General features: G+C 48.3%; 2 protein-coding genes across 3 annotated transcripts in view; both read left to right on the plus strand.

Annotated features, from left to right (window-relative positions):
• Window positions 1–67,385: 67,385 nt before the first annotated feature.
• MFHAS1 (multifunctional ROCO family signaling regulator 1) lies at window positions 67,386–121,156 on the plus strand. 2 transcript variants are annotated; one of them, XR_006353603.1, is made up of 4 exons: window positions 67,386–70,552; window positions 116,579–116,705; window positions 117,886–118,040; window positions 118,523–121,156. XR_006353603.1 is itself a non-coding variant. In XM_043971673.1 (3 exons), the coding sequence occupies exons 1-3, from the start codon at window positions 67,444–67,446 to the stop codon at window positions 117,917–117,919; spliced, it is 3,270 nt and encodes a 1,089-aa protein (XP_043827608.1). In that variant the 5' UTR covers window positions 67,386–67,443; the 3' UTR covers window positions 117,920–118,315. The 2 variants fall into 2 exon arrangements, 1 of the variants encoding a protein (XP_043827608.1); XM_043971673.1 differs by lacking the exon at window positions 118,523–121,156 and having other exon boundaries at window positions 117,886–118,315.
• Window positions 121,157–137,111: 15,955 nt separating this feature from the next.
• Window positions 137,112–143,108, plus strand: part of FRG1 (FSHD region gene 1) — an 18,597-nt gene continuing 12,600 nt past the window's right edge. Inside the window, exons 1-2 of the mRNA XM_043973153.1 lie at window positions 137,112–137,748; window positions 142,446–142,516. Of these exons, the coding sequence (XP_043829088.1) occupies window positions 137,687–137,748; window positions 142,446–142,516 (133 nt within the window). The 5' untranslated portion in view covers window positions 137,112–137,686. The remainder of the gene's footprint in view (window positions 137,749–142,445; window positions 142,517–143,108) is intronic.

Consider the following 143,108-nt stretch of genomic DNA (forward strand, 5'->3'; position numbering starts at 1 on the left):
GAACTGACCGCATGGCTTGCCCTCAGATGCCTTCTCCTCATGGTGGAGCTTTCCTACAGTAACTCTCCAGCAGGTGACATCACTCCAATCATTACAGTCCCCCCTGTGCTTCAAGTGAAGAAATATGGTTTCCTTACATGAAGCAATAACATTAGATACTTATGACTAACAAAGTAAAGGGAATGAAAAAGGAGAAAAGAAATTGAGCAATGCATTAACAAAGGCTAAAGGGGGCACTCCCCTAATAGCAGGTAGACATCACAAGCAGAAAAACTAGAGGGGGGAGTACACTCCCCTTTAGTAAGTGGACATTATAAACAGTGTATACAATGTGGAAAAGGAAAACAGGGAAATGTCCATTTAAGTCTTTGGAAGTTTTTTCTCGGATGATTCTTGGGATGTCCTCTGGGTGTAGTTGTGGAATGGAAGTCTTTTCAGGGGTTGATGTGTGGATGCTGGTAATCAGCTAGGAAAATTTCCTACAAAATTGAGCTTAACACACCTTTAAAATAGCTTTGTCAATAATCAAATCAAACAATGAGAGTTTTTAAAAAACATGTCTAAGGGAATTAAGAATCTTAGTTGTTACACATGAAACATATAATAAAACAAAAATTGAAACATTCTCTAAAACTTATTACTACAGTCCTCTAAAACTTAATATTACTACAGTGCCCCCTGTTGAGGGTAACTTGAGAAGACAATTGTGATATTAATTTAAAAAAATAATTTTTATCTTTGTTTCATCATTTTTGCATCATCTACCTAATTATCCTCATGTCATTATGAGAAATTTAAAAATCTAATATAGGGGCAGCTAGCTAGATGGCGCAGTGGATAGAGCACCGGCCCTGGAGTCAGGAGTACCTGAGTTCAAATTTGGCCTCAGACACTTAACACTTACTAGCTGTGTGACCCTGGGCAAGTCACTTAACCCCAATTGCCTCACTAAAAAAAAAAAATCTAATATAATTGTAACAGATGTCAAGGCCAAATTCAACACTGTATTTATCATGACACCTGAGATAATTATGGGGGTTAAAAGAACAGAGAAATGATAGGATATAAGCATTCCCACATTTGAGCAATATATACTGCCCATGCAGTATGCCAAACTTAAAATAGGTGGATGGGATGGGATATATGTCCATGCCACCGAACATATTGTAGGAAACTGAGTCAGACTTAATCAGACGCATGGGATTGAGATGTCAATGGCATCAGGCATATAGGAGGGGGCATAGAAGCCAGGTGTAGAATGAGATGGGTGGGATGAAAACTTACAGCCATCTGTACAATATTGTGAGGAAAAATTAAACCAAGAGAAACCAACCTCAATGTTTGTCAAAAGCCATTCCCTCGGCTGTACCTTGACTTCATGCATGTCTCCCCTCATGTGACAGTTTAATGTCTGCTCTTACATGTATTCCTCTTGTGATCGAATGGCATCCTGGCCAACTGGCATCTGATAACTTGGAATGAAGGCAATTAATGTCTTAAATGATAAATTCCCATAATCCAAGTCTCATATGGATTTAAAAATTGAGGATAATAAAGATCGCAAAAAATGTGAATGTACCTTGACTCAGAATATAATATACAATTATGCAACAATTTCAAATAATACCCCATTTTTTACTAAGTATACAATTATTTTTGTGAAAAATCAGAACATATACAAATACAAGTTAAAACACAACATAATGTTAAAAGAATAAAAATCTTTACAAAAATAAGCCCATACTATTGAATTCAAAATGTAGTTGCATTAGCATAAAAGAAACCCTTATGTAACATTTAAACTGACTTTTTTTATTAAAAATTTTTTTATATCTAAAATACCCAAATAGCATATTATTATATTATACAATCTATCCCTATTTATGGTAATAATAAATTAGATTACATAAATATGAGAAAAGAAAAAAAAACTTTTGCAAATGTTCCCCTCTTTTTAAGAAAATATGCTTATCAAAAATAATACTTCTAGAATCAATTTACACTTGCCATGGCAACCAATTTGCCAGGGAAATGCTTTACAGAGTTTGATCAAATAATCAGTTGAGAGAAAAAAATAACAAAAACAAACAACTCAGAATATGAGAGCACAATACTCCCAGAATTAACATTATATTATGAAATCAAAACCATCTTGCATTGTTTTAAAATAGAAATAAACAAATACAACAAAATACACATGGAAGAATGAAGGACAATGAAATTTGAACTAGGGAAATTTAAATGAATATGAACTTAATATTAATAAGGGTATTGCAAAATATAAATTTGACCACATGACTATAAAAAGCTTTAACAAATATTCCCCCTTTTTTAAAGCTAAGTATAAAACACAATCTTAAAAGCATGAAAATCTCTATGAAAATAAACCCATACTGTTAATTTCAAAATGTAAATGTAATAGCATAGAAATCTTTATGTAACCTCTGAACTGACATTATTTCTCTGAGTGAATTTAGAATATTTTTGATTCTGATATCTAAAATCCCCAATACTCATATTAATACCATGCTGCTTACTTCTACATTTCTGCAAATTATGTACCCTTCCATGACAAAAGAAGCAGAATCTTGAACTATGAAGATGAGGCTTGTCTTGTATATCTGTATTCAGCTTAAGTGTCTCTTGTTTATTTTCTCTGTTGGTCCTTTCATAATACAAATGTTTTATAAGGTTACTAATTAAAGACAAAAGCAGATTAACAAAATTATGAACAAAATGAACATATCTGGAATTTAAAGGGTTTTCCAAGGTTGGTTGTTTGGGCAACTGAGTAGAAGCTGCAAATGCAGGTAGAGAAGGGTGTGCATGGGCAAAATCAGGACCTGAGAAAGATCTCTTGACTTTCCTGGTGGGAGGATTACTCCACCCAATTGAGTGTGTACATTATTCCTTCCTTGAGCCAATAAATTAAATCTTTGGGGGACTCAAAGTGCAAGATTATTTGTAAATTTTTCAATGTTAAGTAGTCAAAAGATCCATTCTATAACCATTTGTTATCCAGTAAGCTAGCATATTTTTTTTTTGCAGGGCAACGAGGGTTAAGTGACTTTCCCAGGGTCATACAGCTGGTGTCAAGTGTCTGAGGCCAGATTTGAACTCGGGTCTTCCTTAATCCAGGGCTGGTGCTTTATCCACTGTACCACCTAGCTGCCCCTAGCTAGAATATTTTTTATGGCACATAAAACACAGTTTGATAAGCCTTGCTTTTGTCATGCCTGGCTGAATTGGTTGCTTGTAAGCATCCCATGCTACAATTATTTTCTCAAGGGGAGGAGTCCTGAATGATATAAAATGATAAAAAATGAAATTTTCCAACCCCTTTCTGTAATTCTCAAATTTCTTAGTGTTCTTAATTTCTATAGTATCATCAGTCCCCTTTTTATAATTCCAAATTTTCCTCATATGAGGGCCAAAATTTGATATACCGAGCATTATTTGGGTGACTCGCCTTAATATTGGGGACCTGGAAATATGAGGGACCTTTTAGGTTTACCATCCCCTCTGAACTGCTCTTTTTAGATATTTCTCCCAGACCAATAAGAAAGGAGCCTCAAAGCTCACAAAAGGATCAGATTTTATTACTTGGGAATTAATTAAACAACAAAGGTGAAACTAATAAAAATCAAAGATAAGGAATTAGGAAAATAGAAATGCAGATAAATGCTCTTAACTCTAAACTTAACCTATGCAACCCCAGACGTTTCCAATTAAGCTAGTTCAAAAGGTTTTCTGTAATTAACTCACCAACCCCAGACAGTCTACAGTTGCTCACACCATGCCGAGACAGAACGAACACGTGCCACCACAAGGGGAGTCGACAGACAGAGAGACCCAAGAGCGAGCTCATGTTCCGGAACAAGAATAGCATTCCGGAAGCAGTCCTCCTCCTCCCTCAGGGAGCGTTCAATATTTCCTTCCCCAAAAGGGAGGTCCTTCAAAAACTGCCTATGGAGAGTTCTCCTTCTCAGTTTAGTAGCATAGGTAACCTAGGGGTGGGCCAGGTGTGGCCCCTCCCAAATGAGTTAGCTAAAAACGGGAATATTAATCTTTACCACAAATAATTTTACCACACTCACTATAACACAAAGAAAAGTAAGAATAAAAATTAAAATAGGAATAGAAATATTTGAACCCATAAGAACTGAACTTAAACAGGTCAATCTTGACCTGGGTGAAAAGCCAGGAGAAGAGGCTTAGAAGGGTAAAATTTAGAAGGCTTTTTTGGTCCCACAGACCCCGGTCCATTTTATAAAGTAAAAGGGAGATAGGCTTGAAAATAGGAGGCTAGGGGCAGCTAGGTGGCGCAGTGGATAGAGCACCGACCCTGGAGTCAGGAGTACCTGAGTTCAAATCCAGCCTCAGACACAACACTTACTAGCTGTGTGACCCTGGGCAAGTCACTTAACCCCAATTGCCTCACTAAAAAAAAAAAAGAAAAAAAAAGAAAGAAAATAAGAGGCTAAGAGTACTTAAGAGTTAAAGTATATACTTAACAGCCAATTTAAAACTTAAAGAGACAAACACATGGGAAATCGGGGAAAATTCTTACCAAACTGGAAGACCAGAAGATCGAGGTTCAGCTTTTGCCTCACCAAAAAACAAACAAACAAACAACAACAACAAAAAAAAAGCATTAGTATCTAATGATCAGAGAGAAAGGTAAAAATCTAACTATTTCTAAGAGACCCCATCATCCAACCTGCCATGGAGAGGTCAGGAACCAAAAAGGACCAATGCTTCCTTCTTCCTCCCAGAAGCCTCCTGTGAAACTGGAAACATCCCATCCACACACACACTCACACACACACAGAGCTCCAAGCTAATTGGCTGGTAGCTTTAATAGACAGTACCCACAACAAAGGTCACTTCCTCATGCCAAGGAACTGACCGCATGGCTTGCCCTCAGACGCCTTCTCCTCATGGTGGAGCTTTCCTACAGTAACTCTCCAGCACATGGCATCACTCCAATCCTTACAATTCCATACACCCTACCACCCACAAAGCTCAGGCCAGACAGAATGTATGAATAAAGAGCTTAGAGCATGATTGGCAAATTGTGCACTGAAACTCATTTGAGGTGTCCTGATGTTCTCCCCTTAGCACTGTTCTATCTGTGTAGCAGGCCAAGAGGAGAACTACATATATCACCTTTCGAGATGCTTTTTGGCCATCCCCCTATCCAAGCAAAACCTTTTTCTCCAGTATATACATCATTGGTGGGTGGAGATGCTTCTGTTGCTTCCTATATACAGGAATTACAAGCAGACTACATGAACTCCATGAGGCAGGAGCAGCAGTACAGGCTGGCCCCTTGGACTTCTCCTTACATGAGCTGAAACCAGGAGACAGTGTATATATTAAAAATTTTCATCGGACTAGTGGGACCCAGATAGCTTGGGAAGGTCCTTTCCGAGTATTGCTAACAACTCCGACTGCTATCCAAATCGGAGAGAAGAACTCTTGGATCTATTGCTCCCATGTAAAACCAGTACCAGCACATGTAGACCATTGAATTTCATGGTCTCTTATTCTTCCATGTATAATTTCTTCTATTCATCTATCTCTCCAATTTTGAACCAATGCAAGATGGTTTTGATTTCATAATATAATGTTAACTCTGGGAGTATTGTGCTCCCATATTCTAAATTGTTTTTTGTTTTTTCCAACTGATTATTTGATCAAATTTATGAAGTATTTCCTTGGTAAATTGATTACTATGACAAGTGTAAATTAATTCTAGAATACTATTTTTTACCAAAAAAAATTATTATTTGGAATGATTGTACATTGTAACATATTCTGAGTCAAAGCAAATTCACATTTTTTGTGATCATTATTATCCTCAATTTAAAAATCCATATGACACTTGGATTATGGGAATTTACCATTTAAAACATTAATTGCCTCACCCATGAGAGGAATACATACAAGAGCAGGCACTGAACTGTCAGAAGAGAGACACACACGAAGTTCAGGTAGTGCACTGCCTTGGAAAAGGCCGAGAGAATGGTTATTGGCAAGAGTTGAGGTAGGATTCATTTGGTTTAATTTTCCCCCACCCCACATGGCACTGCATGACTGAGCTAAGCCATCTCATTAGACACCTGACTTCAATTCCCCTTTCTACATGCCTGATGTCATGGACATCTCAATCCCATGCATCTGATAAGCCTGACTCGGTTATTTCTCTGTTCTTTTATGGTAATCCCCATAATTATCTCAGATGTCATGATAAATACAATGTTGGATTTGGCCTTCGACACCTGCTACCTAATTATATTAGATTCTTGTAATTTCTCATAATGGCATGAGGATAATTAGGCAGATGATGCAAAAAGTGATGAAACGAAGATTTTTTTTAAAAAATTCTTTTCTTAATATCACAATTGTCTTCTCAATTTATTCCCCACAGGGGGGGAATGTAGTAATATTAAGTTTTAGAGAATGTTTCAATTTTTATTTTTATTATATGTTTCATGGCATAATGACTGGAAATAATTGTAAAATCTCTAAAAGATTCTGAATTTCCTTAGACATGTTTTTGAGAACTCTCATTATTTGATTTGATTATTGGCAAAGCTATTAAAGTCGTGTTAGCTCAATTTTGTAGGAAACTTTCCCAGCTGATTACCGGCCTCTGAAACACCTGAAGGACTTTACAAACACATCTGAAACTCTACACCTGAAAGACTTTCATTCAACAATTATACCCAGAGGACATCCAAGAATCATCTGAGAAAAGACTTCCAAAGACTTAAATGGACATTTTTTCTGTCCTTCCTTTTCCCCATTGTATCCTTCACTGTTTATAATGTCCACTTACTAAAGGGGAGTGCCCCCTTTAGTTTTTCTGTTTGTGATGTAATCCTGCTAAAAGGGAGTGCTCCCTTTAGCCTTTGTTAATGTGTTGCTCAATTTCTTTTTCTCTCTTTTCATTCCCTTTACTTTGTTAGTCATAAGTATCTGTAATGTTATTGCTTCATTAAGGAAACAATTTGGGGGGCAGGGCAATGAGGGTTAAGTGACTTGCCCAGGGTCACACAGCTAGTAAGTGTCAAGTGTCTGAGCTGAATTTGAACTCTGGTCCTCCTGAATCCAGGGCCCATGCTTTATCCACTGTGACACCTAGCTGCCCCCAAATTGTTTCCTTAATGAAGCAAGGGGGTAGGGGGAACCCCCGATAAAATAATGGATTTGGCAGATGCCCAGGGGTCCCACATGATTGATTTAGTATTGTTTGAATTGGGTGAGAATGAGAAACCAAGTACCTACTTACAGATGATTGGATGGGGAGCACACCTGGCTGGCCCTGAGTGACCAGAGGCTGTATACTACTGACATCAGCAAGAGACCACTCTCACAATCAGCTTGAAGGACCTTCCCTTGGGGGAGGGAGAGAGGAACTAGGAAGAGGACTCTTGCTCACAGAAAGACTCCCTTTTGGTGAGGAAGAGGCTCATGGCGGCAGAGGGGAGAACAGGAGGCCCCTTGTCATTCGGGACATCGTCTTGGTGGCAGAATTTCACGTGGGCTGCTAGGAAAGGAAAGGTTTCTGTCTCTCTGGCTATACTGAATAGATCCAAGCTTTAATAAATCTTTAAAAGCCTAGACTCTTGCTGAATCTATCAGTGATCTTAGCCCAGCTTCCCCCCCCAAGACTGGGTGGGGCAGATTAGGACCCACATTTAGATTTCAAACAACACAATTGTATTGCTAGAGAGAGTTAAGTCTATCACAGGTGATTATCACACAATGTTGTTGATACTATGCACAATGTTCTCCGTGTTCTGCTCATTTCCCTCAGCATCAGTGCACTTAAGTCTTTCCAGGTTTTTTTCTGAAATCTGCCTGCTCATCCTTTCTTACAACATAATAGTGTTCCATTACATTCCTATATCACAACTTGTTCAGCCATTCCCCAATGGATGGGCATCCCATTGAAGGTAATGTTTATAAAGTGCTTTGTAAACTTTGACAATATACAGACTTAAATTGTATGTATGTATATATGTATACATATATACAGACTTTATCTATTTTACCAAATTAGATAATATTTGTAAAATACTTAGTAAAAATAGTAGGTGCTTAAGAAATTGCTTGTTCCTTTCTCCTTCTCTCTTCCCCCCTCTATGATGATGATTGTATAAATATTACCACAGGCCAAGTCCTGTGGGTAGACACTGAGGACACAGACAGAAACAAAACAGTCCCTGCCGCCCCCCCCCCCCCGACATTGCATGCTAATGCAGAGAGGGGAAGAAAAAAGGGAAACAAGCCTTCATATAATGCCCACTACGTGCCAGCACCATGCCAAGCACGTTACAAATGTTCTCTCATTTGATCCTCACAACTGTGGGAGCTAGGTGAGGAAACTGAGGCCAGACAGTGGTCTGATAGTGTCCGAGGGAAGATTTGAACTCAGATCTCTTTCCTGCAGGACCAGTGCTCTCTCCACTCAGGCAGCCATTTAGCAGATGCTTAGGTGCTCATTGGAAGAAATTTCCTGGCCTCCAGTCACCTGAAGATTGGTGGCATCACAGGTGGGGATTCCTGATGGTGGAGAGTCTTTCTGGGAAACAAGAGACCAAAAGAGCTGGGGGCTGGAATGCAGAGGTGAGCTGAGGAAGAAAGGATGGAGCAAGTCATGACTGTCAGGGATGAAGGAGGGGCCTCCATCTTCCCTGGTGTCTAGAATGCAGGAGTTCCAGCAGAACCCGATGCTTCTGGAGACCGAAAGCTTGCAGGTCTCCAAACTGGCCCACGTTCTTCCTTCTCACTCAAGGCAGCTGCCTTATCCCTCCATAAGGTTCCTGGGGAGACAGGACCTGTTTATGAAATGGGTTATCAAAAGGGTTCCAGCGCTCGGTTCCCCTTTGTTATTTTCTATGTCAGTCTAATGTCAATGAAATATTTGTGTCTCTAGTTGATGTGGAGGTCCTGCCAGCATTCATTAGAACAGGGGCTGGAGCCAGATTGGTCTATTTATGGCTACCAAAAGCACCCTCACTGACCCTAGAGGAAAGGAAAGCAATCCATAGGTAAGGCGATTCATACTAAAGGACCCAGATCTGGCCTGTGCATGTTTAATATCTATTTTCATGTGTGTGGCAACATGGTTAGGGAGCCAGAATGCAGAAAGAGCTGGGTTCAAGTCTGCCCCTGCCCATTTTATAGGGATTCTTAATCCTTTTTGGTCCTTGCTCCTTTGGGGCCTCTTCTCAGCATCTTGTTTTTAAATGCATAAAACACAAAGAGTTACAGGGCAATTGCACTGAGATGCACAGGCCCCACATGGCCTAAGACTAAGAACCCCTCCTCAGTCGTGCAGACAACGAACACTGGCTGGCTGAGTGAATGACGGCCATAAATCACCTCTGCTCTTCTTGAGAGAAATCCTGCTCTGACGCAGCGCAGACAGATTGAAGGCCACTGGGGCAAATGATGGATCTGCATCATTCTCTTCTAGAAGTTCAAGCCCTTTCATCTGAGGCTTCAGGCCAGATTCCTGGAGTTCTTCCCGGGCTCGTTTCTGCTCCGGCAGAATGACGCTGGGCCGCCGGCTCCTCACATCAGCACGCAGCATCTTCAAGCATCCTGGCTGGGCGGGCCATCCCTTCCTCAATCACTTTCTCCATGGGCCACCAGAGGGCGCTTGGTCCCCAGCCCCGGCCGACCCGCCCCTCACTCTGCTGAGAATCCTGTTCAGGTTTCTGCTTTACCTGGGAATCAGTCAGTGACTCTCAGGGAAAATTGCCCATCTTATTTAACGGGAAATGTGACTGAGCAGGGCATCCTCATTCGGACTACCTTGTCTCTTTTCTGGGACCCAAGCAGGACCTTCCGCTCTCAACAGATTCTCTCGCCTGTTGAGACAAAGCAGCTTAAAAACCCAAACGAACGAAAACCAAAGGCGACTAAAGTGAATCAAGTTCTCAGCCAGGAAGGGAAGGACGCCCTGCTCATGCGACCCAACAGCCATTCAACCCAGCCTAAGTGGGTTCAGACGGAGGGGGGCCCAGGCCGAGGGAAGCACCGGTGCGCACGGCTTTTGGAGAAACAGCTGCTTGGGCAGTCCAAGGTGGAAATGCTTCCGTCATCGCCTATTCCTCCCTCTGCAGCCGTGCAGGTGTCAAATCATCACCTCAGACACTTCCTCACTGGGTGACCCTGGGCAAGTCACTCTAACCCCGATGCCCTGCCCCCCCCCCATAAAAGACTAGGAAAATGGGAGCAGTTAGGTGGAGCAGTGGATAAAGCACTGGCCCTGGTTCAGGAGCACTTGAGTTCAAATCCAAACCTCAGATACTTGACACTTGCTAGCTGTGTGACCCTGGACAAGTCATTTAACCCTCATTCCACCCCCTCCCCCCCCCAAAAAAAAGACCAAGAAAAGGCTGTGAAATCCCCCTAATGCGAGAGCCTATGATTCTAGGGGGTAAGGGTCCTATCTACAAAGGAGGCGCCATGGGCTCCCCTTTGCTCCTCTCAATAGTCTTAGATAGGATCCACTCTGGGTGCCTCCCTGCCCCAGAAGATAAGGGCCACCAGCCAATTCAGGAGCTCCTCACATCCCTCCCTTCCTTCTTTCCTTCCTTCCTCCCTCTCTTCCTTCCTTCCTTCCTTCCTCCCTCCCTCTCTTCCTTCCTTCCTTCCTTTTTCTTCCTCCCTCCTCCCTCTCCCCTTTTCTTCCTTCCTTCTTGGGGCTCTGGCCTTCATCATGGCCCCCCCCAATCCTGTGTACTTTGGATTCCGGGGTGAGGCATCCATGCTGGTTCTTGCCATACATGGACTGGGGAAGGAGACACTGGGTGAGCAGCTTCTTCCCGGCTTTCTTAGCACATGGTGTCTCTTATCCAGTGGACTGTGGCAGGAGTTGCAATCAATGGACTCAGACTCCAGGAGATAAGAAGCAAAGCCGAGTCTTAACAACTTCAGACCCCAAAGAATGGAAACCATCCTTGCAATTCATAAACAAGGGTTAATTCCAGTGCTGCCAAGGAAGCACGTGTGTATTTTTAGGCTTCCAGTACCAGGGCCAGATTCAGGAACAAGCTGGGGTGAGGAGTAGGGTACTTGTGCAGATGTGTGAGTGTGTACATGTCTACGTATGCTTATATGTGTAGACATACACATACACACACACGCGTGTAATGTTCATGGTGTTATATATGTGTATATACAGATACATACAAGCATAGATTGTGTGTGTATCAGACAAGGCCAGGAGGGCTGACAGTCTCTGCCCACTGTCCACCTGCTAGGCTGCTCTTCCCCTTGGCTATGACTTTCTCTCTCCTCCACACCCTCAGGGCCCGCCCCTCTGAGAATGGCTTCCCTCTCAAGCCAAGCCCAGGGGGAACAAATGGAAGAGGCCCAGCCTCCTTCCCAGCCCAGCTCTTGGGGTTCAAGTCTAAGGCAAGGTCTAGAGGAATCCTGGCCACGCCCTTCCTTCTTCCCTGGGAAGGTGTAAAGTGAATTGATGACTTCCTTCATAGCTTTGAGCCCCCACGTTGCAACAATATGGTTTAGAATCTAGCCCCCTCCCTTCCTGGCCATCCCCACCTGTTGATCTCTATGGACTTTTAAGATAATGATGGTTTTAGGGATCTTGCCCTTGGGTATCAGTTCCACCAAAGTATTTAAAAACAGAAAGGGCAGCGGGCTCTTAAGCTGCCAGGCTTTCCCAGTATCCAGGGAAAGGCATCAGGCTCCACGAGGCTTCTCCTCTCCCACAATCCTTTAAGAGGAGAGGAGTGGGTCTGTGACACATATCAGGCCCCTCCACCAGTCTCAAGATCAGAGCAGAGTTGGGAGGGGGGATAAGGGACATTGCAAAAAGGAGAAGGAAGCTGCAGATGCATGCCCTGGAAGCAGGCATTCGATTCCAGAATCCTGATCACTTTGGTGGCTATGGAGCAACACAGTGCCTAGAGCGCTAGGCCTGGAGTCAGGAAGACCTGAGTTCAAATCCAGCCCCAGACACTGCTGTGTGACCCTGGGCAAGTCACATCACCCCTGCTTGCCTGGGTTTCCTCCGTTATAAAGTGGGGGTAACACATAGCATCTCCCTCCCAGGGTTTGCAGTGAGGATCAAATGAGATATTTGTAAAGTACTTGGCACGGTGCCTGGAATATAGTAGGCACTTAATAAAGATGCTCATTTTCTTATTTCCTTGGTGATGCCTGGATTCAATGTGGCCAAGACAATATTATATACAACAATAGTGTCTAACATTTATATAGTGCTTTCAAATTGATGAATCACTTTACAAATACTATTTTACTCAATCCCCACAACAACCCTGGTAGGTAGATGCTCTCCCTGCTGTGTCCTGTGGCAGCCAAACAGACAGGTTCCTGCTTGGGAAGGTTTTCCTGGGACCTGGTATGAGAGGGTAGGGAAGGCTGGCTTTGGAGAAGGGGGCAGGGTCACACAGCTAGTAAGTGTTAAGTGTCTGATGCCGGATTTGAATTCAGGTCCTCCTGAATCCAGGGCCAATGCTTTATCCACTGAGCCACTTAGTTGCCCCCCAATGCGGTTTTTAGAGAAGATAATGACACCCCTGCAAACCCCACAACCAAGTGGAACAAAGCAAGAGAGGCCCCCAGCCCCAGGAGATGAAGGGAGAGGGAGATGATCTGCAGCCATCAGGTACAAGGTGGCAGTCACTCTGCAGATGGGCCATGGCTGGGCATGGACCCCACGTGGTCCTTCCAGGGAAGGCCAAAGCAGGTGTTTTCTCCTCTTTATTGCTTTCCAGAGAGACAGACTGGCTGACTGCTGGCCTTGGGAGCCGCCCCTGGGCAAGAGTCAGCTTGGGAATGTAGCCCACTTGGGGGGCGCCACACCCTGACCCCTCCCATTGGGTCGCTGTTTGCTCTCCATTAGCTTTCCTTGCCCGGAAGGTTTGGGCTCCCAGACTGGGGCTGGGATGTCTTTGGTGCAGGAAACTCTCAGATGAGAAATGCCTTCTCTTCATAGCTGCCTGGGATACAGAGAGGTCTGGATCTTGCCACAGGTCACACAGCTGGGAAGTAAGCACCCTAGGCGGTATTTGAATCCAGGCCCTGCTGGTTCTGAAGTGACTCCATCTGCAAGGGTCTGCTGCAATAATGCTGGGGGGGTGCTTCCTGGAGGGGCGGTGTCACTCACCAAAGTGGAGAAGAAGGTCAGGATCCTAATGGGACATGAGTCACAAGCCAGACCGGCCATATATAGATATTAGCCATGAATGAGCAACAGGGAGGGGCAGAATCATGAGTCAAATTGGGGGTGGGGTGGTGACGAAATAGTTTTGTAAGTGATTCTTCTACATGGGAAAGTCGAAGACTAAGATCAGAAACCCTGAAGGGTGGGGGTGGACTCGGGAATCTGTGCTTGGTGTCAGACTCAGAAAATCATCCCTCCCCCAACATGCTGACTTAGAAAACCACAAATTCATATTATCTATGTTGTATTGTATTTCTATTTATTTTGTTAACCATCTCCTGATGATACAGCCTCCCTAGGAGGAGGCTGCCCATGTCATCCCTTGGGGGTCCTCCTTATCTGTCGGGGACAGGGAACTTGTTGCATTCTTCCCTCCCCTGGCTACCTTTACAAATGGGGATAGTGCCCATTTCACCACACCAATTATTGGGAGTGGGCTCCATTGACTCTGATCACACGCACCATGCTTCTCTCCATTTTACCTTGGGTCAGCTGCAATTTTGATTCTTCTGAGACTACGAAGGTACATGATTCACAGAATCACAGAATTTGGGGGTTGGAAGGGGCCTCTGTGACCACCAAGGAAGAGCCAGTGTCATGTGCCTAGCACGCGACCCATCCCCCGTCTCTGCTCGGAGATGCCCAAGGAGTCAGCCCGTCTCTCTGCAGGCAGCTCACTATTGGAACTCTCCTCCTTCAGAGGCTGAGCAGAGCAAAGCTGACCCTTCCTCCATGTGGTGACCATACAGATTGTTGTTTGTCCTTCATTCTCAAGAGGACCATGACGTTGGGTGATGTCATGACTTGCCCTGAATTGGATTTAAGTGAGAGAGGGCTGTGCAAGGTCACCAGCCTCACTCTCTCCTCCAGAGCCATCTGGGTTCAGTGGTAAGATTATAGATCAAAATGACTGGAGATGGCCCCGGATGTTTGAGGCAACTGGGGTAAAGTGACTTACCCAGGGTCACACAGCTAGTAAGTGTCTGAGGTGAGATTTGACCTCAGGTCCTCCTGACTCCAGGGTCAGTGCTCTGTCCACTGCACCACTTAGTGCCTTGGCCGTACCGATGCAGAAAGCCCTCACGGTCCTCCAGAGTCCATGTTTCTCCTCACTAAATGTCCATAGGACCTCAAGCTCCCCCATATGTGTCATGAACTTAAGACCCCTCACCCTCCAGATAACCCTTCCAGACAGCTCCAGATGATTAGCATCGGCCCCGGGTGATTAGCACAATGCCCAGAGGAAAGTACAGAGCAAAGGGCCTTCCATCTTTTTTTCCCAAAAGCTTTGTTCCCAACGTTACCTTGGCTTTGCGGGCGGGTGTGCCGTCCTCTGCCCGCTCAGCCCTTCCATACGGCATCTTTGGGTACTTTACAAATAGCCCTCTCGTTTGAGCGGGCCCAACACCCCTGAGAGGTCGGGGTTCTGATTATCCCCATTTAGAGATGAGGAAACAGAGCAGACAGCAGTTCAGTGACATTGCCCAGAAGTCACACAGCCAGGATTGCCTCATCTGTATCCCTTTATCTGGCTCATTGCTAAAAGTGTTAAGCAACCCACAGATCCCTGGGGCACCCCACTGGAGACCCCCGTCAGGTGGGCAGTGAGTCACAAAATGACTGCAGCCCGTCCCAAATCCATCATCATTGTCCACATCTTCCATCCTCTCCACCAGAGGAGTATAGACCAGGATGCTTTATCGAAAGCTCGCTTCAATCTAGTTAAAACTCTGACTATAGGACTCCTCTGATCAGCTAGCTCCGGCGTTAGTCAGCTAGGGCCCAGGGGCCTGATTCGCCCAGCCCTGCCACCCATTTTTGTCCAGTACAAACGTGTAAAAACCATTCTTAGCTCACAGGTCATAGAAAAATAGGTGGCAGTGACTGATTGGGCCACGGGCCAAAAGAGGAAATGAGGTTAGTTTGTCAAGATTTTAGTGGTGTTGGTCACTCATTAGAACTCATGAAGAGGACACTGGAGTAGAAAGGAATGGGCTCAGGTGGTGGAGAACAGTGAAACCTGTGCCAGTTTGCCAAGTGCGAACAAGCCTGCTCTCATGCTCCCATGCAGTGCCCAGCTGTGAGACATCTAGGACAGATGTGCTGACAGACTGACTCAAGGGGCACTCATCTAGCCGCATGTCCCACCATCTGGCCACTGTCCTTTGCACTTCCTGTGGTCAGTAGACACCAGCTTTTCCAGGGAGGGTTTATGATGTTCATTTAGCATGTGACGCCTTCACTGGAGCTCGTCTCTGCACCGAGAACAAAGAGAGCAATTCGAACTCTGCCCAGTGTGAATAGGCACCAGAAGCTTGTTTAGGACTGGGTATTTAAACCCAAGGTATTTAGTTCAGGAACTCTCAAGTGTGGAAGGAAGGGAAGAGGGAGGGAGGGAGGGAGGAATGAAGGAATGAAGGAAACGTATGTACTCAATGCCTACTATGCACCAGGTACTGTGCTAAGCACTGTACAGATAACTCATGTGACCCTCACAACAACCCTGGGAGTGAGGTGCTATTAGTATCTCTATTGTACACTTGAAGAAACTGAGAAGAGGTTAAGAGACTTGTCCAAGGTCACAAAGCTAATAAGAATCCGAGGCTGGATTTGAACTCAGGTCTTCCTGACTCAGGCCCTGAGCTCTGTGCACCGTGGAGCCACCTGGATGCCCCTTGCTCAGTAGAACAGAAACATCAGTGGGCTCCTAGTGCTCTCCCACATACATGTGTGAGCACCAGTACCACCCAACGACAGCAGGTGGGGAGGCTATGAAGCAACTAAGCAGAGACATAAAGGAAGAGACTGGAGATGGAAAGAGAGGGAGAGGAAGGTGGGGGAGGGGAGAAGAAAGAAAAGAAAGAGAAAGGTGGTGAGAGACAGAATTCTGCAGAGTAGTTGTTGCTGAATTGCAGTTAATTTGACTTAGAATTGCTTTTATGACCGTGATTTAACATTCATTATCCTCTCTCCGTCCCTTTCTATCTCTTGTTTCTCTCTGTGTCTCTGTCTCTGTGTCTCTGAACAGACTTAGACAGCCTGCCCACTTACATACCTCATCACCATCCTAAAGTCCTCTCTGTTAGTAGCAATGGGCTCACATTTAGACAGAGCTTAAATGTTTGCACAGTTCTTACAGCAGTATCTCACTTGAGCCCACGGCCCCTGGAGATCCCTTCATGGTGGTGGGAGATGCCTGACCCTTCTGCTGGTGGCTCTTTGCCTTTGAGCTGCTTGCTTGGGGATGCTTGTGTATTTTGTCTCTGGTGTGGAAGCTCTGGCTTCAGGATATGCCGATGGGACACTTGCTGCTGGGTTCTCTTTCAGGAGGATGATCAGTGGGTTCCTTCTCCTCCACTTTATTCTCTGGCTCTAATCTGACACTTAGGATTTCTTTTTTTTTTTTTTTTTTTTTTGTGAGGGCAATTGGGGTTAAGTGACTTGCCCAGGGTCACACAGCTAGTAAGTGTCAAGTTTCTGAGTCTGGATTTGAACTCAGGTCCTCCTGAATGCTCTGTCCACTTCACCACCTAGCTGCCCCAACTTATGATTTCTTGAGATAAAGTCTGTAGGCTCTTTTTTCCCATGGTTTTCAGGGAGTCTGATGATTCTTAAATTCTCTCTCCTTGACCTGTCTGCGAGGTCCATGTTTTGATCTCTTTTGAACAATAATAATGTCTTAATATTAGAACATTTACATGATGCTTTAAATTTTGCAACACACTTCACAAATAAGGCATTTGAGCTTCACAGCAGTCCTGTGAGGTGGGTGCAATTATTATCCCCATTTTACAGATGAGGAAACTGAGTCAGATAGCATTCAAGTGACTTGCCCAGAGTCATACTGCTAATCAGTGTTGAAGGATGGATTTGAACTCAGGTCTTTGTGACCCAGGACCAACACTCTATCCATTAGGCCATCTACGCATTTGTTCCTTTTTTTTCCCAGTCTTTTGACACTTTTGCTATCTTCTTAGAGTCACTGAAGTCTCTTCCCTTTTAAATTTTTTTTATTTACAGATTGAAGCATAATTTTTTTGTTAGTTCCTTTATCTAAAGTTTTTATCTGTTTTCTTTCACAACCTGGCTAATGTGGAAATGCTCATGTATAGCTTATATTGAATTGCTTGAGTTCTTGGTGGAAGGAGTGAGGGGAGGAAGGAAGAATTTGGAACACAAAGCTTTTTTTTATTACATCAAAGTTTGTGTTTACATGTAATTTGGGAACAATAAAATTCCTAAATATTTATTTTAATTTTATTTTTAAAATTTTTTTCTTTTTTTTTTTTTGAGGCAGTTGGGGTTAAGTAATTTGCCCAGGTCACAAAGCTAGTAAGCGTCAAGTGTCTGAGGCCACATTTGAACTCAGGTCCTCCTGACTCTAGGGTCAATGCTTTATCCACCACACCACATAGCTTCCCCTTCTTCATTTCTTTTAGTCTGTATTTGTAGATGTTGGAGAGTTATTCTTTCCTGGTCAAATGAGACAATATTTGTAAAGCACTCAGCACACAGTAGCTGCCTGATAAACACTTGTTTTCTTGTTTCCTCTTCTCTTCTAGGTTGGATTTGGGGTATCTTCAGATCTATTATAACTCTTTAGATTGGTAGTGATCTTCTTGTGTTTAATCATTTCTCCAGCCTTAGTTTCCTGACTTGGGGCTAGGGGCCAGGATCTATCTTTGGCTGTATTTTGGGTGAGGTGGTCAGCTACACTTAGTCTCAACTAGTCAGTTGGGATCTTGTGCTGACAGCCTGCTAGGGAAGCTCACCTGGATCTTTAAGGTTCAGAGAGCTACATATGTGGGGCCCTCTCTGGGAATCTCAGTGCAGAGTGGTGGGACCTCCAAGCCCCTGGGCCTGTGGTGCCAGTCTGATCACTGCCTCAAGTACAGTAGATGGCACTGGGCATTGTCAGACCCAGTTTGCTTCTTGACTGCCTGGCATTTTCCTCAAGGGAGGCATCTCCTCATTCTGCCTCTGATACAGAGCCTTTCTGGCTAGTCCAGCGCAAGAGAAGCCCTCAGCTAATTTGTCTGGGCTCAGTCAGCGCCTCTCCTGGTGAGCTCATTCTCCTGTTGCTATAGGCTCCTGGCAGTTCTGGGATGGAAGAAATCAATTACTGGAGCTGCTCATTTGATTTCTTGATCATTACTAGACCTAATGTTATTTTAGGCTTTTGATGGAAGAAGTGTCCGTCCAGGCAGCCATCTTGGCCCAGAACTCTATGGCTGGCTTGCCACAGCTTGCCACAGTGCCTGGCACATAGTGCTTAATAAATGTGTATTAGTTGACTGTATCCAAGTGCAGATGCTTCCTCTGTTGTTGTGCCCTGGTACCATGGTTTGTAGACCTTTGCTACAAGTTATCTTGGTAGGGAGGAGGGGACCCTAGTGGCTCTTCCCAGGGTCATAACCAAGATCCTGGTTTGCCTAAAATCAGGGAAGAGAAGACACAAACACACAAATACCATGTCCTCATGAGGGCATGGTGGGCCAGGGCAGTCGACTACAGCTTGCTGACACTCACCCTGACCCAGCAGCTCCCAGCTTTGCCCACTCATGGAAGGGAATAGCCAAGGGGCAGAGGGAGGGAGCGTCATTCCTTATGCGTGGAGACTCCATTCTGGCTCAGGCAGCTCATCAGTCATCAGTCGTGGCTCCAGGGTCAACCAGAAGACTCCCAACACACAAGCTCAAACTCTTAGTTTTACTCCTGGCCAAAAGTAGGATCAAAGGGGACTAAGTCCCCATATTTGGTTGGATCAGAAGTAGCCAATGAAAGATCAAGCAGGGGATTTCTACATCTGCTTCCTCTTCTCCCTCCCCCATTACGAGTTCTCTGTTCCAAATGTAAATTGGAAAGGAATGCTAATGAATGGATGAGAACACCCAGCTCAACGGGATCCCACACTAGTGCCTACTGCAGCCCCTTCCTGATTCAGAGATGGTCTTCACTGGAAGCTGTATCCAAAGCAACTCATGATCTGAAAGCCAGTGTTCTGATACTGAGACTTTCCAAACTTAGCTGGGTTGTAGATACACAGCCTGACTCAGACCCATTTTCAACGTCTGCCTAGTTGGCTAAGACCTAGGAAAGATCCCATTCCAGTGACATGACTTTGAGGACTCTACTTCCTAATGAAGGCATCAGAACAGGACTCTGGAGGAGGGATTGCAAATTGTCTGGTATAAAATCCATGAGTGAACATGGGCATGTTTCCCTATTTCTAGACCTTGCCCAAGGTCACAAGATCATGAGAGAAAGAATATATTGGAGACTGAGCAGAACAAGAAAGAAATAAAGGATATGGGAAGTGTTTTGATGTGTCACACCAGCTGGCAACCTTCTTCCACCATCTTTTAAAATAAGTATTGCAACATCTTAGTGTTAAGCAAGAGAGTTACAGGAGGGGAAAGATTTGTCCTTGGAGATGCTATGGAAGCCTTTTCTTTTTTAAACGAAATCAAACCACTTTCATGTCCATATGAATTTTATTCAGTTCCAAATTCATCACACTACATGAACAAATAATCTAGAAAGTCTTTGGGAAGTGTGGGAGAAGTTAAAGAAGAAACAGAAGAAGAATGGGGGAAGGTGATTTGGAGGAGTTGGAAATTATGAAGGACAGAGGTCAAATTTGCAAGGATTTGAGAAGAAGCTGAAGTAGGAGGAGGAGAACTGAACAAAGAGGAGGTTTGCAGAAGAACCAAGTAGAGGAGCCTGAGGAGGCTCCTGAGGTGAAACAACAGGAGAAAGAAAAAGCAATAAATGGGTGGAGAAAAATTCAAAAATCTAGAGTAGAAAGAAGGACTTCTCTTAGTAAGAGAAGGTTGGACATTTTGGTAAGACACAGTAAGAGATTCACTAAGAAATGGGAAGGAATGTGAGTGTGCCTCCCACAGTGCCAATGAGATAAGAACTCTCCAAGTAATTCGCCACAGTGGGTTCTCTGGGAAGCTACTGGCAAAGATGCCAAAGGACTGAGCATCTCACAAGAAGTATGGGGAGCAGTCAAGAATGGCCCAAGAGGGGGCAGCCAGGGGGCAGCCAGGTGGTGGCAGTAGATAAAGCACCAGCCCTGGATTTCAGGAGGGACCTGAGTTCAAATCTGGCCTCAAACACTTGACACTTACTAGCTGTGTGACCCTGGGCAAGTCACTTAAACCTTCATTGCCTCCCGCAAAAAAAAAAAAAGAAAAGAAAAAAATAAAGAATGACCCAAGAATGTGCATGGAGTGAGCAATGCTTATATTTATTTCTGCTAAGGTCAATGTTCTCAAAGTTGGGCTAGTTTTCCTCTAGAATGAGATAAAGAGGACCAAAGGCTAGCTCTACACTTTCCAGATTAGCAAGGAGAATTTAGTGTTTCATAAAACAAACAACAAAACAGAAAGAGGCTTCATGTGAAGAAAAAATTTTAAAGAGGATCCGAAGGACAGGGGGAAATCCTGATCTGTGTCCAGAGGTTGAGGGCACACAATTGTGACACAAAGGAGATAGGGAATGGGTGACTATTCCCAAGGAAAAGAGACTTGGATCCCCTGAAAAGGATGCAGCCTTTTTCCTCTAAAGCATGATGCGAATTTGGAATTATGCCCAAAGGGCGATAAGCTGTGCATACCCTTTGACCCAGCAATTTCCACTTTTAGGTCTTTGCCCAAAGAAATCATGGAAAAGGGAAAGGGGAAAGGGACCCACATGTACAAAAATATTATAAGCTGCTCTTTACGTGGTAGCAAGGAATTTGGAAGTTGAGGGGGTGCCCATCAATTGGGGAATGGCTGGACAAGTTTGTGTATATGAATACAATGGAATACTGTGTGCTGTAAGAAATGATGAGCAGGAGGAGTTCAGAGAAACCTGAGGGTCTTACGTGAGCTGATGATGAGTGAGATGAGCAGAACCAGAAGAACTTTGTACACAGTATCAATCAACATTGAGTGTTGACCTACTGTGATGGACTTTATTCTTCTCACCAATGCAATGGCACAGAGAGAGTTCCAGGGAACTCGTGATAGAAGAGGATCTCCAAATCCAAGAGAAAAAAAAAAGAACTGTGGAGTATAGATGCTGATTGAACCATACTATTTCTTTTTGTTTTGGGTGCTGTTGTTTTTTTTTTTTCTATTTTGAGGTTTGCATTACTGCTCTGATTTTTTTCTCTTATAACAGGATTAATGAAGAAATAGGATTAATGTATTATGTGTATGTATATATGTGTGTGTATAGCTATATGTATATGTATAGAGATATATAGATATAACCTATATCAGATTACCTGCTGTCTAGGGGAGGGGGGAGGGAGGGAGAAAAATCTGAAATTGTAAAGCTTGTATAAACAAAAGTTGAGAACTATCTTTACATGTAACGGAAAAAATAAAATACCTTATATGTTAAAAAAAAAAAAAGAATGATGCGAGTCAGATAAGAGACCAGCCAGTAAAAGTCGAGGAAAGAAGAGATTACCAACTCTCTGCTGAGAAAGACTGATCTTACCAAGAGAGAGACAGAAAGAGAAAGAGACAGAGAGACAAGAAGAGAAAAACAGAGACTGAGAGAGACAGACAGACAGAGAGGCGAGAGAGAGAGAGAGAGAGAGAGAGAGAGAGAGAGAGAGGGCGGGGGGGGAAGGTTGGGGGAGTTGTCTTCCCAGCAGGGAGCCAGACCTGACAGAGACTCTCCCACACTTGCAAACCAGCTGACTACTAGTCTACTTCTAGAGATTCACAGACACAAGATAATACTCACAGAAGTGCCTCGAGAAAGCGCTGCCAGAGATTACCTCTGCACAAATGACATACCCTCGCCTCCCCCTCTAGTTCCGGTGTCATAATCAAACCACCTCTCCATTGTTCCCAAATAGGTTGGTGTCAATCTCCTCTCCTAGAGGTGGCACTCCCCTGTCCCTGTAGACATTCCAGACCCAAGTTCCCCTCCCGTGTCTGGGGTGTTCAGGGAGGACTAAACACCTCTGTGGCGGGGGTGCTGAGCCCTTTTCCAGGGCTGTTCTTCCATCTTCAGTGTCCACCTTCACCCAATTCTCACCTGTGGCCCCAAGAAGCTGTAGTATGTGGCAGTGGGGACACCTGGTAAACCAACTTGGCAGATGGCTAAAACAGTTGAGGGTAATTGGCAGACCTTAAACCTGCGGTGAGTCAGGGGGTGTCGACTTTCCTGGAGGAAGGGTGTGGATGAGAAGAATTTGTTCCAAAGGCCATGAAGGCGAACTGAAGCAGGCACTGTGGAGCGCTTAGGGGCTTGGGCCAGACATCAAAGATACCAGTGTTCATCTACTGCGTCCGGGCCATGCCCAGTCTTCCTGTCTTTTGTCCTGCCACTGGACGGGGATGATTCTGGAAGAGAGAAGGGAGGCTGCCTCACTTCAATCCAATTCACACATAAATCAAGCCAGTGAATGTCATTGGTCCCCTTCTAAAATAAAGGATATGGGCAGCTAGGTGGCGCAGTGGAGAAAGCACTGTCCTTGGATTCAGGAGGACTGAGTTCAAATCCAACATCAGACACTTGACACTAGCTGTGTGGACCCTGGGCAAGTCACTTAACCCTCACTGCCTTACCAAAAAACAAAACAAATAAATAAATAAATGAAGGATGAGCAACAGAATGGAAGCCCCTTGAGGGCAGAGACTGTCTTTGTTTACTGACAGCTAATTTGTGCTATGGACTGGACTTGGAGGCAGGAAGACCTGAGTTCAAATCTAGCCTCTTACTAGCTGTGTAATCTGGACAAGTCACAACCTCTGTCTGATAATAATAGTGCCTACCTCCCAGAGTTGTTATCAGGATAAAAAAGAGATGTTTTCCAAGTGCTTTGCAAACTTTATAATTTTATATTAATGCTTTGCTATAGTTCTTAATATTTGCATGCCCAGTACTATGCACAGTACCTGGCATAGTAGACACCTAAAAATCCTCTTCTTGTGTTCATTCACTATACAACCTTGGCAAGAAACTGAAGGTGTGAAGGGCCACAGATGGTATTTTCCCAAGCTGCTGCTGATCAAAGCAGGAGCTTCAGAGGAGAAAAGTATATTTGGGAAGTAAACAGATGGAAAGCAGATGGCATCTGAGAACAGAACTTGGATACGGGCTCTACAACTCAGAATGTTTGGAATGCACGGCTCCTGGTCCAGAAGGAATGCACCAGAAAGGGGCTGGCAAAATGCACTTGTCTTACAAGTGTATTCTGAAGGGCTTTAAGGGAAAGACACATGTGTGAAAAAGTGTTTATTATGCACCACCTGTGTGCCCCCGGGCCCTGTGGTACTACTCACCAAAAGTCAGAAGTTCTAATGGTCTGTTTTGCTAAACAGCAAATAGCCTCTGTGGGTGGATCAAAGGCAGTTTGTCTGCGAAAGATGTGAGTATTGTATGCTTTTCAGCTCCATAGGTAAAAATGTTGGAAAATCAAGGAAACAAGCATTTATTAGGGACTTACTGTGTACCAGGCACTCACAAAGGGCTTATAGTCTTGTCTTGTCTTTTCTTTTCTTTTCTTTTCTTTTTTTTTTTTGCGGGGCAATAAGGGTTAAGTGACTTGCCCAGGGTCACACAGCTAGTAAATGTCAAGTATCTGAGGTCAGATTTGAACTCAGGTCCTCCTGAATCCAGGGCCAATGCTTTATCCACTCCACCACCAAACTGCCCCTCAAAGGGCTTATATTCTAATGGGGTGTATGGGGTGTTGAGGGAGGACTAGCACCTCTGGGGTAAGGGGTACCAAATCTTTTCCAGGGCAGCTCATCCATCTTTGGTGTCTGCCTGTCACCCAACTTTCACCTGTGGCTCCAAGAAGCTGTAGCACGTGTAGCACTTAGAGCTTGGGCAGACATGGAAGATGCTGAGGTCACCCGTTGCATCCCAGGCCATCGCTAGTCCTCCTGACTTTTGTCCTGCTGCTGGACTTCAGTGACTCTGGGAGAGAGAGGGAGGCTGAGGACTTTGTGCAGTTGTGCCTCACTTCAATCCAGTTTATGTGCAAGTCAAGACATCTTGTGATCTCATTGGTCCTCTACCAAAATGAAGGGCGCACAACAACAACATTCTAATGGGGGAGGTAACAAATCCTCGATATTGGAGGAAACACCAGACTGGGGGCTCGAGCTGACGGCATTAAAAGAACCCACCGATCCTCTGGCATCTCCCGAGAACCCTGAGCAGGGAGGTGAAGGTGCCCTCTGGGGATGAGTAGAGATGGGGTGAGGATTCTCAGAGTCAATGAGGGTTACAAAGGTGTGGACCAAAAACCCAAAGCCAGATATAAGAATGGGGAGTCCTACTTATGAAGAATGCAAATCCATCGACAGAAAGAACTGGTGGTATCTGAATACAGATGGAAAGGATGATCTTCTTCTTGTTAGTTCCTTTTTTCCAAAACTTTTTGTCTGCTACATTTTACACGACTGCACATGTATAACTTATATGAATTGCTTGAGTTCTTAAGGGGGGATATGAGGAAGGAAGAAAATTTAGGAACACAAAGTTTTTAAAATCGATGTTACAACTTTGTTTTTACATGTAAGGGTGGGGAAAATTCTAAATAAAGTAATAAAAGAATGGGAGTCCTATCTCCATAATTATATTCCAATGGATTTTCCTTAAATATCGTGGAAATTAAGGTTTCCCCTTTACAAGACAGTATAATAAAAGATAAAAGATTGGGCTTTGGGGGAGGGGGACCTCGTTTAAAGTAATCAGTAGCTTACTGCTCAAAATCTGTGTGAGAGGACCCTTGTGACATTCTCACCTCAGAAACGAGTACAATTGAGCCACAGGTTGTCTTGTCAGAGAACACATCAGACAAGGTGTCTCTCTGTGACCCCTGCTCAGGCTAGGATCCCCTCAACTGCTCTAGGCCAGGGGGCATGGCTGGGCAGACCCAGGACAGCTCCACCAGCCTCAGCTAGTCTATGGATGCAGAACACAGACAGAAAGGGACTAACCAGGCTAGGGGCAGGAGAGCTTGGCATCGGGTTCAGGTAGTCCCCAGCACAGACCTAAATAGAATCGCAGACCATCAGAGCCAGAGGGGCACAGGGGCCTCAGAGACCACCAAAGGCCAGAGAGGCCCTCACAGCTGAGATGCAGCACAGATGGGGGTGCTTATCTTTAAAACCAACCTTCTTTCCACAACAAATATTTCCATTAAAAATTCTTACTAAGGGGCAGCTAGAATGGTGCAGTGATTAAAGCACCGGCACTGGATTCAGGAGTACCTAAGTTCAAATTCCAGCTCAGACACTTAACACTTACTCGTCTGTGTGAACCTGGGCAAGTCACTTAACCGCAGCATTGCCTGCAAAAATAAAAAAAAAGTTCTTACTAGTAGTTTGGGGTTTTTCAAAATCTTTAAGAGTCTTCCACGTAAAAAAGAGAAAAATCTTTATTTAGTCTGAATGGTTCTTTGGTGGGGTTTAAAGAACCCCATTTCCTCCTCTGTAAAACAGGGGAGGGTAGTGTGACCTTGGTGACCCTGAAGGTCCCTGATAGCTCTATTGAGACGATCCTATGGGCTTCCGATTTTCCGAAGCAGCAGGATCTGCCACCTAGGAGGTGACGGGCACCAAAACCTGCTGGTTATTTTTAATTTTTATTATTTGCAGGGCAATGGGGGGTTAAATGACTTACCCATGGTCACACAGCTTAGTAAGTGTCAAGTGTCTGAGACCAGATTTGATACTCAGGTCTTCCTGAATCCAAGGCCAATGCTTATCCACTGTGCCACTAGCTGCCCCTTTCTGCTGGCTATTTTTAACACTCAAAATGCCCCCAGGCTGAGCTGGCACCAGTCAGCTGTTGGGTTGAGAAAAGGCAAATGAGAAAAAGCTTTCCTGGTGCCTGCAAGTGTTAATGCTCTCTGCCTCCTCAAGTTCCTGTGTGTGCATGTGCATATATCCTTGTGCTTCCCCCAGTAAAACCTTAGCTTGTCTCCTTCTTGTCAGTGTCGCCACAGTAGTACCTGGAATACACCATGTGCTTCAGGAATGTTTGCTGAATTGAACCCCATTGAACGCTGGGCCACAGTATGCCCTTTGGGGCCAGAGAGACCTTTAGCTGCCCCCTTCCCAGTCCAGGACCAAGGGGGAGCCTTGAGCAGAGAACCTGGTCATTTACGGAGGCATAGAACCTCTGATTTGGAGGGAACCTCAGAGGTCACTGAATCCAAGAAGTGGGACTGGCCAGAGCAGTGGCCACAGCCTCAGATGAGCTCTGCCACTCACTCTCTCTTTGTCTCTATCTCTGTCTCTGTCTTTGTCTTTCTGTCTCTGTCTCTGTTTCTTTCTCTGTGTGTCTCTGTCTCTGTTTCTCTCTCTGTGTTTCTGTCTCTCTCAGTGTCTCTGTCTCTGTCTCTCTCCCTCTCTCTCTCCCCCTTCTCACCGCCCCCCCCCCACCATGGGTCAGTCTTTTGTCCTCTGGCTCAGTTTCCTCCTCTGTCAGACCAGAGGGTTGCACTCATTGACCTCTAAGGTCCTGTGCTAGTCCAGCTCAGGATCCCAAGGGGCGTTCACATGGTCACAACCCTTATCTTATGCCAGGGTCAATTAATGGCAAACAGCCCCCTCTGAGGATATCAGGAGACATCATGGGTTTCCCCATCCTTGTTCTAGATGAGACATGGAGCTGCTGGTGCAGATGATGTTCCAGGAAGCCTCTCCAGCTCTGTTCCAAATAGCTCCTGGGGCAGCTAGGTGGGGCAGTGGATAAAAGCGACTGGCCTTGGATTCAGGAGGACCCTGAGTTCAAATCCAGCCTCAGACACTTGACACTTAATTAGCTGTGCGACCCTGGGCAAGTCACGTAACCCTCATTGCCCTGCATAACAAGCAAACAAAAAAACAGATAGCAGCCGATTCCTGAGAGGTCCAAAGGGCTAAGACCAGGTAGGTGGGCATCAATCCAGTAGTACCAAGGGAGCTGGAGCCTGTTCCAAAGGCGCTGATGTCTACCATGAGCAATCTCTACCTTCAAACCCACCCTCCTCAAGTGGGCCATGATAAGGACAGACATGGGGCTGGTAGAACTCCTCCGCTGTCAAGGGCTGGACTCAGCAGAGCCATCAGTCATTTGAGCTCCCCCTACTCCTTCGGGGACAAACCTGTTCTGAGCAGCCTCAACCAGCTCCTTTCCACTCAAATGTGGTGTGATTCTGTGATAGACCAACATGCCAAACAGCAGTGAAAGGAAGAGGACACTGAGGCTGGGATGAGTAGGTGGTGAAGTTCCCCAAGGTTAGTTTCTGTAGCTCAGAAGGTAGCAGAGAAGAGCTGGAGGTTCCTTTGAGAGCCCGGCCTGTGACCCTTAGCTCGAAGCTCCTCTGCCAGGGCGCCCAGGCCTGCAGTATAGGGTTCCCCCACTGCACCCACATTCTCTTGTTCACTCTCAGCCTTCACCCGGGGTTAGTCAGGAGGGTGGTCTGCAGGGGGGCTTTGGAAGGCTTGGCGTAGGGGGAAACTGGGGGAGCCACAGAGGGTTTTGATGGTTGTGAGGATCCAATGAATAATGTTTGTAAAGTACTTAAATGCAGTGCCTTCGACATAGTAGGGTGCATAATAAATGCTCATTGCCTCCTTGCTTCCCTCCCTTCCTTCTTCAACTAGGTGGGGGACTAGATGGGGTGTATGGGGTGTTCAGGGAGGACTAGAACCTCTGAGGTGAGGGTACTGCGTCCGTTTCAGGATTGCTCATCCATCTTTTGGCATCCACCTGCATTCAACTCTCACCTGGGGTTCCAAGAAGCCATGGCATGTTTGGTGGGGTACCCCGGTAAACCATCTCAGCAGATGGGCTAAACCAGTTTGAGGGCAACTTGACAGGCCTCAGACCCATTGGTGAGTCAGGGGTATGTCTACCCCCTGCATGTGAAGACTTCCCTTGCAGAATGGGTGGATGAAAACTTGTTCCAACAGCATGAAGACTGCCGAAGCAGGTGCTGGAGTAAAGAGCTTGGTCAGACATGAAAGACACCAAAGTCATCTTCTGCTTCCTGGGTCATGGAAAGTCGTCTTGACTTTTGTCCTGCCACTGGATTTCGGTGACTCTGGATAAGAGTGAGGCTGATGATTTTAGGCAACTCTGCCTCACTTAAATTCATTCACACACAAGTCAACATCTTGATATCCTTGGTCCTTTTCAGAAACAAAGGATGAAGAACAACAGGGGCCTGAACCCTCTCTCCCCTAACCCCATCAGGGGTATTCATTCTTTTCATCTCTGTGCTGATTCTACCACTACACAACTCCATATTGGAAAGCTGGGTTTTCCCTGGCTACATTGATGCTCTGTACCTGCTGCTACACGGAAACTCTGAGGGTCCTAAGGGTAGCCCTTGTGGGCTGCTATTTCTGCCAACACTGTAACTGACATTCCCCCCACCAGTGTATGTCCCACTGTAAATCAACCACTAATAATGCTCAATGTTAGCCCAAAATATACATAAATGCAAAGTAATCACATAACATTTACATCACATTCTCAGTGATCAAATGAACCACAGCAGTGTACACAGGCATGTGGGGAGAGTGGGGTGCATATGTACATTCCCAAAGCACACCCAAGGGAAGCATGTGCCAGGGCAGCTCACAGCTCTGGAAGTGGTGACTCCAGGTGTCTTCCTGTCTCAGGAACATTCTGTCTATAAAACTCCTTGATCACATAAAGTCTATGGGAGTGAACAGTCATGGCTAAACTGAGCTGCCCCACACTGTTCCAGGCTCCCACCTCACAAGTATGATAGCATCTCAGCAGGACGGGCTGGCCTGCTTCTCTGATGCTCTGCTGGTGATTTCTATTTTTTTTTTTTTTGTGAGACAATTGGGTTTAAGTGACTTGCCCTACGGTCACACAGCTAGTAAGTGTTAAGTGTCTGAGGCTGGATTTGAATTCAGGTCCCTCCTGACTTCAGGGCCGTGCTCTATCCACTGCACCACCTAGCTGCCCCAACCCTCTATTCTTGTGGTGTTGTTGTTTCTTTTCTTTTTTCTTTTCTTTCTTTTTTTTTTTTTTTTTGCAGGGCAATGGGGGTTAAGTGATTTGCCCATGGTCACATCAGCTAGTAACGTCAAGTGTCAGAGGCCAGATTTGAACTCAGGTACTCCTGAATCCAGGGCCAGTGCTTTATCCACTGCACCACCTAGCTGCTCCAATCCCTCTATTCTTACATACTGGTCATTTCTCTTCCTACCTGAACCATGCCAAAAATCACCTTGTATGACATAACGCGCATCGCGCACACACACAAGCACACATGTATACATGGACTTATAGGGAAGGTGCTGATAAGTGTTTAACAACCTGGGCTCTCAGGAAAAAAATGTACACAGGACACTTAAATTTTATCTGCATATTAACATTTTTGTAGCACTTTTGTAAGTCTAGACTATCAGCAAAACTATAAATCATACCCTGATTTTTTAGTCTTTTCCAATTTCCAACTATAAATGCTCACACTGAAAAATTTAACAGCTCTTCCAAGTTAATTCAAGTTGGCTCCTAGATAGATAGATAGACAGACAGAGACATGATGATTGATTGATAGATCATAGCTATTATCTATTTATTAAAATAAGGTATATTTTTCAATTTTATTTATCTATTATCTGTTTATTTAGTTATCTTTCTCCTGCAGTCTCCTGTATGTAAATATACCATATCTGCTTGATGTCAAGAAAAGCTTCCTGGGGGCAGCGAGGTGGCTCAGCAGATAGAGTACTGGCTCTGGAGTCAGGAGGACCTGAGTTCAAATCCAGCCTCAGACATTTGACACTAGACATTTGGACTGTGACCCTGAAGGGGTGCTGTGGAAAGTAAAGTCCTCCAGGGCAGGGACTCTCTCACTGTTGCATGTGTGCCCAGCAAAGTACAAAGGCTTGCTGATTGTCTTATGGCACAAGCAATTGGGGGAATGTGGTACAGGAATGTAAAAGACTATTGTGGCACCATTCTTCTGGTTTGTTTTGCTTGAGTGCACTCATTTGTTACAATGGATGATTCTGTTGGGAAGCAGGTGAATCATAATAGCATGAGATCATAACAATGAAACCTTAATTGGAAAGGGGCTGCGGTATTTTTTTAGAAAAGGAAGGAAGGAAGAAGAAATAAAACTTTTTATGGAGAGGCATTTTTGGAGAGAAGAAATGTGGCATAGTGGACAGATTGCTGCACTTAAATTCAGGAAGGCTGTTCCCAATCCCACTTCTGAAACTAGGTAGCTGGTGACCCTGTACAAATCACCTAACCTTCCTGAGCCTTAGTTTCCTTATCTGTGAAATGGGCATATTAGATTAGATGACCTCTGTGGTCCCTTCTAGCTCCAAATTGATGCTCCTCTGATATTTAATGTATTTTATTGCACTATAAGAAACAATAAGGTTGAGGCATCCAAACAGGAAGACTTGTATGGACTGATGCAGGGTGAGTGAAGAAGAGAAGCATACAGATGGTGACTATGGCTCTGTAAGTGATGACAACACTTTGGACAGTGCTGCCTCTGCAAACTTGGAGCCTGCTACCCACTTTTGCTAAAATGAAGATGTGCATTTTTGGATACAGATACTATGGAGATTTGCTTGCTTGACCATACATGTGTGCTCTGAGAGTTTTCATTGTTCATTTGGAGTGGGCAGTAGGAGGGAGAGAATAATCAGTGTTTGTTTAATTGGAAAAATAACAACATAACACCTATAAAACCAAAGAGGAGCAATTAAGTCAAACTCAGACTCAGCACATCTGACAGCCTGTGGAACCTCTGTAGCCATCAATCCTACTGGCTCTCTATTGGGAGTTGGGAAATCTCTACATGAGGTGGTTCACCACTGGCCTCTGAGGCCTCTTTGAGCTCGGACCTCTGACTCTCTGACCTATGATCTCCTTGTCCTTCATCCTCGGTTGGCTATTTTAGCTTATGTCCTAAGCCTAATTCCAGCAAGGTCTCTTTCCTTGAGCCACTTCGTGCTTTGAAATGCTTAAGAAACTCTCCTTATGGAAATGAGGGCTGATACATCCAGCCAGTATTTTCATTTCTTGAGTATTTCTTTTTGTCTACTGTAACTACAACTACAGCCCCTTTTTGAGAAATTAATAGAAGAAATGTTTGTATGAAGTCTGTTTTAACTGTATTTTTGTGTTCTTCTCAGGCTAAAGAATTAGTACCCCTTTTTTTGAGGATTTAAAAAAAATTAGTACTTTTATTTAAGGCATAGGTATTTGTAGCCTTCCATATCTGATTATCAAAAGTGAAAAAACCTCCAAGAATGCAGGGAATTTACCTCAGGTTGAATCTGCAGATCATTGCAAGTGCCCGCTTTAGTGTGGTTTTTTGTCAGTGGTATTTTAGAACCATATTTTGTTTTGCTCAGTGGACCATCTGATAGAAACCCAAGCCTGAAACATTGCTCCCTGTAATGCAACCTTTGTTCTTGGATGGTTGCTCAGAGGACATCGTAGTGCAGATGACCGACTCCGGAAGCAGTTAAGCAATGCTGACCCAGAGCTCACAGGCTCAGTGAGGTCTTTTTCAACTTGGTTTTGGGAAGCTGTAAGAGGAAAAAGGCCAAAGCAGCATCCATTCTTGGTGCCATACAAGGCAAGTGTGGTGAGCAGGCTTGAGTAGTGCCTCTCCTTTCTGGATGCCTGTTCCCCCGCCTCCTTCCATCATGCCACTGGCAGCAGGCCACTGCTGCAGGACGCTGAAACTGGAGCTGATGGGTTTCTAGATCCTGGACCCCCACTGAGGGGCTCCTGGCTGCTAACCAAGGGTGGTTTACCTGGAGTTTAGGTCCTGCTCCTCTCTGAGGTATCTGGCCCAGAAGGTTCAATTCGTGGCTTTGTATGTGCGTGTGTGTGTGGTACCTCTCATCTTCTACTGCTCCCTAGCTTTCAGCAGCCCCATATCCAATCAGTTGCCAGGCACTGTCCAATCTACCCTTGCAGCGTCTCTGGAATAGGTCCCTTCTCTGCTCTGACACTCCCGGTGCAAAAGCTCCCACGCCTGGATTATTTCGATAGCTGCAGGGTGGTCTCACCTAGGTAGCTGCCTGCCTCATGTCTCTCCCCGCCCGAGCCATCCTCTATTCAGCTTTGAACTTGGTTTTCGTTATACTTAGGTCTGACCATGGCATCTCCCCTCCTCTCCCTTCAATAAACTCCAGCTGCTCCTGTTACCCACCAGGATCAAATACAAAGGCCCCAGGGTTGCCTTTTTTTTTAATTAATAAAGTATTTATTTTTTCCATTACATGTAAAGATAGTTTCTCAACTTTTGTTTATACAAGCTTTCCAATTTCAGATTTTCTCCCTCCCTCTCTTCCCTCCCCCCTCCCCTAGACAGCAGGTAATCTGATATGGGTTATATATATATATATAATAACATTAAACATATTTCTTCATTAGTCATGTTATAAGAGAAAATCAGAGCAATGACAAAAAACCTCAAAAATAGAAAAACATCAGCACCAAAAACAAAGAAATAGTATGGTTCATTCAGCATCTACTCCACAGTTCTTTTTTTCCCCTTGGATTTGGAGATCCTCTTCTATCATGAGTTCCCTGGAACTCTTCTTTTTTTTTTTGTGGGGCAATGGGGGTTAAGTGACTTGCCCAGGGGTCACACAGCTAGTAAGTGCCAAGTGTCTTGAGGCCGGATTTGAACTCAGGTACTCCTAAATCCAGGGCTGATGCTTTATCCACTGCACCAACCAGCTGCCCCCCCCCGCCCCCCCCCCCAACTCTTCTATACCATTGCATTGTGAGCAGAATATAGTCCATCACAGTAGAGCAACCTCAATGTTGATGATACCTGTGTACAATGTTCTTCTGGTTCTGTTCATCTCACTCCTCATCAGACAACGCAAGACCCTCCAGGTTTTCTCTAACTCCTCCTGCTCATCATTTCTTACAGCACAATAGTATTCCATTGTATTTATATACCACAACTTGTCCAGCCATTCCCCAATAGATGGGCATCCCCTCAACTTCCAATTCCTTGCCACCACATAAAGAGAAGCTATAAATATTTTTGTACATATGGGTCTCTTTCCCCCTTTCCATGATTTCTTTGGGCAAAAGACCTGGGCTGCCTTTTAAAGTCCTTCTTAGGGGCAGCTAGTGCGCAGTGGATAAGCCACTGCCCTGGATTCAGGAGGACCTGAGTTCAAATTTGACCTCAGACACTTGACATTTACTAGCTGTGTGACTCTGGGCAAGTTACTTAACCCCATTGCTCTGCAAAAAAACAAAAACAACAAACAAAACATAACCAAAATAAATAAATAAATAAAGTCCTTCCTAACCTAGCCCCCTTGTCCCTTCCCAGGTTTCTTACACCGTATTCCCCCCCATGCACTCTTCACTTGTTGACACCTGCCTCCCATGCTGCTCCAAGCACAAGGGAGCTCCACCTACTGATGCTGGGCTTTTCTCTGGCCATCCCCCATCCCTGGAAGGCTCTCCTCATTCCCACTCCCTGTGTCCCTGCACTCTTTCCCATTTCAGCTAAAGTCCCACCTTCTGCAGGAAGCCTTGCCAGTCTCCCTTAATCTTAGAGCCTTCCCTCCCACTTCATCCTGCTCATGTCTAATTGTACTTTGCTGTTGTTGTTGGAATTTGCCTCCTTCAGTGGTGGGTCCCCTGAGAGTAGGGATTGGGTCTTGTTGTTACAATTTTTTGTTGTTGCCTTTCCCTAGTATCCCCAGCACTTAGCACAATGCCTGGCACATAGCCGTCGCTCAGTAAGCTCAGAGCAGCGCTTAGTAGGCACATAGCCACGCTTAGTAGGCTCAGAGCAGGCTTGTTTGGCTTGGCCTATTTGGATTTCCCATAACCAAGGAAAGCGCTACTGTCACCAGGGCTCTAGGGCAAACACAAGGTTCCCATAAACAGGAGAACAGATGAGGCATATTCCACCACTTAGATACCTTAGACTGAAATGTTGACCAGCTCTTGGGCCAAACAAACCCGAGCCCAGCTAGGCTAATCCACCCGAGGGGACCATTTGGAGGCAGCCTCCCCCCCCCCCCCCCCCCCCCCCGCCAGCCTCCAGTGCAGTGATGAGGGGGATCCGGAGGCTGCCTCACCTGAGGGCCCCTCCCGGAGCACTCCCCTTGTCCTCCTTTACTCCCGTGACAAGAACTCTGAAGGACATTATTAGTTGCAGAACACCCCTAGCATGGTCGTCCTCCAGTGCTTGCAGACCTCTGAAAAAGGGGAACCCTCCTGAGCCGTCCATGCACTTTGGGATAGTTCTCACTGTCGGCAACCTTTCCCGACCGTTCAGCCTTAATGTATCTGATCAGTTGACAACGAAAGAGGGTCTACACAAGCCCAAGGACAGCTGAGGAGAAGACCAGGGATTGCTGATGACCACACAGGGCGGACCTGTGACTTAGGCTAGGCTCCTTGGTGAGTCAGCCCCAGGTGCGTCTGAGGTTCTGCCCCCTCCAAGGGCAGCTGTCACACACTACTGAGTGGCCTAGCTGTCTGTGCCGGTGCCCCTTCTCAAAGGCTCAATGTGATGGGACTTCGGATCGCCCCCAGCACCTAGAACATGTTGCCGATGTTTGTTGAATGAGTGAGTTGAACCGGTTTTCTGTCAGCATTTTGACTTTTGAAGGCACATTAAGTCACCCAAACAGGACCAGCAGCTCTGACAAGGTGAATTCTTCGCCCGTGGCCCGCTCACTCCCTGACAAGAAAAAACAGAGCAACTAGCGTGCCGGATCTTGTTTTGTTTTTTAAAACCGAGTCTGGAACAAAGCTGCCCAGTATTCGAGCCGTGGGCGGGACGTAAGGGAACCAGGAAAAGTTGAAGTGACTCCTTCCCAGAGCAGATCAGGAGGAGCCCCAAGAAGGGGTTTGGTCGTGTCTGACCCCGCTGCCTCTTTGAGGATGGCAGAACTGGGCATTTATGGGAAACAAGCCCCACGGAGCCGGCAGGCCTGGGAATGGGATGGCTTCGGGGGCTGTCTGAGCGGGAAGGCAACACCGTGAGCTACCTCCCGAGCAGGACTGAGAACGGTTCTGGGAGCCGAGGCAGGCTGAGTGCCCACGAGCCAGAGCCAGGGCCAAGCTGGCAGAAAGAGGAAAAACAGGCACGAGGCCAAGTCATCTGGGCACAAGAGCCTAGGAGTGATTAACGAGGGGTGGCCGACTCACGGGAACTCAGGTCCCTGGCCAACCACGCCCACGTGGCAGAGAGGGGTTGCCATCCCAAGACTAAGCCCAGAGTCCATCTGTGAACCCTGCCCCAGGACCTCCTCAGATCTCCTTCCAGTGTCTCTTTCCAGGGCAGGCTTAGTATTAACTTAATCTAATTGTGTGCAATTGACGGGAAGGGTCAAAAAATGTTTTGAGGGTCAGACTTTGAATCCTGCGTAATTTACGACTTGTGTGACCTTGACTAAGTGATTTCCCCCGAGCATTAGTCACCTTAGATTTTTATGTTATTATTATATTTTTTTTTGGCGGGGCTAATGAGGGTTAAGTGACTTGCTCAGGGTCACACAGCTAGTAAGTGTCAAGTGTCTGAGGCTAGATCTGAACTCAGTCACTCCTGAATCCAGGACCAGTGTTTATCCACTGTGCCACCTAGTTGCCCCAGTCACCTTAGATTTAAAAGAGATGGATTGGAGAGTCTCTCAGGTCTTCTCTCTGAACCTTCATCATGGGCCAGCCAGCGAACACTATTCATTAACCAGATGTGCTGAAGGCTGGATGTCTAGTTCATGCCTCTGGCTATGTAACCAGTTGTTACTCAAACATTCAGGGGGCCAGGATGGTCTAATCTTTCAGGAGCAAATGAAAATGGATCTCAGTGATGGGAAAACCTGTGTGCCCTCCACAACATGCCAACTCCCCAGAAAAGCTGCCCCAAGGTCAAGGCGCTCTGCATTCACCAAACACTCAAAAACATAACTAAAGTGCTCCGTGCAGAGGACAAGTTAGTTCTAAACAAAAGACATTTAATCAAACATCATAGCAAATACAGCAAAAAAAACCCCAAAGCATGCATATTCCCCCATGGGGTCAACATACCTTCAATAAAGAAAGGTAAGCATGCTCGAGCACGCATGCATGCGCACACACACAAAGAGAAATATGCAACCAGAGAACATGCATGGAAGACAAACATGCAATGAACATCTGTGATCAGAGAATACATATGAAGATGCACACCAGAAACCCATGTGGGCAGGGAACACATATGGAGGCCAGAGCACATAGGTAAGAAACATATGTGACCATAATGCACCCACATCCCAAACACCCAGGCTTGTGACACTACAGGGCTGTGGCATCTTTCAGTGGTGGCATCATGGGACTCTGCCAGGGGACCCTTCCAATTCTAAATCTAGGAGCCTGCATGTCTCTTCTCCATTGAGGGCCACACCTCCAATCGACATTGCATTGTCTCTTGCTTCTCTCTTGGCCTCTTGATCACCAAATTGCTCTCTGATATAATGCTCTGACCTACCACTCTTTTAAAAAATTATTTTTTTATTATTTATTTTAGTTTTCACATTTTTTTAGATAAGATTTCCAATTTCCAATTTTGCTCCCTCCCTCATTCCCTCCCCTCCCCTAGACAGCAGGTAATCTGATATAGGATATATATAATATATAATATTATATATAGATTATAATATATATAAACATAAAACATTAAACATATTTCTGCACTAGTCATGCTATAAGAGAAGAATCAGAGCAAAAAGGAAAAAACCTCAAAAAAGAAAAACAACAGCACCAAAACCAAAAGAAATAGTATGGTCCAATCAGCATCCATATTCCACAGTTCCTTTTTTTTTTTTTTCTGGATTTGGAAAGCCTTTTCCATCATGAGTCCTTTGGAACTTTCTTGTACCCAATTGGATTGGTGAGAAGAATCTAGTCTATCACATTGATCAACACACAACGCTGATGATACTGTCTATAATGTTCTTCTGGTTCTGCTCATCTCACTCATCATCAGTTCATGCAAGTCCTTCCAGGTTTCTCTGAACTCCTCCTGCTCATTGTTTCTTACACTGAGCTACCACTCTTCAGGGATTCTCTGAGTTCTCAGCTCTCATCTACTAAGGGGCAGTATCTCAAATGCTTTGATAAGGGCAGGCCATCTTTTCCAGCATTTCTCTGAAGATGTGAGCTGCCTGGCCAGGCAGACAACAAATGCCAAAGAATGCCCTCCACTTTAAGATTAAATCTATTCTTTAACTCTCTTTTGGACCGTGGGGATTGAGGTTCATGGGCCCATACAACTATCTGATTTAAATTTAGAAAATTCCTCACAACTCCCATTTAACCCCTGAGAAGAAGTCCATGTCCCCAAAACCTGCCCTTCAAAACTCTACAGGAGCTAGGTGGAGGTGAGAGAGAGAAAACCTCATTCCCTCCCACAATCCTCTTTGATGTGCAGATGGGGCATACTGTCTCATGAGTCAACATGCTATCAAATAGACATACTTTCTTTGCCAAGAAATCATGGCAAAGCCAACACCTTTGGTGAAACTCCTGTGCCATCTTCATTCCTTTGTTATGCATACCAACCGGCAACAAAAACATTGAGCCCTTTTTGCTTATCTCTATGATTCCCAGTGTGGGTTTTTACTTTGTTCAGCGAAACATTTTCAACAAGTGTTGGGAACTTGCAGGGTAATTTAATATACCAGTCAAAATATTCTTTACACTAATATATTGCTTAAAGTGCCACAAAGAATTTTTGTTGTTGTTGTTGTTTTGTGAGGCAATTGGGGTTAAGTGACTTGCCCAGGGTCACACAGCTAGTAAGTGTTAAGTGTCTTAGGTCGGATTTGAACTCAGGTCCTCCTGAATCCAGGGCCAGTGCTCTATCCACTGAGCCACCTAGTTGCCCCTACCACAAAGAATTTTAACTGCAATCCCTTGGACCATCATCATGAACCCCTAGGTGGTTCTCAAGCAACTAAATGGGAACCACTGATTTCTCTCTACCCAGGACAGAAATCTTCTCCCCTTTTCTCAGTCTCCTCATTTTTTTTTCTTTCTCTCTATGTCTCTGTCTCTGTCTCTCTGTGTCACTATCTCTGTCTGTCTCTTTCTCTCTCAACAAATTAGATTGTAAGCTTCTTGAGGGCAGGGACTGTCTTTTGCCTCTGTTTTATCCCCAGTGCTTAGCATGGTGCCTGACATGTAGTAGGTGTTTAATTAATGTTTATCGTTTGATTAACAAATAAGTTTCTGTCTAGTAAAACTTATGAAGGGGCAGCTAGATGGCGCCGTGGATAGAGCACTGGCCCTGGAGTCAGGAGTACCTGAGTTCAAATCCGGCCTCAGACACTTAACACTTACTGGCTGTGTGATCCTGGGCAAGTCACTTAACCCCAATTGCCTCACACAAAAAAACAAAAAACAAAAACTTATGAAGGACTAAAAGGGGCAAAGCTCTCAAAGGGACCAGGTAGAACATGCCACCATGGTGTGGTGAGCGGCAGTGGACGTGAGTGTCTGGAGCTGTGTTCTCTTTCTGCCACTGACTTACTGTGTGACCTCTAACAAGTCACTTAACCTATCTGTGCTGCAGTCTCCTCACCTGGAAAATTTGGGGTTTTCGATAAAAAGCCTCTAAAGCTGCTTCTCTTATTAGTCATGTGTACATAGTGTTTGATGAAGAATTTGGGACTCGTCTTAAGTACGGTTTAGGTAGTAATTATATGCTGGTTGTGCTTTGCACATGCCCTCTAGTCAACCACCTGAAACAGGTGCATCCTGGAGGCAGATGAGGAAGGAGTTCAAATGGACTCACGCTTGGATGTCTAAGCATGGACCCCCTCACCCGAGTGAGCATCCCTACCAAACATTGGCATGGTAAATCTGGTATTTGCTTGAAAATGATTTGACAGGATTGCCCCCTGAAAAGAGCTCCCCCCATCCCAGGAGGCTCAGCCTCCTCTAGGATGTCCCTTCCCAGGACTTCTCCAGAGTCTTCCATTAGCTGGGGCTCCCCTGAAAGTAGCATGACTGACCAATTGCAGACATGCCTGGCCATGAGTTCAGGTTTCATTCCCTCCCACTTCCCAATACAGCTTATGTAAGCAAAAGCAAAGATATGCCTTCAGATAATGCAACCTCGGAACTAGAGAAAGGAAGGTTTTTACTTTTGTAAGAGGACCCAGGGAGTTTAACCCAGACATTGACAAATCAAGTAAGAGATAGACCACTCCAATGGAGCTGCGAATCCATTCCTGTGGATGACCCATCCCCAGGAGGTGCACACACCATACCCCATCCTTACCTTCCTGACATCCGACTGCAAGGACATCCTAGCAAGGCTTGGGTCAGACCTTGTGAGGGGAGTTTACACTGCTAAAAACTGGGAGTTATATTTCCTCCCAGATCATGAAGGCAGGATGCTACGGAGAGATCAGAACCAGAGGGAAGAGTTTTTCTGAACCAGCAGAAGATTTAAATCTCCCTGGAGAGGGAGAGAGTTAGAGCACAAGAGACCAACTAAGAGGTGGGGACCTCAGCAGCTCAGCAGCAGCCATGCCTAGGGCTTAATGAGAGGAGAAACTGAAGGAGAAACCAAACTGGAGCAGAATGGGGAGGTCTGTGAGCACCACTGGCCCTCCGGGCATCTCAGAGCAGAGGACTGAAGTCATGGAAGTGAATCTCCCTATTGAAGAACTAAAGGAAAGGACTTCCCGTCTCCTCTCCTGTTCCTGTAATGGACCCTGTAGCACACTCTACTCATTTCTTAATCTCCAGCATTTCCAGGAACCTGAAGTTTTGCCTCAAACATAAGAAGTCCACGGGTTTAGCTAGAGAGAAACATAAATGTAAAACTAAGGCAAAGAGACTTTCCTGAATGTTAAGAATTTTCCTGACTGGGGGCTCTGAGCAAGTGTGATTATACTCTTAACTTTTCGTTTCATCTAACCTCTGTAAAGCAGTAGAGGGCAGAGGCAGGTGGAGGGACTTCTACCATTATAATTCCCAGAGGCTAAAAATGAGCCAATTGGGGGCAGCTAGGTGGAGCAATGGATAAAGCACCAGCCCTGGATTCAGGAGGGCCTGAGTTCAAATCCGACCGCAGACACTTGACACTTACTAGCTGTGTGACCCTGGGCAAGTCACTTAACCCTCGTTGCCCACCAAAAAAAATTGAGCCAATTGTGGTCATGGAGTGTTGCTGAGACAAAGGAGATAGGGAAATGAGGGCTTTGAGGGTTAAGTGACTTGCCCAGGGTCACACAGCTAGTAAGTGTCAAGTGTCTGAGGCTGGATTTGAACTCAGGTCCTCCTGAATCCAGAGGAGGTGCCTTATCCACTGCACCACCTAGCCCCCACAACTGACATACTTTTTTTAAATGGCATACTTTTAACTTTGATCAGCACTACTGACATTTTCTCCATCACTTTCTTAAGTCTAAACAATCCACGAAGCAATAACCCAACCCTCGATTTGTAGCATTTGCTTATTTACGCAGTATAAATGCTCCTGTTGAAAATTTAACAATCACCTCTCTGGTGCTGCATTGAACTAGCTCTAGCATACCCCTGTTTCTCACCCTGGACCCATGCTGATGAATCAGGTTCAACACTGAAGAGCCTGGTATCTAGAGAGTTAGGACCTTTTTCTAACTCTCTGGTTCTTTATACCCTCTGAAGCTGCAGGGAAATAAATTAAATCTTAGTTTTGGCTCATGTTTATGGTGGTCTCCAAAAGGGGAAGTAGAAAGGTCCTGAATGTGCAATGCAAATCAGACATAGGACAGCTAGTTATTTTTCCCACACAAAAGAAAAGCTTAAGCCACAACAGATTCACAGCATACAAACAACTTAAATGTGAAGTGGTCACTTCAACCACTGTTATACTCTCTGGGAGGTTAAGACTTCAAGCATCAAAATCTGCAGCACACTGTGTGGGGGTGCTCACCTTGGCACTGAGCTCAGCATGGCTGCCCTCCAGGTCTGGACCTTAGGGAAGCTGCAGCAGACTCACCCTCCTGTGGGTTGTCTTCTCCTCCAGGAAATATTGTCAGGAATGGAAGGGGCCCCCCACAGTGCAGTTCCCACTGAGGGACCTAGGCGCTCTGTACCTCTCACAAGGTTACCTCCAAGTCTGGACACGGCCATCTTGAGATCTCTGTTCAGTCACCCAGGCTCAGTGAAGTAACACAAACAGAAGAGGCAACAAGGGCTTCCCCTAGTAGAGAGTGTGCCCTTCTGTCATGTGTTCATAGTAGCCAGAAAACCGGAGAGAGGGTGTGATGAATGCCCTTCCCCACTCAGATGGGAAATCGCAGGGAGAGAGAGGTCCCTGCCACATATTATTCCACAGGACCCAGGGAAATGGGTCACTGGAAAGGACCCATATCCAGCCATGTTCCATAGGGCATACTTAAGGCAAAGTTGATTATCAATAGGCATTCCCTTGAGTATAGTGGCTAGAGTGCTGAACTTGGAGTCAGAATGGCCTGGATTCAAATCCTGCCTCTGACACTTAGTAGCTGTGTGACCCTCGGCAAGTCACTCAACCTCTGTGTGCCTCAGTTTACCATCTGTAATAGAAGCTCTAAATCTCCAATACTTGGAGCCTGTCCCTTGGTGGATAGTGTTCTTAGAATGAACCTCCTGCTTTTCAGCTAGGCTGGTCCTCAGATACGCCACTGTCCCTTGCACTCAAAGTCTGCCCAGATTGGTAGCACCCTCTCCTCTCCATCGTGGTGAGGCACTGAAGGAAAGGAGGGCGTGAGATCCGGCTCAGTAGAGAGAGGAAGCACCTCCATGGCATCATCAGAGATTCATAAAGCACTGATGTGAGGAAGCATCACAAGCCAAAGGAAGACAGATAAATATTCTGACAGGGACCAGAAACCTGAAATCCTACCTCTGAGTCCTGACGTTGTCTCCTTCACTGATCTTCTTGGTGCCTCAGTTTTTCCATCTATAAAATAGATCAAGCCTGTCTGCCTCATAAGGATGTTAAGAGATGCTTTGAAGATGAAAAGGCCTCCATACATCAAAACAAAGGCACAAGAGTTCCCACAGAAGTGTAGGAAACATGGCGACAGTCGTTCATTGTCCCCAGAGCAGAGTCAAAATGAGCTGATCCCAGCATAATGGGATCCTAGGCTCAGAACTGGCAGGAACCTTGGAGATCATCGAGTCCAACCTCTCATCTTAGGATTGGTGATGGATATCTGTTCTCAATTTGGAGCCATTCAATAAAGCTTCATTAGATACCTACTATGTGCCGGGCACCATGGTAGGAGTTGAGGATAAAAATGCAAAACCAGAAAACCAAAGGAACAATCCCAGCTCGCTGGGAGCTAACATTCTACAGGAGGTAAAAACATGTACATAAAGAAATGCAAAGTAAATGGGGTGGGGTGAAAAAATGGAAACCAGGAACATCTTCTTGCAGGAGGCAGCACTTGAGCTGAGCCTTAAAGGGAAGTAGAGCTTCTAAGAGTCTCAAGGGAAGAGGAAGAGCATCCCAGGTATGAGACATCCCGTACACGGGGTTGAGATCGAATTCTACGTGAAGAGAATGGTGAGCAAGCCAGATCAACTGGACCACAGAGTATAGAAGGAGTGACATGAAGTCACTCTGGAAAGAAAGTTTGGAGTCCAATTGTGAAGAACTTTAAGTACCAAACAGATTATTTTGTATTTTATTCTAGTGGTAATAGGGAGCCATTGGTGCCTATAGAATAGGGGAGTGACATGATAAGAGGCATGCATAAGAAATATCTATTAGCACATGTGTGGAGGATGTATTGTGGAATGGGGAGATAGGCTGGGGGGAGATGAATCAAGATAGTCCATGGAAGAGGTGATGGGAGCCTGAAGCAGCCTGGTGGCGGTGAGTGGAGAGAGGGGAATGAATGTGAGGGATAGCATGGAGATGTGACCTGGAAAAGGAGGTGAGCCAGCTGAGCAGCAGGAGTGAAGGACAAGAAGGGCACAGCCCAACTTCTGGGATCCGAGGGATAGTGAAGGAGGTACAGGAAGCCACCCAGTGCTTTGGGGCAGATACTCTATTGGAGGCAAGAATGACTCAAGGGGGAGGTGGGGAAGGAGTGGGTGTTTTATAGGTTAGGAAGGAGCACTTCACACCGGTGAGATCACCCATTAATCCTGCTCTCCAAGCCTGACAACCAAAAGCCACGCTGCCTTCTAGATTGGGAAACGGCCCTCCCACGGCTCGCCAGAAATGATGCATGCTCCAGGTCATTCTACGGCCACTGGACTGTGTCATCTATGTGGAAGGTCTAGACATCAACATGGTTTCCCCCCAGGTGCTGGGCAGGAAAGAGAGAAGGGCTCTGACAGGCCATTGCTCCAGGGAACCCACACAGTACCTCCAATCTTGGAGGCAGCCAGCTTTTGAGAGAGGTCTCCTTTCTTGACTCAGGAGTGTGTATGTGTGTGCTTGCATGGGTCTTGTGGTCTCCTCCCTCTCTATCCCCTCTCTCCCTCAGCTATCTCCTTCCTTCCAGTGGCTTCTGATACCACTTGAATGAAGGTGACGCCCAGATAAAAATGTTCTTCTCTAGCCCTGAACTCCAGAGCAGCATCTCTGCTTGCCTTCATGACCTCTCCACCCACCATGGGCATCCTATCAGCACATCACATTCAGCATGGTGGAAACCCAGCATATTGCCTCATATTCACTCAATGGCTCTGTTCTGGGTCAAAATCCACCCCTCCCCCTCACTTCATTATGTCTGTCTCTGGGAACACCATTCTTCTGATGGTCTGGGTTTGTGACCTTGGGCAAATAGTTGCCTCTCCCCACTGCCTCCCCTCTCATCTCTCAGCTGTTAGTAAGTCCGGTAGATTGAATTCCATTTGGCTCAACCTCAACCAGCATTGAGTACTTACTATATGTAAGGCATCCTCCTGAGTGGCTGTTGTTCGATCCATTAGTCCCGTCTGATTCTTCATGACATCATGGACCATAGGATGCCAGGCCCTTCTATCCTCCACTCTCTCTCGATGTCTATCCAGGCTCATGTTTGTTGTTTCCATGACACCATCTCTCCATCTCATCCTCTGCTGCTTCTCCTATTGTCTTTAGTCTTTCCCAACATCAGGGTCTTTTCTAATGCATCCCATTTTCTCATGTGACCAAAGGATTGCAGCTCCAGCTTCAACATTTCATCTCCCAGTGAAGAGAGTGAATTGATTTCTTTAAGCATTGCCTGATTTCACCTCTCTGCTGTCCAAGGAATTCTCAAGGTCTTCTCCAGGACCACGTTTTGAAAGTGTCGATTCTGGGGCACTCAGCCTTCCTTACAGTCAAGCTCTCACAGCCATACATTGCTACTGGAAAAACCATATCTTTGACCATATGGACTTTTGTTGGCAAAGCAATGGCTGTTTTTTAGTAAGCTTTCCAGATTTGTCATGGCTTTCCTTCCAAGGAGCAAGCGTCTTTTAATTTCATGGCTACGGTCGACATGTGCAGCAATCTTTAAGCCCAAGAATATAAAATCTGATGCTACTTCCGTTTCTTCTCCCTTTATTTGCCAGAAAGTGGTGGGATGAGTTGCCAAGATCTTGGGGGTTTTTTATGTTAAGCCCCAAGCCAACTTTTACACCCTCTTCTTTCACCCTCATGATGCCCTTAAGATGCCAAGAGGCATCTTAATTCCTCCTCACCTTCTTCCATCAGTGGTATCATCTGCATATCTGAGAGTGTTGACGTTTCTCCCAACAACCTTAAGTACAGCTTGAGCAGAGGACAACTACAAGTAGCTTCAGGTCTAATGAAGCAGCTGGGCCAAAGCCCAAAGGAAGCTCAACCTTGGATGCATCTAGTGACCAAAGGAAAGGCCAGTGTTGTAAAGGTCAATATTACACAGGAACCTGAAATGTAAGATCGACGAGCCAAGGTAAGTTGGATGTGGTTAAACAGAAGGTGGAAAGATTAACCATCAACAATTTGGGTGTCAGTGAACTTAAATGGATGGGAATGCATGAATATAATTCAGGTAATCATTACATATACTATTGTGAGCAAGACTCCCTTAGAAGAAATGGAGTAACACCCATAGTCAATAAAAGGGTGATAAAAGCAGCCCTGGGAGATCATCTCAAAAAGGACAGAATGATATCTGTTTAAATCCAAGGCAAGCCATTCCGTAGCACAGTAATACAAGTCTATGCTCCAAACACTGATGCCAAAGAGGCCAGAGTTGATGAGTTCTTGAAGACCTACAGCATCTCCTAGAAATAACACCAAATAAACATGTCACATTCATCAGAAGGAATTGGAAGGCTAAAGTAGGAAATTGAAAGACTATTGGAATAACACATAGGTTTTTCCTTGCAGTACAAAGTGAAGCAGAGCAGAGACTAATAAAATTTTGTCAAGATAATTCTCTGGTCATAGCAAACACTCTTTTCTTTTCTTTTGGCAGGTCAATGAGGATTAAGTGACTTGCCCAGGGTCACACAGCTAGTAAGTATCAAGTGTCTGAGGCTGGATTTGAACTCAGATCCTCCTGAATCCAGGGCCGGTGCTTTATCCACTTTGCACCTAGCTGCCCCCCAAACACTCTTTTTCAACAACCTAAAAGGTGACTCTGCACATGGACATCACCAGATGGTCAATATAGAAATCAGATGGTCAGTGTAGAAATCAAATTCATTATGTAGTTTGTGGCCAAAGGTGGAGCTCTAAACAGTTTGTTAAAATAAGGCTGTGGCCCAGATTGTGAGCTTCTTGAAAAATTATGACAAATAGAAGAAAGCCCCCACCAAAACATCAGATAAGATTTCTTATATACATGAAGTAAGATGATGAATAGATTAAGAGATTAGATCTGGTAGACAGCGTGTCTGAAGAACTATGGGCAGAGGTTTACCACAGAGGCAGCACCAGAAAACATCCAAAGAAAAAGAACAAGAAGGCAAAATGGCAGAAGGGAAGGGAAAGGGGAAGATATCCCCAACTGAATTCAGAATTCCAGAGAGCAGCAAGGAGAGATAAAAAGGTTTGTTTTTTACATGAGCAATACAAAGAAATAGAAGAAATCGATGGAATGGGAAAGACAAGAGATGTCTTCAAGAAAATTAGAGTATCAAGGCGATGTTTCATGCAAAACATGGGCATGATAAAAGACAAAAATGGCAGGGACTTAACAGAAGCAGAAAAGATGAAGAGGTGGCAAGAATACACAAAAGAAAAATGCAAGAAAGATCATCCTATGCAGATTGAACCATACTATTTCTATTGTTTTTGTTGTTGTTTTTCTTTTTTGAGGTTTTTCCTTTTTGCTCTGATTCTTCTCTCATTCCATGACTAATGCAGAAATATGTTTAATGTGATTGTACATATATAACCTATATCAGATTACTTGCTGTCTTGGGGAGGGAGGGAGAAAAAATTGAAACAAGAAATCTTATAAAAACAAATGTTGAAGGGGCAGCTAGGTGGTGCAGTGGATAGAGCACCGGCCCTGGAGTCAGGAGGACCTGAGTTCAAATCCGACCTCAGACATTTGACACTTATGGACTGTGTGACCCTGAGCAAATCACTTAACCCCAATTACCTCACCAAAAAACAAAAACAAATGTTGAAAACTATCTCTACATGTAACTGGAAAATAATAAAATATTTATATGGTGGGGGTGGGAGGGAGAAAGATCATCCTGGGTACTGTCGTGAAAAATGGCCCTTGCCCTCAAGAAGTTTACATTCTAGTCTATTTCTACAAGACCTCCCATATCCATTGTCCCTTTTCTGTTCAACTGCCACCACCTCCTCAGGTTGTTGGCTATCGGGACCACCTCCTAACAGAGCTTCCAATCACTACCCTCTCCTCTTTCCAAGTTACCCTTCACATAGCTGCCTGAATAATCTTTCTTCATTGTAGAGTTAGGTACACTACTCTTCTACTCAAAAATCTTCAGCGGCTCCTATTGTCTACAGAATAAATTTAAAACCTGTTTTCTTGGTATTTGAGGTACCTTTTCCTATTCTCTCATATCTGAACACCGCAGCTGAACGGGAGCTCTCTGTGCTTTCTGATCTCTGGCTTATCTGCCTGGAAGGCTCTTCCTTACATACCTCTCCCTCCACCACCATGGCAGTTGAATTCCTACATGTCTTTTAAAGCCACACTCAAATTCTCTCTCCTCTGCAAAGTCCTCCCTAACTTCTGGTGACTTTTCTCTTGGGTCTCTAAATTGTCCTTCTCTCTGTGTCCCGCTCAGGTATACATCACTTGGCCCTGGGAGAAGGTTCAGGATCTCCTATGTGAGGGTATTCCCTCCACAGGGGCAGACCCTTGCTTATTTGATGCCTGTCTTCTTCACCTGCCAAATTCTCATCCATGTCCTTCCACCCATTTTCCAGATGGAATTCATTCAACATATTGGAAGCCTTCTTCTGAGTCTTTTAACATTCCACGCATCCCAAGGTACTGACGTGCCTCCTCTTGCAATAATGCTCATCTTTAATGACCTCCTCTAGGCCACTTCCTGAACATAAGTTGTCATTTGTCCCTACACTGTCCTGTGAGTCACCTGCAATTTTGATAACACAATCACAGAAGTTCAGAGGGACCATGTAGTTTAACCCTTAGCCAAAAAAAGATCTCCCCTCTAATGTCTCTACTAAGTAAATGGTCACTCAGCCTTTGCTTTCAGATCTCCAGTGAGGAGGACCCTATGGCCTTGAGAGGAAGCCCATTCCTGTCTGGATAGTTCTACTGGTTGGGAAGTTTTACCAATCTCCCTCTTCCCCAGGGACTTTGCCACAGTCACTTGGAGGAGCAGGTATTATCCAGCATTTCCCAAATTTCTGAGGCTTGTGGCCTTGAAAGGAACTTCCATGAGGCTGAGTCAAAAGAGAAAGGACTGGGTTCTGTCCCCTGATGTGGTAGGCAGATACCTGATCAGGTGGGTGAGGGGGATTGGACTAGAGTGGAGGTCTGGTGGGGAATCAGCAGCTGCCTTGGTTGGTGAGACAATCAGAATCCAGGATACAGCATTTCCCTGAAGCAGGGTATAGAAGAATTCTGTTCCCCTTTGCCCATCTGACAATTTCACTTCCTATATCCCCTCTGACCAGTCAGGGGCTGGGGAAGAAATTAAAGTCCCTTATCTCTGGATGAAGCCACGGAGTCCTAGAAGTCCCTCAATGCTCCTATGTTAGTTGAAATTGCTATTATAGCATATGATCATTCAGTGTGTTGAAGCCCGTAACTGTGTAGTTTGGATTCAGGTTGATATATATGTAGGAAGAAGGGTGGAGAGAAGGAAGAGTGGGGAGTGGGGAGGGAGAGAATGATTAGGGAAAGAATTTCTGCAATGTTAATAATCTCTGAGCTTTCCACTCCTGCTATACTGCTTGGAATCTGGGGAGATGCTTATTAAGGAAATGAACCAGTGAGAGTGAGGCTGAACATGGTATAAATTTTCCTCTTTATAATTTCTATTCTCTGGGCATGTTCTTCCTCTCAGATGTAGCTTCTGGGAGTAGACTGGAAGACTCTTTATCTGGACTAGATCCTTCATGCTCTAAGTCCCATGATTCTACAACGACCACAGAGAAACGAGCTGGGAGTGGGGGAGGGGTGGATGGAGAAAATAGATGGCTAACATGCTGAACTTGGAGCCCAATGGGCCCACGTTTGAATCCTGTCTCTGATGTTTGCTAACTGTGAGATCCTGGACAAATTTCTACATTTCTCTAAGCCTCAACTATTTTCATCTGTAAATCGAGCACACTAACTTAATAGCATTTATTTCTTCTCTTCACTAGCAGAGTCAATTTTGTCTTACAAATTATACTTTTTCATCATTGGTATGTATCCATCTCATTGAAAATTGAATTTATTGCTTGAAAAAGCAATTACTCATGTCCCACATGTATTACTGATGGCTAGTCTACTATGGGTTACACTAGGTGGGTGGTTACCCCGATGCCACAAACCTTACTTTTAAATTTCTGCTAACAAATTCAGCAGCATAGGCGATAGGCCTTTGTTGCCAAAATTCTTTGCCACTTGTTTACTTTTCCTTCCTGAGGCAGCCTGCCGCTCAACCAGAAACCTCAAACCCATAATTACTACCTTTAACACAATTTAGGTACATGCCAGAAATAGACTGAGAAAAGGCAGTCCCTTTTAGGGAGTTTTCAGAACTGTGAGGCAAAGGATTTGCTGTGGCTAATCAACAACAAGCATTTATTAAGCACCTGTCATGTGCTAGGTTCTGTGCTAAACTCTGGAAGGGTGGGGAATGAAGTAATCGATGGCCAGTCATGGATTGCTTCCAGTACAACTCTTATACCAATAAAGCCACTTTTTTTTCAGTGAAAACAGAGTTTAAATTCAACAAAGGCAAAAGTAACCAGGAAAATTTACTCCAAATGACAATGAATGTCATGATTATTTAACGACATATACAAATGAGATCAGCATTGAGTTGGCACCTAACTTTGAGGCTGGTACCATCCCTTACTGTCACTAGCTGGGGGTGGTGGGAAGAAGGCAGGACTTCTTGCATTTGAATGGGGGTGCTGAAATCTCCAACAATCTTTGTGTGGAAGTTAAGGTTCCAGAATACCTCTATTATTTCTCACCTTCATTCATTTTGGCAAATACAATGAAAAGGCAATTCTCTCCAAACCTTGCACCTTAAAAAAAACAACCCAGTCTAGCTTATGTATCTCAAATGAGATATGTGAAGTGCTTTGCAAACCTTAAAGCACAGTATAAATGCTAGTCATTATTATGATATGTAACACTTGAAATTCTTAACAATTAAATGTTAATATAATTGTCTAGAATGTTTCATTGTCTGGAAATATTTTAAGTTAAATAATATCCCTCCAAGATAGATAAATACATAACTACTTAGAAGACAAACATCATTGGAGCCACTAAAATGGAGCATAAAAGTGAGTAAAGAGCATAAAGACAATTTCAGTAGTAGAAATACCGATATGCAAATTAAGTCTTAATCCAGCAAAGCCAGTTCACTCTATTTGTGTTTGGATTCCTACTAGCTATTATTGATGGCAAAGGGAGGCTGCTTTGTTTACTTTGTAGACTGTGTTTTAGCTACAGATATCATGGAACCTATTAAATTGAAATAGCATCTGGAGAGTGCGCTGCAGAATATATTGGCAAGGCAGGAGAATTTTTCCAAGGAAAACAAGATGCTTTTAATAACAAAAGCAACTCCCCTCTCCCTGCCCAAAAATCATATCTGTGATATTAAAAAATTGTTTACATCTATAAGGTTGCTTACATAATTAGTAAGTATAATAAGCCCCATTCAGTAGGAAAAACATCAGTGCTACCTGTAGCTATTGATATAAATTGACACTTGATGAATCATATGCAAAACATTTATAAATGGTTCCACTTGCATATAATATGGCGGGGAAGAATTGTGTATATGTCTGAAGAGTTCATCAATCAATTAATGGAGAGACTAAAATATTCCTATATTGCATTGCAAGTGGATAAAGCAACAGATGTAGTTAAAGATGTTCATTTGATACACAGGTAAGAAATGTTGATGAAAGTGATGTTAGAGAGACTTGTTACTTTGCAAACCTACTGGTGGTGATGCCATATCAAAGGTGATTTTCAACAAAATTGATGATTTAAAAAAAATTAAGATGACACAATATAGGAGGATTTTCCTGGACAATGTGGTTATGGAGATCGATCCTGATGTCAGAACAAATTGCAGGTTCACAAGTACTCATTTAACATGTAGTCTTCTTACAATTTGGACACATGATATCCTTCATAGACACTCAATTGTATCAAGAAATAAAAGTGAAGAGTTTTATGCAGTTTTCATGTTGTTGCAAGAGTAATCAACTTTATTTAAAAGAATTCATTTAAAGCAAAAACTGAAAAATTGTGTGGTTACTGGAGGGTGGAACATAAGACGGTGCCATAGTCTAGGCAGCTAGGTGGCACAGTTCATACTCAGGAAACTGAGTTCAAATCCTGCTTCAAACACTTACTAGTTGTGTGACCATAGACAAGGCATTTAATTTCTCTTTGCCTCAACTTCCCCATCTGTAAAATAGAGATGATAAATAGTTTCTACCTTCCAGGGCCATTGTACAGATTAAATGAGGTAACATCTGTAAAGTACTTTGCAAACTTTAAAGTGCTTTATAAATTATATTGTTGTTATATATGATAATATAGTATTACTGCTGTTGTATATTACTATATTATTGCTATTATTTTATATATTGTTACAAAAGACATTAGTTTCTCATGTCAAAGGACTTTACAGGATGTTTGTGTCAAAAGCAGAAGTTGCCATTTTCTTCGTGATAATACTAAAGAGAAAATACATTCATTTTGTTGGGGAAAGTTTCTCTTAAACCTTCTGGATGTGGTGTATCATTTTGAAGAAAAAAAAAACCTGAGTACTATAAAGAATTCAAGGCAAGGGTCTCAAAATCTTGTCCTGATGCAGAAAGATCAAGTGAATGCCTCTATGAAAAAGTTAGAACTACAGGTAATAAAAGCACTTGTGGGAAAACTTGTAAAGAATGTCTATTTACACTAATGCATTGTTGGTAGAGTTGTGAACTGATCCAATCAGTCTGGAGAGCAATTTGGAATTATGTCCAAAGGGCAATCAAACTGTGCATATCCAGTAATACCAAGACTGGGGGTGGGGCGCAGCTAGGTGGCACAGTGGATAGAGCACTGGCCCTGAAGTTGGGAAGACCTGAGTTCAAATCTCACCTCAGTTACTTATTAGCTGTGTGACCCTGGGCAGGTCACTTAACCGCAGTTGCCTTAAAACATTTGGGGCCTTCTCCAGTCATCCTGATCTGTATCTTGCCACTAGACCCAGATGGTTCTGGAGGAAAGAGTGAGGTTGGTGACCTTGCACAGCCTCTCTCACTGAAATTCAATTCACTGCAAGTCATGACATCACCTGAACTCATGGTCCTCTTTTAGAATGAAGGACAAACAGCAACCACTACTAGGTCTGTATCCCAAAGAGATCATAAAAGAGGAAAAGGACCCCCATGTACAAAAATAGTTACAGCTGCTCTTTTTGTGGCGGAAAAGAATTGGAAATTGAGGGGATGCCCATCAGTTGGGAATGGCTGAACAAGTATATGAATGTAATGGAAATGTAGGAAATGATGAGCAGGCAGATTTCAGAAAAACCTGGGAAGACTTACATGAACTAATGCTGAGTGAAGTGAGCAGAACCAGAACATTGTACACAGTAACAGCAACAATGTATGATGATGCATTAGCTCTTCTCAGCAATACAATTATCCAAGACAATTCCAAAGGATTCATAATGAAAAATTCTCTCCATATCCAGAAAAAGAACTATGGAGTTTGAATGCAAATTGAAGCAGACTATTTTCACTTTTTTTTTCATGTTTTTTCCCTTTTGTTCTGTTTCTTCCTTCACAACATGACTAATGTGAAAATATGTTTAATATTATTGCACATGTATAACCTTTATCAGATTACTTGCTATCTTAGAGAGGGGAAAGGGAGAAAAATTTGGAACTCAAAATATTATTAAAAATTAATGTTGAAAACTGTCTTTACACATAATTGGAAAAAATAAAATACTATTTACAAAAAGAAAGAAAGAAAATAAAAATGTCCGAGTTTAAATATGCCAAGCCCTGAAAATGAAATAGAAGGGCAAACCTTTATTAATTCTTATCTCTTCATTGGTCCATGGACATTTTAAAATATGCGTAGGGGGGCAGCTAGGTGGCGCAGTGGATAGAGCACCGGCCCTGGAGTCAGGAGTACCTGAGTTCAAATCCGGCCTCAGACACTTAACACTTACTAGCTGTGTGACTCTGGGCAAGTCACTTAACCCCAATTGCCTCACTAAAAAAAAAAAAAAAAAAAAAAAGGTAAAAAAAATATGCGTAGGCTAGGAATCCATTGCTATTTGGTCTCACAGCAATCATGTGGAAGTATAGGAAGCAAGGCCTCAGTTGTATTAAAGGAATTAAGAGATGTTATTATTATGACTATGTTCTGCTCTGAAGTCCTTCATCTCATTTGAATTGAAGGCATAATCAAATGAAAGAGTATACGTTGTGTTTTTTAAACCTTTGAAGCAGGGGTTCTTAACTTTTTGTGTGTGTGTCATGAACCATGGGGGCTGTCATGCAAGGTGAGGCCTATGAACCTTTTCTCAGGACCTTGTTTTAAATGCATAAAAGGCATAGGATTACAAAGGAAACCAATCATATTGAAATAAAAACGATCGGCATGGTGGTATACCATGGTAATCCCAGCTCTTGGGGAAGCTGAGGTTGGTACATCTCTTGACCTCAGGAATTCTGAGCTATAGTGGGCAAACAATTGAGGTTTTTGCATCAATATGGAGAGCCCTGTTGAGCCAGGGGCAGGATAAGAGATTACTAAGGCAAACAGCCCCAGGCCAGAAAATACTCAGGCCATTGCTCCAATTCTGCTCTGCTGTGGGACTAAGTCCTTGAGTGGGGAAGGCAGGGAAGGGAAGGGGAGAACAGAAAAGGGAAATGGATAGGGGAAAGGGAAAGGGGTAAGGTATGGGAAAGCGAAAGGGAAAGGAGAAAGGGAAAGGAAAAGAGAGAGAGAGAGAGAGAGAGAGAGAGAGAGAGAGAGAGAGAGAGAGAGAGAAAGGTTTTCCTATCCAAGTTTATGGAACCCCTGAAATCTATCCCTAGACTCCTTAGACCCCAGGTTAAAAACCCCTGTTTTGAGCATAATATAAATGCAATAATGGTAATTATTAATATTAATATCATCCTTGTATTTCCCTTGAATCGCAGATTTAATTATTTTTATGGACTGACTTGAGTTCCCCAAAAACTAATTTCTTAGGGTTTGCCTTGTTATGATCAAACTAAGAATGAGAATGTCTTCGACCTAAACCAATTTTTCAACCCCAAGTATAAGACTTTACAGTTATCTCTATTCCATTTCATCTCATTGGATTCAGCCCAGAATTCAAGCCCATTAGGTTCTTTGTAGATCCTAATGCCAGTGTATTATCTCTTTTGCACAGCTTTGTGCCATCTGTAACTTTGATAAATATGCTGCTTGTACCTTTATCAGAGTCCCTGAGAGAAATGTTAAAAAGCAGAGGGTCAAGCATAGGTCGTTGGGGCACTCTACTATAGACTTCCTGAAAAAATGGCATTAAACCAAGAGTGATTTCTCTGTGTTCAGTCACTCAAAAGGTTCCAAATAAAAGGGAAAGAAATGGAAAGAAAATGGAAAAATGGCATGCTTTGGTCTGTATTCTGTCAATATCAGTTCTTTTTCTGGGGGTGGATAGTGTGCTTCCTCATGAGTCCATTGGGATTGTCTTGGATGAATTGTACTCCTGGGAATAGCTAGGTCATTCACAGTTCTTCATTGAACAATATTGCTGTTACTGTGTATAACATTTTCCTTGTTCTGTTCATTTCACTGTACATCAGTTCTTGTAAGTCTTTCCAGGTTTTTTTCTAAAATCCTCCTGCTTGTCATTTCTTATAGTACAAAAATATTCCATCACAACCACATACCACGGCTTGTTTACCCATTCCCCAATTGATGGGTATTCCTTTGATTTCCAGTTCCTGGCCACCACAAAAAAGAGCTGCTATAAATATTTTTGTACACATAGGTCCTTTCCCCCTTTTTTGGATGTTTTTGGGATGTAAACCTAGCCAGTGATGTTGCTGGATCAAAGGGTATACACAGTTTTATAGCTCTTTGGACATAGTTCCAAATTGTTCCCCAGAATGGTTGGATTCATTCACAACTCTGCCAACAAAGGATTAGTGTCCCAGTTTTCCCACATCCCCTCCAACATCCAACATTTTCCTTTTTTGTCATATTGGCCATTCTGATAGGTGGCACCTCAGAGCTGTTTTAATTTGCTTTTCTCTAATCAATAGTGATTTAAAGCATTTTTATATGAATAGAGATAACTGATTTCTTTTGTCTGAAAATTGTTTGTATCCTCCATTTCTATTTGAGTTTGACAGCACTGATCTACACAGTTCAGTAATCCAGTCCAAATAAATAAATAAAAATGCAGTTAGTCTGACATAGTTCAATGCTTGATGAAGCCGTCTAGGTTCTTTGTGTTCACAGCTTCCTCTTCCAGATGGTCCCTAACCATTCCTTTTTGCCAGGAATTGAAGTTAGGTTTATTGGTTTATGGTCTACAGCTAACATATATTTAAGAGAGGGAGGGAGGGGTCTCTATGTGTCATGAGATCTATGTGTGTGTATAAGGTATGTGGTACTATAAGGTAGGTAAGGCTGGATGTAAGTAGCAGTACCAAAAGAGAGTATTTGAATGGATCTAATTATTCCCTCATCTCTCCATAGCTTGCAGACTCATTTCCTTGTTAAGTCTCTCTCTAGCTATGAATATGCTCAATTTATCAAAATACAAAAAGCTTTCTCAAAAATTGACTCCCCTTTACTGAAGAGGCAATTGGTGTTGGGAAATTGGAAATCAGGAGAGAGATTAGTGTTGAATAAATAGATCTAACAACCGTCTTCATAGAAATATAACAGAATTCATGGGAGCTGATGAGTTCACTAAGTGAGATAATATAGAGGTACAAAAAGAGGGCACAGGAAGAACTCTTGGAGGACACCCAAGGCTTGTATACATGCCCTGGATGAAGATTCATCAAAGGAGACTAAGAACAAGTGGTCAGGGGTAGCTAGGTAGCACAGTGAATAAAGCACTGGCCCTGGATTCGGGAGGACCTGAGTTCAAATCCGGCCTCAGACACTTGACACTTACTAGCTGTGTGACCCTGGGCAAGTCACTTAACCTTCATTGCCCCGTAGAAAAGCAAACAAACATAACAACAAGTGGTCAGACAGGTAGGAAGAGAACCAGGAGAAAATCATTCCCCAAAAAAACCTAGAGAAAAGAAAGTAGTTACATGCGTTCATGATTTCTTCCAGATCCATGTAGTAGCATGTCAATAGGAGCAAAGGCAATGGATGGTGGTAATGATCCAAGGTTGGGATTTGGCTAGATATTTGGTGGCAGGATAAGGGGAGCAAGGGATTTGAGTTTAGAGGCTAATATGGAACTGAACTGGGTTCAAGTGGGTCAAGGTAGGGAAGAAAGGAGAGTGAACAAAGTGCAGGTGATAACCTGGGAGAGAACAGGTGGTTGGAGGGATTAGAGATGATGTGAGAATAAAAAACCGGTTTGGGGGTCTTCAGGGAGAGAAAGAAATGGAATGATAAAAAATGATAATGATCAGATAAAGGAATTTCCAAGTTCATGGGACATGAACATGGAATATTTATGGGTAATGGTAAGATGAAGGAAATGGCCACCTCTTGCACATCTCAAATTGGATGTCCTGTACACATCTTAAACTCAACATGTCCAAAACGGAATTTATCATTTTTCCCTCCAAACATTCTCCCCTTCTGAATTTCCCTGTTACTGTCAAGGGCACCAATGTTTTCCTCTCTTCCTCATCATCCATGCTCTTGGTAAAATCCTTGACTCTTCAATCAAATTCATCCCACATGTCCAATCTTTTACCAAATCCTGCGATGGCCAACTTCAAGAAATCTCATCTACATCCCATTTCTCTCTTCTGACACACTCATCATCTTGGTGTAGGTTCTTATCACCTCTCTCCTAGACTAACTGAAGTGGCCTGCTGGCTAATGTCCCTGCCTCAAGTCTCTCCTAATTCTGGTCCATCCTCCAGATGCAAAAGTAATTTCCTAAAACTCTAGTCTGATTGTGTCATTCTACTCAATAAACTCCTCTCTTTGGCCTTTAAAGACCTTCAAAACTCTGTCTTTTCCTACCTTTCCCGTCTTTTTTTTTTTTTTTTTACAAAAAATTACTCCCTTCCGTACACTCCATAATCCAGTGATACTTGGCTTTTAGTATCCCCACTAGTATTCTAGTATTCCCCCACCCCCACTCCCCCAACACCCACACCATCTCTGTATCTAGTCTTTTTTCCACTGAGGAGCAAGAGAGCCAGTCCTCCCATCTCAAATTCCCTGCCAGACTTGGCAAGAGAAACATCAACCTGGACATGGTCAAATTTCCTCATTTTTCTTTGCCAGAAAGAAGTTCCTTCAAGGTTAAAAATCCCTGGAAACCTGGGGAACTCTGGGTAATGACTGTGTGCCAATGTGTCCACATCACTGTCCACCAGTTCTCAATAGAGACAGAGAAAGCATTTATTAAGTGCTCACTATGTGCCAAGAGTTCTATCTCAGTTTTATATATAAAGTGCTTCCCAAACCTTAAAGAGCCATATAAATGTCAATTATTCATATTATTATGAATCTATCAATAGTGGGCATTGGACTGTGGAATGAACTTCTGCAAATCTTGGGAAGAGAATACACACAGTCTTCCCTCTGTATTCCAAGGTCATTCACCAATGAGTCTGTCTTTAATAATACCTTCCAAAGTTCCACTATTTTCCCAGGTATCCCCGGGGTCAGAGATCATGGAACCCTGGCAATCAGCACCACCCTTATTTCCCCGGCTCCCTTCAGGTCTTAGCTAAAATCCCACCTTCTGCAAGAAGCCCTTCCTCATCCTCCTTAGCTCAGGTGCCTTCCCTCTGAAGTGATCCTGTTTATCCTGTGTGTATCTTGTTTGTACACAGCTGTCTTCATGTCATCTCCCCAATTAGGATGCGAGCTCCTTGAGAGTGGGGACTGTTCCTATCTCTGTATCTCCAGGGCTCAACACAGTTCCTGGCACATAGTAACCACTGAAAAGTGCTTATTGACTTACTGGCGGTCCTGACACTGGGCAGAGAAGTTTTTGTTTGATTGGGTAGCCACAGAATGAGTCATTGGATTGGGGGGAGGGGTAATGGTGCCGTATCCAAAGTGCAGCTTTAGGCAGTGAGATGCAAGAAGGGCTGGAGTGGGGAGGAGATGTTGCTATGCAGGAGGGAGCCGATGAGAGCTGCCAATGAGACTAGGGTGGTAGCAATGGGCATGGACCAGAAGGGAAGGGCCCAGGAGAGATTTCAAAGGGAAAAATCAATGGGACTTGGCAACTGACTGCAACTATGGTAATAAAGTCAAGGGATGAATCAAAGATGACTCAGAGTTTTTGAAGCTGATGGCCTGAGGCAATGCTGAGGCCACGGACAAAGACTGGGAGGTTTGAAAGTGGAGATGACAATCTGAGATGATGGTGAGATAGCCAAATAAAAATACCAGAGGCCCTGGAAATATATGATCAGAGCGCCTGCAAAAGAACTGACTGGACATAGAGATCACAGAGTTATCAGTGGAGAAGCGATTACCACTTGGGGGGCAGGGGAGAGAGACAGAGACACAGAGAGAGAATCAGAGAGAGACAGAGACAGGGAGACAGAGAGAGAGAGACAGACAGACAGACACTGAGGAGAGCAGACAACCAAATCCTGAATATCAATTGGCGAAAACTCTCCCATTGAAGAGTGGGGAGCAGGATAAACAGATAGCAAAGGATACAGAAGGAACAATCAGAGAAGTAGGAGGAAAAACTAGGAGACAGGGAACATGAAAGCAGCAAGGAAGCTATTAAAGTACAGTAACTGTTTTACAACTTCTCTGTTCTAATGTGTTATAGGCAGCTGGTGGTTCAGTGGAACCACCACTTCGGAAAACAATTCGGAATTACACAGAGAAATTTAAATGTCCACACCCTTTGAACCAGAGGCTGTTTCCTGGCTTATACCCCAAGAAAACCATTGACAAGAACAAAGTTTCTATATTCACCAAAATACTGATAGTTACTTTTTGTGATAGCTAAGAATTGGAAACAACATAGATGCCCATCAATGGGGGAACTGCTTCATAAACTGTGGTGCATGAATGTAATGGAATACTACAGTGCCATAAGAAATGATTTGTGTGATAAATACAGAGAAGCAGAGAAAGATTTTTATGAATTGTTGCAGAGTGAAGTAAGCAGAGCCAGGAAAACAATATACACCATAACGACCATAATGTCATTGGAGAGAACAACCACTCACGCAAAAATCAAGTGAATGTAAAAAAGTATAAAGATGCAGCAGGACTTGAATGAAGGGAGATGAGAAGACACCCCCAGCCCAGTCCTTCACGTAGATGGGAGGGGAACAGGTGTGAAATTAACATTACACATATTTTCCGACTTTTTCAATGCATCAATAAGATGTCCTGACATTTTTTCTGCTTTAAAAGTAGTTTGTCATATGTGAAGGCTCTCTGAGAGGAGTCAGGGAAGGTTACTCAGCATAACTGTTGTGATGTAAAAAACAGAAAATATGAATAAACATATATTTTTTTTAAAAAAAGAATAAAAATTGAGTAAAGAAAGCCCAGTTATTACTACTTTAAACTATAGGACGTGAGGACAGAGTTGAGGACAAATGTTGGTACTTAGTTCAAGTAATTCATGTGTATAATTAATCAGCAAGTGTTTCTGAAACACCTACTGTGTGCCAGCCATAGGTCAAGGAACATAGGATACAAGACAGAAATAAAAGTAATTCTTTTTAAAAGTAATTTAATTTTTTTAATTCTAAATAAATGCCAAATGAAATGAGACTTTTCACATACAAAGTAGAACAGAAAACAGGTTGTACTTGACTCGGGAAACTCCTATAACACGCAGCTTGTTTTTCCCTTTAAACATATAATCAATTCAATATGTAATTTTCAAAGCTAACCTGCTTGTCTGTGCTTCTATCTAGCCTTTTGTTGTCTTCTGTTCATTAATTTTAATGACCCTTTATTTTCCTTTTTCTTCTTTTTTTTTGGGGGGGGGGTGGAGCACACCCTTAACCTTAATACTAAACCACTCGATCTCAAACTTCCCACAAAATAAAAATAACACTCTCATAGTAAATATGCATAGTCAAGCAAAACAAATTGTCCAAAAATGAATGCATCATTCTGCATCTTGAGTCCATTACCCAGGGGATAGCATGCTTCCTCATTAGTTCTCTAAAGCAAAAGTTTTTAACCTGGGGTCCACAGTCCTGTCCCCACAGGGTTCAGGGATAGAGTCCAGGGGGTCTGTCAATTTAGACTCACATCTCACCAGTACCTTCTGCCCCCTGATTGAATTCTGTGACTATAGAGCAGGACCATGGTCTCCATGGCATCTTTTGAAGGAGAGGGCTTAGCACAGTCTTCTCCCATTTCCCACCAGCTACACTGTTTCTAGGCTTCTCTGAACTCTCCACCTTGACCTTGCCTCAGGTGCCTTCTCTCACCACTCCAGATTTTCACCTCCTCCCATTAGATTATAAATTCTTGATGCAGTGGATAAAGTACCACCCCTGGATTCAGGAGGACCTGAGTTTAAATCCAGCCTCAGACACTTGACACTTACTAGCTGTATGACCCTGGGCAAGTCACTTAACCCTCATTGCCCCACAAAAAAAAGACAAATAAGATTATAAATTCTTTGAGGACAGGGAGCATCTTTTTTAAAAACTTGTACCCCGCCCCAGTGATTGGCACAATGCCTGCCACATGGTAGGTGCTTAACAAATGTTTTCTGACCAGACTACTGAACTTGGATGAGGAAAAAAAGACCTTTTTGTCTCCCCCCTACCCCTTCACTGAAATGTAGCATTTCTTTCAAAGAATTTTCTCTAAGTATTCTGTTATGGGCTAATTGGCTTCACCAGACTTCCTGCCACGCACAAGTCAAGCACTCCTACTGTAGTCATGCTTGGACACTGCCTTGCTCAGAGCTCTGAAGTCGTTCCCAGTTGGTCTTCGCAAGGTGGTTGTTCCTGCATAAACCATTCCTCCACCTGACTCTTAGCTCAGTTAATGCTGTATTGGGCTGGCAGATTCTATCCGAGGAGAGAGCACGCATGGACGAGTTTATGTAAACTATCTTCAGGTTAAATGCAACAATTGTGGGTGAGGAGACAAGAGCAGCTCAGGGATCCAGCAGGATCTCCGACAAGAGGGCAAAGGAATTGTGCTTCAAGGGCAATCAGGGATGCTATGGGTAGAGGTGAGGAAGGGGGGCTTTCCAATAATGTGCCATGGCCTGCAGAGACAGGAAAGGGAATGGCATGTGGGAAGAACAGCAAGAAAGCCGGTTTGGCTGGAATGAAGAATGGGCGACCAGGAACAATGGATAATAAGGCTGGAAAGGAATGTTGGAGCCAGTTTGTGAAGGCTTAAAATAGCAGAGAGGACCTTACAGTTGATCCTAGAGGTAGCAGGAAAGCCCTGAAAATGTCTGAGTGAAGCACATGCATGGTCATATCTGTGCTTGAGGAATGGTGTTTGGAAAATGGAAGCAGGGGAACCAACCAGGAGGCTCTGACAACATGGCCCCAGTAAGAGGTGATAGGTGCCTGAACTAGGGAAGAGAAAGGGGTAGAATGAGAGACCTTTGTGGGGGTGGAAACAAGATTTAGCAACTGAGGGGATCTGAGGGATGAAAGAGACTGAGGGGCCAAAGATGACTCAGAAGTGCTAACACTGGGAGCCACTAGAAGGACAGTGATTAGGGGCAGCTAGGTGGCACAGTGGATAGAGCACCGGCCCTGGAGTCAGGAGTACCTGAGTTTAAATCCGACCTCAGACACTTAACACTTACTAGCTGTGTGACCCTGGGCAAGTCACTTAACCCCAATTGCCTCACAAAAAGAAAAGAAATAAGCAGGTTAGAAAGAGTGATGGGCTTTGGGGAAATGATAGTGAGTTTAGTTTGGGACATAAGTTCGGGCCACATATCTCAGTCTGGGGGGCATTTACACAGAGATGGTGGCTGGCACATAGCTCACTGAGATCACCAAGAGAGTACACAGAGAAAAGAGGCCAGGACAGTCCACACAGCAGAGGAAAGAAAGATGATGAACCAGCAGAGGAACAAGAAGGAACAGACAGCTGGAGGAGAGAGTTGTGGAAGATGAAAGAATAGAAACTACCTAGAAGAGTGTTCCGAGCTTCAGAAAGGTCAGTGAAGATGAGGACTCCGAAAAGACTTTAGTAGTTATATGATCATTGGTAACTTGAGGGGGAACCCCCCCAAAAACATTTGTTTATTTGTTTGGGTTTTTTTTGCAGGGCAATGAGGGTTAAGTGACTTCCCCACGGTCACACAGCTAATAAGTGCCAAGTGTTTGAGGCTGGATTTGAACTCAGGTCCTCCCGAATCCAGGGCCAGTGCTTTACCACTGCGCCACCTAGCTGGCTCCTCCTGAAAACATTTGAGTCAAATGGTATGAGCAGGAAGCCCAATTGAAAGGACTTGAGAAATGAGTAGAAGGAGAAGAAGAAGAGGCAAGGCATGAAGATGACCCTCTCTAGGAGTCTGGCTATAAAAGGGAGAGAGGGCAACAGCTCAAGAGGAGGGAACGCTTTTTTAAGGATAGAGGAGACCTGGGTATACTTAAAGGGTTCAAGAAGGAGCTGGGGGAGTTGAGGGGAAAGCAGAAGGGTGAAGGGGACAGACTTCAGAGAAGGGAGGGGATGAAATTCAAAGCATAAGTAGAGGAGTTGGCTTTGGGGAAGCAAAGGGCCACCTCTTCCTCAGAGATGGGAGCAATAGTGGAGGGAATGGCCAATGATCGAGAGGTTCTGTGGGGTGTGGTGTAAGGAAGAAGAGAGATCTGGGTCAAATAGGAAGCAGGGTCCTCTGCTTGGAGGGAGAACTAAGGGAATGGTGGAGGGACTAAAAGAGGGAATGGCTGAGGGTGGGGGGTTGAATAGCTGCTGGGAAGAATGGGACACATTCTTCTTCCATCCACCCCCTTCTCCCCTCCCCTCACACACGTGCACATCTGGACTCTCACAGCAGCCTTCTAAATGATTCCCTTGCTTGCATTCAGTCAATCAATAAACATTTATTCAGCACCTCTCGTGTGCCAGCAGGCCGCTAAGGGCTGGGGCTACATGGGAAATGCTCCGTGAACCGGAAATCTCCCCAGAAGTGCTAGGTGCTGTTATGATTGTGTTTTGGCCTCGCTCCACTCCCAGAAGAATGTGAGCTCGCTGAGGGCAGAGGTTGTCTCATTTTTGTATCACTAGGGCCTCGAACATTGGGGAGGGGGGCGTCCAGACCTGTGATTTCACTGGTGTAGGAAATGCCCAGCAAAGAAATCCAGACTAGAACAGCAGATGACAACTACTGATGATGCTCAGTACTGGGCAAGTAGGGCTACCCCGCTGGTCTATGCAGGTGGTGCTTGAACCAGACTCGCTGGCTTGGAGGCTAGCTTTCTCTCCACTGGGTTAAGCTGATTCTTGCCTTCCATAGTGTAAATGCTTGTTGAATCACCTTGAGTAAATCATTGTAGCCATGCTACAGGGCGAGAGGGGCCATGGAGATTAGCTAAGTTAAATTTGTCATGTACCTAGCTGACACAGGGAAAAGAACAAAAGGCATGTGATGGGTAATCTGGGAAGACTGGCAAGGTGTGGTTGACAATAGGGATTCTGGGTGAGTTGGTCAAGCATAGGGTCACCTCTGAGAAAGAAGGAGGGTGAAAAGCCAGAAGAGGAGTGATAGACTGGGAGAATAGGAAGGGGTAGAAAGGGAGGACAAAAAATGGGGTTAGAAGGCATGGACAACGGAGAGACGGAAAGAGAGGTGGCTGTGATCAGAGACAGGCACTCCAAGGTTCTGGATTAGGGAAGCAGTAAACATGGGTGGCCCAGGGGGCTGTTGAGCAGTCTCCTTCCTGGGTGGCTGGGGATGTAGCACCTGCAGAGGAACATGGGGGCTCAGGATGTGTGATGGGAGGTGGGTGTCCCCTTTGGAGCAGGCTCTGACCTGTCTCTGGTCCCCTCGAAGGGGTCCAGGATCTCTTTGAGTTCTAAGTTATCTGAACAGATAACTTAATGCTTCCATCTCCTCACCCTTTCTGTAATGGGGATGGGGAGGGGAGGAAGAAGAGCAATGTTTGTGGACTGTTCAGGAGCCCAATTGCCAGGTGCACAGCATTCACCCGGGCACATATTATGTTCTCCTGGATAAACTAGCACATGGTCTGGATGTGCTCCAGTCTACTCTTGATATTCTCTGTGACCAAGGGAACTGGGGACAGGGAGTATTGCATACCATTCAAAGAAGGAAGTTCTATCTGGTTGGAGAAGACCAGAATCCCATCCCCTGGCAAGCCCCTCGGGCAGATCTCAGAAGCCCAGATCTCACTTTCTTTCTTTTTTCTTTTTCTTTTCTTTTTTTTTTTTTGGTGAGGCAATTGGGGTTAAGTGATATGCCCAGGGTCACACAGCTAGTAAGTGTTAAGTGTCTAAGGCCGGATTTGAACTCAGGTCCTCCTGACTCCAGGGCCAGTGCTCTATCCATTGTGCCACCTAGCTTCCCCAGAGATCACACTTTCTTACTGAGAGCAGAAATGGGGAGGGGAGGAAGAACAGAAGCTATAGTTATAAGGATGCTCTCCCTTAGCCCCCAGAGGGCTGGCACTGGGAGATCTACATCATGGATGGTACAAAGATGATCCTGGGGTCTTAGAGGCTTGGCCAGCAGGACACAAGCTTCACAGGTCCTGCCAAGCTGGAAAGCCTTAGAAAACAGGCCTGGTAGCAGATATTCTGTTCCCTGAAGGACCTGCCAGGCTAAGGCTGGCCTCTGGGTCCACTTTTTAGCTCCCACAACTCTCTCCAAGACCAACTACAAAGGCACAGAGAGCTTGTAGACAGTCAGTGGCAGGAACATCCATATTCAATGAATGGGGCTGAGGGAGAAAAGGGGGGGAGTCAGCCTGATTCAGTGGAAAGAGGACCTGGACTCCCTGGCTCTGTCACTCCCTGCATGGATGGCCTGGGGTCAGTGGTTTAACCTTCTGGGCCTTGCTTTCCTGCTCTGTAAAATGAGACTAGACCTCTAAGGTCCCTTTCACTTCGAGATCTAGGATCTTGTAACATTCTCAAAACCATGAAATCCACACAGGGCACATTCTGGAGATCCAAAGGTCCAAGAATGACAAAGTCCCCCCCTCAGGGAGCTTACCATCTAATACGTAAGGGCCCAGGCCCGAATTGTGCCACCTTCTAGTGACAAGACCTACCCAGGGCACAGACTAGGTCAGCGACTTTCCTACAGTCACAACAGAAGTCTCAAAGGAAGCACTTGAACCCAGGTCCTTCTGGCGCTGAGACCACTCTAGGTTCTCCACTACACCATGCTCCCACTCCCTACAATCTGAGAGGGGATTCATGGCACCTGCTCCAAAGGAGCCTTCCTGCATTTAGTCCTGGGGACAGACCATCAGAGAGTCTTACTGACAAGGGGATAGACGCTGACAGCTTCTCCAATCTGTAGGAATCCCGGGACAACTGGGAATCGTCAGGGAGGACTCTACTGGAGTACACAGCAGTAGTAGCAACCACAAGAACCTTGTAATATTGTTCCAAAGCAGTTGGACAACATCCGTCCCAGCCATTTTGCAAACGGGCCAACTAGGGCTCGGAGAGAAGTCACATGGCTGGGACTGTCGGAGCATGGCTTAAGTCCTGGGCTTTTCACTGTTCCCTCCTGCCTCTAGGAAAATGAGTTTGCTTTGACATCTCTCCCTAAGGGCCATGGGAGCTAAGACTGCCTGTTATGTCTCCCTTGTTAGAGTGGAAAGCAGGGATTGTCTCTCTTTTCTCTGTTATCCCAAGCACTTAGCCTAGGTCTTGGCATAAAGGAAGCCTTTAATAAATGTGTCCCTCTCATCCATCCATCCATCCATCCATCCATCCATCCATCCATCCATCCATCCATCCATCCATCCATCCATCCATCCATCCCTCCATTAATCCATCTCAAGTGTTGAGGGGCAGTGAGAGAAGCGCTAGATTTGATTTCTAATCCCAGGTCTCGACATCCTACCACTGTGATCTCTGATTCAGTTTCTTCATCTGTAAAAGAAGGGCGGGGGCGGGGGTGGGGGGGCGGCTAGACTAGACTTCTCCGGTGTCTTCCAGGTCCCAGTCGATGATCGTGTGTGTGTGTGTGTGTGTGTGTGTGTGTGTGTGTGTGTGTATTCGAACCTGTTGGACACTTCCGGGTCGGCTCTCCATAGTCCCCCTAAAGAGATAATGCCAAGGGCCTAGGAACACTGCACGTCACTCCCACCCCCCACCGCCACCGGCCGCCCCTTGTCTGGAGGATGCATTGTTAGGCGCCAGCCAAGGGAGAAGCGAGGAACCCTGCACCCAGCGGCTGCCGCCCCCCCCCCCCCCCCCCCCCCCGCCTTGGTGGCTAATGAAAGGATGGAGCTGGGGGAAGGGGATTCCCGCGTCAGGTTCAGAATGCGAAGGTAGAGGGGGGAGGCGGAGAAGGAGAGAATAAAGCTGGGCGGGGTGCAGGCAGTCTAACAAAGGACCGGCGGGCGGCCGGCCTGGAGCTAGCCCCTCCCCGGCGGCCGGCCGCTGGGCAGACCCTGGACTCGCTCAGCCCAGCCCAGAGGGCCCACCCGCCCAGAAAAGCAGAACCCTTTCCCCAGCCCAAGCCTGCCCCCGCGCTGGTCACGTGAGACACCCCCCCCCTCCGGGAGCCCCAGAATCCCCCACCCGCCTCCCCCTCCTCCTCTTCATCCCCGCTCCTCCTTCTCTTCCTCCTCCCCTCTTCCTCATCCTTTTTCTCCTCCTTCTCTTCCTCCCCTCTTCCTCCCCCTCTTCCTCCTCCTTTTCTTCCTCCTCCTTCCCCTCCTCCCCCCTCTTCTGCTGCCGCTGCTGCTGCTGCAGCCGTCGCGGGGCGGGGCCGGGCTGGGCGGAGACAGGAAGACAGCCGCGGCTGAGCAGAGAAGCCGGGGCGGAGCGGGAGACAGAGCCGGAGCCGGGGCCGGGCCGGGGCCAGGCCGGAGCAGCAGCCGCACTAGCCCCAGCGCCACAGCGGGAGACGAGAGCAGCGGCGGCGGAGGCAGCAGCAGCGGTAGCGGCAGCACCGGCCGCGGGAACAGCAGCAGCCTCAGCGGGAGCAGGGGCCGCAGGCGGGCTGCGGGCGGCGGGCAGCGGGCGGCGGGCGGCGGGCAGTGGCCGGCGGCCGGCGGGCAGCGGACAGCCGGCGAGGGCAGCGTCGCGGCTCTGTTGCGGGCCATGTGAGGGGGGGAGGATGCTCGCGGCGCCCGGCCCCCCGAGCCCCCCGAGCCTCCCCGCCGCCGCCCGCCAGCCGCCCCGGGCCGCCCAGCCAGCCGCTGCCCCGACGGCCACGGCCACGGCCGCGGCGGACCCCGGGGGCCGGCATGTAGCGGGCCCGCCATGGCTGGCACGGACGGCGGCGGCGGCAGCGGAGACCTAAAGACGGCCCGCCTCTGGCGGGAGGCTGCCCTGCGAGCGCGCAAGCTGCGGGGCAACCTGCGACAGCTGAGCCTAAGCGGAGCCGCGGCCACCGCCTCCTCCTCGGCCCCGGGCCCGGGCTCCGGGCCCCGAACGCCCAGCCCCACGCCAGCCCAGCATCCCCCACCGCTCGTGCTGCCCCCGGACCTCGCCGACGTGGAGGTGCTCAACCTGGGCAACAATGCCCTGGACGAGCTGCCCGCCGGCCTGGCCACCGCCCTGGGCAGCCTGCCCCTCCTTCGGGGTCTGGTCCTGCGCCGCAACCGCCTGCCCAGGCTGCCCCCGCTGCTGGGCCAGCTGGGCGCCCGCCTCACCGAGCTGGACGTGAGCCACAACCGGCTGGGCGCCGTGGCCGCCGAGGTGCTGAGCGCCCTGCCCCAGCTGCGCAAACTCAACCTCAGCCACAACCAGCTGGCCGACCTGCCCGCCCAGCTGGGTGCCCTGGGCCACCTCGAGGAGCTGGACGTCAGCTTCAACAGGCTCCCCCAGCTGCCCGACGCCCTAGGCCGCCTGCGTGGCCTGCGGACCCTGGACCTGGACCACAACCAGCTCACCGCCTTCCCCCCTCAGCTCCTGCAGCTGGCCACCCTGGAGGAGCTGGACCTGTCGGGCAACCGCCTGCGGGGCCTGCCGGAGGAGATCGGGGCCCTGCGAGCTCTCAAGATCCTATGGCTTAGCGGGGCTGAGCTTGGCGCCCTGCCCCCGGGCTTCTGCCAGCTAGCCAGCCTGGAGAGCCTGATGCTGGACAGCAACGGGCTGCAGGCCCTGCCTGCACAATTCAGTCAGCTCCAGCAGCTGAAGATGCTGAACCTGTCCTCCAACCGCTTCGAAGACTTCCCGGGGGCCCTGCTGCCTCTGGGCGGCCTGGAAGAGCTCTACCTGAGCCGCAACCGGCTCACCGCAGTGCCGGCCCTGGTCTCGGGCCTGCGCAAGCTGCTCACGCTGTGGCTGGACAATAACCGCATCCGCTACCTGCCCGACTCCATCGTGGAGCTGACGGGCCTGGAGGAGCTGGTGCTGCAGGGGAACCAGATCGCTGTGCTGCCGGACAACTTCGGGCAGCTCTCCCGCGTGGGCCTGTGGAAGGTCAAGGACAACCCGCTGATCCAACCCCCCTACGAGGTCTGTATGAAGGGCATCCCCTACATCGCGGCCTACCAGAAGGAGCTGGCCCACTCCCAGCCTGCCGTGCAGCCTCGCCTCAAACTGCTGCTCCTAGGCCGCAAGGCCGCGGGCAAGACCTCGCTGCGCAGGTGCCTCACGGAGGCAGACCGGGAGGAGGGGGTGCGGGCAGGGAAGGGCCGAGAGAAGGGTCACCAGGGCCCCGACGCCTGCCTGGGCCCAACTTCGAGCAACAGCAAGGGCATCGAAGTGACCAGCTGGACTGCAGACGCAGCCCGGGGTTTGCGCTTCATCGTCTACGACTTAGCTGGGGACCAGAGCTATGAAGCCATCCAGCCTTTCTTCCTCTCGCCGGGGGCCCTTTACGTCTTGGTGGTCAACCTGGCCACCTATGAATCCTCCAGCTTCCCCTCGGCAGTGGGCACCTTCCTGCACCGCGTGGGAGCCCGGGTGCCGCATGCCGTGGTCTGCATCGTGGGCACCCACGCGGACCTGTGCGGAGAGCGCGAGCTGGAGGAGAAGTGCCTGGACATTCACAGACAAATCGCCCTGCAGGAGAAGCAGGACACGGCCGGCCTGGGCCGCCTGGCCGGCGCCGTGGACGAGGCCCTGGCTCGGGACTTTGAGCTGCGCTGCGCCAGCCCCCACGCGGCCTACTACGGCGTGTCCGACAAGAACCTGCGGAGGCGCAAGGCCCACCTGCAGTACCTGCTGAAGCACCGGCCGCAGATCCTCTCCCCGGTGCTGCCGGTGAACTGCAGGGCCCCAGCGCAGCTGCAGCGGCTTCGGGCCAAGCTGCTGTCGGTGGCCGAGCACCGCGAGATCTTCCCCAACCTGCACCGCGTGCTGCCCCGCTCCTGGCACGTCCTGGAGGAGCTACACTTCCAGCGGCCGCAGGCCCAACGCCTGTGGCTCAGCTGGTGGGACTCGGCGCGCCTGGGCCTGCAGGCCGGCCTGACCGAGGACCGGCTGCAGAGCGCCCTCTCCTACCTGCACGAGAGTGGCAAGCTGCTCTACTTCGAGGACAGCCCGGCACTCAAGGAGCACGTCTTCCACAACCTGCCTCGCCTCATCGACATCCTCAACGTCTTCTTCCAGAGGGATGCCAGCCTGCTGTTGCGGAAGCTGCTGCTGGGCGCCCAGGGCGAGGCGGGTGCCCAGGGCAGTGGAGGAGGAGAAGGAGGCGGCGCCCTCGATGGGGACGCGGAGACGGCGGGCCAGGACCCTCTGCGGGCTGCCCAGCTCCACCACTACGTGGAGGGCTTCCTCCTGCACGGCCTGCTGCCTGCGCACGTCATCCGGCTGTTGCTACGGCCTCACGTCCAGGCCCCCCAGGACCTGCAGCTGCTCCTGGAGCTGCTGGAGAAGATGGGGCTCTGCTACTGTCTCAACAAGGCCAAGGGCAAGGCCCTGAACGGGGCCTCGGCCTCCTGGTACAAGTTCCCTTGCTACGTGCAGAACGATGTCCCTCCCGCCGAGGCTTGGATTGACAGCTCGGGCGGTGGCGCGGCGGCGGCCCTGGCGGGGCAGTCCTTCGTGGCCGAGCAGCTGCACATCCGCTACAGCTTCCCCGTGCTCTTCCCCCCAGGCCTGTTTTCCCGCTACAGCGTGCAGATCAACCGGCACGTGGGCCAGCGCTCCGACGGCAAGCGCCAGATCTTTGCCTACCGCGGCAAGGTGCCCGTGGTGGTGAGCTACAGGCCCGGCCGCAGCGCCCTGCAGCCCGACACCCTGTCCATCGCCAGCCACGCCTCCCTGCCCAACATCTGGACGGCGTGGCAGGCCATCACCCCGCTGCTCGAGGAGTTGGACGCTCTGCTTCAGGAGTGGCCCGGCCTCTGCTACACCGTGCACATCCTCTGCTCCAAGTGCCTTAAGAGAGGCTCCCCCAACCCACACGCCTTCCCAGGTGAGCTACAGGGCGCGGCTGCTGGGGGTGGGGGGCGGGGGCGGGGGACCGGCTCCGGCGGCCAGCGGTAAGGGGATGATGAATGATAGGAGCTGACAGCCAGGGCGGGCTTGCTGTGTGTGAGATCTGAGGCTTAAGGGCCGGCAGGCCGGCCTGCTCCAAGCCCTGAAGGACAGGGCTCTGGGCCCGAAGGTGGGACCCAAGGCTGGAAGGGACCTTGGACATCTCCCCATCCAACAAGCCCCCATTTTGTACCCAAGCTTCCGAGGGGGGAAGGAGTTTCCCTGAGGTCACAGGGCTCATAGAATCAGCACCTTAAGCCTGGAGCCGCTAGATTCTACGGATGGGATGGGGAAGTCAGGACAGTTCAGTACTTTGTCTAGACTCACCCAGATATGAAGTAGTAGAGGAAGGAGGAGTCAGAGAACCCCAGTTTAAATCCCATCTCTGACCTTCCAAGTCACATCTCAGGTCTCAGTTTCCTCATCTGTAAAAGAAGGGGGCTGACCTTGCAGCTCTAGGACCTGTCAAGATGCAAGCTCAGAACCCCCAACTCTAAGCCAGGAGCATTTTCTCCTCCATCACTTCCCCCACCCCCTTCCTTGGCAATTTTCCCAGAACGAATTGTCCTCAGAACCAGAGGCTGGGCCGGTATAAGGTGCAGCTCCTGGATTGGGGGAGGGGAGGGGGGCAGGGAAGGGACCAGGAGCTGTCTGAGGCTGTTTGTTTTCTTCAGTCCTGAGATGTGCAGCCCAGACCTCCAGAATAGGTGGGCCTTAAAGCACTGAGCAGAGGTGTTTGTCAGGGTCCCTCCCCCAAATCCACTGAGTGTCACAGGCCAGGAATGTTCCGGTCCCAGATCTGACATAACTAAGCTGTTTTGACCTCAGGCTCCATAGTTCGAAGGCTCCTTCCTCCTGCCTTTGCCTACTAGATTCTGTGAATTCTGACCCCTGTGTCAAAAGGTACACCCTCCTTTCCTTTGGAGTCTCAAGGAGAACTGGGGAAAATTCCTTGGGCCAAGGGTGAATGGTTCCAGGAAGGGTGGATTGGGCCCCCAAGGCCTGGCAGGGGCTCATTTCCTAGGCGCATCTGTGGGCCCAGGCCCAGAGTGGCTGGGAGATCAGGCCAGGGAGGCCTGGAGGCTTCCCCTGAGTAGGAGGTGTTGGCACTGGGGGGCAAAAGGAGATTTCCTTCTGAGGACTGGCTTCTGGGGAACAGAAGCCTGGCTTAGCTTTTGTCTTTTGCACTGTGTGGCCACACACCATTGCTTCGAGGGGCCCTGGGGGTGTGCGGGGGGTGGGAGGGTCGTGTGAGGGAGGCAGGTACTTGGCTACTTCTGTTCTCCTCAGGCTTCTCCCCAAACCTTTGTGTGCTCATCCCAGGGAAGCAGGGGAAATCCAGGCCTAGAGGTGGCTTGGGGCTTCGCCCATTCAGCTTTGGGCTTCTTCCCGTCCTTTTCTGAGAACCTCTTTCTTCTAGGGTGGGTCAGGCGGGGCTGACACTCTTCCAAATGCCCTAATCAGAAACATATTGGGATAGATTCTAGCCTGTGTCACTGTTGGCCTGCCCTACCCCGCCTTGGCCCACCCTGCCTGGGGGCCTTGTTTCCTGGACTCCCCTCCCATTGCATTTAGGGCATTTATGCCTCCCTGGGTGATCCGTGTCCTCGGCTGAGAGCATACAACCGGGCCTCTCCCCTGGGACTCAGAGGAACCGGACACAGGCGTTTCCGATGGGCTGCCCCAGATCTGAGCTGAGGCTAATTCCTCCCTTGAAAAGGCCTCCAGATTAGCAGTCATCTGAGCCTGTGAGATCCTCTGTTATCTCACCACCCCAAGCCACCCTGCCTGCACCTCAGTCTCTCTTGAGTTCTCTCTTGTGTCCTCAGAAGCCCAGGCTGGCATTTGTTATCTGTACCCCAGGGGACCACAGCTTAGAGAAGAGAAAGGATGTCTGCTCCCCCAGTGCAAGGGGCCAGCACAGCTTAAATACCTGCTGTGTGCAGGGCATTGGGGGACAAAGGCATATGGTACAAGGACCCACTCACGAGGAATTTACTGCCTCATTGTGAGGAGAGGGAAAACACACACATGTACGGGTCTGGAAGACAAGGGAGGGCCAAAGAGAAGCCAACAGGTCCGGGCAAAATGCCTAGAGAATTTAGATGGCAGAGAGATTACTTTGGAAAGGGGGATGGGGTGGATTAAGGCAGGAAAGGCTTCTTTGAAGAGGTGAACCCAAAGTAATTCTTGAAGGAAGGACTAGGGTGAAGGGAGGAGACAGCAGCTAGAACCTAGATGGGGGGAGAGCTAATTCCAGGTGTGGGAGAAGACGGAAGGGGGCAGGACCAGTTTGGCTGGGATGTAGAGAAGGTGATAGAGAGAAGGAGGTGGGAGTTTGGTCATTAGCTAGGTTTACAGCACCAGGATCAGGAGTCCATAGCTTATTTGGACAATGCTGGGGAGGGGGGGAAGGGCACCCATGAGCAGAGAAAGCCCAGAGCTAGGTCCTTGGGCAGCTGTGAGAAAGGCTTTGGAGAGGGGTGGGTGTACACTTATGGCCTCAGATCAGCCCAGAGGAGCCTCTGATGGTAATCTTGTTGAGAAAAAGTAATGGCCTAAAATGGGGTGGGAATCTACAGGAATAGAGGGGAGATATCTGCGAGGTGGAGTTTGGAGGGGGGTGGGCAGGGAGCAGAGGAGGTAACTGAGGTCTCAAAGCTGGATGACGACCCTGGACAGATGTAGGAAAGTTAGGGGGGCCTGGATAGAGAATCTTAAGATAGAAGCAGGAAGAACTTTAGAGGTTTTGTAAAACTGGAAGGAGTCATGGACATCCTTGAGTCCACCACCTCCATTTTACAGATGAGAAAACTGAGGCTGACAAAGATTAAGTGACCTGCCTAGGGTCACGTAGCTAGTGAGCATTTGAGGCAGGACTTCTCCTAACTCCACGTCCAGCACTCTCAACTACTTCTTGATGGAGGTATCTGATGGAGATTCAGGACTGGAGATCCTGAAAGTGGTTAGGGCTGGACATGTAGATTTGGGAGTCATCTGAATGGAGGTGATAAGTGAAGCCATGGGAACTGAGGAGATATTCTAAGGAGGAGAGAAAAGAAGGCTCAAGACAGAGCCTTTGGGAATGCCCATATTTGAGGGGCAGGAGAAAGCTGCAGATCAGAACAGGAGGGAGAGAACCAAGAGACAGCAGGGTCATGAGAGATGAGGGAGCAGAGAGTGGCCTCAGTGGTCCCAGCAAGGGGGGCTGGAGCTTGGAGCAACCCAGTCCCAGCTAGGCGAGTGGCAGAGAGACTACCCAGACACCCCACCTCTGCCCCAAGGCTGGGGCACAGTAAAGGAGGAAGGCTTTTGCCTCCAAAGGAAGGAAAGCAGCTTCCAAGCCATCTGATTCCCTTCTTTACTGAGCACTTGATACATGCAGTGGCTACAAAGACAAATCTAAGTACAGTCCTGGCTCTCAGGGAGCCGAACTCAACCTGTGCAGATGGGATATAACATGTACAGATATATATCTGGATCCATCTCTCGCTCTGTCCATATCTCTTTCTCTAGTTCTATCTCTCATTCTATCCATATCTCTCTCTAGTTCTATCTCTCATTCTATCCATATCTCTCTAGTTCTATCTCTCGCTCTATCCATATCTCTCTAGTTCTATCTCTCGCTCTATCCATATCTCTCTAGTTCCATCTCTAGCTCTATCCATATCTCTCTAGTTCTATCTCTCATTCTATCCATATCTCTCTAGTTCTATCTCTCGCTCTATCCATATCTCTCTAGTTCTATCTCTCGCTCTATCCATATCTCTCTAGTTCTCTCATTCTATCCATATCTCTCTAGTTCTATCTCTCGCTCTATCCATATCTCTCTAGTTCTATCTCTCGCTCTATCCATATCTCTCTAGTTCCATCTCTAGCTCTATCCATATCTCTCTAGTTCTATCTCTCATTCTATCCATATCTCTCTAGTTCTATCTCTCGCTCTATCCATATCTCTCTAGTTCTATCTCTCGCTCTATCCATATCTCTCTAGTTCTCTCATTCTATCCATATCTCTCTAGTTCTATCTCTCGCTCTATCCATATCTCTCTAGTTCTATCTCTCGCTCTATCCATATCTCTCTAGTTCTATCTCTCATTCTATCCATATCTCTCTAGTTCCATCTCTAGCTCTATCCATATCTCTCTAGTTCTATCTCTCGCTCTATCCATATCTCTCTAGTTCTATCTCTCGCTCTATCCATATCTCTCTCTAGTTCTATCTCTCATTCTATCCATATCTCTCTAGTTCTATCTCTCGCTCTATCCATATCTCTCTAGTTCTCTCATTCTATCCATATCTCTCTAGTTCTATCTCTCGCTCTATCCATATCTCTCTAGTTCCATCTCTAGCTCTATCCATATCTCTCTAGTTCTCTCATTCTATCCATATCTCTCTAGTTCCATCTCTAGCTCTATCCATATCTCTCTAGTTCTATCTCTCGCTCTATCCATATCTCTCTCTAGTTCTATCTCTCATTCTATCCATATCTCTCTAGTTCTATCTCTCGCTCTATCCATATCTCTCTAGTTCCATCTCTAGCTCTATCCATATCTCTCTAGTTCTATCTCTCGCTCTATCCATATCTCTCTCTAGTTCTATCTCTCATTCTATCCATATCTCTCTAGTTCTATCTCTCGCTCTATCCATATCTCTCTAGTTCTCTCATTCTATCCATATCTCTCTAGTTCTATCTCTCGCTCTATCCATATCTCTCTAGTTCTATCTCTCGCTCTATCCATATCTCTCTAGTTCCATCTCTAGCTCTATCCATATCTCTCTAGTTCTATCTCTCGCTCTATCCATATCTCTCTAGTTCTATCTCTCGCTCTATCCATATCTCTCTAGTTCTATCTCTCATTCTATCCATATCTCTCTAGTTCCATCTCTAGCTCTATCCATATCTCTCTAGTTCTCTCATTCTATCCATATCTCTCTAGTTCCATCTCTAGCTCTATCCATATCTCTCTAGTTCTATCTCTCGCTCTATCCATATCTCTCTAGTTCTATCTCTCGCTCTATCCATATCTCTCTAGTTCTATCTCTCGCTCTATCCATATCTCTCTAGTTCTATCTCTCGCTCTATCCATATCTCTCTAGTTCTATCTCTCATTCTATCCATATCTCTCTAGTTCCATCTCTAGCTCTATCCATATCTCTCTAGTTCTATCTCTCGCTCTATCCATATCTCTCTAGTTCCATCTCTAGCTCTATCCATATCTCTCTAGTTCTATCTCTCGCTCTATCCATATCTCTCTAGTTCTATCTCTCGCTCTATCCATATCTCTCTCTAGTTCTATCTCTCATTCTATCCATATCTCTCTAGTTCTATCTCTCGCTCTATCCATATCTCTCTAGTTCTCTCATTCTATCCATATCTCTCTAGTTCTATCTCTCGCTCTATCCATATCTCTCTAGTTCCATCTCTAGCTCTATCCATATCTCTCTAGTTCTCTCATTCTATCCATATCTCTCTAGTTCCATCTCTAGCTCTATCCATATCTCTCTAGTTCTATCTCTCGCTCTATCCATATCTCTCTAGTTCTATCTCTCGCTCTATCCATATCTCTCTCTAGTTCTATCTCTCATTCTATCCATATCTCTCTAGTTCTATCTCTCGCTCTATCCATATCTCTCTAGTTCCATCTCTAGCTCTATCCATATCTCTCTAGTTCTATCTCTCGCTCTATCCATATCTCTCTCTAGTTCTATCTCTCATTCTATCCATATCTCTCTAGTTCTATCTCTCGCTCTATCCATATCTCTCTAGTTCTCTCATTCTATCCATATCTCTCTAGTTCTATCTCTCGCTCTATCCATATCTCTCTAGTTCTATCTCTCGCTCTATCCATATCTCTCTAGTTCCATCTCTAGCTCTATCCATATCTCTCTAGTTCTATCTCTCGCTCTATCCATATCTCTCTAGTTCTATCTCTCGCTCTATCCATATCTCTCTAGTTCTATCTCTCATTCTATCCATATCTCTCTAGTTCCATCTCTAGCTCTATCCATATCTCTCTAGTTCTCTCATTCTATCCATATCTCTCTAGTTCCATCTCTAGCTCTATCCATATCTCTCTAGTTCTATCTCTCGCTCTATCCATATCTCTCTAGTTCCATCTCTAGCTCTATCCATATCTCTCTAGTTCTATCTCTCGCTCTATCCATATCTCTCTAGTTCTATCTCTCGCTCTATCCATATCTCTCTAGTTCTATCTCTCATTCTATCCATATCTCTCTAGTTCCATCTCTAGCTCTATCCATATCTCTCTAGTTCTATCTCTCGCTCTATCCATATCTCTCTAGTTCTATCTCTCGCTCTATCCATATCTCTCTCTAGTTCTATCTCTCATTCTATCCATATCTCTCTAGTTCTATCTCTCGCTCTATCCATATCTCTCTAGTTCTCTCATTCTATCCATATCTCTCTAGTTCTATCTCTCGCTCTATCCATATCTCTCTAGTTCCATCTCTAGCTCTATCCATATCTCTCTAGTTCTCTCATTCTATCCATATCTCTCTAGTTCCATCTCTAGCTCTATCCATATCTCTCTAGTTCTATCTCTCGCTCTATCCATATCTCTCTCTAGTTCTATCTCTCATTCTATCCATATCTCTCTAGTTCTATCTCTCGCTCTATCCATATCTCTCTAGTTCCATCTCTAGCTCTATCCATATCTCTCTAGTTCTATCTCTCGCTCTATCCATATCTCTCTAGTTCTATCTCTCGCTCTATCCATATCTCTCTCTAGTTCTATCTCTCATTCTATCCATATCTCTCTAGTTCTATCTCTCGCTCTATCCATATCTCTCTAGTTCTCTCATTCTATCCATATCTCTCTAGTTCTATCTCTCGCTCTATCCATATCTCTCTAGTTCCATCTCTAGCTCTATCCATATCTCTCTCTAGTTCTATCTCTCGCTCTATCCATATCTCTCTAGTTCCATCTCTAGCTCTATCCATATCTCTCTAGTTCTATCTCTCGCTCTATCCATATCTCTCTAGTTCCATCTCTAGCTCTATCCATATCTCTCTAGTTCTATCTCTCGCTCTATCCATATCTCTCTCTAGTTCTATCTCTCGCTCTATCCATATCTCTCTAGTTCTATCTCTCATTCTATCCATATCTCTCTAGTTCTATCTCTAGCTCTATCCATATCCAAACATGCATAAACAGATGTCTATTTACACACGTGTATTCATTTTAGGGGAGAGAGATGACTTGGGGAAAGCAGGACCGGTCTCTATCGGCTCTGGTGCATGAGCTAAGTAAGCTTTGATGGACGTTAAGAATTCAAAGAAGTGAGGCATCGCCTCTTGGGTTCTAGGTGGCTGATGGGAGTCCTTGTTGGACTGTGCCGGAAAGGGTCTGGGATGCTGGCCGTTGCATGGACCAGATCCCCTTCCGGTGCCCTAAAACCAAGCATGGGCTGCTTTCCTTGTCTTCTCCACCCCCCTTCAGATCAAGGACCTGTCTTCGTAGGTGGCGATGTCTGCTTAGGGAGAGGGGACTTTTTCTAATGGGACTTTTGCAAGAGGAAAACAAATATATAGTTGAAATGATGAAGTTTCTGGGGTGAGAAAAAAGCGGGATGTGACGTTTAAAATTTAATGTGCGGTCACCTTATTTCTGTCCCAAGTGTAGGGAAAATTAGCTAGGGTTTCTAATACATTTGCTATTTATAAATTAGAAGCTTTAGCACCAGTTTTGGGCATTAAGCGTTTATTAAAGTAGAGTAAAAAGAGAACACCTGGGTCAGAAAGTTAAGAAAAGGCCTATCTAGCCTAGAGTTCTAGCCTGTCTTGGTTCTTCCTCAAGTCCTCCTTCACGAGTCTGTTCAAGAGACTCCTTCTGTGTCCTGTGGAGAGGCAGTCCTTCCACACTGCTTCAAGCTAATTGGCCAGCATCACCCAAATCCATTGGTTCACTGGACTTGAGGGTGGTCCCGTGTTGAGGTCAGAGTCTCCGCCCCTGAGATCCAGCATCTCAGGTAGGTGTGGTTTCAATCAAGTCAACTTCAAGGGAGTCAATGCAATTCATCGAAATCAATCCCCCAGATTTGGGGCCTTTGGGCGTTGGCAAAACCTATGATTTTTTCACAGGGAGTTATTTGTACAGTTCTGCGCTTGATTTCTGCCTCCTCTGCTCCGCCCAAGAGCGAGGTGTCCCTTCTTCTGTCTGGAAGACTGGATATTTTCCCAGAGCAGTGTGGAAGGCACTTGAGTAAAGGAATTTCAGAAAGGGATCAAGGATTTCTCTTTTTTCCATTAAAGCAAGGATAAGCCAGGCCTGCGAACCCATATTCCCTATTTCCTCTGTGCTATTTCCAAAGCAATTGTCACCTGCTGGGGCGTCAAATGCAAAAAAAAAAACCCAACCCCCCCAAAAAACCCTATATCAAGTTCATTCTCACAAGGGATGGCTCTCTGGGAGAGGGAAAGGAAGGGATACTGGGGAACATTTAGAGGATGTACAAACAGAAAAGACCAATACACACTGATTTTCTCAGAAATATCTCAGCAACTGCCCCTGTGGCAGGAAGATCCTGGGTTTGGAATAACCTGAGTTCTAATCCTTGTTCTGCTAACAGTAGTTATGACATCATACTCCCAATAATCGGTGGCTGACTTTCCATACTGTTTTCAAGTTTACTCCATATCTGTGTGATGTTGAACATGTCGTTCCCCTTGTCTTGGCCAAAGGGAGGTGGGGAAGGGAACAAGCCTGTGTTAAGCACCTGCTGTGTACCAAGCACTCTTCACTAGAGCCACCATTGTTTCGGTCCCTCACCGCGTCTATCTTGCTGTTGACTTAAGCAGATTTATTAGCCAGAAGGTTCTACCATTTGCTAGTAATATGAGCTTGGGTGTGAGCCACCCCCTCTCTGGGCCTGTTTCCTCCTCTGTAAAATAAGGGGGCGGACTGGCTAGGTGCCCTGAGCCCTCGAGCTTGGCATCCCAGGATGGATGAAGCCCCTTCCAGATGCCAGAGCACCACCCAGAGCCTTCTCCTACGTGCCTCTGGACACTTTGCCTGGACCTCCCCCGCCCCCCACTCATGGCTCCCTCTTTTCCTGCATCTCAGTTATTTGTGAGTGTGTCCCCATAAGATCTTCTGGGCAAGGAGAATTAACAATATTAAGAGAGAGAGAAATGAATCACTTGTTCTATTTGGATTACATTTATATAATAGCAGTGTGGTGTCATGGGGATAGAGAACTAGCTTTGGAGGTGGGAAGGCCCGGATTCAAATCCTACCAGTGATATGATACAGCCTGGCTGTGTGGCCCTGAATAAGTCCCAGGACCATAGAGATGCAGGAAGCTCCTTGTGTCTGTAGCTGCAGAGGAGGCTCGTCCTGCATTGGCAGAGGGAGTTCCCTCCCCTGTGAGTTCCCTATGGCACTGACTTCCAGTCCCTGTCCCTGTTACATTCTTACACACACCCAGCTCTTCACCCTCTGCACCATGAGGGCTGGCGGAGGGTCTCAGCCCAACCTTGTGTCCCCTTCAGCATCCAGACCAGGGCTCCGGACTCAGAGCGTGCTTAAGGAGTGTCTGTCTGGTGGAATGGCAGGTTTTTAAAACCGTTCGGGTTCAGTGAACTTTTTCTTTTAAAAGAAAATCCTTCCTAAAAAGGGTTGGTTGGAAGGGTGAGAAGGAGAGATAGAGAGTAAAAGCTAGGAGACGTCAAAACGAAAGAGCGATCAAGCCTATTTTTAAAATGCTAAAATAAATCTGCTGAATAAATCAACAGCATCGAAGCTTCCCTGAGCACCCGGGCAGCAGGGCCTTCCCTAGGCTAAATGTGCTCCTGGCACGTTATCTGTGTTTGTCTTAAGGTGCCCACCACCCTCTGCCTTCCATCGGGCTCATTTGGGGCCAAAGGCTCTCATCACCTCCCCCCTCCCCCCATGGAATGTGTGCTCCTGGAGGGTGGGGCATGTGGCTTAGCGCTGTCTGGAAACTCCCCTGCCCCCCTTGCCTCCCAAGACCTAATGCAAATCGCAGACATGTTTGTTGAATGACTAAAAGAATGTAGCCTTCTTTTCTTCTTCCCTCTGGGTGTGCATTCCCATCTCGATGGGGGTTCTAGCCAGGCCACGGCTGACCACTTATGCTCCCTTTCCTTCCTGCCCCTTTGCCCAGTGGCGCCCCATTCATGAGGACAGAGCCGATTGTCCTTCCTCTCCATGAATGGCTCTCTTAGTTTGACTAATGAAGCAAAAGAGGGGAGGGTCTTACTCCATTTACATTTCAGTGGGGATGGAGTCTGTCTGCTGCCCATGACCTACAAAACAGTCATCGCCCTCTTTCTCTGGTTCCCCTAGAGCTACCCAATAGACACTTTCCCCCCTCTAGCATCGCTAGGATTTAGATGGCAATCCATCCCATTGACCTCTCCCACCCTGCTCTCTTTGCCCCATAGAAGTGAATCTAGGCTCTTGGGGGGAGCCCTGCCAGGGAGGCCTGGGGTGGTGCCAGCCATGGTCTGTGTGGCCAGTCTGAGGAAGGGCCTAGCCTCTGCTTGGGGAGGGAACAGGAAGGAGGAGGAAGCAGCCGCCAGGTGATGGATTCTTTGCCAACAGGAATTCATGAACCAGATTAAGTTACAAAGCGGTCCTCAGTCCCAGGGTCCCTTTGGCTTCTGTGGTGACCCTGGCAGTTTGGCAGGAAAGGGACCAGGCAGAACATGCTGAGGACCCCAGGGAGTGCCTGCCCCCTAAGGCTTCATGAAGTTCTAGAGTACTGAAGTTGACTTTGGGGAAACCCTGTATTTACTGTGTAAACTCTAGCTGGGATGCCCTTGCCCAGGGTCCACCACTGAAGGACCGGATCCTGTCAGCCTTGATGTTCCTTCAGCAAACGAAACTACAGCTAGGAGGACATTTCATTTGTCCTTCGAGGAGCACTGGCTGTCCAGCTATCCCTGGGTCGTCTTGCGTGGTGCTGATAGGAATTTACAAAAATGAAGAAGTAATGACAGCTTACCCCGCTGCTGCTGTTGGAGAAAATGCAGAGACAGAGTCTGACAGAGCTTGATTCAATTCCCCAACTGTAGTCAGTGCACAACCACCATCATTAGTGACTTCATTGCAAAGGGAGGCATAGGGGAAGGGGGACAAAAGCTTGGTTCAGACATGAGAAAGGGGAGCTCATGCGTCATAGGAGACTGATACCCTGTCTCACACATGCTTTCTCCTGGTGTGGAGAGCCAAGAGATGCTGATGGGCCCAGCAAGAAGCCAACGGCTTCATAGAAAGTGGAAACCCTTGGATTCTAAGTGATGTTTTAACAGAGAAGGGGATGCTCTTGAGATCAGCTACCTGTGTGAGGTCAGACCGTCAGCCTGTTAGAGCAAAAATAAAAAGCTCCAAATCGGGAGAAAGAACATTTAAATGACGTGTCATCAACGAGATTCTTACCTGACCTGTTTAAGCAAGGCAAATGGGAAACGTCAAATCGCAGAGGAGCATCATTTTCTAGGGAGGTTTAAGCATTGTGAATCGGTCTTGATTTCATCACCAAGAGGTCAGAGATGACAACCTAGGGCAGCACTAGTTTGGAGCATAAACTCATTTGGAAAAGCTTATGGAAGAAGGCCATGAACAATCTTTTCTCCTAAAAGCGATTGTTATTCGTCCCTTGTTCTCAAAGAGGACCGATGACATCAGGAGGGCACCGTCTTGACTTGCGTATGAATTGATGTTGGGTGAGGCAAAGCTACGCAGAGTCACCAGCCCCCCTCTCATAAAAGTAAGAAATTGGGGGCAGCTAGATGGTGCAGTGGATAGAGCACCGGCCCTGGATTCAGGAGGACCTGAGTTCAAATCCGGCCTCAGACAATTGACACTTACTAGCTGTGTGACCCTGGGCAAGTCACTTAACCCCAGTTGCCTCACTAAAAAATAAATAAATAAATAAAAGTAAGAAATCAGGGAAGGAAAATGCAATTCACACAAAGCTTGGGGAGAAACCCGGCAAGGAAGGGGCATAGCAAGGGCCTTTATTAGATGCCTACGAAGTGCCAGACACTGGGGAAATCACACAGGCGAGCAAGGCTGTCCCTGGCCTCAAGGAGCTTCCCTTCTAATGGGGAAGACGGCACAGGTGAGGCGGCACAGGTGAGGCGGCACAGGTGAGGCGGCACAGGTGAGGCGGCACAGGTGAGGCGGCACAGGTGAGGCGGCACAGGTGAGGCGGCACAGGTGAGGCGGCACAGGTGAGGCGGCACAGGTGAGGCGGCACAGGTGAGGCGGCATGGCAGGGAGACAGTCGAGAAGCGCCTGGTTCTAGACAAGAGAAGGCTGGCACCGACTGACATAAACTGTGCCTGTGTGAAGGGTCTTCTTGAGGAAGTGACGTAAAGAGGGTCCGGAGGCTTTCCTGACACACCCTCCACAGCGGTGCATCGCATTGTCCCTGTGCAGGGAAGCCTTAGGAAGGGTCACCAGAGAAGGCTGTGATGGAGAGAGGAGATGGGTGGTCATGGAGGGGAAGGCAGGGTAACAGATGGACAGCCCCCTATTCCATCCATATTCACCCAATGTCAGAGGTTCCCCTAGTGCTCTGGAGGTTCTGTGTCTGCATCGGTGGACAATGGGGAGCTGTGGGAGGGCTTAGAGCAGAGGAGTGCTTGGATGGACCTGGGAGTAACATTCTGGAGGATGGATGGAGGATGGATGGAGCGGGTGGAGAGAATGGAGTCAGCCCTTTCCTGAGCTCTCTCCAAGGAATAGCAGGATCCTGTTATGGCTCCGGGTGCCCCCACAGCAGCCAGGCTGCTGGTGACGCTGGCGACTCTGGATAGGGGCGCTCAGAGTCCCATAGCTCAGGTCTGTTTGCGTGTGTTTTACCATCTTTTCTTTCAAGGCAGGATTCTGGCCAAACTGAATGTGACTCACCTCCCTGGCAGGCCCGGGTGCAGCAGCAGCACCTGCAGCCAATGGGTCTGAGCAGGCCAGGATGGCGGGGACGGGGGAGAAGAGCACCAGGCTTTGGATGGGTTTGCTTCTCAGCACAGGGAGGGACGTCCGTGTGCAGGGAGAAGCCCTTTGCAGGGTTTCTTTCTGAACTGGAGATAGGAGAGGAAGAGAGCCAGAGACACGCAGACAGACAAATACCTATTCTTTGGCCCAAGGGAAATCTGCCCAGCAGAGCCGAGACGGGCCTGCTCACCGGAGAGTGGGCTTCCCCTCAGACAAAGCCCAGAGAACCAACCTCCGGTCCCATGGGGATGTTGGAGCGAGAGCCTCACCTCAGCTACAGGCACGAGTAGAGCCCAGAGAGGTGGTGAGTCTGTGGGCAGAGCGCTGGGCTGAGTGAACGGGGTAAGGAGTGAGCCAGGCTGAACAGACTAAGGAGAGGCATCGGGCTGAACGAACAGGGTAAGGAGTGGCCCGTGGCTTCAAGTTAGAAGACGCTGGTCCGCAAAGACCAGAAACCTTCCTGTTTCACCAGGAACCACATCCTCAGCATCCCTGAGCCCACCTGCCCCCTCACTTCTGTGCCAAGGGCACGGGGGCGGGGGCTGGACTGCAATAGTGAAGGGGAAAGAGGAACCCCGAATCTCCTCTGGGGCTTGTTGGGTGGCTCCCAGCCCATGAGCTCTGCCCTCACAGGTACCCCAGGCCTCCCCTGCCAAGGTGAAACTTGGCCCGGGGATTTCCAGGCTCGGAGGTGAGTGCCCGATGCTCTCTGCGTCTCCTGAGAAGGCTGCAGCTGTTTCCTCTGCCCTGGGGGTGGGGGGGACGGCAGAGAGCCAGTTGCCCGTATGTTCGGCAGGCCCCACAGGAACTGGAAACTCACTGTGACTTTCAGTAAAGACCCCCGTCCTGGGCCCTGAAGGAGACACACAGATTCTTGAGAAAGGGCCCTGCCCTCAGTGGAGGGGTCAGAGAAAAGCTGAGAACTCTTACCTTCCTGCCCGGGCTGAAGCTAAAAAACCCATTGTCAGGGGTAGCATACTGGGCCTCCTTGTTCAGGTTGGCCAGTGGGAGGGAGCTCTGACCTTGGGGTGATTAGGTGACTGCTGGAAGGTTCTTGGTTTCCCCCACAGAGATTGCGGGCACAGCCACAAACAATGGGCCGGCTGGCCTCCGGCTTCTGGTGGCAAGCCTCCCTGGCTGCCAGGCTGGGGCCTCTGATAAGAGCTTCCTCCTGGATAAAGAAGGGATCTGAGCCCCTGGGGAGGAAAGTGCCCTGTGAAGCTTCCTGAGCTGCCGCTGGCAGGAAGTCAGCCCCCCAAGCTGTAACGTCTCAGGGAGGCGCAGCAGGGCAGGTTGGCTAGTGTGGCTGAGGAATGAATGGCACATACGGGGGAGTCCTGTGGGAACAGTCTGGAAGGCTAGGTTGGGGCCCTCCTCACCCCCTGCCTCAATCATCCCAGCCTCCCAACAGACCTCCCTGCCTCCCGGCTCAGCCTCTCCAACGCCTGCTCACACAAGGGGCCACTCCTAAAGCACTGCCCAGCTCCACACATCATAGTCTGTGGCTCCCTATCACCTCTGGCACCAAGTGCATTAAAAGCCCTTCACAGCTTGGTTCCCATCTACCTTTCTGGCCCTGTTCCCTGGCGTCCCTGGGCCTGTGGGACTCCATGATCCTGCCAGACACATTTCCCTCCTCCTCGCCTTTGCAAGGTGGGCTCTGCTCAGTGCCTCCTTGTCCTTTAAGTCTTTCCTGATCAGCTAATGCCTCCTCACCCCTACCCACCCTAAGATACACTGAATTATTTTATACATGCTTTTGTATTTATTTGCTGTCTCCCCTAATTAAGGGAGCAGGAAGGATTCTCAAGATTACCCTCTCCCCTCCCCCTCCCCTTTTGGGTCTGAAATGGTAATTTCATTATTATAAGGAAGTCCCAGTATGGAAACTCCCTCTCCCAACATGAATAGGCAGCTCGCCAGTAACTTGGATTCTGGCACGGGGGGGGCCATGGAGAGCAGCTTCCCCATTCGATGGGAGAAGATAATGCTGAATAAATCCCAAGTGTTGGGGGAAGGGCAGGGCAGGGCACCGGCAGTACCTGAGCCAAGCGCTTCGAGGGAAGCTATCGTTACCGAGAAGCGGAGGTGAGGCTGGAACATCATCCAGGCGTGGGACGCAGCCTGGACAAAGTCACAGAGGAAGGAAATGAATGCCCTGGCCCGGGACAGCACTGGTCCAGTTCAGCTGCAATGAAGGAAGTGTGGGGGAAGGTAACATGCACTCAGCCTGGAGCCAGATGGGAAGAACTTAAAACTATGTTGTCCTTGCAGTCATAGGGATCCACTGCAGATTTTGCTTTGAGAACATCAACTTGGCAGCTGTGGGCAGGAGGGCTCAGGGAGGGCGCTGACACCAACTGGGGTGCGCCGCAATGCTGGGGACTTCCGCCTGTGGCCCGGCCCTCCCCCTGAACCCCCTCCTCCCTCCCCCCCCCAAGGATTCGGATGATGGTGGGATGGCAGTCTCTCGACCTGAGCCTTCCTCATGAAGTAAACACCAAGGTTGGAATATGTTTAGTCATGAGATGACCCACAGTGTCCCTCTGGTTCTGGTCCATAAATCTTCCAGCTCCATGGGCCACGTGAGAATCAGGGCATGTTCTGCTCCTGGGGAGTTTCCATGTGAACTGTGGCCCACCACATGCTAGGAGGGAGAGTCAGGGGGCTCTGATAGGCCCAGAGCCCCATTTGTGATGGTGTCCAGTTACCTTGCATGGGTGAAACACTGGCGTTCATAGAATGATTCTCTGGCTAAAGATGTCTCTGCTGCTCCTTTTCCCTCGCAGACTCGGGAACCCTTCTGGGATTTGGAGGCGAAAGGGATTGGCTCCCTCGTTTTGTACATCAGTGTAGGCCCAGAGATCTTGAGTGGCCTGTCCAAGGAGGCAGGTCAGGAAGCCAGGAGCAAGGCCAGATAAAGAGGCTAGCTCTCTTGGCCCCAAATTTAGTGTCCCTATCCCATAATATGTTATTTGCAAAGTAGAGCAAAATCACTGCCATTTGTGACTTGGAAGATGATCTTTCTTCTATAAGCTCATTCAGTCTCCGAAGAGGAGAATGCCACCAAACTGTGTTCCTTCTTCAACTCTGTGCTCCCACACCCACTGAGCCCCCATCACGGGGCGCCGTGTGTGTTTCAGAACAGGGCAGGTGTAGGAAAGGCCTTTCTTGCTGTGGAGAGCATTTCTGGGTCTCCCTGACCCGCTGGTTGTTTGCTTTCTTCTACTGATGGCTGCTCATAGCTCATAGACATCCAGCACAGAGACTTGGGTGCAGGAAAATGACTTTTGCTCCTTTTTTATGCGGTTGCTCAGATCGAATCCTCTGCCAGAATCTGCCCAAGCAAGAGGGAGCGATGGGTCAGCTCAGCCAGATCAGGTGCTATTTTTAAAAGTCAATCAACAATAAGCCCAGTGGAATCTTGGTGTACCTGTCTGTGTCCCATGTAACTTTCATCCAGTTACACACCTGCCAAGATGTGACCTATTGTAGAATCTGAGCTGCAAAACCCACCTGTCTCTTCCATGTGTTTTCATCATCAGTCCTCAGTACCTGTGTAGGTTAGGCTCACATTCAATGAGATAATATTTGTAAACTAATGAATTCTTGTTTCTCTCCCCCATTCCCTTCTTAAAGGTTTACTAGTGGGGCAGCTAGGTGGTGCAGTGGATAGAGCACTGGCCCTGGATTCAGGAGGACCTGGGTTCAAATCCAGCCTCAGACACTTCACACTTACTAGCTGTGTAGCATGTGACCCTGGACAAGTCACTTAACCCCAATTGCCTCACCAAAAAAAAAAAAAGTTTACTAGTGACAGGAAAGGAGGCATATGAGCTGGTGGGGTTATAGCTCAGGGCTTCTTCCTTGATCACCTTCCTGAGCACTAATACCATCCATGATTGTTCCCCATCATTCACTATTGTCCCCTCTTTCAGGGAGGGATTGATCTCTCACTACCCTGGAAATTGTGTGCATTCAGCCCAGCCCTCCTCTCACATCTGGGAGGATGTGACAGATATGGGATGATGTAACACATCTGGGACTGAGATGTCTGAGTCTAAATGTGGCACGTTCTCTGTTATTGATGGAGAAGGCAAGTCAAGAACACAAGCGTAGATTGAGCCCTGACAGTGGGTCATGGGGCTGGAGATTCAGAGATCATCAAAAGAAAGCCCATGGGGCAGCTAGGTGGCGCAGTGGATAGAGCACCGGCCCTGGAGTCAGGAGGACCTGAGTTCAAATTCGGCCTCAGACACTTAACACTTACCAGCTGTGTAACCCTGGGCAAGTCACTTAACCCCAATTGCCTCACCAAAAAAAAAAAAAAAAGGGAAAAAAAAAAAGAAAGCCCATCCCTGACCCCAAGGAGCCCATTCTAATGGGGAAAGACAGTGCTCCAAAGGGGGAAGGTATGGTGGGGAGGGAAGGGAAAAAAGAGCCGTGGTGTTGAAACCTGGAAAAAGTCAGGAGCAGAGCCAGGAAGGGGAGGCAGAGTCAGAAGAAAATAGCTTCTTGTGGAAATCTTCATAAATATTTCCCATTTTTCATCTCTTCCTTGTCCTCCCATCAATTTCAAACTTGAGTGTTCTTTGGAAGATCTGCTTTCGTGGTCCTCACACAGCTTGTTTGTCCTTCCCTTGCCTCTTGTTATTTGGAGGCGGTGAGGTAATGAGAGAGAGAGAGAGAGAGAGAGAGAGAGAGAGAGAGAGAGAGAGAGAGAGAGAGAGAGCTGAGCCTGCAGTCAGGAAGACTGGCGGGGTGATCCTGGGCAGGTCACTTCACCTCTGCCTGCCTCAGTTTCTTCATATATAAAATGGAGGTAATAGTAAAGTGCTATATAAATTTTAGGTGCCATCATCATCATTATTTTATGAGGATTCACTACTCAAGATGTTCCACCATCCCCCATGGGACATTTTTCTTCTAAACAAGAGCTCTTTTGACCACTTCACTTTGCAAAGACATCACGTGTCTGATCGCTGAGACACTTTCTAGTCTCTCCTGACCGCCCTCTTGTAGGGATTGCTTTATATCCCTTGAGCCTCCACATGGAATGGTAATGGGCCATGTTGGCGGGGGTCATTGGTAGCTTGTTCATGTAGGTCAAGTCAGAGCTGCTTTTATTGCTGATCATATCTTCTCATTTTTATTCTTCTCATTTGGTGTTGGGCTTGATCACTGGGCTAAATAATGGGCAATCCGACTGGGCACTGACCCTGGTTCTACTGCCACTCCCACCTCAGTACCCTGTCAGGCACTGGGCATATGATGCAAGCAAAAAGAAAGACGGTACCTGCCCTCAGGAGACTTCCATTGGAATGGGAGGGATACAACTGTGTGCGTTGGCAAGGGAGTGTAGTATGAATGATGGCACAGTTTGGAAATGGTGGGGAAATGACATGCCAGCCTGGTCCAGGACAGGGTGAGGTGAAAGCTCATCTCTCAGAGCCCTCGATGGTTCCAGGACTGATATGAACTGATATGGAATAAAGCCAACAGAACCAGATAAATACTTTACATAGTGGCCACAACCGTGTAAATGGAAAGAACAGAAAGAAAAAAGAGAAAGTGGCCACTGTGCAATTACAGTCGCTAAGCTTGGCCCCGAGAGTGGAGGAAATGCACCACCCTCCCCCCTACTTTACAGAGGTGGGGGTTTATGGGTGTGGAATACTGCATGCACTGTCAGATGTAGTTGGGCTGCTTTCTTTTCAAATCTTTGTTACAAGGGATAGTTTGCTGGGTTGGGAAAAGATAGATTCAGAAACGAAAGTGATGTTCAAGTGAAAGATATCAGTACAAGTGAAGGAAGAGGTGCCTAACCCTGTGATCTCTCTGATCTTCAACACCACTGAGCTTCAAAGGTCCAGTCTCTTCCAGTTTTGTTAAGAGCAGTCATGTCAGGATGCCAATAATTTGGCTCATTCAGTGCTGGGTTGACTCACTTACTGGACAAAGATCTCTCATTTAGAGCACCGACAGCCAAACTAAGGCTTAAAGATGGTCTTAAAAATGCTGCCCTTTCTCACCATTCTTCCACCTTCTCTGCAGAGGCAAGAGCGGGGAGGGGCGACCTTGCGGGACCAAGGACCATTTGGTATTTTTTTTCATGGGCTGTGGGGCCAAAGAACCGAGCCTCCAGAGAGGAGTGGTTGCCAGCTTGGCCAGTGCTTGGAATGCAGGCTTCACATGTGGCCGGACCGTCCTAGAAGGCTTCCCAGCTTGGCTGGACCTGCCAGAGCTTGTGCGAGACTGACATCCCTCTGGAGACCCGTGGGCCCCTCCTCGCTAGGATGTAGCGTCAGAAGAAGGCTCTGGCAGATCCTCGCCGTGGTCCGGCTCGAGGAGATGTCCAAAAGCACCGCATAGCTGAAGCGTGACAAAGATGAAGGGGTGATGACCGCTGCTCCAGGTTTGGGCAGCAGGCAGACTGGCAGGAGCAGGAGCAGGAGCAGGAAGGAGCACGCCCCGAGAAGGGGGAGCTCTCACATCGAGGGCAAGGAGGCCTTTCCAAACCCGTCCTGGTTATTCCAAGCTAATTTGAAGGCCGGCAGTAGGAAAGCATAACGTGGCTCCACTGCCTGCTGGCGGAGGAGGCGATGCTGTGAGGGCGGGAGCAGCTGGGTGAACGAGGAATGGGCTCTTCTCCAGGAGATGGGCATGAAATGAGATCCCTGGATTTTTGCCACATAATCCCTAAGCGGGCAGAGCACTGTCATTGTTGCCACTGAAACCTGACAGTGTTTAGCACCCAGTATTAAAGATCAGAGTGGAATTTCTAGCAGGAAGATCGAAACGGTTTTATTTTCCTTTCTGCAGGACAAACGTAGACAGGTGGGTGTAGGAAAGTGTCGGGCTTTCCCCCCCCCTCAGACCCACAGTGAAAAGATTCCCTTTGTTCACGATGAGGGATTAGGAGGCCTGGTTTCCTCTGGGTGGGCTCCTGCTCTCTTGTCTCTGGGGCTCGGGGAGTGATGAAGGGGAGTGGCCAGCAGCATAATATGATAGGAGAGATGCTTGGCTCAGAATTTAAAAGATGGGAGTTCAGATCCCGGCCTTGACACTCACGAGCTATGTGGCCTTGGGCAAGTCATTTAACCTTTCTATGCCTCAGTTTTTCCACTTGTAAGACAGGGAGAATAATGAGTGCCCTGCCTGGCTCCCTGGGCCACTGAACGGTCTTTGTTGCTGCACAGCAATGCTTTCATTCTCCCCACCTGGCTTCTCATCACACTCCCAGAGAGGCTGTTCCAAAGCTGCTCCCCTCTCCTCCAGCCCGTTCCCCCTTCTCTCAGCCAGCGGCTTTACTTTGAAAACCAAGGCTCCCTGTCCAGCCTCCCCCCCCCCCGCCCGACACACACAAGAAGTGCACCTCAAACCCTGCCCCGTGCACATCCTCGTCCTCTCCTCCTTCACTTCACTCTGGGGAATGCCTTTAGGGACGGCCCTTCTGGCCAAGACCCTATCCTCCTCCTGGACCGTCACCGCCCCTTCCTCTCCTCTACAGGAGCTTGTCCCTGAGTCTCAGCCTCAGCCCTCCTTGTCTACTATTGGCTCCATACCCAGTGGATCAAAGCCTGCTTAAGTTACCCTGGCCTTGATCCTGCCTGCTCCCAAGCTGGCATCCCACCTTCCTTTCCTGCCAAAACCCTGGAGAGAGGCGTGCACACCCGGCGGGATCACTTATACTGAAGTGGGACTAGGCCCGCCTCTCCCACCGTTGGCTTCCCCCAACCTGCGGCTCTTCTACAGTTCCTTGTTTCTGTTGTCTCTGACATTCATCCAGGACACCCTGGCTTTACCCTCAGATTCCTCTGTGCTTTCCCCTCCCTCACCCTATCTGCCATCGTCAGCCCCCTTCTGACCATTCACAGAGGAGCGCTCCCCCAGGTCGGGTCCTTATCACCCTCCCCCTGGATAATTGTGAGGCTCAATGAGACTCCCTGCTTCCAGCCTCATTCCTTCCCAATCCATGTTCCACCAAGAAGCCAAAACCGTCTTCCTAATGTAGCCCTTACCCCTTTCTCTGTCCCTTCACTCCCTCCTCTCTTTCTCTCCCCCTCCCTCCTTCCTCTTCCTCCCTTCCTCCAGTCCCCAAACCTTAGGTCTGCCCACATTCCTTCTGTACCAAGAACAGTGGTTCCCCACCTTTTTCAGTCCTCAGACCCCAGGGTTTTCAATCAACTAATTCTCCCACCCACCTCAATTGGGTATGAAAATTTTACCCCATGTTTGCACGTAAGAAATAAAGAAATACAATAATTTCAGTAGGATAACGTAGTGATTTACCAAATATTCCACATAGCCCCCATCACTTGTCAATGAGAAGCCCCTGGCAGTGGGCGAGCCCTTTTGAAGGCAGGGGCGGTTTTATTTCGGTCTTTGGATGCCCAGGGCTTAGCACAAGTAGTGCTACCTTGCACAAGTATGAACTTAATAAAGATTTAGAGAAATAAACTGAATTTGAGCTGAAAGGGACCTTACTGATGGTCTAGTCCTGTCCTCCCATTTCTCAGAGGAGCAAACTGCCTGAGGTCACCACACTCATGGGTGAGGGGCAGGACTGAGCCTAGAATCTGGGTCGCCCAGTCCAGTGTCTGGCTCTTCTGTTTTGAGCACAAGCTCTAAAAATATCCACAGAAAACTCACATGAGGATGAGTTGGACAATTCTGACTGCAGCTCTCATGGTCCCTATGATGGCAGTCCCTGATCCAGGCTTTCAGAATGCCGTAATCTCTCAGATTACATTCTGTGGTAGCATGGACCCACAGCTCATGGGCTGGCAGCCACAGCCTGTAGCATTTCCCTCCTGGTCCCCCCACCCCGGATGCCTGTGCCCAATTCTGCACTTCAGTGGGAATGTTGAGAAAGTGCTGTGTGTATGAGAGCTGTTTGTACAAGGATTTGTGCGATCAGGCCGTAGAGAGTATCCCCTTTCCTCTGGAGCCAGTGTCGGAAGTGCCCAGACACTTGTTTCTGCAGTATGAGGTGGGGGAAGATCCAGCAGAGAGCATGTATGCTGTAGGAAGGAAGGTGGATACTGGGCAGACCCAGGCCAGCTCAGCAAGGCCTGTCCATTCCTTAGATAAAACAGGCAAGTTCACTTTTACAAGGGGAAGGGAACAAGCATTCATGAAGTGCCTACTGCGTGCCAGGCACTGTGCCAAAGACTTTACAGTTATTATCTCACTTGATCCTCCAAACAACCCCAAGAGTTATGTGCTATTATTACCCCCATTTTACAGTTGAGGAAACTGAGGCAGGCCCAGGTTAAGTGACTTGTCCTGAGTCACACAGCTAGTGAGTATCTGAGGCAGGATTTAAATTCGGGTCTTCCTGACTCCAGGCCCAGTGCTCTATCCACTAGCCATCTTTGCCACCTCTTTTACTAGGTCAGAGGTACTGCTTTATCAGTGGTTCCCCTTTTTAAAGCACAGAATATAAGCAGGCCTGATGTCGAATGGGTGGGATGTGCTCCAGACTGCTGGGAGGTCTGGACTGTGCCCCAGGTACTTTATAAATAGATTCAGGGAACTCCCTTTGTGTGGGGAGGGCAGAGAGACCCTGTGCTCTTTTCTTTTAAATAAATCATCTTTGGGGGTCTTTAGCTCTCAGGAAATGCCCTCCACCAGCCCCATCCCGTCGTGAGTGAGCTCCGCCTTGGGCCCCTTCTCTCCTCTCTCTAAATGTTCTCTCCCTCAGTGACCTTATCAGCTCCTGTGTGTCCAGTACTCATCTTTACACAGATGATGGCCAATCCCATACACCCAGCCCTGGCCTCTCTCCTGAGCATCAGTCTTGGACCACCAAGTGCCTTGTGGACAGCTGCCCCTGGATCAGCCACCATCTCTAGCTCCACAACCAACAGAGCTCTTCCTCTTTCCTTCCCCCCAGCTCCTCCCTCTTCTCCACTTCACCATTTCTGTTGAGGGCATGATTATCCTGCCATCTGGGAGCCAGCCCTCATTCCTCCTCCCTCACCCCATGGCTAAACCATTGAGACACTGTTTTTTACCCCCTTTTTGCGGGGCAATGAGGGTTAAGTGACTTGCCCAGGGTCACACAGCTAGTAAGTGTCAAGTGTCTGAGGCCAAATTTGAACTCAGGTCCTCCTGAATCCAAGGCCAGTGCTTTATCCACTTCACCACCTAGCTGCCCTGAGACATTGCTTGTATACGTATGTCCCCTTCTTCTCCACTCACATGGCTACCACCTTAATGGTTTAAGAAAAAAATCAGTTAAGTTTTTATTTTCTTTGCTTCCCATGACTGCCACACATTACTTTTCACCTATTATAAGTCTCCTGATTAGTCTGTTTGATTCCAACCTCCTCCCTTCCCAGTGCATCCTCTGCACAATGCCCAGTGAATATTCCTATACATCTGGCCTTGCTCCTCTCGTGCTTAAACATCTTTGATGGCTCCCTTTGCTTTTAGGATAAAAGAGAAACCCTTCAGATTGGTATTTAGAAGCCTCCACAATCTGGCTCCAGCTGACCTTTCAAAATTTATTTCATATTGCTCTCCATCATGTACTCTGCATTCCAGCCAACCTGGACGCATAGCCATTCTTGAACCATCTCACTTCCCATCCCCGGGCTACACCCCTCCCCCCCCCCATGCCTAACAAGCCCTCCCTCTTCATCTCTTCCTTGAGGATGCAGTACAAAGGCCACCTCCTCCATGAAGTTCTCATGGACTTCTCCCCCTCTAGGTGTGAATCAGCCTTCTTAGCTTGTCTTGTCTTGATCTGTCTGCACATGGTTGCATCCCTCAGACGGGAGCATCTGATTCTTGACGGACACGTCCTTTTATGTCTAAATAATTGTTCCATTTGGGATTTATCCGAATGAATGGGCTAAGATATGGAGGTAGTCCCACTTTTCAGCAAATTGCTATTTTCCCAACAGTTTTATGAATTCCTGGATTCCTTCCCTGTGCTTTATGATTTGTTGCCCATCAAACGCTAGTACGTTAGCTATAGTAGGCTGCAGTTACTGATTAGATGATTTGTTCTTTTCAAAAGTCCAATACCAAATAGTTTTACAATCACTACATTGTTGTATGGTTGGAAATCTGTGCAAACAATCCTTCTATTCCCCATCCCACATTTCCCTCGATAGTCTCGTCTGTTTGTCCTTCTACGCACAGCTCATTATTTTATCTGATTACACAAAGCATCCCTTTGGTGTTGCATTAAATCCACCACTTAATGGGGACCGTATTGTTATTTTAATACATTGGATCAGACTATTGTTTCCTTTATCCCTGCAAAAACAAAACAAAACAAAAAATACTTCTACAATATTTATATGGTCGTGTGTTTATGTGTGTGTGTGTCTTAAATATGCTAATGCTGAACTAGTGAATGAAGGAACAAATGGAAAAGTATTGATTAGTTGCTTATTATATGCCAAACTAGCTAGGTGGTGGTACAGTGGATAGAATGCTGGGTCTAAAGTCAGGAAGATTCATCTTCCTGAGTTCAGATCTGTCCTCAGACACTAGTTGTATGACCCTGGGCAAATCACTTCAACCTGTTTGCCTCAGTTTCCTCATCTGTCAGATGAACTGGAGAAGGAAATGGTAAACCACTCCAGGATCTCTGACAAGAAAATCCCAAATGGGGTCACGGAGAGTCGGACATGACTGAAATGACTGAACAACAACAACAACATGCTGATGATTCTCAGATCTACTGGTCCAGCCCTAACCTCTCTCTTGACTTCCAGTTTTGCATCTCCAGCAGCCTATTAGACATCTTGAACTAGATGTCCCATAAACATCTTAAACTCAGCATGACCAAAACTAAATTCATTCTCTTTCCCCACCAGCTCTCCCCTTTTCCTAACTCCTCCTTACTATCAAGGGCACCCCCATCTTCCCAGTCAGCTAGGCCTTCTCTTTTGTGGTCACCCTCTAGACCCAGTCTACTTGAGACTTCCCACCTAGGGGCTGCAGACCCATTGAGTAACTCTGGGGGTCTGCTTCTCCAAGCAATTGAGAGCGTTCCTGTCCTCTTGTCTAGCCTCTGGTCATGACAGGCTGCCCACAGCTTTGGTGGCATCTCACTATCTTACAGGCTTCTGTGCCTCCGAGTCTAGCTCTGCTCGACCCACAGAAAGGGGCCCGTCTACCTGGCCCCGTGCTGCACTAGGAGCAGGATGGGAAGAGGGTTAGGGCCGGACTCTCTGTGTCCCTATAGCAGGGACCCAAGCCATCCACAAGTAGATTATGGCTGACTGAGAGAAAGGGATTAAGCAAATGAATGCAGCCATTCTCCCTTACCGACTCTGCAGGGCATTGCTGCAGCCCTCAGCCCGACAGATGGGCAATCTCAAGGGCTGTGCTCTTTGGGTCCTTTATTTACTTCGGATAATTACTTTTCGCTATCACTCTCTATCCCATAGCAAGCACGAAAGCCAATCCCCTCTGCCGTGTCGGTGTGCGTATCCAGGCTTTACATGGGCAATAGCATGAGACACAGCCTGGCATAACGGATGGAGAGGTTCAGCCTTGGAGTCAGAAAGAACTGAGTTCAAATGCTGCCCCTGCCACTCCGGGCTGTGTGAGCCTGGGCAGGTCACCAGCTGTTTAAGACTCCAGGTTGCAGAGAGGATGATGATTCTCCCTGGTGTAAGGACCTTCTTCCCCTGGGAGCTCCCTATGCCACTGAAGGCACTGGGCTGGCCCCTGTCCCTTCAATGTGAGAAAACCTGAGAGATGACCAACTCATGGAGGCTGGGCCTTGAGGGAAGGATGCGATTTAACAGGGGGACGTCACACAGCCGAGCGGAAAGACTGCTGGGAGTGTGGGTGAGGGACGCCTGGTCCTAGATGACCACATGGGACCCTGGGTGAGGTGCCCCGCAGAGTCCATGTTCTCCTCTGTGAAATGGGCCTGTCATAATTATACTCCTGCCCTCCCAGGCTGCGTCTTGCAGAGAAGAGCACAGGGCCGGGTTCACAGAGTACAAAGTGCATAATCAAGGCCACCTGATGGACAGAAGAATGTGGCTGAGACGTGGGTGAAGGTAGGGCTAAAAGGGATGGAGGAGCCCAGGTGTGGACAGCGGCAGGGAAGGGCCAGGGGCTAAGACGGAAACAGACGGTTGGAACCGGGCTGAGGAGGGCCCTGAATTTCCATTCCCAGGGAAGCCCTGAAGGATGTGAATAGAGGAACGAAGGTATCTCTGCCCCCACACATCAGCTCCCACTCTGCCGCTGGGCTGGGCGCTGGAGGGCCAGTGGCCCGTCACACTTGCTGTGTCACTTCTCACGTAGCTACCAGCTACCACGTGCTGGAGGCAGAACGTGAATGCAGGTCTTCCTGGCCTGAGACCGTGTGTGTTCTCTCTCTCTCTCTCTCTCTCTCTCTCTCTCTCTGACTCTGTCTGTCTGTCTGTCTGTCTCTGTCTCTCTCACTCTGTCTCTCTCTCTGTCTCTGTCTGTCTGTCTCTGTCTCTTTGTCTCTCTCTCTGTCTCTCTCTCTGTGTCTCTCCTCCCCTCCCCCACCTCTGCTGCCTCAGGGTTTGTTAAATGACATTGAAGGTATTTGCATCAGGTTCTGGATGTCCCAGAAAAGGGACCTTGTGAGGGCACTGAAGAGCTGTTTGAACTGGAGTCCCTACATTGTCCCCGGGGAGGGCCGGGGATAGTAAAGCAGGTTCAGAAGGGCCACCTTGAAACCTTTCATTCAGCTCTTTGATCCATGAGCTCTCCCCTGTGGAAATGCACTCCACTAGGGCAGATTGCTGCCCTTCATGCTTTCTGAGCTCTGGCCTCAGATGTGCCCTGTCTTAGTTGGCTGGGAACCCTGAACAAGGCACCTCACCTCTGGAGCCTCAGTTTCTTCACGTGTCAAATAGGGATGCCACTACCCTCAAGTTCTATCTGCCACCTTTTCCACTGAGGTAGCCAACTGGCACAGTGGCTAGAGCACCAGGCTTGGAATCAGGAAGACCCGAATTCAGATCCTGCCCCTGACACTGTCTGTGTGACCCTGGCCAGTCATTTCCCCTACATCAGCCTTAGTTTCCTCATCTGTAAAATGAGGACCAGAAGAGCCCCGGCCTCCTGGGGTGGTTGTGAGTGTGTGTGTTGGCATGCTGGACAGGGCTTTGCAGACCTCGCAGCCCATGGCTCCATTGCCCCTGGCACCCTCCTGGGTGGCGGGCTCACAGCCTTTCAGGGGCATGCACGGGGCTCCCACAGAGACCGTGGCATCCCATAATGCAGGAGTGCTGGGCTCCCTGATGGAGGGCAGCAGGCCCTCAGAGACGCAGCTGCCTAGTGTAGGCAAACCCAAGGGCTCCAGCCTTGGGCTAGAAAGCCTTTGTTCCCTCAAAGACACCAGGACTTCCTGTTTTCCCTTGGCCGCCCACGTGTGACATCGTCCCAGAAGCTTCTCAGGGACCAGCTTCCGGGATTTGTTTCTGTTTGGGGCGTCTCTCCTGGCTAGACTGTTCTTGGTTCATGGAAAACAGGTAGATGAGGCGGAGAGGGGACAGAGGTCAGTCTGTTCAGGACACACAAGCAAAGGCCCCTGGGGATTTTGTTCTTCCATCCACCCTTCCCAAGGTCAGAGACCTTAATCAAGTGTGTCACCTCCCCGGCCAAGTTTTCCAAAATCTTCAGAGACCGAAGGGCTTTCGGGCAGATTTTTAATTTGTCACTCTGCCTTTGGTTCACCTGCGGGTCGGATCAGTTGTCTGATGCCCTGAGGGAAGGTTTTGATGCTGGCACGAGGAGTCATGGAAGACAAGACAGCCGCGCTGTACTCGGTCAGCTAGTGTTTGTTGGCCTCACAGAAGCGTACAGAGCCAGCCCCGACCGTGCCTGAACCCTTCCTCTCATCCTCCGCTGTGGAGACAGGCGATTCCCCTCACAGGGCGGTGCCTATTGGCACAGACCTATAAGAAGACGCTCTTATTACCCCGGGCGGGGGCTGAGCGCGGCAGGTGTGCCCCAGAGCCCAGCCTCAGGCTCTGCTTAATGCGCGCCTGCTCACCGGAAGTATCAGAAAACGGTTTCTTTGCACCTAGGACCCACGTCTTCTCTTCTTTTTCTTCCCTTGAGGATACTCACCAGAGTGGGGGGGAGGGGCAGCAGGACGGGCAGTCCTTGCCCCTGTCACTTTGTATCCCATGGCATCCTTACTCCGGTCCTCCTGTCTCCCTCCACGAGTGCTGACTCAGACACTTATCATCTCTACAACTGATAAACATTCGCTGAATTCAGTTCAAGTTCCGCTAAACCTTTATGATGTACCTGCTGTGTGCAAGGCACTTCTGGATTGTTAAGACCAGAAGGGACCCGAACGCATTTATACCAGCCCCCTCGGTTCATCACAGAAGAGACTGTGGCTTGAAAGAGGGAAGGGACTAGTCCAAGGTCACACTCCTCTGTCTAGACTCTTGCTTTGCTGCCTTTAACTTTCCCTCCTTGGCTCCCGGCAGGCTTGCAGGTGGCAGCACCGCCGGGTTGGTAAATCTAGATGCCATCTGCTTCCTTTAGTCACACACCGACCCCGGTTTGAGCACGGACCCAGCAGTCTGTCGTTAGCTTTTGCCCCACCCTTCTGTGTCCTCATCTCACACTTTATTTAGGGAGAGGCATAGGAACTATCCTTGGGATGTCCTTGGGCTCGGGCGATCCCGAGGGGGGAACCTGCCTCAACAGTGTAGACGGGCACCTTCTCTGAGTCCTTCAGAGCTGCCCTGAGCCCTCTCGATGCCGCTGCGTCTGCTCTCCCTGCATTTCCTAAAGGCTCCAGTGATGCTCTGCTCTTTCTGTTCTCTTCTTCTGGGCATTCTTATGCCTTTCCGTGTAACGGAAGAAAATAAAAGAGAAGAGAAGCACTTTAGCAACGCTAACCAAGTAGCCCACCGACCCACCCTGCAACCCCGCCAGCTCCAGCCCAGGGAAACACTGTACCGCTCACACACCGTTTGTTCAGCGACTGATGAGCATCCACCTTATTTCCAGTTCTTCGTTGCTATCAGCACTTCAGCATCAGTGGGGATTTGGATCCCCTCCATCATCCTCATAGCTAACATTCATCCAGTGCTCCCTCGGTGCCTGGCACTGTGCTAGGCACTTTACAGTTATTCTCTCTCTTGATCCTGGGAGGGAGGGGCTGTTATGATCCTCAATGTACAGGAAACTGAGGCAGGCAGAGGTGAAGTGACTTGCCCAGGGTCACACAGCTAGGAAGCATCTGAGGTCAGATTTGAACTCTGGTCTTCCTGGCTCCAGGCTCAGAACTCTATCCATTGAGCCACCTATCTGCCCTGCCATGAGATCTGTGCCAAAGGCTATGGCTAGTGGCCTTCTTGGCCTTTTTTCAAATTAAATTTTCTATTTCATTGTGAACTCAGTCATCTTTAAACAAATATTTCAATAGACAAAGAAGAGGCTTGTTGAAGAAACTGAACGGTTGGGTCTAGTTAGTTAATGAGAAGCGGGTGGATAGGCCCGGTGTGGTGGCGCACACCTGTAATCCCTGCTCCCCAGGTGAAGGCTGGGGGATGGCCTGAGCCAGCGGGTGTCCCCAGGAGCAGGGGGTCACCAGGCCTGCAGGGCCAAGCCGCAGCGGGTCAGCCCAGCCCCGAGTGGCCGCTGTGCTTCCAGCCTGCGAAAGAGGCAGAGACCCAATCTCCACAAAAATAGAGAGAAGCCCTTAGGTCGGTGACAGAACTGCTTCTGCGTGTGAGCCCCTCCGCGCTTCGCTGTGCGTTCCTCGGGTGCACCGAGGCTCCCCCCTTGAGTAGAAGCCCTTCCTTGGGGGAGAACGCTGAGCTCCGCCTAACAACGGGCCCGCAGTCGCAGTCGCAGTCGCAGTCGCAGTCGCAGTCGCAGTTCCTTCCCCACCTCCAGCCCCCTCCTCTCGGGCTGCCTGACTCATCAGACTTGGCAGTGGCCACATTTGCTGCCGGGGCCTCTCGGGGTTGGTTCTCCTGCCTGGTAGCGTTGGCGTCACTGTATCCATCGTGCCCTGGTCCTGCTCTCGTCAACCTGGTCAGTCCCTACGAGTCTTCCCCGGTCTCTCTGAAGCCATTGCCGCTGACGGCCCAGTGCTGTTCTGTTCTATTCCCACCCCCCATTCGTCCAGCCCCACCCCCATTCTTTTTTTAAAATGTTTATTATTTATTTGTTTGTTTGTTTTGGGTTTTTTTGGGGGGAGGGCAATGGGGGTTAAGTGACTTGCCGAGGGTCACACAACTAGTAAGTATCAAGTATCTGAGGCCGGATTTGAACTCAGGTACTCCTGAATCCAGGGCCCGTGCTTTATCCACTGCGCCACCTAGCTGCCCCCCCCTTCTTACTAAGCTCGGTCTTGGGTTTTTTTTTGGGGGGGGGTAGGTTTTTTTAGTGAGGCAATTGGGGTTAAGTGACTTGCCCAGGGTCACACAGCTAGTGAGTGTTAAGTGTCTGACGCCGGATTTGAACTCAGGTACTCCTGACTCCAGGGCTGGTGCTCTATTCACTGAGACATCTAGCTGCCCCTCGGTCTTGTTTTAAATGAGCCTCGCTCTTTCCTCAGAGCCCTCTCTCCAGATGCCCCAGTTAGCACGGGCACAGCTTTCTCCTTTGAACGAGCAGCACCTGCCCTTGGTCCAGCCCCAATTTTGCTGCGTCGGGTCAACATTTGCCTGACCCTTGGTTCTGGCCCCATCACCCTCATTCGGGTCATTTCCACAGAGATTCTTAACAATGCCAACACTCTGCATTCTGGGCCGTGCAAGATCTTCTGCACAATGGCTCGGGGGACTCTGTCAGAGCACTAAACAGTCACATATTTAGTAAGCATTTTAGGCTTGTCCTTAATGGAGAATTACAAATGGTCAGTGCCCAACACGCCCCTGTGGAGCCCCTGAAGCATCTCTCTGCGGGTCTGAATGAAAACTCCTTATGAGCTGGGCCTCTGGGTAGACAGAGCAGGCAGCTTCTCCCTCCCCTTGCCTCCCCAGGCTCCCACCATCTGCCCAAAGTCCATCTTTACAGCCATGTCCTGCTGGGATGAGCCAGCATCCAGGACTGTCCTTTACTGGGGAAAACTGCCTACTAGGCTAAGAGAATGGCACGGCCCGTCACTCCATGAGGGTCCACGGTCTGCGGCAGGGACACACAATGGGGAGAGATGCTTGTGGGACCATTAGGCTGGCCCAAACCAGTAGCCTCCAGGAAAGACTGCCTGCTTCCTGGGCTGGCCCATTAAGGCCTGGAGGGGTCTCCAGAAGTCAGCAGGACTCCTAAACAGGAAGAAACCTGAGACCTCTGACCCCATCCCTCTGAAGTCCAGGAAGCAAAGGAATTTTCAGTCCTGGTACTGAGTGACTTCCTCCCCCTCCTCTCACTCCCTTGAGGTGCAGGGGGATGATGCTTGGAGGGGACAGTCTGGTGGCCTTGAGTCCCCTAGCCTCAGCAGTGCCAATGTACCAGGGTCCAGAGTCCTGGGTTTGAGTGAAGTTGAGCCTCATCCAGGCTGCTTCCCCACTGCCCTTCAGCTAAGTCAGAATGGGAAGGGAGGGGGCATCCTCACGACCCTGCCCCATTGACCTTCAACTGGGATACCTCAGATCTCGGCTCCTTGGGCCCTCCTGCCTCTCCATCCAGGTGTCTCTCTGCCCTGATTCCTGTACCTTTTTACCACAGTAAAGGGGAAAGAAAGCACTGTCTACAGGCATGAAAGCTACAGGCCAGGACCCCTGTCCCCGACATGCCGGCCATCTCCTTGGGGGTCAGGAAAGGACAGGGGAGGGAGTCAGTGTGCCAAGGACAGGCCCAGTCTCCTCACCCTTAGCTTTCAGGCCTTCATCCTCCCGACCCCATTTAAATTGCAGTCACCTCTCCCTGTGCCTGAGCAGGCTCTGACTAAATGTTTCTGGAGTGGAAGGCATTGTCTGCAGACTGGCATCTTGACCAAGGACAAGAAGAGCCCTTGGGAGCCACCCCAGGTCTTCCAGGTCCTTTCAGCCATGCAGGCAAAGAGGGGTGCCTGCATAGGTTGGATGGAACGATTCAGTCCATAGAGTCCCTTATGATCCATTCGGAACACACTTGATAATGCCTTGGGAGGCAGTGAGCTCCCCATCGCTGCAGGGCTGTAAGCAGAAGCTAAGTGACTGCTTGTCCAGAACATTTCAGGGGGGCATTCTTGATCAGGTGTGAGATGGACTAACTAGGGCCACAACTCCCAGCCCTCCAGCTTTGAGCATCTGTCAGGAAAGTATTAGTTAAATCGTCCTTCTTAAAAGAGAGGTGCACGAACCTAATTCAATCAATCAGTCAGTCAACCAACAAAGCATTTATTAAGTCCCTATTGTATACCAGGCACATACTAGGCACTGAAGATGGAAGGACAAAGAATGAAACAATTCCTGCTCCCAAAGAGCTTCCATTGCAATGGGGGAGAAGCTGGGGGGAGGGGGAATGCTGTCCCCACAATCCCCCCAGACACACACATGCATACGCTCACTGTCTGTAGAAAGGCCCAGAGCTGGCCAGAGTTGTAGCGAGCCGGGGCAATCTGCAGCAGTACAAGCTGGGACTTTATGTGGAAGCGGCTGCCAGCCGTGGGCAGCAGGAACCTGCTGATGTTTCCGTGGAACAGGCCAAGCCCAGCCCTGGGAACTGCACGTCCTCGGCGGCTGACAAACCAGCCTAAAATTAACTTTCCAGTCATTTCCCCCCACACACACACCATGTCCCATGAGGCTCACTTCTGTCTCCTGCCCACGAGCAGGGCATGAGAGCCCTCAGTGCCCCCCCTTCAGGGCTGGCTAGGAGGGGGCAGCAAGCCAGACCTCCCCCCCCCACTCGCCCCATGGAGATACTTCCCAGGTCACACTGTTGCTTTTAAATTTTTAACTAGGAACCCCACCCGGCAACCAAACCCGGAGGGAAGAGCAGAAGGGGCAGGGAGGTTATGAATATTCATAAATGCTCAGTATTTTTTCCGTTTCCAGTGGTGGTCTCATAAAAAAATCATGATGGCAAGAGCTGATCTTGTTCCCCCATGGGGGCAGACAGGGGCGCAGCTGTGCTCAGCGGTCTTGGACACGGGCCCAAAGGCCGAAGGACCCTGCCCCTGGAACCCACCGGACAGAAGGGTGGCTGGGTCACTTTCCCTCCTGGAGCCTCAGTTTCCATATCTGTAAGATGGGGTAACCATAGCGCTTACCTCTTAGGGCTGTCACGAGGATCAAACTAGATCATATTTGTGAAACTCTATATAAATGTTAGTATTGTTATCATCATCTTTATTGTATCACTTTAGCTGCCCGGGCCCCTGTTTCCCCATCTGTCAAAGGAGGGGCTTGGACCCTTGGTCTTAGAGGGTTCTTTTCGCCCTGGATCTCTGGCCCTGTGGTCCTAAGTGTAAAGTATTTATCACAAATCAAACTTCCTCCTGTGTGAGGCGATTCACCAACGGTTCCCAGGGTTCTATCAGAATCTTGGTGGGTGAGGTTTTGTCGTCTGGCGCATTCGCCGCACCTCCGACCTTGGTGCAGGCTTGATGGGTGTGGTGTCTGTGCCCGCATCCAAGTAACTGATCAGGATACGGGTTCCTTGGGCATCCTCCTCCTCAGGGCGGCATCAGCCCATTGAGGTAGCTAAGTGGCTCAGGGGTTGGAGGCCTGGACTCGGAGTCAAGAAAATCTGAGTTCAAGCCTGGCCTCAGACATTTCCTGGATGTGTGACCCTAAGCAAGTCATTTCACCTCTGTCTGCCTCAGTTTCCTCTTCAGTAAAAGTGGATGTCACACCAGGTGATCTCTAAAGTCCACTTCAGTGGGGACAGCCTGTGTGTCCGTGAGTCCCAGCTTTACAAGTGTGGAGGGTCAGCAGGCCCGAGCACAGCTTGATGCCGTGGCCATCACTGGGAGGGCCACTGAGGCAGACAAGTAGCCGTGGCCCTCAGGCCACTCCTTCTGTGCTAGGTACCTGGTCTCCCTCGCCTTCGGGGAAGCTTGTTTGGCTATGAGCAGAACACAAGACTGTCCTGGGGACCTCAGCTGGCCCACCTTGGAGAAGCTCTCGGGAATGAAACATGTGGGATGTCAGGATGGGAGGGCTTTCCTGACAATAGGATCTTTTTCTTTTCTGTGGCATTTGAGGGTCCTCTCTGCTCCCTCTGCTGACCCCAAGACTCACATTACAGATGGGTCTGTGTCTGTGTGAGTGTGTATGTGTGTGTGAGACAGAGAGAGAGAGCATATGTGTGTGTCCATGTGTGAGCTTTGCTCATTGGGGGTGGGGTAGCCGACTCCAGCTCTCTCTGTCCTACTTTAAAGATGCTTTCATCTCATAGATTGTCTCTGAGGGCTTCCACTTGCAGAGTTTTGCTAATTCAGACTTTTTCATGGGCCTAGAGTGTTTTAGAACAGGAATCGAGGGACCAGTCTTCTCACTTTACAGAGGAGGAATACAGAGGATTTTTGTTGTTGTTGTTGTTGAGTCATTTCAGTTGTGTCTGACTCTTCGTAACCCTATTTGGGGTTTTCTTGGCAGAGATCCTGGAGGGGTTTGCCATTTCCTTCTCTAGCTCATTTGACAGAGGAGGAAAATGAGGCAAACAGGGTTAGGTGACTTGCCCAGGGTCACCCAGTTAGTAAGTGTCTGAGTCTGGATTTGAACTCAGGTCTTCCTGACTCCAGGCTCTGTCCTCTATCAATTTCCACCTAGCTGCAGATGTGATTTACCTGGGGTTATATGGGTAAAGAATGAAACCTGCAGCCCTGGATTCAGGAAGACCTGAGTTCAAATCCGGCCTCAGACACTTGACACTTACTAGCTGTGTGACCCTGGGCAAGTCACTTAACCCCCATTGCCCCGCAAAAAAAAAAAAAAAAAAAGAATGAAACCTGGGTTTGAGCACCTCCCAAACAGCCCTAGGAGACTATGGTTCTGTCTCCAGAGGAGGCAAAAGGACTTGCCTCAGATCCCCCTCTCCATAAGTGTCGGAGCTGGGACGTCCCAGCTGTTCCCCCACTGGACCAGACATTTTTCCATATCCATGCATACACATTCTCTGGAAACCTTGGCCCAGGTGAGGGAAAGTTAGTCACCTGAAAAAACCCAAGAGTTGCCAAGTTCTTTAGCAATGGTGTTTGGGTTTTGTTGAGTCTTTTAAAGTGTGTTGCAAGCAACCTAAACTCTAGGTAATGAACAAGAGCTAATGAAAAAAGTGAAGCATCTCTGAAGAGTATCGTTGGGCAGGAGAGCTGGATGTTGGAGGCCTGGCTGTGACACCTGGTAGCTGTACATAGCCCCCTGTCCCTGGCCTCAGTTTCCTTTTCTGTCAAATGAGAGGGGTGGCCTGCATGCTCTCAAGAACCCTTCCACTGTGAGCCTGTACTTCTCAGATAATAATGTCTTCGTGAAGTCCTCCTGAGCAGCACAAAGACTCACCCTGGGCATGTTTTGAAAGTGACCGTTTGCTTGCATGCATGGGGTTAATATTATCAGATTTTCTCTAGGGACTGGAGCGGGAACTTGCATGAGATCTGTTAAATTCTTAACATGCCTGGGGCTTGCTGGAGCCAGGCCAAACCCTTTTATAATCCCAACAGGATAATTTAAACATTGCTGACCGGTCGGGTGTTTTTTAATCTTAGAAAACAAACCATGCGCACAGTGAGTCGTATAAAATCAGACTGATTAATGAACAGGGATTAATGATTGCCCTGGAATTTGTCTCATAGATTCATAGACACTTGGCTCTGGAAGGGAATTCAGACTGAGGATTCTGTCTAGAATGCCTCAGTGTCAGGGCTGCCAGAGAGGGACCCTGCTTTTACAGAATGGGAAGCTGAGACTCAGGAAAGAGAAGGACCCTGCCCCAGGTGTCTGATACCCAGGCTTCCCCACAGAGAGGCCGCTGTTCATTCGTTTTCATTCACTGTCCCTGGCTGCCCTCTCTTCTTGTCTGTGCAATCAAAGTTGGCTGGGATGAAGTCTAAGAATGCAGCTATGTAAGTGGGACAGGAAAGGGCTTTGAGGCTTGGGAGGTACCTGGCTCGCTGGCACTACTCCACCAGTACTCGCAGGGAGTGGGCCCTGAAAGATCCCAGATCTGTTAGACACACTGAGCTGAGGATCTCACGTGCTGACTTCACCTACTTGTGTGAAGCTTTGGGGAGGCCGGCGTGGGGAGAACAAGAGGACGGCTTTCAGCCCCTCTTGCCCACAGCCCTATTTGCTGCTGCCCCAGCAGTATGATAACTTCTTTACCTGGACTGTGAGTGGACCGGTCCAGAGGAGCTAACTTCCTTTTCTTTTGGACCACTCCCATGGGGGCTTTTCCCCTAGACGAAAGGAAGCCCTTGTGTGAAATTTCAGAAAGTTGTGTGCCGGGGGATCGAGCCCCTTCTGGAGTTCATACCTGGCAGCTCAGGTCCTGCCTTTATGGCTCTAAAAATGTCACTGGGAGGGGACAGCTAGGTGGAGCGGTAGATCAAGCACCGGCCCTGGATTCAGGAGGACCTGAGTTCAAATCCAGCCTCAGACACTTGACACTTACTAGCGGTGTGACCCTGGGCAAGTCACTTAACCCTCACTGTCCCACCCCCCAAAAAAGTCAATGGGTCATAAAGCCTGAAGGGGATTTAAAGACGGGATTACAGGCTATCTGGTCCAACCCCCTTATTCTGCAGATCAGGAAACTGAGGCCCAGAGAGTTTAGGGATTTACCTCAGGCTGCCCCAGCAGAAGGATGCCAGGTCTCCAGCTGCAAGGGACCTCAGAGGCCCAACTTCCTCCTTTTCCAGAAGAGGAACGTGAAGTGACTTTCCCAAAGTCACCCAAGAATCCCAGGCTTAAAGGTTCAGAGCGTCACGACCCCTGTGGGCAGCGGCTGCAGGCCCGGATGACTCCCATCCTGGCTTCTGAATGGCTGAGCCGCCGTCAGGGACGTCTGAGAGATTATGAGAAGACTGGACGGGGCGGAAGGGCATAAGGGCTGCACGTCACAGGCCAGCGGCCTTGATTTGGATTCCTGGGAAGATTCCAGAACAGGACATTAAAGGGAGAGCTGGAGAACGTCTAGAACGTCTAGAAGGGAAAGCGGCGACGGCCAAGAGCCGGCGGCTTCACCAAGCACAGGCCGTGCCGGCTCACCTCGGTTCCTTTTCCGACAGGGTTAATGGGGGCTGGGAGGTCAGAGGGCACAGAAAACATTCACACTTGTCCCGGCAGCTCCCGGCGCTAGGAAGACTGACTCCATCTCTCCCCTGTGGGCAGGGCCTTGTGGGCATCGGGCGGCCGGCACAGTCTGCCCAGATTTGAAAAAATATTTGATCGGGGATCTCGGGCTCTGCTCGTGGACCAGATCGAGAACTACGGGCTTCAATTATGCATATTCAGAATTGGTTCAATGATCGGACCGAAGCAGCTATTGGTCCAATGTCACCATGACAGGAAGTCTTCTGTGGAGTGCTTCAGGGATCTATGTTTGGCTTAATATTTATTTATTTGGGTAGAGGCAGAGAGATGGCAAGCTCTTCAGATCTGCAGGTGACACAAACCTCAGAGAGACCTGAGTTCAAATCTAGATTTTGATACCAACTAGCTGTATGACCCTGGGCAAATCACTTCACTTCTCTTTACTTCAGTTTTCTCAGCTGTCAAGCTGGGATCATAATAGCACTTCGAGGGGTAGTTGGGAGGATCCCGGGAGGTCATATTTGTGAGAGCACTTAGCACAGTGCCTGGCACATAGTCAGCCCGATGAAAACGTTTGCTCTCAGCTATCCCTCCTCTGTGTGCAGCAGGGCCTGGCTAGCCAGAGTTAGATGCTGCGACTCCCTGCAGCAGGAGCCAGGTAGGCCAGGGTCTGAGCACACTCAGATCCCTCACCACAGGCATTTCCCAGTGGGCTTGTCCAGCCTCAGCAGCTTCTAGTGTGCTTCCCAGCCATCACTAGTCCCCCCCGGCTTTCTTCTGGGGCTTGGTGGCTGAGGGATTGTGCCCAGAGGTTCTTGCAGGAAGAGCTGTGAGGGACTTTAGGTAGCGGGGCCACTCACTCAGGCCTCACTCAGCCTCCATCCTGCCCTATGACCCAAAGAACTCCGGGCCTGCATCCCATGGGACACAAGGCCAGGCCACTCCCCACAAAGAGCTCCAGTTTTCTTTTCTGTCTCCTGGGAGCCAAAAGCCTGCACCGGCAGCATGGCAAGCAGAGAAGAATGAGGTGGACTTGGCATTGGGGGATCTGGGTTCAAGTGCCCCATCCACTGGTTCTTAGCTATGTGACCCTAGTTTGACACTGTTGCAGCATTTGTAAAACAGAAGTCATGCTCCCTGTCATAGCTGCCCTTGTGAGCCTCAGATGAGGTCACGTATGGCCAAGGTTTTGCATCATCATTGCCAGTGTTCCTCTTGGGCTGCTCTGGGATCCCATGAGATCAGGCAAATGCAGGTGCGTGTCTGGTGGCCACATCCTCCTCCCCTAGGAGCTTGGGGGCATTGCCGATGAGCTGGGCAGCTCAGAAGGGCATGAGCCCCAGGCTGCCCGTGGGCCTCTGGGCTCCTCCTTGGGCCTTCCTTCCAAAGTCTGCCAAAGCCACCCTCTGGCATCCTGACTGTCCACAAGGGCTGGTCTGTTTGGTTCTCCAGGCCCCAACAGGGGAGGCCCGGGAGGGGGCTGACTTCTTGGCACAAGCAGGCGCATGGGCTCCCAAGGCTCAGCTCGGAGGGTTTGTGGATTGAAGTGCAGCTTGGGGCGCTGCAGCCTTCCCCAAAGGCTGGGATGCTGGGCTCTCCAAATAAGGAGTGAGCGCCTTCCCCAGACCCTCCGCTGGGGCCCGCAGAGCGGGAACAGCTCCTCATCCTGACCGTCCTGGAGGCTGTGAGCTGGCCTCCCCCGCCCCCTCCCACTGTGCTGCGCCCCCTTTGATCAGGAAGCGTGTCTGATCCCTGGCCAAGGCAGCTGGGCCTTTGTCCAGGACTGAAAAAGGGGAGATACTTTTCCTTTCTTGGGTGGGTTTGTATTTATACAAACCCTTCTCGTCCAGCGCAGCCAAGTGTCAGGCACCAGAGGCTGAGCATGGGGAGGGGATGGGGCAGCCTGCCCCCAACTCATTCTGATGGGGGTTGCCTGGTGGGGTCAGTGGCATCGGAGCTCAGCTGCTTGAGCTGGTTATTTAGACATTAGGCACATAGGCCCTCGGCAGGAGGGGCCCCTGGGGCCGGCTAAGAGAACTCTCTACAAGAGATGAACACTCGCAAGCGCGCACACACACACACACATACACACACACAGCACCCAAGGTAGCATTCGTTCTTTCCAAACATCGAGTCAAGTGGCCATGCATTTATGAAGCACCTACTGTGTGCCCGGCACCATACTAACTGCTGAGGGTACAAAGAGGCTCTGGTGAAGCCCCCATCCCAATGGGGGGAGACAACGCACACCATCCGAGCCAATTCCAGCCCTTGGCAGCTTCCCTCCATGGCTGCTCCTGGTTCTGCCCCCTGAGGCCAAGCAGACCAAGGCTAATGAATCTCCCCTCCCCAAGTCCTTGGAGGCAGCTGTCATGTGTTCACCCTGAGAATTCTTTTCTCCAGCCTCCACATGCCCCTTTTCCTCACTCTTTCTCCAGTGACAAGGACTGGAGTCACTTCTTCATCCTGAATCCACTTGTATCTTTTTGTTTGTTTCTTTCTTTTGGGAGATAGTCAGGGTTAAGTGACTTGCCCAGGGTCATTCAGCTAGTAAGAAAGGCTAGATTTGAACTCAGGTGCTCCTGATCCCAGGGTTGGTGTTCTATGCACTAGGGCGCCACCTGGCTGCCCCACCATTGTGTCTTAAAATGCAGTGCCTAGGTCAGAACTGAGCCCTTCAAGCCTGCTGTTGCACAGCGTAGAGCTTTGCCCCTTGGAGAAGCAATCTGGTGTAGGAAAGTCTGAGGTTACCACAGTGTTCAGAGCACCAGGCCTGGAGATGTTATGTGGAGACTGCATGTCCTACCCTTGTACTTGTTGTAGATAGTTCCTAGTGCCAGGGAAGCCTGTGTCCTTCTTCCTGTCCAAAAACAGAGCCTGCTGGGGCTCAGGTCCCCGTCCTCCCTCCTCCTCTCCCCCACATTGCTCCCCAGATGTCACTGTGTCACTACCTACAGGCTGCCATCATGTCTGTGGTCTGTCTTCACTATTCCATCCCTAAGGTGCATCATCAGGATTTTTCAGGCCCTCCTCCCCGGGCAGGACAGAGCCCTTTACTCTTGTTTTTCCAGGGGTCCTACCAGTCACTTAATCTCCCTCCCCTCCTGCAGTCCATCCGCTTTCGCAGAGAACCAACCATTAACTTTTCACATTAGCCCACCTAGCGAGGGTTAGGGCATGGGAGAACAGCTCTTACCTTCCCCAGATAACTGGTGCATGCTCAGCCTTCATCACAAGCTCACAGATTTAGGGCTAACAGGCACCCCAGAGCCAGCCTCGCCTGGACCCTGCGTTTTACAGAGAGCCAAGGCAGCCAAAGGCCCGAGAGGTCAAGTCACACAAGTCATCCCCAGGCCACTCAGCCAGTTAGGGGCAGAGCTCGGGGCCCAGCTCCAGAGCCAGCATCCCTCCCAGGACGCCCCACAGCCTCCTGGTCCAAGCTGACCTCCCACACCGGGTCATTTTCCCCAGGACCATCGCAACTCAAGTGATTCCATGTAATCAGAACAAACAGACTAATTTAGAGCCAATAAACAATGGCTGCCTCTGCCATCTTTGCCTGGCTCCCTGTCTTGCATTCATTGTAGAATCAAACATCTGAGGAGCTCTGAAGTAGCTTGTTTTGAAGCCTCGTGAGCAGAGGAAGCACAGAGGAGGAAGAGCAATGCAGGGAGGAGGATATAGGGAGGGAAGGAAGTAGGGAAAGAAGGGAGGGAAGGAAGTATGAAGGAAAGAAGAAAGAAAAGGAATAGAGGGAGGGAGGATGGAAGGAAGGAAGAAAAGGGATAGAGGGAGGAAGGAAAGAAGGAAGAAAAGGAATAGAGGAAAGAAGGAAGGGAACAAAGGAAGAAAAGAGGGAAGGAGGGGGGAAGAAGAAGGGAAAGAGGGGAGGAAGGGCTGTGAGGTGTTTTTGCACAAGAGGAAGCACTGACTGGGAGGACATGGAAGGTGTGAGGGCCAAAATTTGATACACAAAGTGTTATTTGGGGGACTCGCCTTAATATTGGGGTCCCAGAAATATGAGGAACCTTTTAAGTTTAACCCTCCTCTCTGAACTGCCCTTTTTAGATATTTCTCCCATGCCAATAAGATAAGAGCTTTAGTTCACAAAAGGATCAGATTTTATTACTTGGGAATTAATTAAACAACAAAGGTGAAACTAATAAAAATCAAAGATAAGGAAATAAGAAAATAGAAATACAGATAGATATTCTTAACTCTAAACTTAGCCTATGCAATCCCCAGATCATTTTCTATTAAGCTAGTTCAAAGGAATTTAGGGTCTTCTATAAGTAACTCACCCAACACCTGAACAGCCCGCCAGACCAAGAACCAGCACAAGCCAGCAGGACCACAGTCACCACACCAAGACAAAGCATGAACATGTGCCACCGGTGCAAGGGCCCAGAAGGAAAAAGGCCGAATTCTGGAAGATGCCTAGCATTCCGGAAGACGTCTGCCTTCCTTCAGGGAGCATTCAATCTCTCCTCCCCCAAAAGGGGAGGTCCTTCAAAAACTGCCTTTCTGGGCTCAGTAGCATACCTAACCTCAGGGTGGGCCAGGTGTGGCCCCTCCCAAATGAGTTAGCTAAAAACAGGAATATTAATCTTTACCACAAATAATTTTTACCACAAAGGGCAGAGCCAGAAGCAGTCTGAGACAAGAGACAGACAGAGCACCAGCCAGAGCTGAGGGCAGCGGCGTCTCCCTCAGCCAAAAATCTGCTCATGGATGGACATTTTCTTCCTTCAGATGAATTTCTATTTAATGTTGGATTCTCAGATGACAGTCCTAAGGCTAGAAGGGACCTTGGGGCCACCTAGTCCAACCCCCTCACTTTATAGATGGGGAAACTGAGGCCCAGAGAGAAGAGGGCAATGACTGGCCATGGGTTCTATTGCTGGCTCTTCCCCTGGGCTTTGTCTTCTGTCATTTCTGGGTATCTTGCTGGATGCTCTCGCCGCTATCTAAGGTACCTAGGCACGTTGTCATCAGAGGATGCTGCAGACCGCCTGGGCAGAGGAAACAGCTGAGGGGCTTAGGTAACAGACAAAGGTTCTGGCCCAGAATCCCAAGGTAGTAGGGATGGAGGACTCTACTCAGGCAGACTCTCACCTCTGCCAAGCACGCACTCTCTCCCTCCCTACCCCAAAAACAGAATTACTGGGGATTTCTTAATCTGCCTTAACGCTTGTTGTGCCCTTCCAAAGGTGAAGGAACCAATGAGGGAGCCTTCCACTCTGCCCCTGATGCTCACCCACAAAGAGGAATTGGTTCATGCGGTGGAAAGGATGGGCACCGTGAAGGGGAGCAACCCTTCTATCATCAATAGACGAACAGCCATTAAGTCCTGCCCACACGGCAGACAGCGCACCACCTGATGGGAAGAGAAGAGTGTAAATGTCTTTGTCCTCAGCGAGCTTACATTCTATCTGAGTACAGGCTATCTTAGAACACCGGAGAAATGTAAAAATGGATGTTGGAAGTTGTCTTTACATGTAATTGGGTAATTTTTTAAAAAATAAAAATTAAATTTAAAAAAGAACTCATGAGAGAGGAGAGGAATACAGACAAACATTGATGTGTCCTGTAGATCTGGGTACAGCAGGCCTCAAAGGAATTGGAAAAGCATAGCTAGCATCCCTTGGAATACAATTCCATCAGGAAAGTTAGCCTGGAGGAATGGTAAGCTATGAAGAATAAAATTCTGAGGATATACAGAAGATATATATATGTATATATACATACATACATACATATACACATGTATATATGTATATATATACATACATACATACATATACACATGTATATATGTATATATATACATACATACATACATATACACATGTATATATATATGTGTGTGTGTATATGTAAAGTATTTTACAAACCTTAAAGTGCTTATAAATGCTAGCTAAAGTCAGGTGAAGAGGAAAGGAGAAGTTGCCTAAGAGGTCAGTGTGGATGCATAGAGAGCTCACCAGCCAACTCAGATTTAGAATAGGTATGCACAGAATGTGGAAGCCAGGGCAGGTGGGTGGAGGGGGTGGATGCCAGCAGCCTGGCACAGACCTGCAGAAAGAGCAGAGGCTGCCAGGGAAGCTAAGGACAAGGTGGGGGGTGGGGAGGTTGTAAGTGATATTAGGGAACAGAGCAGAGTCAGAGAAGAGATAGGATTGCTGATGGGGGTGAAAGGATGGTGATAATAGAAGACTAAAAGAAGGCAGAGCTGTCCAGCAATTACTGTTTTCTCTGCCCAGGAGAATGGTCTTTGTGCTTGAAAGGACAGAACCAGCGTGCCTAATGGGGAGGTGAAACCCGGGCTAAGTCAGGGGATTGTAAGAGCACTGGCCACCATGGGGGAGCTCACGTCATCGAGGCCAGATGAGGGTGCTCAGAGAAGTGTCTGCTGCAATTGCTGAACCCCTATCAATCAGGGATCTTTGAATGACTGTGGGAAACAGGAGAGTTGTCACAGGATTGGAGAAGGGAAGAGTGGCCTGATTTTCAGAAAAGGAAGAAGATGGAATCTGCGCGTTCTGGGCCGACCATCTTTGATCCCTGGCAAGGGTCTGGAAGGTCTCTTAAAGGGACGGTTGGCAAACACCTAGAAAAGGAGGCTGCGATCACAGAGAGCCCGAGGGGCTTGCTCAAGAATATTTACAGCTGGACCGACCGCCCTCATCTCCTTTGTTGACTAGGTTATCAGGCTGGTGTGGATCATGGGAATGTTGTAGATAGATGAGAGGTAAGAGAGTGGAGTTGTGATTCCATCGGCATAGGGAACCCCAGATGAGGAAGCTCCCTCTCTCAGTGTTGTTGGACACCTCCGTGACTTAGAGTCTTAGCTGCCTGGGGCACTGAGAGGCAAGTGACTTGGCCAGGATCTCACAGCCAAAGATGTCCGAGGCAGGGCGTGAACACAGCTCTTCTTGGCTCCAAAGCTTGCTCTCTCTACTCCTCCATATTTCCTAGTTGTAGTTTCCCTAGATTTTATCCATTTCTTTGAGTGTCTCCTTCTATATAAGGAATGTTTGTTGCCTCCACTTCCCTTCCTTTCACTCTCCTCTGAACACTCCACTCTGGCTTCTCACCATGCACTGCACCCAAGGCGCCAGTGGATCTGGTGGTCTTCTCAGTCCTCATGCCTTTGGACCTCTCCGCAGCCTTGGCGTCTGGTGGTCACTCTCTCCTCCTGGATCTCCATCCTCTGGACCTGCTTTCCTACCATCTTTCTCAGCCTTCTTTCCTGGCTCATCATGCCCTGACCAGGGATGTGCCCTCCCCCCAACCCGGCTCTGCCCTGGGTCCTCATCTCTCCCTCTACCTCTCCCATGGTGACCTCGTCTGCTCTGATGAGTTCAGTTATCATCTCTCTCTCTGCATCTGTCCTTGGGACCCGTCCAGCCTTACCAGTTGCCTATTGGACATTTCCAAACGGATGTGCCCCAGGCATTTCCTGAACTGAACTTAGTCTCTTTGCCCCACACCCGCCTCTCTTTTGAACTTCCCTCTCTCTGCACAGTTCCATTATCCTTGCAGTCAGTCAATCTTAACCCTTTGTGCCATCCTCCACTCTCTCGCCTCACTGATCCATCAGTGGGCAGTCTTCTCATTTCTGCCCCTGCAACACTTCTCACATCCGTGTCCCTCCTCTTCTCTCCATTCGCATGGCCCCTATCACCTCTCATTGAGACCTTCCTCCCCTCCCACCTAACCCATGGCGAGAGACACCTTCTTGGCCTCCCCACCTCCAGTCTCGCCCCTCCCCAATTCATCCAGGATGTGGCTGCTGGAGTGACATGACCGCATCACTCTACCCACCTTCTGTAGCTCCCTGTGGTAAAAATAAAACCTTCTTGGGTCAATATCTGAAGCCCTGCTTCAGTCTCCCTTCTCTGATTAGTGCACACCCTCCCCTTTACCATACTTGGATCCCGACCACTCCCGCCTCCTGCTGCTCAGCAGCCTCAGCCCTTCGCCTCCCGTCTGTCCCCTGGTTCTTGCTCACCTCCACGTCCTCCCTGAAGGCTTCCCTCATCCTCACAGCTGTTCATTCTCTGCCCTTCCTCCAATGATCTCAAAGTGGCTTTTCTAGGTAACCCCAGCAGACTGAGAGCTCCCTGAGGCCGTGGCCTTTCTTGTTTGGTTTCTGTGTCCTCAGCTCTGAGCATTCTTGGGCCTCGCCCATCTTTTTGTGGCCTAGACCGGAAAAGTGATTGGCACAGGGAGCTCCCAGGTGAGGAAATGTCCTCCCCCCAGGCAGAGCATCAGCTCATGGTGTTGCCTGTTTTGACTCTGTGGGAGTTTGTGGCCCACGGGCAAAGCCCGAGAGCCCAGAGAGGGAATGGAGAAAGACATCTGTAGATGGGTTCTCTTCCAAAATAGGAGCTGGCAGTGTGGTGCGGTGGGAAGGGCAATGGTTCTAGCATCAGAGAGCCTGGGCTCTGATTGTCCCCTGCCCAGAACTACCTTGTGCCTTTGGGCCCATCTCCCCTCTCTGAGCGTTCACTTCTTCACACGTAACTTCCAAAGCCCCTAAAATTGAATCAGACAGTGCCTGGTCTGGTCTTTGGCGCCTGGTTCATGGTGACGCTTCCCCATGGAAGACCTGGGGACCTGATTAGCCTCTTCTTCCAGGACCTTGGTCCCCGGTCCTGTGGTCTCATCCTCCCTGGCCTGGAATTGTCTGGAGGTTTGCTTGGGCTCTGACCATGGCTGAGCCCTCCCTATATCCCCCGTCCCCCAGACTTTGTTTCTCCCCGGGTCTCACCAAACCCTTTTCTCTCTTTTCTCCTGCAGGGGAGTTGCTGAGCCAGCCCAGACCAGAAGGCGTCGCTGAGATCATCTGCCCCAAAAATGGCAGCGAGCGAGTGAACGTGGCCTTGGTCTACCCCCCGACGCCCACCGTGATCAGCCCTTGTTCCAAGTGAGTGCCAAGAGAGCCCAACCCCTCCCCCTTCCCTCAGCATCAGTTGCCCCTGAGGTCTCACTGTGTAAACCTTGATATGCCACATAAATGCTAGCGATCATCACAATTATTACTAGTTATTTGTTATTATTATTATTACCTTTTCAAAAGCCTTATTTTTTCCCAAAATTCCACTGAATTTCTGGGACATCTAGATCTCCCCACAGCCAGGATCCCTGCCAGGCATAAGTCAATGCCTGGTGCCTCCCTCCAGGTGTCGACTCTGTCACCACTGGGCTCAGCAACGCAGGTCTGAGGAGGACGGAAGGGAGGGAGAGAATGGGCATTTATTAAGCACCCACTGTGTGCCAGGGACTGTGCTAAGCACTTTTACAGAGATCTCATCTGATCCTCACAGCCACCCTGGGAGGTCACTGCTGTCACTCTCCCCATTTGACAGACAAGGAAACTGAGGCTCAGAGAGGGTAGTATGTATCTGAGGTGGATTTCATCTTCAGGTCTTCCCAACTCCAAGTCCAACACTCTATCTGCTTCTCCATCCAGCAGACTCAAGCATTGGTACATAGTGGCCAGAGGGCCAGACTTGCAGTCAGGTAGGAAGACCCTGAGTTCAAATCCTCCCTCAGACAGCAGCTGTGTGTCTCTGGACAAGTCACTTAGCCTGTTTCTGCCTCAATTTTCTCATCTGTAAAACTGGGGGGTGATGGGGCAGCTAGGTGGCGCAGTGGATAGAGCACTGGCCCTGGAGTCAGGAGTACCTGAGTTCAAATCCGGCCTCAGACACTTAACACTTACTAGCTGTGTGACCTTGGGCAAGTCACTTAACCCCAACTGCCTCACTAAAAAAAAAAAGAAAGAAAGAAAGAAAACTGGGGGTGATAATAGCACCTACCTCACAGGGTTGTTGTGAGGATCCAATGAGTCAATATAGGTGAAGTGCTTTGCAAACTTCATAACGCTAAGGAAATATTAGCTACTGTTATTCTCCCCATTTTCGAGGCTAGCAAACTGAGTCTTAGACGGAAGTGTGGTTTGCCCTGAGCCACACATTCTTGTGCCCAGCAGACATCATCCATGTTGCCACCTACCTCGTTCTCCTTGAGTCACTAGTGAGTGGGCTCCTCCCCTCTTCCTCCCCCTAACAGCTTCTTCTCTTCCTCCCTTCCACTGTTCACAGGAAGAATGTTGGCGAAAAGCACAGAAACCAGTAATGGCAGGTGGGGCTTCGGGGTTTCCAAAGAGGAAGACAGCCCTGAACCCGCCTTGGCCATCTTGGCTGGCGTCTAGGGGATGGAGCCTTGACCTGCCTCACAGCATGGACAGATACGGAAGGTACTTTCAAGAGGATGGAGCGGACAGCCTGGAGTCTTTGGAAATGGAGTTGGGAGAAAGGGGATTGGGGAGGGAGGGAGGGGAGAAGGAAGGAAGGAAGGGGAAAGACTATGGAGCAAACATCTTACAATCTGAACCTCAGAACTGTGATCCGCCAAGGAAGAGCTACTTGAAGAAGAAAGGGGGAAAGCCGAAGAAGGAAGGAAGGAAGGAAGGAAGGAAGGAAGGAAGGAAGGAAGGAAGGAAGGAAGGAAGGAAGGAAGGAAGGAAGGAAGGAAGGAAGGAAGGAAGGAAGGAGGAAGGAAGGAAGGAAGGAAGGAAGGAAGGAAGGAAGGAAGGAAGGAAGGAAGGAAGGAAGGAAGGAAGGAAGGAAGGAAGGAAGGAAGGAAGGAAGGAAGGAAGGAAGGAAGGAAGGAAGGAAGAATAAAAGGGAGGAAGGTCCAATGGCCACTCAGGGATTTTGTTTTCTGTGCACACATAAGCCATAGCTGCCGTCCAGATGGCTGGATCAGACTCTGAAGTCACTTCTGTCCCACGGGAAGGGAGAGCCTTGCCTAATGCTCACTGCTGCTGCAGAGCAATGACAAGTGTAAAGTATGTACATGTTTATCTTTATTTTTATAATATGCAAATACATTTAAATTTCTACAGTGGAAAGCTTCCAGCATTAGTTCACACCGGGTGCAATATTCAGCGTGAGAGCCGTGCCGAGGGGCTGGCCTCTGGTTTCCCTTCACGGGTTGGGGTCTCTCTTTCTCTTGACTGCCTGGTTTTCTCATCCTTCACATGCAGGCACGCTCATGCGCACACATGCAGCCGTGGTAGTTTGGGTGGGGATTTGAGGTTCATTCTGTTCTTTGCTGCTACTCTCTCACCATGGAATAGGAGAGAAGGAATCCTTGGGCCCTCCTAGGACATCTGACCCCCTTCCTGCTGCCACCGAGCAGGATAGCATAAGCCGGCCGTGCTTGGTAGCCAGAGAGCGGCCAGACCCGCCCCTCTCCACACGAAGGAGCGGTCTTTATCCCCCAGCTCCCATGCTCCAGGAGCTTGTCCGTGCTGTCTGTCCCCAGCCTGGGCCCAGCAGCCTCTCCGGTTTGGTGTAGGCCCTTCCAGACTCGGCATTCTACGGGCACAACCTTGGAGAGCCCAGCGTCTCTGAGCTCCCCAAAGAGGCATCAGGGCAGGCCGCCCGATGAAGACAAAAACCCTTCGTGTGGATCAAGTCTTGGCTGGCAAAGCTTCAACAGCTGGAGGACGGGGACCCAGAAGGGCTGAAATTTTTCCTGCGGGGCAGGGGCAGGTGAGAGGCCCGCTTCCTCGTCAGGTCAAGCCTAGCAAAGGCACAGGAAGTGTGCCTGGAGGACCCCCTTCCCCCTCCCCCAATGGCAGCTCTCAATGGACCTACCCGGTTAAAGACCTGCCCCCATCGCTGCCCAGAGAGCCCAACTGAGCACAGGCTCAGTGACCATAAAGGGTCCCCAGAGACAGAGCTGTCTTCACCGTCCATCTGTGGTCAGACTTCTCAAGAGACAGGTGCACATCCTCCAGAGCCACCAAGCATGGGCACACATGTACACCCAGAGGCCCCTGAAAGCAAGCAGGGCACCTTCCACCCTCCCCAACACCGGGAGTCAGGCGGGAGAAGAACCCCATTTGGGCTTTCCTGTCGGGGGCAGCATTCCCTGTGACTGGATATGTAGACTGTTCAGGGGGCCTCCTGCAAAGAGCTGGCAGGGCCTTCCCTGTGGGCCCAGGGGCCCATCCAGGCCAGAGAGCACAGGTTCCATGAGACTCTGAGGGCCAGAGATCACACCTCGAAGTGATGATGGGGAGTGGGCCTCAATGGAAGTCTCTCCATCAGGAAGGAGGAGGAGGCCAAACCGGAGGCCAGTCCACTGAAGAGCTCAGTATCTCTCTGCAAGGCACCGCTGGGGGAGGAAGATGAAGCCTTGCGTGAAGAGGCTGGCCTCTATACCCTGGGAGCCCACTGAGCCCCGCCGGCCCTGCCGGGGGAAGCGGGCGGCATGCCAAATGTGTGTGTTTCTGTCTCTCTCTCACACTCTCGAATACTTGAATATGGTAGATGGCTCCAGCCCGAGGTTCTGGGGCCTCTGAGTGAACCCCGCTGTCCCCGTTCTCTCTGTGTATGTGTGTACAGTGTAAGCGGGATGGTGACGTGTAAATTGTGCTCCAGGCCACCTGCCCGAGCCGGGGGCAGGCGGGCGGACAGGATGCTCTACGTGTGTGTACCCATATCTATGCATATAGGTCTCTCCTTTTTTATCTTGGCATGAACCGGTGCAGAGTCTGTTGTAGATAGAGCGCGTCTGGTCTTCTGACCCGTGTTTCAGAAGACGCCCGAGGGCTTACCGCGGGAGAAGCTGGTGGATGCCCGGCTGGGGCGCGGTTCACCCCGGATGCCCACGTTCTTGTGTGTCCCTGTGGTAGTTTTGAATGTGTGACGTGTACACTGTGACTTATGCTCTCAAGGAACCCAGAGCGGGGGGACGGAGGGGGACGGGGACCCCCCCACCCAATCTACTTGAGAGCCTGCTTTGTCTGAGGAGGCGGGGCGGGAGTTAAGACCAGAGGTCCTGACGGTACTTCCTGCCATGCAGGAACATTTGCCATCTACGCAGGGGTTCCGCGTCCTCTTTCCAGACTGGGGAAAGACTGGTCCAGTGGCCAGGTGAGGCTGTAGCTGCGCTCCACAAAGCACAAGAGGGCTGTCCCTACTTAGTGGCCCCTCTCCCGACTCTCTGAGAAGCTGCCTCCGGGGCGCTTGTAGCTTCCATTCAAGCAACGGGCAGCGCGTAGGCTGCTGCTGCTGCTGAGACCGAACAGCGAGCGTGTTGTCCAAATACGTGGGACCCTCTCTAAAAACGCGCCTCGACGCCGCCGTCCACCCCTGCCCCTTGTGTGCAAGACTCTGAGGGCTGAGGAAGGACTGGGTGGGCTTAGTGCGCTCGCGGATGGGTTTTCTCATGCCACAGTTTGTGAAACGTAATCGCAGTTGACTGTCAAATCGTCCTAACAGGGCAGAATTGTAAAAAAAAAAAAATTAACAATTAAATAAAAAATAAAAATTCTTGCCCTGGAAAATTTAAATAAAAGGAAAAGGAAATGGATATTCTTGTGTGCTGGCAGTTCGGTCCTTTCTCAGGCGCCACACCGACTTTTTTAAAAAAAGAAGTGCTTGTTGATGTTGTTTGGTTTTTCATCTACTTTACTTTTCCATATATCTCTCTACTCTCCCTCTGGGTCATTCACTCTTTTTCTTTTCTTGTGTGTGTGTGTGTGTGTGTGTGTGTGTGTGTGTGTGTGTGTGTGTGTGTGTGTGTGTGTTTTCAGTAAAGTATTTTCCCCTCAGACCTTTATTTTTTTCCAATTCCATGTAAAGATAGTTTTCAACTTTCACTTTTGTAAGATTTTTAGTTCCAAAATTTTCTCCCACCCTCCCTTCTGTCCTCCCTCCCAAAGCAATCTGATATAGGTTATACATTACAATCATGTTAAACATATTTCCAAATTAGTCATGTTGTAAGAGAAGAATCAGAACAAAAGGGGGAAAAACACAAGAAAGAAGAAACAACAACCACCACAACAAAAGTAAAAATAATATGCTTTGGTCTGCATTCAGACTCCATAGTTCTTTTTCTGAACGTGGAGAGCATTTTCCACCATGAGTCTTTTGGCATTGTCTTGGATCATTTCATTGCTGAGAAGAGCCAAATCCATCACAGTTGATCATCACACAATGTTGTTGATTCTGTGTACAGTGTTCTTCTCTTGGTTCTGCTCACTTCACTCAGCATCAGTCCACTTAAGTCTTTTTTAGGTTTTTCTGAAATCTGACAGCTCATCGTTTCTTACAGCACAATAGTATTCCATTACATTCATATACCACAACTTGTTCAGCTATTCCCCAATTGATGGGTATCCCTTCAATTTCCAATTCTTTGCCACCAAAAAAGAGCAGCTATAAATATTGTTGTACATGTGGGTCATTTTCCCTTTTTATGATCTCTTTGGGATACAGACCTAGTAGTGGTAATTCTGGGTCAAAAAGTATGCACAGTTTCATAGCCTTTTTGGCATAGTGCCAAATTGTTCTCCAGAATGGTTGGATGAGTTCACAATTCCACCAACAGTGCATTAGTGTTCCAATTTCCCCACATCTCCAACATTTACAATTTCCCTTTTTTTTTGTCATATGAGCCAATTGGATAAGTGTGAGGTAGAACTTCAGAGTAGTTTTACTTTGTATTTCTCTACTCAGTGATTGAGAAATTTTTTTTTTTCACATGGCTGTAGATAGCTTTAATTTCTTCATCCGAAAACTACCTGTTCACATCCTTTGACCATTTCTCAATTGGGGAATGACTTGTACTCTTGTATATTTGATTCAGTTCTCTATATATTTCAGAAATGAGGACTTTATCAGAAACACTCATCTACTCTTTCTGGGCACATTAAATAAGTGAGATTTTTTTTTTAAACTCAAGCAGCAGCAGCAGTGTATAGTTAATAGAATGCTGCATTTGACATCAAAACAACTGGGTTCAGATCCTTGTTCTGCCCCTGTCACCTCCGTGCTATTTAGCAGGTCTCATCTCTGTGGCTGTCAGTTTCCTCATGGTAAAATGTGGGAGCTGGACAAGATAATCTGTGACATCTCTTCCAGATCCATGAGCCACCCCTATGTGTAATGGAATTCTCATCCCCTCTCTAACTGCTCCTGGCTCACCATCTGGAAGTCAGTCGAGGGATATGTTATGATTCATAAATGAATAGAAATGCACAATTTCTCTCATGAATTAATCAACTGACTCCGAGCCCCCACTCCATTTTATAAATACACAGGAGAAACTGTTTTCCCTTAAATTTTCACTTCTCTCTCTCTTGACATCAAACCCTGATCTCATCAGTTCAGATAAACATTGTTACTGGAATTATAATTTATTAACAGTATGACAAACAACACAAAGATATATTTAAATATTTCAACAGTGCATTAGTGGTGAGAAAGCTTATGGCCAGATTCACCTCTATGCGGGCAGCACAACTGCCTACTTCACCACAGACTCTGGAACCAGTATCCCACCATTCAGCTCTCTTTGGAGGGCAGTCCAAGTATCATAAAAATCCTCATTGGCTTGTCCTACCCCCTCCATAAGATAAGAGTTAAATCCAGCTTTTTCTAGATGTCTCTTCAGACTTTCTCAGATATGGCAGTTGATTCTTAAGTCTCTTAGGAAAGAGGCTCTGAGTTTGATGGCCCCAGGCCTTTGTGCAGGCCTGACATTTGCTCTCCCTTCTCTTGTGCGGAGTTTTCTGTCCCTCCAACATGCTTAGAGCACCTTGTCTGTCTCTCCCCTTTACCCCCTTATCTGTATCCAGGTCACATCGACATGAAGGACAGGGACTCTAAGGATTGTCTTTGTCCCCTCCAGCATCTGGAACAGGGACTGATGCCTGAATCGAGTTGGCCTGAACAGACCTGTGTGAGGTCCTGGGCTCATGGCAAAAACAAATCACAAAGGGGAGCTGGAAGGGTCATTCCCAACTCAAAGGTCCTGCCCCGAGGGAGAACCTAGAACATCTTCGGCCTCTTGGCCAAGGCTCTTTTTGCCATCCATGACCACCATACTCCACAGCCTGGCTGGACAAGGACCATCTACCAGGCCCTGATTGGGGGGGGAAGGGGAGGGGGCTGCTGAACTCAGCAATGTCTGGCCCCCATCATGTCCCCAGAAGGAGAACTCCCATCGGCACCCTGTCCCAAGCTGCAGTTTTGACAGTTGAGAAAACTGAAGTGTAGAGACAGTGCGACCCACCCAGGGTCACATAGCCCCAGAGAAGTAGAGTTAGGGCCAGCATTCATCCAGGACCTCCCTCCCCAGCCATGCCCGGCTCCTTCCCCTGGGCCAAAACTGGGGCTGGGAGGCTGGGCTACAGTCGTGTTACTGGAAACCATTGGAGCACATCCATTCCCTTTGGCAGGCCTGGCTGGAGAGCCTGGAGAAGGCTCCCTCCCCTTGTTTGGACAGTTCTAGTGAAAATCAGCATTCACTTATTTTTTTCCTCTAGGAAAATCAACATTTTAGCTTGGTGTAGGCCCTCAGGGCTTGCTGGCATCCTTCCCAAGTATGACTTTCATTTTCTTGGGCCAGAATGTTTTCCAAGGAAACACAACTCCACACTCACAATGGGACTTCATTTGCAGCTTTTCCAAAATGCAGACATTTGGGGAGTGCATAAAGTGAGATGCATTTGGCCTAATTGCTTCAGACCAGAGCCAGCCCAGGCCAGGAAAATGAGCTTGCACTCTGAGCCTAAAAGTTCCCAGGAAGACTCAACCCAGCTCTAAGATGAGGACCAGCTGGAAAAGCGGGGGATCCAGGGCGCCTGGGTCTGAGTGCTAGCTCGGCCCCTCCCCAGCTGCTCCAATAGGGCCCTCATTATAAGGGGGAGGAAGCTCATTCTTCCAGCTCGGTCAAGTTAAAGGGCGAGGTAAGAAGGGCACCTCCCCACCATCCCCCAGTGCCAGCGTTCAGCTGCAAGAGCCACTCTTGGCTCCCATCCGTGCTTACCCACCAGCCCCTCTGATTCCTCTGCCCTCTGCAGTCACAGTCCTGGCTCATTCACCATCTGCATGTCACTTCCCCTCTCTGGGACCCGGTTTCCAGACTTCCGAGATGAGAAGATGGAAGCCAAAGACTTCCCAGGCCCTTCCAACCTCTCCGTGGATGCTCTTCTGTTCTTCTCTTCGGCCTACAAAAGGACCCTCCCCAGGCGGCCAGCCCAGCCCTCCTGAATGGAGCCTGGGCTTGTGGCTGGGGGAGGCTCTGGAAGCTGCTGTCCTGCCCCCGGCCAAATCTCCTCTCCAGGCTGGGCATTCTTCTTCTTCTTCTTCTTCTTCTTCTTCTTCTTCTTCTTCTTCTTCTTCTTCTTCTTCTTCTTCTTCTTCTTCTTCTTCTTCTTCTTCTTCTTCTTCTTCTTCTTCTTCTTCTTCTTCTTCTTCTTCTTCTTCTTCTTCTTCTTCTTCTTCTTCTTCTTCTTCTTCTTCTTCTTCTTCTTCTTCTTCTTCGCGGGGCAATGAGGGTTAAGTGACTTGCCCAGGGTCACACAGCTAGTAAGAGTCAAGTGTCTGAGGCCGGATTTGAACTCAGGTACTTGTGAATCCAGGGCCGGTGCTTTATCCACTGTGCCACCTAGCTGCCCCCATCCCCGATCTTCTGCTGTCTTTTATGTAGTCCCTCTCAGCATCCCAACTGCCCCCGTGAGGGGCCCTGGTGGTCGTCAATCTCCTACCTTAACGGTAACACCCCAAACTAAAGGCAAGTCTCCAGCTGCGGTCTGACCAGAACAGTGCACAGTTGGGCACTATCTCTGCGTACTCTCTCTGTCTCTGCCTCCATCTCTCTGTCTCTCTCTGTCTCTGTCTCTCTCTCTCCCTCCCTATGTCCCTCCCTCCCTCCCCATCTTTCTCTCTCTCCCTCCCCCATCTCTGTCTCTCTCTTTCTCCCTCCCTCCCTCTCCGTCTCTGTCTCTCTGTCTCTCTCCTTGTCTCTTTGTCTCTCTGACTGTTTCTGTCTCTCTGTCTCTGTGTCTATCGCTCTTTTTTTCCCTCTCTCTATCTCCCTCCCATGTCCTTGCTCTACACATCCTTTCTCAGTGGCCTCATCAGCCACGGGGTTTAGTTACCATCTCCCCACCAAGGACTCCCAGCCCCAGCCTCTCCCCTGAGCTCCAGGCCCAAGTCACAAACTGCCATTGGACATTCTGAGCTGAACCGACCAATGTCTGGAGGCCACCGGTGCCAAACTGAGCTTGCCTTTCCCTCCTGCTCCTGTGCAGGGCCGAAGCTCACAGCTTCTCAGCCTCTACCTCCACCCTCCCTCATCCCACAGTCCAGCCTGTTGTAAGTCTTGGTATCGTTCCCATCTCTTGTATACCTGTGCCCTCACACAGCCACTGCCCTGGGGTGTGCCCTCGTCACTTCTCCCAGCCTCAAGTCTCCTTGCTCCAGTCCATCCTTCATCCTGCTGCCAAAATCATGAACCTGACTCCCATCCTCCATCCTGGACTCCCCTGTTTGGTCTTTAAAGCCCTTTCCATACCCCTCATGTGTTACTCCCCTTCCCACACTGGTGGCCCACCCAAACTGGCCATCCCTCTGTTTCTCACAAACAGTATCCCTTCTCCAGCCTGTATGCCTTTGCATAGGATGTCCCCCCTACCTAGTGGGCGTCCCTCCTCACTTCTGCCTCCTAGAACCCTGATTTCCTTTAAGTTCAACCCACAGAGCCCCTCCTCCAGGAAGCCTTGTCTGACCTCTCCCAGGTGTTGGTGCCTCCCAGCTCCTTCACCCTAGAGAAAGTACCTTGTGTTATTTTGCATGTGTCTTGTAGGTTCTGCTACTGTGCATCTTGTCTCCTCCTGAGGCATGAATCGTGAGTTCCTAAGGGCAGGAACTGTTGTATTTTGTCCTTGTGTCTCTGGTGCGGCTGGCACACAGGTGCTTCTGATGTCTTGTCCCACTTTTCCCTTACATCCACCTGCCCTCCCTGACAGTGTGAGGACAATGGTAATTTCTCGCATCCATTCCCATCCCACCCCACATCCACCCTGGGGTGGCAGAGGAAGGCACAGACTCTAGATTCCACACCCCCCAGGAGCACCCAGAGCACAGGTCCACCCCCATTGCAGAGGAAGGCGGGGGCCAGCTCCAGGAGGTGGCCCAGCTCTTGCCCCCCCCCCCCCGCCTTCTCTAGTCCCCCCCCCCCCAGAACCTCTGGCAGCTCCCTTTGGTAAATCACCCTCCTGTGTGTAGATAGGGCTGCCTGGGCTCAGGAGAAACCCCGCCCCCCGAGCCAGTGCCCCTGTCCCCGGACCATCTGAAGTGTCCCGTCTTCCCTGGCTGAGCCACACCCACCCTGGACGGCCTCCACTGGGCTGCCCAGAGCCCCATCACATCCCCGGGCTTCGTCCCACACGGCGGGCTGAGCTTCCTCCCAGCCTGAGCACCACTTTTACCCAGGCCATGTTTTACCAAATGGCTGATGTCCTCCTCAGAGGGACCAGAGCAACCCTTTCACTCTGAGGAACAGGGTGCTCTCCTTCTGGGCATGGTCCACGCACTGCCATCAGGCAGCCACAAAATGCTTAAAGGGTCCCAGAAATGATCTGGGGTGGGGAAGAGCAGAGGAGAGAAGGAAGTGGGCAGGGGCTGTTGCACAGATCTCTGACAGACAGGTGACATTGAAGGCCTTTTCACAAAGGGACAAAGCCCAGAAATCGGTCAAACCTCTGTCTTTCACAGATTAAGGAACTAAAGTCCAGAAAGGAAAAAGGTCCCCCAGCAAAAGAGTCAGGGCAAAGCTGGGGCTAGAACTCGGGTTTTTATACCTATTTGGGGTTCTTCCCATTATTCCCCCTGGGTCCAAGACACTGGGTAGGTCAGTCACCACCACAAACCATGAGCCCCCCAAATCAATCAATAAACATCTAATAAGCACTTATAATGTGCCAGGCACCTGGGATACAAAAAGAGGCAAAAGACAGTCCCTGCCCTCAAGGAACTTACAGTCTAATGGGGGAGACAACAAGCAAACACATGTGTATAAACTAGCTGTAGCCAGGATAAACAGGAAATCATTAACAAAAGGAAGGCATGAGAATTAAGGTGGGTGGGAAAGGCTTCCTGTGGAAGGTGGGATTTTTGTTGGGACTTAAAAGGAAGCTGGGGAAGTCAGTAGTCAGGTCGGGGGTGGGAGCATTCCAGGCCGGGTGGACAATCAGAGAAAATGCTGGGGGCAAGAGATGGAAGACTGGTGGGCTGGGAAGCCAGCACCTCTGAATTGAGGAGTTCGGTAGTGGGGAAGGAGGTGTGAGAAGACTGGGGAGGTAGAAGGGGACTGGGTTATGAAGGGCTTTGATCGCCAGACAGGACTTTGTACTGAATCCTAGAGACTGGGGTGGGGAGAGACTTGAGGCAGGCCGACCCCCCCCCCCCAGCTACTGCAATAGTGGGGGGGGGAGGTGATGAGGGTCTGTGGCAGGGAGTGGTCGTGTCAGAGGACAGATGGGGGCATATTCAGAGATGCTACAGAGGTGAAATCGGCAGGCCTTGGCACCAGCTCCTTTATGGAAAGTGAGAGATGGTGAAGAGTCCAGGATGACTCCTAGGTTGTGAGCCTGAGCACCTGGGAGGAGGCTGGTGCCTTTGACAGTGATAGGGCAGGTGGGGGGACAGGGTAGTGGGAGACAGAATGAGTTTTTGTTTTGGACATGTTGAGTGACCCTGGGCAAATCACTTAACTCTCATTGCCCCAGAAAGAAAGAAAGAAAGAAAGAAAGAAAGAAAGAAAGAAAGAAAGAAAGAAAGAAAGAAAGAAAGAAAGAAAGAAAGAAAGAAAGAAAGAAAGAAAGAAAGAAAGAAAGAAAGAAAGAAAGAAAGGAAGGAAGGAAGGAAGGAAGGAAGGAAGGAAGGAAGGAAGGAAGGAAGGAAGGAAGGAAGGAAGGAAGGAAGGAAGGAAGCAAGAAAGAAAGAAAGAAAGACAGAAAGAAAGAAAGAAAGAAAGAAAGAAAGAAAGAAAGAAAGAAAGAAAGAAAGAAAGAAAGAAAGAAAGAAAGAAAAAAGGATATGTTGAGTTGAAGATGTCTGACATCCAGTTCAAGATGTTCACCGCTGTGTTTACTTTTACTTGGCCAGTCAGAAAGCCCATTAGTTCAAAACAAAAAAGAAGAGAACCATTTAATTGAACAGCACGGGAAAAGACGACCTCCGCACGCGGCACCGCCCTGCCCCGTGCCCACAGGGCTATAGCCTCCCGCAGACCACCACAACGCCACTCTGAGAGAAGACGTCTATCAGAGATACCCTTGGAGCAGCTCCTATGGCCAGAGACTACAAATAGTCTCACCAGGAAAAGCCTCCACGGTCCAGCGGTGACAACCTGGCTCTTCTCGGCCGGCCGGACGCTCCGCGGAGGGGCTGCTGCTCTCTGTCGCCATCTCCTGGTCTTTGGGGCATCAGCTTCTTCCTCACTCAGGAAGGGTCTTTCGGTTCTTTTAGCTCAGGGCTTCTTAAACTTTTTCCCCTCGCGACCCCTTTTCACCGGAGAAATTTGTACGTGACCCCGGGTATATGGACATACAAAATAGGTATGCACAGCCTTTTACTGCTGCCGCACTCTCAGTTACATGAGTCCACATGGGTCGGGACCCAAGTGGAAGAAGCTTCCCTTTAGCTGAATGGCCCCAGGCCTGATCCTAGTTCTCCAGTAAGCTAAAGGGGTCCTCAGGCACTACAGACTCTCATCTAAGTCAGGGCTCAAAACCCCCTGAACCCAAACCACATCCCTAAATTGCTCGCCTTGATTCCCAAGGACTCCACTTAGAGAAGCTGCCAATGACCGACCGGAGGCGATGATATTCTCTTCAGCCCCCCCAATCCCCTCGCCCAGGCAAATCAACAAGCAGAAGCGATGTCAGAAAGAACGGCGTTAGTGAAATTGGTGCCTCTGCCAACCCAAATCGCCCTTCTTTCTGCATAAGGAGCCTACTGTACTCGAGGATCTGTGTGATCTCCTCCTGACGGAGCCCTTCTCCCAGAGTCCTCACGTCTGCCCAGGGCCCGCCGGCCTTTGGGGCGTGCGGGTTCCAGGCCCCACAGCCTCTCACAGGCCTCCCTCCCCATCACCACTGTCGTGTCTTCTCTACTTTCACTGCATTCTCAGGCAGCCTTCCTTTCTCTGCACTTAGGTGCCCATCACCGTTCTTCAGGCCTCACTCCCTCTCTTGTCTAGACTTGCAGTAGCTTCCTAACCGGTCCTTCAGCCCAAGTCTCTTCCCTCTCTCTTCCTTCCATCCATTCATCCTCCAAACCTCTGCCAAAATAGCCCTCCTCCAGGCCTGGTGAAACACCGCCACCGTGTGGCCTTCTGGGATATTGCCATTAACCCGGACAGGCTCCCGAACTGGAAGGTACCTGAGGTCATCTAGTCCAATCTCCTTATTTTACAAAGCAGGAAACTGAGGCCCAGGGAGGGGAATGACTTGTCCGATGTCACACAGGAAATAAGCTTCGGGGCGGGATTTTATGCCAGTGCCAGCCTTACTGCTTTTCAGCATAGGGCCCGTGTAAAGGCACAAAGAGGGCACTGGTACAGAGAGAAAATGACCGCTTCAGCTTTCGGGTTGGTCCCTGATCTGGTGTCCTGCACGTGTGCCCCTTGGATCTCTGGCCTTCTTGGAAGGGGTTTATACCATGAAATATTCCTATGGACCCCTTGTGCAGACAGAAGGGGACCGTTCTCATCTGCTGAGCTTTCCAATTTAGCCTAATATAACACCCCCTTCCGGGGTAACTCCCCCGGATTCACACTTGTACTGGCAGGCTGGGTTCCACAGAGAAGCAACCCCTCCTCCTCTCAGGGTTCTAAGTGAATCCTGAGGATTTGTCCCTCATGAGCCATCGCTGTGCTTCCCATTGGTAATCAGGCAGTCAGGCTTAATGAACTTCTTATAGAAGGTATTTACTAAAAGAAGTGCAGTGAGAAGAAGGGTCAGAGATTCAGAGCTGGTACAAAACATCTCCTCCAAAATATGGAGTACGCTCTCTCATAAATATACACAACATCCAGGGAGATCTGTTGTTCAGTCATCTCAGTCATGCCTGACTCTTCATAAGCTTCTCTGGGGTTTTCTTGGCAAAGATATTGGAGTGGTTTGCTATTTCCTTCTCCAGTTCATTTCACAGATGAGGAACCGAGGCAAACAGGGGTAAGTGACTTGTCCAGGGTCACATAGTTATTAAGTGTCTGAGGCCAGATGTGAACTCAGAAAGATGTCTTCCTCACTTCAGGGCCAGCACTCTATCCACAGTGTCACCAGTGGGGCTCAAATTGGAAGTACAGTGTTAGTGAGGCATATGTGTAGATCGTGCATATGCCAATTCCTTTTCTGAAAGTTCTTGTCTTCCTTCATGTAATTCTTCTAAGTTCCCTTTAAGTGTAACCCTCTTCTGTCTTAGCTGCTCGGCTGGATTTCTGGGATCCATGACTTTGGGTTTTTGGGGGGTTTGTTGTTTTGTTTGGGGTTTTTTTTGCTTCAAATTGCAACCTTTTCTCATCCAGTACAATTCTTTTTTTTTTTTTCCGTGAGGCAATTGGGGTTAAGTGACTTGTCCAGGGTCACACAGATAGTAAGTGTGAAGTGTCTGAGGCTGGATTTTAACTCAGACCCTCCTGACTCCAGGGCCAGTGCTCTATCCACTGTGCCACCTAGCTGCCCCCTTATCCATCACTTTCTTTCTTTTTTTTTTTTTTAGTGAGGCAATTGGGGTTAAGTGACTTGCCCAGGGTCACACAGCTAGTAAGTGTTAAGTGTCTGAGGCCGGATTTGAACTCAGGTATTCCTGACTCCAGAGCCGGTGCTCTATCCACTTCGCCAGCTAGCTGCCCCTATCCATGACTTTCTAAAGACCATTTTGGGCATTTTCCTCTACCACAAGGGATCATGCTCCTAGAGGGTGCTGCCATCCTCCGGCAAATATCTTTCTACAACCTTTGTTAGCACTGCCACTGCGGTCAACCACCATAATGTTAACAGAATCCGTATTCTGGCGTATAATTGTGGAGCACAAGACCTGGTACATAGTGGGCACTTAGTTAATGTTTATTGGTGTAAGACAACCGTTTTCCAGACCCTGTGATAGGCAATAGGGATACAAATAAGAGAAAGAAAGATAGGGACAGCTAGGTGGCGCAGTGGATAAAGTACTGGCCCTGGATTCAGGAGGACCTGAATTCAAATCCAGCCTCAGATACTTGACACTAGCTATGTGACCCTGGGCAAGCCACTTAACCCTCATTGCCCCACAAAAAGAAAAGAGAGAGAGAGGGAGGGAGAGAGAGAGAAGAAAAGAAAGGGGCCAGCCTGCTTTCTACCTAAGCCATAGAAGTATGGACCACCTTTTTAGCCAATCATTGGAAGTTCCTTTTGTTTAGCAGTTGCCTTCAACCAACGACCACTGCCCTTATCACTCCATCATATTGATTAATGAAAACCTTCACTTTGTTGTTTGCTATTGTTCAGTCATGTCCAACTCTTCCTGAACCCATGGACCATAGGACACCAAGCCCTTCTATCTTCCACTATCTCTCAAAGTCTGTCCAAGTTTGTGTTCATTATTTCCATTACATTATCTATCCATCTCATTGTCTGCCATCCACTTTTCCTTTTACCTTCAGTCTTTTCCAACATTGGGGTCTTTTCCATTGAGTCCCATCTTTTCATTATGTGGCCAGAGCATTTCAGTTTCAGCTTTACTACTGGACCTCCCATTGAGTAGTCAGAGTTAATTTCTTTAAGTATTCATTGATTTGATCTCCTCACAGTCCAAGGAGCTCTCAGAAGTCTTCTCCAGCTCCACAACTTGAAAGGGTCAATTCTGCAGTGCTCAGCTTTCACAGTCACATTGGAAAAACCATAGCTTTGACTGTATGGATCTTTGTAAACAAAGTGATGTCTCTGCTTTTTAGTTTGCTGTCCAGATTGCCATAGCTTTCCTTCCAAGGAGCAAGTGTCTTTTAATTTAATGGCTGCAGTCACCGTCTGCACAGATCTTTGAGCCCAAGAATATAAAATCTAATGCTGCTTCCATTTCTTCTCCTTCTATTTGCCAGGAAATGATAGGACAGGTTGCCAAGATCTTGCTGTTTTTTTATGTTAAGCTTCAAGCCAGCTTTTACACTTTCCTCTTTCACCCTCATCAAGAGGTTTCTTAATTCCTCTTCACTTTCTACTATCAGACGGAGATTATTGATATTTCTCCCAGCAACCTTAGTTTGGGTATTTCAGATGATGTACTCTGCACATAAGTTAAATAAATAAGGTGATAATATGCAGCTTCTCTTACTCCTTTCCCAATCTTAAACCAGTCATTCCATGTTCAGTTCTAATCATTGTTTCTTGACCTGCACACAGCTTCCTCAGAAGACAAGACAATCTGGCACTTCCATCTCTTTGAGGACTTGTCACATTTTGTTGTTTAATGAAACTATGAGCTATTCCCTGCAGGGGCCATGGAGAGTCCTAACAAAAGGTAATCTGCTGGTGAAGGAAATGGCAACACACTCCAGTATCTTTGCCAAGAAAAACTTAGATGTTATTAGAATGATCAAAGATAACATCAGAGGTTGAGCCCTCAGGTCAGAAGGTGTTCAGTTGCTACTGGGGAAGAGCAGAGGACAACCACAAGTAGTTCTAATACTAATGAAGCAGCTGGGCCAAAGCCCAAAGGAAGTTCAGCCATAAATGTGTCTGGTGATGAGAGGAAAGTGCAACATTGTAAAGGTCAATATTTCACAGAACCCTGAAATGCTAAGATCAATGAACCAAGGTAAGCTGGGTGTGATCAAACAGGAGGTAGAAAGATTAAACATCAACAATTTGGGTGTCAGTAAACTTAAATGGATGGGAATGGGTGAATTTAATTCAGGTAATCATTACATAGACTACTGTGGGCAAGAATCCCCTAGAAGAGAGCAGCCCCCATAGTCAATAAAAGGGGGAGAAGAGCAGTCCTGGGGATCACCTCCAAAAGGACAGAACAATATTTGTTCAAATCCAAGGCAAACCATTCATCGTCACAGTAATACGAGTCTATGCTCCAACCACTGATGCCAAAGAGGCCAGAGTTGATGAGTTCTGTGAAGGCCTACAGCTTCTTCTGGAAATAACACCAAATAAAGATGTCACATTCATCACAGGGGATTAGAATGCTAATGCAGGAAATCAGGACAAATGAAGTAACAGACAAGTTTGGCCTTGGAGTACAGAAATGAAACAGGGCAGAGACAGAGGGGGTTGTCGAGATAACTTCTCGGTCATAGCACACACTCTCTTTCTTTCTTTCTTTCTTTGCTGTGTCTGAGAAGTTATTTTTCCTTAACTCATGTTCTCACAACTTTAGTCCCTTCTCCAGAATCTCTTCAGCTTTGGCTCCACGGACTGTACAGTGAACTGCGATCTTCTCTTTTCTCCTGATTCCAAAAGATCCGACAGTATAGCGAGCTTTGGAGAACACTGGGGTTTGGCCTGTGAGCTGCTCCAACACTTGGGCAGCCCGGGTCAGGCGATCCCCACTCTCCCCAACACAGATGTTGAGTCAGAGCTTTTGGATGCGAAGTTCCCGCATGGGGTTTTCCTTTTCACCTTGATCTTGCGCCATGGTGGAAAACTGGAAGCACAAACACTCTTTTTCAACCACCCCAAAGTTGGTTCTATACCTCAGATGGTCAATATTAGAATCGGATTGATTATACAATTTGCAAGTGTTTGGGCCAAATTTAGTATGGGGAGAGTTCATTGGGCAGCTCACTGTCATATTGGGGTTCAGAAAATAATGGGAGACCTCTAGGTCCAGAGTTTCCTCTCTTCCAAACTGCCTTTTTAAAAAGTTATTTCACTCAGACTGATAAGAAAGGAGATTAACAGCTTATTTTCCACAAACAAGTCAGGTTTTTATTAATGGGAACAAATTTACAAGTGAAGTTAATAGAGCCAGGGACAATGAGGGTAAAAAGGCCCCAAGTACCTCGAGTAAGCTCTGCTTCCCCAGCTACTCAGAACAGCTTGGCTAGAACAAAAACTGACTCAAACCCTAAACTTGCTTCCAGCTCAGCTGCCTAAAGAGTCAGCCTCGCTTCAACAACGCAAACTCACCACCCCCTGGAACCTGTAGTTCTAAGGAGAATCAGCTGTGCAGTGTCTCCCGGTTCGGTCCGAAGGTCAACCACCCCCAGCTCCTTTCTCTCCCAGTTTTTTTCCCTTTTTTCTGTCCCTCCCGGAGTTCTCCCCTTTCCTTCCTGCCTCTCTCACCAGAAGGGTGGTTCTTAGCCATGCTGAGTCTCCAATTAGTTCAACATCCCCCCTGGGCTGTCCCCATTATAATTTGGCCAGGCCCATGTGGGCGTGGGGGAACTCCTAGGTGGGGCTTAGATACTTTGTTGGATACTTTGACTCTGTGTAATTTAAAATTCTAAATGTGGGTTCCAATCTGTCCCCCCCAGTTTTGGGGGGAAACTGGCTAAAATCACTGATAAATGAGTTTAGGCTTTTAAGGGTTTATTAAAAGATATAAGATAGTAAAGAGAGAGAAAGATTGAGAACAGATTTTTTATAGCATGGAAATCTTAGCTTTCCTACCAGCCCACGTGAAGTCCTCCCACCACGTCGATGTCTCAAACCAAAAAAGAGACTCAACCCTCAGCCAGTGTCCACTTCCTACTTCGTGTTCCCCTCCCAGAAATGGGAGGTTCTTCAAGCTGATTGGCTGGTGTCATTCAAATTCATTGGTTCACTGGACCCCAAGGTGGTCTGGATGTAAAGTTCAAAGTTTTTAAGCTTCTGAGAACAATACCCTCTTAAGGGCCAGCCAGATGTGCTTACAATCTAGTTAACTGGAAGTAGGCTAATCAGCAGTCAATCACTCTCACTTGATTAATCAGTTTAGCTCAATCTCCAGGTGGGCCCCTGAGTATCTGCTAAATCCCCTTATCTACCACATTCCATTATCTTGACACCACTCAATCAAATGTTCTTTGTGTTATTCAGTCCCACCTAATATACAAGACAAATCTAATCAGAGTTCCTTTTGTTTGTTCTATTATCTCTTCAAGTACACACCCATCTTTTCTTGGGCTTTTCAAGGTGTGGAAATTTATTTTGATTTGGGGACCCTGCCTTTGGGCTGAGATTAAAAAGCCTTGGGCTCTCTGGGTTTTTTTCCGTATGGGAGGGGCTGGTGCCCCTTCCCCTCCACTTCATCCTAGCTGAATGCAGGAGGTGTAAAGGACTCCTTCATACCTAGTGAATAATCATATTCTCCCTCAATGACGGCCAGCACCTTGTCCCTAATTTAAGTGGAATGGGGTTAATTTGATTGATTTTCTCCAACAAGCCTCTACTCTTACAAAGAAGTGAATCAAGGAAGAGATTCTGGCCTGGGTGAGTATTCAGGGGTCTGGAGTCCCCCAAAGCTCTCCTTTCTGCCTGTCCCACCCCTTCTTCCCTCGTCCAAGTGAGGGGGCCCAGGGCTGCTGCAACCTAAAAGAGAAAAATGAAAAGAAGGCTTAACAGATACTTTTAGAGACAACAAACCATGCCGTGGAGCTCCGTGTGGGAATGTTGGCATGTGGTGATGCCTTGCCACCCACACCATCTCTAGGTGGCCTTAGGTTTTGAAAATTAAATGTGGGAGGGATACCTTTCCAATATTCTGGTTCTCTCCCCGTGGTCACCCACAGTGTTGCAATAAAACTTAGGAAACTGAAAATTAAAAGTGATTGGGTGGCACTCGGCCTGGAGTCAGGAGGGCCTGAGTTCAAACCCCAAAGCAGACGCTTACTTCAAAAGCGAAGGTTGCAATGTAGGAATCGTCCACCAGGTAGCAATATTTCATACGAATAATATGAATGAAGGAAAGAGTGCAAAAGGGCGTTTTGGAATGGTTTTGTGGTGCCAGGGTAGGTCCTGCTGCCTCCCTTGGGGTCTATCTCGCCTGTCCCCACCATCCCCAGGGAGCGAGAAAAACGGACCAACGAAATGTCTTTTTTTTTAATGAAAACTTTTAAAGTGCCCCGCCCCCCACCACGATGGCGATCCCTATGGGCATTTGACCCTTAAGTGACAACTTCCCTATGCCCCGGGGCGTCCACACCGCCCTCCCAGTGAAGAAGAGGCTCCCGAAATCTGAGCACAACGGACAGAGCCCTGGCTCCGCAGGACCTGGATTCCAATCCTACCCAGGACACTACCAGTGTGACCTCGGGCAAGTCCCCCGGGCCTCAGTTTACTCATTGGAGCAAATGGGTGGGGAAAGGGCGAGAGAGCCTCTGACGTCTAGACCCTCGGTCTTTCAGCTCACAATCACTGATTAAGTATCCAGGATCCCCAAAGTCTTGGTGCAGTTTGGGACGAGCCACTGTGTACATGCATGTGCGTGTATCCTGAGTGTGCGCATGCGCGTACCAGCATAGAGGGCTGTCCCCCCCCCCAGTGGCGTTTCTTTGGAGCTGGGGGGGGGGGTGTTCTCCCCAGACTGTCAGTGCCACGAGGGCAGGGCCTGACTCGGGGGCGTAGGTGCAAAAGAACTTAGTGGGCTGCGTGGGGGGGCGGCACAAGCATTCATTAGGCGCCTACTGTATGCCGGCAGCCGGCCCCGCCCTAGAGGGGCATACATTCTTTGGGCAAGTGTGTGCTGATTCCTGGGACGAGGCCGGAACCTGGGACCCGGGGGCCCCTCCCGAGTGAGGAAGGCCCTTCCCCCGGGGCAGGTCGCCCCTTGTCGGCATCCCACACAAAGCGGGCTGCGGTCACACCGCTAACTTCGGCCACAGGGCAGGCCCGCTTCCTCCTCCTCCTCCCCCGAACAAGGCATCTCGGCGCCCGCGGCGAGGCCGAAGTGGGCCCTCGCGGGCCTCCGCGGCCGCCGTAGCTCCAGGCCGGGCCCGGAAGCGGAAGAGGTGCCCGCAGTGTTTGGTGCGCCTGCGCAGCACCAGGGAGGCGGGACTCGTCACGGCCGAGTTCGCGGTAGTTTTGACCAGCTTCGCAAGCCTTCGACTTTCGCTGTCATGGCCGAGTACGCTTCAGTCAAGTCGACCAAGCTGGTGCTGAAGGGCACGAAAGCCAAGAGGTGAGGCCGGGCGGGACCGGACCGGACGGGGAGGGTGCGTTTCGTCTAGCCCCCGAGGCTGGGGGGTCGGTGGGAGGGGGAGGAGAGCGGCCGCTACGGAAGCCCGGATGGAGGTGGAACCGTGACGTCTTCGCGTTGGTCCCAGCCCTGAGGAGCGTGCGCATGCGCCTTGCCCTGGCGGCGGCTCCGGCGCCTTGGTTACCCAGAATTCACCCTGGGCGGGCGGCTGGAGGAAGCGAAGGAGCGGACCGGGCTATGGGGCCGGGCGGCTCCAGCGCCTTGCGTTAGGACGGCCCCTCCGAACCCCACCCCGGCCGCCTCAGCTGCTTCCTCCCCGTGTGTCTCTGTGTGTCATGCCCCTCCCCCAGTAAACACGGGGGTTGCCAGGGTAACCCCATCCTGAAATCAGCAGGGGGGCGGGAGAGTGTTCTTCCCGAGCCCCTCCCCCCGGGGCCGAGCCTGGTCCTCCTGACCACCCTGGGAGGCGGGGCTGGGGTTAGAAGAGGAGCCTGGGGCCGGGAGGGTCCCTCTGAGCTGGGCGCTCTAACCACTGCGCCACCGCCCCTCGGCTCCTGGTGCTCATCCATGGGCGGGTTAGATGGGCGTTTTGTCTCAGAATACAGAATGTGCTGTTTCGGGTCTAGTCCGAAATTCGTGGTCTTGCCCTTCGGGGCCTGACCCCTCCTCCCTTTGCAGAGGTCTTCTGCCTCGCTGCCCCCTTCCATCCAGTGACAGGATCCGGCTCGGGAAGGGCTTTCAGTGACAAACAGGAGTTTCTATTTTCCGGCACCCGCCGCCTCCTAGCTTCCCGCCCCCTAACTCTCCTCTCCGACACAAACAAGACCCACCCTCTCAGCTCCTAAGACTTTATGCCCCTGTCCCCCAGGCCTGGAGTGATCTCCCTCCCTCCTCCTCTCTGCCTCCTGAGCTCCCTGGCTCCTTCTAGGTCCCAACGGAAGTCCCACCCTCCACAGGAAGCTTCTCCCAGGGCCCTCCCCTCCTTCTTCATTTCCCATTTTCTGGTACAGAGCTTTTTTGTTTTGTTTTTTTATTGAATAGAATTTTATTTTCCAAAATATATGTAAAAACAAAATTTTAGCATCAATTATTTAAAAACTTTGTGTTCCAACTCCTCTTCCTCCCTCCATTCCCACCCCCCACCCACAAAAATTTAAGCAATTCAAAATAAGTTATACGTGAGTAGTCATGGCAAAATTCCCATATTAGCTAGTTGTGAGAGAAAACAGTCAAAAAAAAAAACTTCAGATTAAGGAATTGTCAAAGAGGAAATTAAAAAAAAAATTTTAGAATGTGTTTCCATCTGTTTTCAGATACTATCAGTTCTTTCTCTGCAGATGGGCTGCAATCCATAAATCTTTCGGGGTTATATTGGATCATTGCCTTGCTGAAAATAACCACATGCTTCCCAGCAGATTATCCCCCACTATTGCTGTTATTTTGTATACAGTACATGCTTCAGTTGCTACTTCAGTTCATGTAGGTCTTTCCAGGTTTTTCTGATACTATCTTGTTCATCATAACCTGTATATAGTACCTTAAGCTTGACAGAAATTTTTCTTCATAAAAGCCCAGCAAATTAGGTACCATACATTTTGCCAATATTATCAATCATCCTAACTATTTCCCTCCATCCCACTCCCCATGACATTTACTCTCTCTTCTTTTTACATATTCCGCCTCAGAAGTGTTTTACTTCTGACTATCCTCTCCCTCGCTCTGCACTCCCTTTTTTCACCCTTCCTTCCTTCTCTTCCCCTCCTATTTTCCTGCAGGGTTAAATAGATTGCTCATCCCAATTGGGTATGAAAGCTATTCCCTCCATGAGACCACTCCAATGAGATCAGGATCCCTGACCTAGTTCTGTGTTCTAAATTTTTCTTCCTCTCTCCCTCCTCAACCTTCCCTATGAGATCAAGCAATTCACTATATCATACTGGTGCAGTAATGCAGAACATCTTCATCTTCCTTGAAAGTGTTTTGCTTTTTACTGCTCTCTCCCCCAATCTGCCCTTTCCTCCTTCCCTTCTTCCCCTCCACCCTTTTCTCCCTTCCCCCACCCCAGGGCAAAAATATATTACTATACCTACTTGAGTATGTATGTTAGTCCTTCTTTGAGCCAATTCTGATGATATTAAGGTTCACTCACTCCCCAACTCCTCCCCCTCTTCTACTCTCCTCCATAAGCTTTCTTCTTGTTTCTTTCATGTGAACCATCTCTCCCCTTCTCCCTCCCCCAGGTTATTCCTCCTACACCTCAACCCTATTTTAATGATGTCATCATGGATTAGCTAGGTGCCACAGTGGACAAAGCACCAGCCCTGGACCCAGGAGGCCCCAAGCCCAAATCCAGCCCCAGACATAAGACACCGCACCCTGTCTGCCCTACAAAAAACAAAACATAAATGCTTTACAGATATCATCCCTTCATATTCAGTTCAGCCCTGTCTTCTGTGAATTTCTTACTGAGATAATTCTTATGATTTCAAAGTATTATCTTCCCATGTAGGAATGCAAACAGTTTGATCTTTTAATATCCCTCATGAAGTCTTTTTCCTGTTTACCTTTTTATGCTTCTCCAGGGTCTTGTATTTGAAAGTCAAATTTTCTATTCAGTTCAGATCTTTTCATCACAAATGCTTGAAAGACCTCTTTCTCATTGAAATCCCATTTTTACCTCTGAAAAATTATACTCAGTTTTGCTGGGTATGTGATTTTTGGCTGAAGTCCCAGTTCCTTTGCCCTCTGGAATATCATATTCCATGCCCTTTGGTCCTTTAATGTAGAGGCTGCTAGATCTTGCTTTATCCTTACTGGAGCTCCACAGTATTTGAATTCCTTTTTTCTAGCTGCTTGCAGTATTTTCTCCTTGACCTGGGAGTTCTGGAATTTGCCTGTAATATTCCTGGAGGTTTCCTTTTGGGATCTCTTTCAGGAGGTGATCGGTGGATTCTTTCAATTTCTATTTTAGCTTTTCCCTCACAATCTCTTGGAGGATGGTGTCTAAGCTTTTGTTTTGGTCATGGTTTTCAGGTAGTCCAATGATTTTCAAATTATCTCTCCTGGATTTATTTTCTAGGTCAGCTGTTTTTCCAAGGAGATATTTCACATTGCCCTCTATTTTCTCATTCAATTGGATTTGCTTTACTGTGTCTTGGTTTCTCATAGGGTCACTAGCTTCCATTTGTTCAATCCTAATTCTTAGGTAGTTATTTTCATCAGACAGTTTTTTAATCTCCTTTTCCATTTGGCTTTTCAAACTGTTGACTTTTTTCTCATGACTCTCCTGCATTGCTCTCATTTCCCTTTCCATTCTTTCCTCCTTTTCTCTATCTCTTCTTTCTATTTCTCCTACTTTCTCTTCAAAGTCCCTTTTGAGAGCTTCCATGGCCTGAGACCAGTTCATATTTTTCTTGGAAGCTTTGGGTGTTGGAGCTTTGACCCTGTTATTATCTTCTTCTTCTGAGGTTGTATTGTGGTCTGCGTTACCCCCAAAGAAGTTTTCAGTGGTCTTCTGCTTTCTCTGCCTGCTCATCCTGGCTTACTGGGTTTTTTTTGTCTTTTAACTCCTTCTTAAAGTGTGGTGCTGCTTCCAGGACACACTATTCAAGCTACAACCTGGCCTGGGGGATGATTGGGCTTCTTTTCAGCCTGCCTGGCCTCGCTTTCATTTGATTTTAAACTCTCCACTGGGGGGTGGGGCTGCTTCTGGGCACCACTCCTGTTCTCAGCTTCAGAGGGTCCCAGGTGTTTTTGGGTTGGGGGGGGGGGCAGGCTTTACTCTCACCTGGCCTGTTCTCAGGTCCGGAGATAACCTCAGGCCTACTTACTAAGGAACCAACCAGTAAAGCTTTCCGTGGTGTGGTTCTCAGCTTCTGATGAGACTGCTCCCCTCCCCCACCTGGGTCTCCCGCCACTCAGGATTTCTTCCTGGTTCCCTGCTGGGATGGGACAGTGGAACCCTTCCCCCCAGTCCGCTGGTACCCCTGCACTTAGCCCCCCCCCCCAGCCGTTCAGTCCGACTGCAGTCTGGGTTCCAGAAGACGCTGGTGCTACAGCCAATTCAGAGGCACTGGGGCAAATTCCTCTGGCGGGTGTCTGGTGTGTCGGCCTGATTGCAGGATAGGCTTTATTCCTGGACCAGCAGGCCCCCTGAAATCTATCTATAACTGGAGAAAACTCTCAGCCCGTATTTTTGTGTGTTTTTCTGCCCCAAGGGTTCTTTTATTGTTATTTTTGGGGTGATTGTATCAGGAGCCTTGTGGGTTTAATGTCTTTCCTCTGCCGTCTTGGCTCCACCCCCACCCCCCAGCTTGTTTTTATATACTTGCATGCTGTCTCCCCCATTAGTCTGAGAGCAGGGGTGGGGCTGGGGCAGTTACGTTTCTGTGTATCTCTTGCAACTAGCACTGTGCCCGGCACTTAGTAAGTGCTTAAGCAGCGCTTCTTGACTTGACTGACACTCGGCAAACAGAGAGAAAGAAGCACCAGGGCTTTCCAGGGCTTTCCTCTTTACACCCTGTGGACAGTCTGGGGTCTGGGCCGAGGCATCTCCCTGCACGTCAGCGTCTGCCCAGCCGTGGTCCTCCATGTCCGTCAGCTCCCCCCAGTGCCCCCCCTCCCCCAGCACACACACCTCACGATGCTCCCCGTGACAGCCTCAGCCTTGTGTCTTTCAGTAAGAAGAAGAAAAACAAAGAGAAGAAGAGGAAAAGGGAAGAGGAGGAAGAAAGCCAGCTCGACTGTGTCGGTGAGTCCAAAGAGGCCCCGTGTCCCTGAGCCACAGAGCAGGGCCCCATTCTGACAGGGTCCGAGGCGGCGCCCCAAGCCCAGGCGGGCCACACCACCGCTGGCCGGCTGCTCCTGGCAAAAGGGCTCCAGCAGGGACCCGGCGTCCAAGTCTGTCCTCGCCAGCCCCGGGTCCCTTGAGCTCTTACATCTTCCTTCTTTCCTCCCTGTAAAGTCCCCAGCTCGGACTGGGTTGTCTTTCGGGTTCCCTGCAGCTGTGCCCTCCCGGCCTCCCTGGGTTCTCCAGGGTGATGTAACCCTGTGTAAAGCCAGGCTTGTTTCCAAAGGTTTTACTCAGTGATTGTGGTCTGCAAAAGCCCCACCACCTGTCCTTCCCTCCCCTCTGGCTCTTGTCCCTTTGACTCCTCTCCAGGTCCACCAAGCTTTGGGACAATCCATGTCAGGCCACAACCGCAAGGGTTGGTGCAATTCCGACCCTGGGCCGGGTCCTATGCTCAGTTCTGAGTCAATTGGACAGCTTTGTGTGGGGAGCTAAAGCTGGTGAAGCTCCCCTGGGGCTTTTTCCAGTGGGAGATCAGCCAGTGGTCAGTGCA

Source organism: Dromiciops gliroides, chromosome 6 (assembly GCF_019393635.1).
Source record: "Dromiciops gliroides isolate mDroGli1 chromosome 6, mDroGli1.pri, whole genome shotgun sequence".
Lineage (NCBI taxonomy): Eukaryota > Metazoa > Chordata > Mammalia > Microbiotheria > Microbiotheriidae > Dromiciops > Dromiciops gliroides.

Coding starts and splice junctions, on each gene's coding strand:
- MFHAS1 (XM_043971673.1), top strand. CDS start 67,444: ATGGCTGGCACGGACGGCGGCGGCGGCAGCGGAGACCTAAAGACGGCC. Junction 70,553..116,578: donor CAACCCACACGCCTTCCCAG/GTGAGCTACAGG, acceptor TTTCTCCTGCAG/GGGAGTTGCTGAGCCAGCCC. Junction 116,706..117,885: donor GTGATCAGCCCTTGTTCCAA/GTGAGTGCCAAG, acceptor CACTGTTCACAG/GAAGAATGTTGGCGAAAAGC.